The sequence below is a fragment of the Neopelma chrysocephalum genome, unplaced genomic scaffold (assembly GCF_003984885.1).
Source record: "Neopelma chrysocephalum unplaced genomic scaffold, ASM398488v2 Primary Assembly neopelma1_96780, whole genome shotgun sequence".
NCBI classification, from domain to species: Eukaryota; Metazoa; Chordata; class Aves; order Passeriformes; family Pipridae; genus Neopelma; species Neopelma chrysocephalum.
In genome coordinates this window covers 895,823-1,018,230 of record NW_020925424.1, presented here as the reverse complement: position 1 = coordinate 1,018,230, position 122,408 = coordinate 895,823, and the positions used below count along the sequence as shown (strand labels likewise).

The window sequence follows — 122,408 nt, the reverse complement described above, 5'->3', positions numbered from 1 at the left end:
GAGGTTCAGAAAGGGCCCCCTTGCATTCTAAACTCCTTTCTGAAGTCTAGGTGAAGCTGGATCCAGACTTAGTCCCAGATTTGGACAACAGTTTATGTCTAAAGGATTACATGTGCGCATCCACTCTTTATATCACTTAACCAAGATTTCTAAGCTCGCTGAGAATGTGCTGTGGCAAGGATTCTCCCAGCCTCGAGAATCCCCACAAAGAGAAAGCAGAGCTGTCTGAAAATCAACAAATACACCAGCACAGTGGAAAAGAAGATTAAGGCACAATTCATAGAGAGAAACGGAGCTGGTGGCTCATTTTCCCTGGGGGACTTGTTTTGCTTCAGTATTTGGTACTCCTTCTGCCCCAGGGGTAGCTGACGTCTGATTCCACTGCAGTGACTGCATGGGCAACAGTCACCTCACAGGAAAGTAAAGCAGGTGCAAAATACAGAAAAGTTAGTAACTCTCACAAAAATGTTTGAAACCAGCAAGGCAGTGGAAAATCAATTTCCTCTTTTTTTATCCCCCCCACAGCACTTAGATGGAACCTTTAATCTGAATGAACAAAAGGAGGAGGAAATAGATTTTGCTGAAAGTTGCTGGGGTTGTGATCTGAGTCTGAATTCACTATGGGTTCAAGTGCTGATAAAATGTGACCATCTCCCCTGAGTAAGACAGGTGAGAAAAGGCAGCATGAAATGCTTCTGCCCAGACAGTAATGGAAATGGCAAAACTCATGAGGTTTCGAAAAGATCAGGTAGTTCAAACACGTCCTCAGCTTTGTCTGATCTTTGCTAGGGCTGTAGCAATAGCTTTCTTTTTAAAGGAACTGTTACCAATCACCTTGGGAAGCTGTTAAGATTAGTTAAGATTTAAAAAAAACAACACATAGATGCAAAAAAACCCCAGACCAAGATTTTATTTTTTGTCAGTAACAGACATTTGCCTTTCATCAGCCAGATGTACAAAAATGCCTCAAACCAAATACAATTGATGAGATTCATCACCTGTAAGATAGAAGGGGTCCTAATTAAGTATGTGGTGCCCTGGACTAGAGGCTTGGGAAGGAAGTGTTCCATGGAAGGGGACTGTACCTATTAAATTGGAAAATTGCATTTGTCTTAAACAAATAATCACTATCCTTTTCTGTTCAGTACTTTCTTGTTTCTGGCGTGACACACAACCTTACTGTAATGACAGTTCAGAGACAGGAATAGAAAGACCTTTTGTTTCTAAGAATCCTGGTTTTCTTAACTGCTTCTTTGGCCCTACTATGCCATGCCTTTTCCAGACAGTGTTATCCCCTTTCTTCAGCTCCAAGGACATGACCTGCAGAGCCAGCACATTTCAGAGACTGCCTTTGGAAAAGGGAACAGTAGGCTTTGGTTAGCAGCTTTGGTGAGCAGGTCGGTGCTCTGTGGCAGAACATTTCCCCTTTCATGTGACTGGGAATTCTTGAGAGTCAGTATATTCAACTGATGTGAGACAGGGAGACAGGATGTCAAGACATCACTTTCCTTGTTCATGGAGACACTCCAAAAGCTGCTGCTGTGCATGTTCACTAGGTGGTTTCTTAAGCCTGAGGTTTTTTTCTTACAACTTTCACGAAAAACATTTGTTACCAAAAAGGATTTTATTCTTAACAGGGTAGTTAGAACGCTATAGGTATCCCTGATTAACATTGCAATTTTCCCTTGCAGTCACAGAAAGCCATTTCACCTTGCTTCATCTGTCATTGGTTAGAGGCCAGGAAATTTTACTTCAAGGTTTGTGAAAAATTGATTTTTTTAAAAAAAGAAGCATTTCTGACTGAAGAAAAATCCCCATTAAAATGAGCATGAGATTCAAATGTGAAATCTGGCTCAGAACAAAAGCTCTGTGGTTAACTAAACTAGGAAAACTAGAATATTTTTTCTTTTTTTATGTCAGGTAGAGCAGGTGGTATTAAAATTCTTCTTCGGCTTGTCTGGAACGAGAGCATTTCAGCTGCACTAGCCTCTCCACAGTGTCTGCAATGGTTCTCTCTCCATGCACCTTGTTATCCCTGGTGCGGATGTTCACTGTTCCACTCGCCTTCTCCTTTTCACCAACAACTAGAAAAAACCAAGACACAAAGGAATGAACTTAAAATTCAGCAAGCTCTTCCCCCGCCCCCATCCCTGCGAAACTTTAAGCTTACTAAACAAAAATTCTAAAAATCTTACAGATACCAAGATAATATGTGCATGTCTAACTAAAATAAATTTTATATAACACACTTGCAGATGGTGTTTCTCCAGTACCCAATCTAAACTCTTTGAAACAACCTCTGAACGCAAATAAGGTGAGATTTTTTTTTTCCTTAATAGGCTGATTATTTGTTTGTGGTCCTGAAAGCAAAATGTGCTTGTGTCTTATTTGTATCAAATGCTTGAAGTTTTAAACAACAGCACTTTTTTCATGGTTCTGTCAGTTACTCTGAGGGCAGAGTTTCTCTGTCAAAGGCTCCTTCGACTCTAGTGAATCCCAGATAACTTTAAGATCAATGACAGACCCCCAATTTACATGACAGGACTAATGTGCTCCTTCAAATCAAAGACTTCAGGATCAGTTTCTAATTGTCCCTGCATCACCCTCTCTAAAAGAGGCTCACCCTGTGCATGCACAGCTCAGAAGTGCACTCCAGCTGAATGCAGTGAAAATATGGTATTTGTTTTGCTCCATTAGAAACAAGAGCATAAATTACTGGGAGAATGAAAAATAACTGAAGGATCTGACTGACAAAGGACAAGAGACTTCACACGTATCTCCACATGGCTGATGAAAGAACAGCAAAAACCTTTTTCTATAGCAACAGTAATGCCTTGGGTCACAGTGATCTTTCAGTGACAGCTATAAAGTGAGAAATGCCTATCATGTAGGCAGGAAAGACTCTCTGCAATGGAGACTCTTCGGAACAAAGTGACCTAAAACACTGATTACAATCCTGCCCTGCTCACAGAAGATCAAATCCTGTAACAAGAAAGTCAGCCAGGATAAGGTAAGAAATACGTTACCTAGAATAAAATTATACTGTGCAAGCTGAGCATTTCTGATCTTCTTGTTCAGTGTGCACCCAGGATCTACATCAACGTCTGCCATAAATCCGGCATCATGGAAGTCCTGCCGGACCTGGGAGAAAAAGTATTTAAACTGTCACTACTCCTTTCATGATCATGAACTATTTATGATATGTAGACTTAAGCCAGTTAAGATTATCTGACCCCTAACACAAAGACACTGTCATGGGCTCAGGCGCTGGAGACGATCCCAGTTCAAGAAATTAAAATTAAGTCAGCTATCATGCAACTACATACACACACAACAAATAGGCAGTGATGTGAACATCTAATGTTTGGGCTGAATAGTGATTGGAGTTTGATACTGTAAAAGGCAGCAGGCCGGTGGAGCTTACTTATTGGAAGAGATCTTTTTTTTTTTAATTTATTTTGCAGACTATTTTACTCATATATAGTGTGCTTGAAAAAACTATAGGAGATTGTTGCTGGAGGCAAAATACGCAAAGACTTATTTTCACCTTTCTTACTGCTCTGCAGTAAGATGCACATGGCCCTGGGAGACTTGAACCTGAGGGGTAAGACATCTTTTGAGCTAGAGTGAAAAACTAAGTTTTCCAAAGATAAAAGTCTCACAAAGCTCAACATTTATTGTTTATGTACCTAAAATCTAACTCAGGTTATCTTTAAGACAGATCTACACAACTTCATAAGCTAATTGTCACTGTAATATAAAAATGACTCAATATGCAAAGACTTAGAACACTTGTCTGAGATAAGTACTACTAATCATGAATAACCAAGTATTTCAGCTAAATGCAATATACTGAAAATGAAGCACAAAACCATGTACATCACCTTTTGAGCATACTCATCACACGCTGGTCCCACTGGTACCACCATTACCTGCTGTGGGGACAGCCAGAGCGGCCTTCAATAAACAAACAGAACAAGTTTATTTAGCTTTCAGTATGAAATCCTATTCACAGACAGAAGTACAATCTACACAAGAAACTCATCAAGCCATCTGGTTAGATTGGGTGATGACAGCCCTATACTCATTACAACTTATCTCCTAAAGAGAGCTGAGTGTCTAAAAGAATTCAGTGTGGGCAATAGCACTCGCTGACCAGAAGACTCATGTTGTGTTTTACAATATACAACAAATCATAATTGAGTTGTTGATCTTATTACTAACTAAGCACAGGAAAACATTTACTTTCGTACAGTCTTGTTATAATCAGAGGGGTCATTCCCAGTGGGTATTATACATATATTACAAAGGTAAAGTAGGTCATGTACATAAATAACTCTTTACAAGGCAGCCCAGCTGCAAAAGCAGTTGGGATACTTAGGCCTTGGGCAGAGTAGCTGTATGCTGCAACTGCATGAGCAGTATCACATAGAATCTACCATATCTTGAATTATTTAATACCTAAGCCAGGTGGTTCAGAAGAAATTGCCTTGTGGTATTCCTATGGCATGTCTCTGTAGCAAGCAAGAAGAACCAACCAACCCTCTTGACTCTTGGATGCTTGGGGCTAATTTCTCTCCTAAAGTGTTTATTCAAACTGGAATAATAACTTTTCAACGTTACCATTTCCCTCCATAGTTTTCAGTTAGAATGGCAATCATTCTCTCCACAGATCCCAAGATAGCCCGGTGAATGATAACTGGTCTTGTTTTGTCATTACCATCATGGCTGTAAACAAAAGGGTTTCGTAAGGTTTTTCACTTGATGCAAACTTATGTCTGTAAGCGTCAGTGAAGTCAGATTATACAGAACTTAAAGCCACCAGCCTCTGTGCTTACCTGACAAAGGTGAGGTTAAATCTGACTGGCAGCTGGAAGTCAAGCTGAATTGTAGCACATTGATGGTAGCGGCCAATGGCATCTTTAATCTGAATATCAATCTTAAAAACACAAAGACACAAACTTTTACTACAGCTTAAAAGACAAGGATTCCCCTCGGAAAGCAAACTCATTGTTTTAAGACGGAAAGTTTTGTTCAATGCAGAGGAACTATATGTAGCTTTAGACAGCACAGTTTTACTTCAGCCTGTGCTAGAATTTAAGTGATTTGCAGGTTCTGATGCAAAAAATGTTAGAGTAAAACCAGAGTGAGTAAGTAGAGAGACAATACTTCAGGGGGGAACTACCTTAAATATCTCAGATTACTTTTTGTGACTTTCCATCTGGTACTCTCATGGGCCTTTTCACTGAGTGAATTAAGCAGCCTGTAAGTGCAGAACTGAACGTGTCTGCACAAAATAAAATTTCCTCAACATCAAACTGGCAAATTTACACTTCTATATTATGCGGTATTTGAATACTTTGTTGCTTATGTTACAAATTCAGGGCATGAACATGGGATGAGAATCCTACTGTTAAACAGTCCACTTACCAGCAGAGAGTCAGATTAATCAACGTTACTAAGTCCTGACCTATGAGTCAAGCCTATTCTTTCTTTTGCATCTGACACTTAAATCCTGAATAAATTTATGATACAAGTTAGACAGAAAAGACTGATAGAAAACAGTAGATTTATAGTGTCCTGACCTTATTATTAATCACATTGCTCACTTACTCATCATTTTACCAGCATGGCTATATGTTGAGCCTGTGTGCCTTATTTTAATTTACATATTACACACCCAGATCAGTGTTTTAACAACTCAAGACCTAAATATCTTTCAACTTTGCAATAAGAAGTCAGAGTTTATCGTAGTTCAGCTAGTTATCATAGAGCTTCATTCTTTACAACCTACTTTAATTTCAAATTCAGACTGTATTAGGAGCAAGTGTAAGGTTAATTAATGTTAACAAAGGCTCCTGTATATTTGCCTTCTTTCAATCAAATGAGGAAATTACTAAATTTTGTTTGCATTTCATGTTATGAATGACTAGCTGCTATAACACATTTCACCTACAACATAATAAACTGAAACTGAATCATTAGCATACAAATAGAGTAATCAGAACAAGTTTACTATATGAGAACACAGACATAAATGTAGTGTAGGTGTATTACGGAAAGATTTAAAAGCAGTTTACTTTTGTTCTTGTTGTGACCTAGGATTCACTTATCACTGAAAGGAATATTTCTAATGCAGGAGCTGCTGTGCTAAAACAGATCTTACAGTGCCACCTTCTGTTCACGTTGCCCACTAAACCAGTCAAATCCGTTTAAGCTGCAGACAAATAGTTGATTCATGTAAACTGGGTTTAATTAATGAAATGAGTGTTAGAACTCATGTTACAACCATGTGAACACCAAGATGACAGAGTATTATCCCTCTCTCAAGCATGTCAGAGTTTCTGTTTCTGGAAAACCAGAAGATTTTAGCCAGACAGCATCTTAAAATGGTATTAGATAACTGTAACAAAAAAAAAAAATCCTTTATTCCTGGATAAGGCCTTTTGCCTTATCCAAACAGAATTAAAAGCTGAAACCAGTTAGGGGTTAGCACATACTAACCTTAGGTCCATAGAAAGCTCCATCACCAGGGTTTAACTCCCACTTCTCACCAAAGGCATTGAGGCTGTTTTCGAGTTGCTGGAGATAAAAGGACACACACTCAGTGTTTCTTTCCATGTTACAGCATCAGGTCAGCCTGCTACTACAGATACGTGACCCTACCAAATTCTCTGTACTTCTCAGTTGCTGCTGAAACTCATTTATTGACTGAAAATGGGAAGTTTTGGAAGAGATCCAACTAAAAAAAATTAATTAGTCCAAATTTAAACAAACAAAATTAATGCAATCATTTTGGAAGAGGCCAAACAAGCATTAGCTAAGATGCAAGAACTGTTTATGCCAGATTCAAAGTCTGTAGATAACTTTGAGATGAGATCCACCCTGGTACACCAAATGTCTATTCCTGCCCCATCTTCTCCCCAGCACTGCACCTGCACGGGCTAACCCCATCCCTTCCAACCTCACTTTCAGGAGATGGATCTAAGTCTTACTACAGGGCCTGCCAGAACTGGTTCTCTTTGCAGTTCTTACAGAACTTGCAGCTGCAGCCTTGCTTTTGTAAAACAAGTTAATAAAACTACTGTTTACCTTTTCAGCCTGATTCCACACTTCAATATCTCCCAGGTACTTTTCAGGACGAGTGGAGAGATTCAGTTTAAAGGAAAATCCAAAGACATCATACACAGTACGCAAGAACTGCAGACAACTCTTTATCTCCTCTTCGATCTTTATGACAAGAGAAATAACGTGTCAATTACAGAAAAAAATCATTTAATGTGATTTTAATGCCCAATTTCCTTTCACAGCAGCCCATACCTGCTCCATAGCACAGAATATGTGAGCATCGTCCTGCTGGAACCGGCGCACTCGAGTGAGCCCTGTTAGAGCTCCTGACAGTTCGTTGCGGTGCAGGACTCCAAAATCAGCCAAACGCAACGGCAGCTCACGCCACGATCTTGGGCGATGATCAAACATGAGGCTGAAGGAAAAGTTTGTTACTGGGAGCCCACTGAGAATCAAAATTCTGCAAAGTGCAGGCAGTGAGAAGCTACCAGTGACTAAGCACATGCCCATTAAGCCAGTGGTGTAATCTGGATAGAACCATCAGTCATATCTAGTTTTGTCAGGAAAACAAATGCACATCTCCTTTTACAGCTGGTAGGCTTCCCCCACCTCACAGAGAGAAGATACGAGAGGTCCTAAAACTGGGCATTAAAAGCTGAGTGCCTAAACTACCACAAAATTGACAACGTCCCAGTATCTATTTTGGATATCTAGGTTTTGTAGTATCAAGGTAAGCTTCAGGTCTAAACCACTGTCACTATAATGGTGGAAAAATGACACTTCTCAGTGTCTCAAGTAAAAAGAGAGTGTAGGCAACAACACTCACAATTACAGCATGCCTGACAGCACGAAGACCTGAAGACAGCCATCTCTACAATTACACAGGCAAAAGGAGGAGGGTGGGATTGTTATTTTTTTTCCCATCATCTTTGCTAAACTGGATTTGCTATGTATTTACCAGTGTCCTGGGCAGTTCATGGGCTTTAGAGCAAAGATTTCCTTCTCCACTTCAAAGGAAAACATGTTGTCACTGTAATGCTGCCAGTGCCCTGAAGTCATCCACAGTTTGCTGTTGAAAACATTTGGAGTGACAACCTCCTGGAATCCACGTTTTCGATACTCACTCTAAAACAACAGTTGTTTTATTTTATTGTTTATACTATTTATTTTATTTGTTTACAGTTCTTTTATTTAGTTTATTTTATAACTTTATTTGTTATAAAATAACTAATAAAGAAAGCAAAAGTATACATTTCAATCCGCAGCCATAACAATATAAAAATGCTGCCGTACAAAACTCCACAACTTAGGGAAGGAGGAAGGGAAGAGAAAAATTCAAGTTGGGCATGCCAGGATACTTCCCTTCCACCAGCACCACCCTTCCCCCAAACAATTTCTCTGTAGTAAGCAAGAAGAACAAGTTTCCTCCCTGCAAGCAAAGCAGCAGTCTCTAATTACTCAATGACACTTGATAGTACATTGCAGCCCAAATATACAGTAAAAACACAGACTTCAAATATTACAACAGGAAGATCAGGGGTTTTTTCCTCATATATTTTCAAAGTGAATAGGTCTACAGGGCCAAATTAAGAAAGTTTATTAAAACAAATCAATATGCATCAGTGGAACAGCAGTAGTGTGAGCTTAGCCATACCATTAGATGTCAACGAATTCATATTATAAAGCACCTTTATCACAGCTTTAGCTGCAGATAGAAAGTACTTTTATAATATAATGTAATTTTGCAGAGATTGTGACAAGACCAATTAAAAAAAATCATGTTTCTTTAGTGCCTTATAGAATTAGGAGATTAAAATATTTTGAAATGAAAGGCTATTAATACTGTTATATGTAGCATGCTGTTACACATTTTTCTAAAATCATGCAATTTTTTCTAGAAGTTTTCCAAAAGACAGCACTTACCCGGATGAATTCAATTAATGTATTATAAATGTAAGCTCCTTTTGGCAAGAAAAAACAGCTACCAGGGCTAAGCTCATGGAAGAAAAACAGTTCTTGGTCCTGCAGAAAAATAATACTTGTTAAACTCAGGATTTGCACCCTACTTTTTTCACTTAACATTCACAAATTAATTACTACTGACTGGGCATCACTATCAGTTTCAAAAAGAAAAACCTGGAAAAAAACCCCACAATATCCAATAGATCAGATGCCTTTTCACTAGTATTTTTATGTCCATCAGTAGTTACAGGGGAAGGGGATTGTTCAGTTTCGTGTTTCATTACTGATGCTCCAAAACTTCACACTTAACTCCCAACTGCGCCCCCACAGCTTCCTTTGTTCATCGACAAGTAAATGTTTAGTTCTGCTTCTGCAGCTAATTATGTGCACGTGAAATGATTGTGTGAACTACAGTGAACTACAGCTGGCTAATGTGACAAACTGTGGACGTGCTTGAGGTCTGCACAGTAAATTCTTCTGTATTTTTTCATGATGTACTAGCAGCAGACATTATAATGCTGTTCAGAACTATCAGTTATCTGATAGGGGTATCTACTAAAGAGAAATGAACCCAAAAACCAGCCAACCAAAAAACATAGTTATGTATTACAGATTCTGAAATCACACAGAAGAAAAGAACTGCGTGAACAGACCACAGCAAACTGTGTTGGAACGAGCACTGCCCACAGAGTGGGGCATTCATGTGTTGCAGATGGAAGTGTTTCTGTTCTGTTCTGATTGCTCTGTGGAATAAGGATGTCATTGGGTTTAAAAGAGCAAAAAGTTATTTTTTCTAGGACTTTGATGCTTGAAAGAAAAGTACCTGACTTTGCAACTCAAAATAAAATTGTGTCACATCTTGATTGTGGCAGCAAAGTATACGCTGTCTTCAAGAGGCTTCTAGTTAAGGGGTTAAATCCACACAGTGTTTTTGAAATACATTACTTAGAAAAACTGTCTCACCCGCCCAATTTTTCTGTGATCTCTGCTTTTAGCCTCCTCCTGGAATTTTTCCCATTCCTTCAGCATTTTTGCATCTGGGAATGAAATTCCATAGATCCGCTGGAGGGATTCCATATCAGCCTTGCCTTCCCAATAGGTAGAAGAATTCTGCATGCAAAAAAATAAATGTAACACTGAAGAAAAGGAGGAGCCTCCACTACTACAGCCTGCTATGAAAAGGCATATAATTATTAATAAACCATTAATGTGGAACAACTAAGGCGTACAGAGAATTTTAATCGTAAATTCAGAGCACTGATCAGAAAAATCCAGAAAGAAGAGGTGAACACACTAAGCAAATATGGTTTCAGGCTCTCTCCTGTCTTTTTCCAAAGCCTATCTGCTCTCTTTGTAGCCATCCTTTTCCAACTGTTTAGTCACAAATAGCTATAACCATCAGCTGAGCAAAAACTATAAACTTTAACTGACACAGTTCAGTCAAAACTTGAGCTAAACTTGCGTTCCTATCTGTGCTGGAAGTGCAAGCCCTGGACACACAGCTGGCTTCATACCATGTGAATATCATTCCAGCACACAACCTTTACACAATTTACAACACTGAATTTTTAGCCAGGTTACTCATTTCACAGTACATTCTTGCCTCAGCCCAAAGACAGCAACACATTTTCAGTGAAAACATTTGTCTAAGGAAGTTTCAGCACTTACCTTATGAATTTTTATGGTCTTTATCTTGCCAGTATGTCTGACATGAGGCCCTCTGCACAAATCTATCAAGGGACCACACCTAAGAATAGGAAAGCATTTATTTGGTATATTTAACCCTAGATTCATAAATCCAGTAATATTATGATCCACGCATAATTACCTGTATACTGTAGTAGTTGGAGTATTGACCTTCTCATTCAGGATGCGACACTTGAATTTATTATACTGAGAAAAAAAGCAGCACAAATATTTGTTAAGTCTTTGTTAAGCAGGAGAACTGGCCAGCAGCCTAAATTATTTGCAAACCTGATGCTGTGCTGCATCAAAAGAGGACTGTAAAAGAGACAGACAGAAGCACAGACCAGTAGCAGAGCAAGCTGCCCAGAAAGCAGTTTGTGTAGTCTCTGTCCTTAAGAAATTTTAAAGGCCCAGCTGGAATCCTGGTCTGATTTCAGTGTTGGCCCCATGCCCTCTCTGCATGATACTGGACTGTAGACCTACAGAGGTAGGTCTGAATGACACTATTATCCTCCTGATGTCCCAACAGTGAAAACTCAGTAATGTCTACCTCAGGAATTCAAAAAAAATATTTGCTGTTAGGTACTAAAGAGAAAGCATGAACTTTTAGTATTGCTTGGACTTTCTCAGAAGTCTTCATTTTAAAGTGTTTTATGAAGCTTTCTGAATGCAGCAGCACATGCACTTACAGTATCACACAGCCAAGATAATACAACATAACTGCACATAATACATTGCAAATTTGTGTCTCTGGGAAATAAATGAAGAATGCAAGTTCACAGATTTTTTTGAAGGTCACCCAGGGGAAGAAATAGTTCTTACATTCTCAAGAAACTAAGAATTACATCTTTGCTCATTTTTTTTTGTTAGATATCACAAATGAGTTTATAAGAACCTTAAAAAGTTAATTTGATAGACTTTCCTCTACCACTAATAGAACATACACTAAAGTTACAAACACTTAAAGACTAATTGCATGAGGCTAGAAACAACCTTCTAAATCAGCCTACCTTAAACATTTCAAGTAGTGTTTCCTTCTTAACTTCTAGTCTCTCAAAGGCTTGTTTTTCCTTCATTATCTTTTTGCATAATGTTTCCAAAGCAGAGAAGTCATTACTTGATACACCCCTAAAATAAACACACAATAATTTTTGCTTCCATTTGCAATTTGTGATCCACCAGCCTGTGGATGGGAGGCATCACAAAGGACAAAGTCATCTATAGCAGTAGATACGATGTTCCAGGAACAAGTACACGACAGAAATTTTGCTGTGACCGCCATCCCACACCTCCAAAAAACCCAGAAAAATACAAAACATACCCTTCTTCAAGGAACATGTCATAATAAAATCCATTTTCGATTGGTGGGCCATAGCACAAACAGCCACCATAGATCCGTTCCATTGCTTCACCCATTATGTGAGCACTTGAGTGCCAGTACACCTAGTGGAAGTAAAAAAAAAAGAGGGAATTAGTGCATTTCAAGTGTTTTATTTCAAACCTTTTTTGAAACTCTTGCTTTTAAGGATACACTACATCAGTCAGCAGAATAGAAGTGACCTGCCCAGCAACACTCTCAACCCAAGTACCAATGTTTCCAAAAGGTAGCATTTCCACCACAAAACGGTTTAGACTGTGGTAGTAAACAATTCTTATTTCCAACTACTGTTGAAATTATTCAATTATTTTCAAGAAGTCTGGAAACTAATTCAGAAACCTTTTTTTCCTAATAACTTCAATCGATCAACTCTGCATGAAGACCAAAAGGTGTGCTTTCAACATTAGGCTGTTGTCCTAGTCCAAAGATTTTATGCATGGGAAATCCTGCACATTCCATCTTCTAGGACACCTGAGGTTTTGACAAAACTAAATCCATAAGAGTTAGTCTGTCTTGACTAGCACAGACAAATCAGGAGCCCTCACTTAGCCAGTAAGAAAACTCCGAGTTTGAATGCAAGACTCTTGTGATGAGTTTGACTGACAGTTTCTTGTACCAACTCATTTTTTCTAAAGATAGTATTTATCAGTTTACTGGATATCCACATTTATCTGAATGAGTAGGCAAAATAAAGTAGCTACTTATGCATGTAAAAAGAAAAAGAGGAGTCCACTCAGTACTTTATCATTGTACACAGACGGTACTTTTGTACTGTTTTGTTCTCAAAGGCAGTGCTGAAGAGGTCAGTTCAAAGGACCTCCACTATATGAACACAAAGGTTGTAAATGTAAAATTTTAACGAGAATAAACTTGACATAATCTACAGCAACTGTGAGCAGAATCGGCTACAAATACACAGCAGAATGTACATTATCTGTACTACCGAAACCACTCTGTAAGGAACTATTAGGAAATGCAGATGTACCTACACTGCAAACCTGTTCCTTCCTTTTCATCTTCTGAACACAGTAAATATGCAAATAACTACCAGAGGCTGAATTTCATGTAAATCCAAGGGCAAACAAGTTTTGGTAGAAGATACTCACTGCTTGAGCCTCTTCATCTTCAAACTTAAGCAGCTCCAAGGTACAATCCTCCTCCAAAGGACGGTCTAGATCCCAAACCACCTTGTTCACTTTAGCAATAACAGTGTTGTCAGCTAATCCCTGACTACAGAATAAATATAAAAGCACAATTATAAGTCATAATAAGTACACAGTATTTTGAAATCACCAAGTAGAAGTCCCCCGGATTTTCCCTCCAGGTTGAATAAGATCAGGAGTGCTCAGAGTGGACACAATGTCATAAATAAATTCCAAATAAACAAGCAGCTTAGCCAGTCTTGAACACTCATGAAAAATCTTACTTATATTTCAGATACAGAAAGCAAATTGTGTTATATACCCAACATTCATACATTCTTTAACATATTTGACTTAGAGGCAGCCACCTCAAGGTACTAACCTGACTTCCCAATCCTACTGCAATATAAGACAGAACTTCTCTCTTAAAAATTATCCAATACCATTTTTGATGTACTAACTTTATAGTTTGTATCCACTAGGCAAAATACCCTTTTCTTGATCCCAAATCACAAAAGTAAATAAATTCCAATGTCATAGCACCTTTTGGGGGGGGGAGGGGGCAGAAAGAAAAAAAAAGGAATCATCCAATTTTTGTAATTTTAACTCAGGGTGTTCACTGTGTATCATTCAAAAATGACCCACAGCCAGTATGAGTAACCTGTAGATGTGCAATACTCTTTTGGATAGGTATCTCCCATGCAAGTGAAAATACAATTAAGTGAGAGATACTCGTGCTACCTTTCTCTGAAATCAATTGAAACATCACCCAGCAGTTGTCCTCCTCAAGCCAATGCAAGCTGGTTTGCAGGTGCTAACATTCAATCTGATCATTTACTAGCATATCAGTTCTTAATGCAAGAGCAGTACTTGCAGGAGAAAATCCGCAAGTAATGTGTATCAAAAAGACCCCAATTCTATTCTTATTTAATTTTAGAATATTTTAGAAACTGTACCTTTATAAAAAAGAAAAAAATTGCACTCCAAAACTAAAACCCAACCGGTTACCTCCAGTTCATTGTACACAAGGTGCTTTGAGAAGAGATAAATGACTAAGAAATCATACATTACCCATCCCCTCAAAGCCACTGTCTGACCCTGATTGCGTGTATCACAGAACAGAACCATACCTAATTCCACAAGCGATTTGATAAGGAGTAGTCTTCCAAGATTCAGCATCAACCTGCTTGCCATCAGGTAGTGTAACTTTAATGGGTTTACTGTCCTTTGCAGCTCTTTCTGCAATAAGTGCATCATGTTCAGCTTTAAGTTTATTGTACATCTCTAAACGCTCATTGATAAATGCAGGCCAAGGATTCAGCTACACAGAAAAAAGAGAAAAGAAAATGGTTTATAGATTATTAATCTGATAGCACATTATGTCAAGAATGCAAACAGTGGTTATACTTTTCATAAGCAGCTATGTGATGATATCTATATACATGCTATATCTAATAAATAATCAACATTATTCTGGGGTATGTAGTATTAGTTACATCATTCATAATGTCATAAGGCTTCAGTTCGATGAAAACTATACCATTGTACACCTGTTTAATAAACCACGTTACCAACCACCTACACAGCTTATTAAACACCTGTTTAATAACCTACGCAAGGGCAAAAATCAACCTGAAAAGACTGTATAAGAGCAATGTAAAACCAGATTTTTCTTCTTAGGTCAAAAAACTAAGGCAATGCCAGTTCCTGTCCAGCCAGACAGGAACTGACTCCAGCTTACACACGTGTACTGACGTCAGGGCTATCCGCCTGGGCACAGCCAAGGTTGCACAGCTCTGCAGCTGGCTCAGGACTGGTGCTGGCTCACAGCTGGCCCTCTGTGCAGTCAGAAGGACGTGTGTTTTACCCACCACAAAGACGGAAAAGACAAGAGCACCTTATGCAAACTTCCCTCATCCCAAAGATCTGCCTCCTGCCTCCCGCTGCAAACAGGGTCACAGGTGGAAAGCATCACCGAGCCGCAGCTGTGCAAATCTGAGCTGCCCTCCCATTACCCCAATGAAACTTGGTGCAGAACCCGACAACGTCACTTCATGGCAAAATCTGAGAAAGACGTAACTGTATCGCCTGATAGAACACTTCAGAAGGACCAGCTGTAGCAAATGCCACCAGCACGCCCAGGACACGGCATTTCCCAGCCCCCGGCCGCGGGGCAGCTCACCTCCGACCGCCCTCCATCGCCGGCCCCGTCCTTCATCTTCTTCTTCTCGTAGTTTGCTTTCCTCTCTTCCCCACTGCCCACCTGCGGAGGGCGAGCACCATTTCCTCACTCTCCAGGAGCCGCTTTAACCCCCCTCAGCCCCCCAGCCCGCGAACCGACCCAACGCCCTCGCTCCGGGAAGCCCCAGCCCCGCTCCCAGCTCCTTTTCCCTGGGGCACATCCCACCGCCCTCCGGAGCTGCGGAAGCCCCAGGGAAGACGCCCAGCCCCCTCCGCCGCCAGCACCCGCCCTCCTGACAGGGCTGCCCCTCTCCCGAGCCCTGACGCGGGGCCGGAGGAGCCACCCCGGCTCAGCCCGAGGGGGACGCGGGTCCCACCTGTCCGTCACCTCCCGCCATGGCCGCGCGGAGCCGCCCGGGAAGGGGCGGGCGCGCAGGCGCCGCTCGGCCCCGCGGCTGATGCAACCGGGGGCGGCCGCTCCGGCAGCGCTGGGCATGGGGTGGGAGGGGGAATGCGGCCCGTGAGGGGATCCGGCAGCTCGGGGTGACAGAGGCTCTGCCCGCACCCGTGATGGAGGAGAGTGGGGCTCGTGTCTCCGTACCCCTGCTCCCCACGCTGCCGCGGGGAGAATCGCAAAGTGAATTAGGTTGAACAAGTCCTCTGAGCATCGCGTCCAACCAGTGACCCATGGCACGAAGTGCTACGTCCAGTCTTTCCTTTAACACCCTCAGGGGCGGTGACTCCAGGGACGGCAGTCCATTCCTATGTCTAATCACCCTTTCTGTGAAGAAATTCTTCCTAATGTCCAACCTAAACCTCCCCTGGTGCAGCTTAACACTGCCCTGTCTCTGGTTGCCTGGGAGAAGAGACCGACCCCCACCTGGCTACAACCTCCTTGTTGGAGAGAGAGAGGTCACCCCTGAGCCTTCTTCAGACTAAACATCCCCAGCTCCCTCAGCTGCTCCTCAAAGGACTTGTGCTCCAGACTCCATCCCAGCTCTGTTGCCCTTCTCTGAACTCACTCCAGCACTCAGGGATACCTGGCTACCATTCCCCTGAGGCAGAAGTTCATCAGGGATGGATCACTGAACGGAAGTACTCTTTGCAAAAGAGACTAAAATATAATAAAAATTGGACTGAACAATGTCTGATTTTGGGGGAGGGGGGTGGGGGGTGCGCAGAGAAGAAGTGGAAATAATTCTGAGGTGGTTGTGTCAGACCTGAAGCGCAGGAGTGTCCACAGCTGTCCTGAGGGAAGGCTCAGCTCAATGCCTTAGAAGTTATGGACACTTCTGAGAAAAGGATGTGATATTCAGGCATTTAGTTTGTAACCTTCTTCCCCTCCTTTCCCTCTAATAACAATGTTTTCACTTAGGAAGCTTATTTTCTTTCAGCACATTCTCATGGTGGCTATGGACTCCCAGAGTGGTCAGTCCCAAGGCCTGAGGTGTGCCTGGTAACATTACGTGTAATGGTGAAGTCACTTAGTAGCCTAGTTTGAGGAAGGTGTTCATTACAAGATTTCATGTTTTCAAGAATTTCTTAGTAGCCTAGTTTGAGGAAGGTGTTCATTACAAGATTTCATGTTTTCAAGAATTTCTGGCATAGCATCCTTGCTTTGAAGAGGATAAATCACAGGTCAGGGCTTGGCTTGGACTTCTGCCACCTGCAGAGCATCCAACACCACTTCTGCCTCCTGGAATCGCAGCATTCTCTTATCTGCAGAAGTGATCTGGGAGCTTAGAGTGTTTCAGTCAGCTAAAATGTTCTCAGATGGACATCAGAGCACCTCAGGCTCCACAAACTTAAGTGCTGGAAGTTTTGCTTAGCTTTCAAATACTGATTATGTAGTGGTGAAGGATGGTTAGAGAACATTACCATGCTATTTGATCACAAGTGTAGGAGCTTAAACAATGCAAGTACTTTTATCTCTATTTTAAATATGAAAACAGAAAGGTGTAGTAAATAGGAATTTAAAGACAGAACCAGGCGTAGATCTGAATAATTAATTTGTTGTCCGAAAGTAAAATATGAGCAGCATAAATATTGGCAAAAACATTTATTAAACAGCTACACTTAATAATGTATGTAACATCTCTTGTAGCAATACGATGTTTAGTAATGCAAAGGATATTTGTTCTATAATACTAATTTTTATGTTTGCAATATCTCCTAAAATCTTTTTTGGGTGGATGAATTACAGGTGGCTAAAAGGACATTGCAAAACTTATAGATAAATTATCTAAGCCCAAAATGAACAAAAAACTGTGCTGATACTGTTAAAGAGAAAAAACGGTTAAGCATTTCAAAAGCAATTGGGAAACTGTAGGAGAACTATCCCTTGTGCCAGAAGATGGCAGCAGCGAAACATGGTGAAATAATAAGACACAAATTCTGAGGGAGACCCTGCTCACAGCTCTTGGCTCTGGAGACAGGATTTATGGCAAAAAGTACAAAACTAAATGACTCTTTTACTGGCTTCACTCTTAAGCAGCGTATTTAAAGATGTGTGACTGAACTCAACCATAGTTTAATAGTATAAATTGATTTCAGTATGCTTTAATGATTATCAGCGAGTGAATAGATGTTGCTGTTTCATGTGAAGTTTATTGGGAAAAATGTGGTCAGAAGTTCCGATTGGAATTGCAGTGCCATTTGTCTTATATTTCATTTAGGAAAAGTAAAAATTAAAATGAAATCAAAATCAAATAAAAATTTGAAATAATAAATGAAAATATAAGTAAAGAAACATATTAAAAAAGCTAATCAGAAGTTTTGAAAAGAGAAGACAGCAAAAAAAAGTGTGAAACAAAAGGTAAATGAGCATACATGGAACTGAGGAAGGAGAAAGAGATGATATTTTAAGAAAAATATTTCTCAATCTGTAATATGTTTACACCACTTATTTGCATCAGCTGCTCTAGGGAAATCATCTAACTTGTGATACAGCACTGGACTTCCTGTAAAATGTCTAGGTTTGTTTGTATTTGTGTACATTAAATCTATTTAATCACAGATATAAATCTATCTACTGTTGACTGTGGAGTATATACTAACTTCACAAACTCCCATCTAATTTGAAAATCAAACTGTATGAACACCGCCCATTTACATACAGGGTTCAAAATATACCATTTGAATTCAGGGTCAAGTGGATTTCCATAAGCCCACTTCAAGCAAAGGATTATCAGCTCCAATTACAAAATCATACAAATATGGCAATCTCAGGTGTGAGAATTGAAGTATCTTCGTGCAGTTTTCTGTTTTATTAATTTCACCTTGGCTGACACAACAAAGCATTAGACTTCTTAGAATTCCAGTATAGCAATCTTAGACATGTACCTTCAGAAACTGAAAAATGTGTAAAGCTAAATAACAAAAGTTGACATTAAATTTAAATACTCGTGGAAACAACAGAAGTCCCGATTCAAACTGGAACATGCTAGGGAAACTGAATCTAAGCTGTGACGATTAATATATTTTCAACTTTTGGGGCCTCATTATTAAAAGAAAACAGTTATATTTTTAGGAGGACAAGAAAAATAATTGATATTTCACTCAAAGAAGGAGACAAGTTTTGATTTTTCCATATCCATGATGGCTTTGTGTACAGCCTTTGCTAGATATAGTCCCTCAGTCTTCATGCTGCCAAAAGGTTTGCCAAATATCAGGCTTTTTTTTTTTTCTTTTTCCAAAAGAGCTGCATGCTCATGCTTGCTAGGGAGAAAACCCTCACTAAGTGCAGAAATCCTGCTGACCTTTTGTAGACTGGAAGCGCACTTCACAGACAGCTTCATCCCACCTGTGTTCCCTGGGGTGCAGGTCCTCTTCACTTGCCCCTCTTACCACCTTCATGCCTGCAGCAGTGCAGATAATGCATTCCAATTACTCAGGGTCAGTTTGTTCTCCACTACCAGGCAGGTTTTTTGAGTAAAACACAATAAAGGTTGTATTTTGTCAAATGTAGGAGACATCCAGTTTCATTGCTCATAGTTAGAGATGCTGAGATGAGAGGTTAAAAATTCTAGGTGGAACTTTAAACCAGGGTTCACTCCTTCACATCAGATAAACAGCAGACTTACACTAGGAATCCTTGGGCCTTTCAAAGAAGTGACATGCTGGGTGATTTCCCCTCCTCTCCCCGCCCTTTCTTCCTCCAATAAAATTAGATTTGGCTTTCTGCTTCTTTGTAACAAACATATCAATTATAACTCAAGTCTCATTTCCCTGCTTGTTAATTTTACCTCTAATACACTTGGCTAAAATGTTCTAGCATGCTTAATAGCTGAGTCAATAATATTTTGTTGTCTCACATCATGAAAAGTAGTAGGTGTGCATACATTCAATTAACTCAGATCTTCCTGTGTTCTTTTCATAGAGCTCATACATGTCAGATGGAGGGGGCACATTATTAATCCATTATTAATTATACATTACTGTACATTAATTATATACATTATTAATGTATCTAAGGTTAAGACACTTTTCCAAACTTTTGCCTTCAGGATAAACTACCCCTGCTTCACAGTATTACAGCAGATTACTCCAATTTTCCAGAAAGATTTGCACTTCAAAACTTGAAACTATTGTTTGTTTTTCATTTAAGACCTTTTTTGGATATTGGTCTCAGAAAAAGATGTGCTGTCTGCAGTTGTGACTCCCACTCTGGTCTCCACTCTCAGTCTTGTGACTGGGCTGTGAGATGTGGATCCAGAGCTCCTGCCTTCCATTTCCTGTTCTTTGGTTAAGATAAAACAGTGAGGCACCAGTCATTTAAAAAGGGAAGTAAAATGTTAGTGATTTCATATACTAAGCAGGAGGGGTGATAAACTAAAAAAAAAATAAAATGAAAATCATATGTCTTTGACTGTCATTAATCACAACTTAAACTACTACAACAAACTAATGTTAAAAATCACATTGATACATTTTTTTGCCAAACTTCTGGATCTTGGACACATCCTTGGATTTCGTAACTAAATTTCAACTAGCTTTTACTACAACTGAGCATCACCAAGCTATTGTACTACATAAAACTTTTTTGCCCATATATGGAATTTTCCAGAATACAAACCACTTTTTTGTTAATCTTTTTCCTAACAAAGAAGTATCATCGTTCATTTTAGTGTGTATTTCAGAATTCAAAGTCTAAGAGTGTGGGTTTTGTCAGATATTTTTGTAATAAGGGAATTCCCTTTTTTCCTTATAGATACCACTGATATTTTTTTCCTCAGAATAGTATTTTTTGTGCCTATAACAGCAGACAATGGATATACTTACATAATACCAATACAATTAAAAGTTAAATTTCACAATTTATGAAATTGAAAATTAATTAGCACCAAAAAAAAATAAAATTAGTCTGGTTAGAGAACCTTCCTGATACTCTTACACAAAAAGTAGTGATTTGCACAATACTGAGATTGAACTGCTCCTTTATCTTCTCTGTGTGCAGAGTCCTCCATGCCATGGCATGACATGGCACATGGAGATTTTTTTTTTTTTACATAGTGTAATTAGATGCAAGAAATGCATTTCCCAGTCATTTCTTTGGTACAGTCCATAACCTTCAGTGTTCCAGATTTGATTTCTTATTCCAAGCATTCTCCATCATTACTCCATAGCCCTGGGAATCATCTCCAAATATTAAAGGACAAAAAAATTCTTGCAACAGCTTCTTCTGCTAATGCTCCAGCTGATAATTTTGAGGGGAAATGGCAGACTACATGGAAGTTGTTTTCTAGGATTTTGTTTCCTTTGACCATATTTTTCATTGACATTACGATCTAATTTCACACTTTTCCAGTGAAGCTTATTTTATTTGAAAAGTCTGTTCTCAGTTTCTCTTTTCAGCTATGACTCAGATGTTCTGGTGATCTTCTCATTAACATCCCTTTTTAATGATGCTTCATGGACACAGTCCAGTAACATTGCTTCAAATAAAGAAGCACATGAAAGCTGATGAAAAGAGGGACATCTTAACTGTGAATTTTGTCAAAGCTCTTGTGACAAGTTATATAAAGGCTTTTTCCTTTGTGTCCTTTTCACTTGGAAGTATTTGGAATGTTACTAAAAATTATACCAAACTGGTAAATTGTTTCAAAGTTTTATAACTACAGAGAGAAAGGACAGAAAACTCCTTAGTTAGCAGTGGCTGCTGAAAGATGGATTCCTGAGGGACTCCATTGTTACGTGCTGATCAGAGGAAAAAGGTATTCCCAGGGGACATACAAAGTTTTATTTATTTGCAGTTTACCTAGATGAATGGGATGGGATGTCTTTGCAATAGCATGGAACAGAAAAAAACCCAACTGATCACTATCTTTAAAACATCTGCTCCATATGGAAGGACAACAATATGTCTTTTCAGTCTTCTCTTTTCTGTACTAAGCAAACTTAACATTTGAAGCTGTCTCAGGGGGACATGCTTTCAGATGCTGGTTCTTCCCTTCTGAACTCTCCAGTTTGTCTGTGATTCTCTCAAAACAATAATGCTTAAAATGTAGTACTCCTGCAGAGCAGAGAGACTATTGCTCAGAGCTGAGGCAGAGCACTTCAGTTAATATAACAGCAGCGTATTGCTCACTCTCCTTCGGTTTGTGGCTCATTAGGATGAGCAGCTCCATTCTGTACTGTTTTTCTGTATGCTTTCCTAAAGGGAAAAGCACTGGACGTTACCAAATTGCTTCTTTGACTTCAAACTACCTCTCCAGTTTGTTGGTCACAGATTTTTAACGTGTGCTCCTTCCTCCCTCATACAGCTAGCGACTTTTTGGACAAGAACAAAATATAGGATAGAATCAGCTTGAAATATCCTTCTGGTTTAATCTAATCAGTTTCATCTAATCATGCAAGTGTTCAGTAATTAATGCAGCCTATATTAATACAGACCTTTTTGCCTCCATAAAGTGATTATTATCACAACTGGCTGCACTTCTCACTGCTCTCATGTCTCCCTGATGTCTCCCCATTAGTTTGTCATGATTATGGCTTTGTCTTCTTGTGATTCTCTCATACCTGAAAAGTACTGCACTGCTTATCATACATTGCCTCTGCTGCTAGGCTGTGTACATAAAGCTTTCCTTCACAAATATCATAGGGTCAATCACCCCTTTAAACAATGGCATCGCTCAATGTAGGCAATAAGGGTTAACCACAAGAGAAGGAAAGATGGTAAAAAAAAAAAAATTTCTACACATACACACACACATATGTGTGTGTGTTTGTATTTTATCATCTAGGTCACCTGCCATCTTGGGTGCAGCTGCCTTAGGATAAGAAATTTGTTGCTGCAACTCACCTGGAGCTGTTTTCTGCACTAAAGGTTATCACCCCCTCCAGGCTCTTGGCACTTCTTCATGCGGAGCCGCTCCCTAGCCTGGTTCTGTCAATGACCTAGTTTAGCAGAAACACCTTTTACACTCAAATCGTACTGACAGAATGAGGGTAAGTAGCAATTACACGTGCAGTTGTTCTGACATATCTGGAAGGGCAGTAAAGTCTGGCAGCAAAACCCAGCCAGACAGCCAGCTAGGGGCTGGAGACCCATTCCCAAAGCCCCTTCTTTTACATCAGCTACTGCCAGAATGGGCATGACCTGAAGCCATTTTTTGGCCTCTTTTTTTTACTCACAGCAGTACAATTGATTTTGGCAAGAACAGTTGTGCACAATAACCCAACAGTCCCACTTCAGCTACAAATTATAGTGGAGTCTTGCTCTGCTCTGCCCTACATTGCACCAGCTCCCGATTGCCTTTGAGAGAAACAAGTTGGCCAAAGTCATCTGCCTAAAAAGGTCTGTTTGGTATTAAAAGAAGAACAGTGGAACAATTAGTGTTGAAAACAAAAAGAATTAAAAGCTGGTATTTTCTGTCCTTGTTTTCCTATGTGAAAACTGTTGGGAAAATCTGAGAGGAAAAAAGAAGTTTAAAATTGCTTACTTCTTCAAAAAGATGTCTAATTCCTGCTAACATTTCCACAACTGCGTATGTTTGCTCTTTCTGTATGTTTTGGCAGCAAAATACATTAGGATTTATTTTTTTTAATAAATATAAGCAGTGTTTCTGTTCTTTTGACCTTAGTCTATAAGTGCACATATAGGAGAATGAGTTAAATATTATCGAGCAGGTTTTTGTGTGTGTGTATGTGACAAAAACACCCTGTCAGCAAAAGCAAAATACACATCTAAAAGAAAGAACAAGCAGGCTCTTAAGAAATACATTATATACTGCACATAAAGATATCACTTCCTAGAGGTCTCTGTTGTCAGTGTGCAAATACAAGCCACACTTCCAAAAGGCCTTTTAGTTGCATAAAGCATGAGGATACCTCTATTTCCTCTGCCTCTGCTTCTTGCAGCCTGAAGAAGTGATCACTGCTGAGTGCCTGCCTTTTATCAGGAACTAGAACCTGTGAACCTCTGTCCATTTTGTTTGCTGAGCCCTTATCCATCTTGGCCTAATTAAATGACATTAACTGTTGTGTGAAATGGCCAGTTCCTCATTAAGAGTAAGATCTCCTCTTTTGACTTGCTTTGCTGTATAACCCTTGATAGACTACTGGCATCCCGCTCTTTGCTCTGTGCTTTGTCTTCCTCCATCCACCCATCGGTTCCTGGAGCTTTTGTCCTTCTCACTCAGTAATCTCATTTGTTCCCATTCCAGTGATGTGATGACAAACGACAAATGTGTATTCCACTAAGTCCATACACTCACTTTTTTAATTGCATTAGTGCTTTAATAAACTGGAAATGACAGAACTCCTGAAGCACATATTTTTATTGAATTAAATATTTAAAATATTTTTAAATCAGCCAATTGGAACAAGATCTGTCAATACTATTAAAAATGTTTTTTCCATGCATTCCCCATATTTTAATCATCAACTAACATGCAAGAGAAAAGACAACCAGAGATTTCAGCACTAATTTCTATTCTAAGGAGTTCCTGCCTCTTATCTCTGGCATCTTTCTGCTGTCCTTTCAGATCTCTTCCTCTGCCATGCCAACACAACTGCAAACCTTATCAAAGAACTGATCTGGCTTAAAAAATAATGCACGTTTCCCCTCAGAATATTCTTAGAGATCAATCAGTTCCTGGGATGATATTACTATGTAAACTGACACTGCTGGTAGAGCTGAATATCCAGACAAAGCATAGATGTCTGGTTTCTTTATATAGTGAGAATTCTGTTTCATTTATATGGGAGTACATGTGAAAGTAGCACTTTGGGATAGTTCCTGTTTTGAGTTTACACATAACATTACAACAATCCAGTTCCTTGGTTGTCAGTGGATCTGGGATGTCTGCTCCCAACTGTTTTTGAGGAACACCAATTTCTAACATTTCTTTTACAAGCAATGTGGGTACCTACTGCAGAGTTACTTAAGCAGAAATGTTCTTTGCTGTCCAAAGCCTTTTGGTTCCTCTGGACAGAAATGCCATAATGTTGGTAAGGCACAGCAGACATTTGTATTTAACCACTTGCTATTTATCTCAAACTATGATATGGTTGTTTGATGGAGATAGATGTACGTGAGGAACAAGGTGCCCATTGTCCCGTGCACTGCAGTAACTATCCAAGGCTGAACTATCTAAGACATGGAAATGAAAAACAAGTGAAAATCACAGCAATACTTGGATCCAAACCAAGATGATTTATCCTCCTAATTTAATTTAGTTAGCATAACAGTCTGTTCTATACCCAGGTATTATCCAAAATTACAGAAATTGGTTGCCTAAACAAAGTGAATATTTTGTGATGTAGTATAGGCAGAAGAGGAAAGTAAATTTTGCAGACAGGCAGTATGAGCCAAGGGCTATTTATAAAGTTACACTGTTGAAAAGGATGCAAGAGTTGCATTCTCAATATTGCTCTCATGACTGAAAATACTTGCAAAACCAGAGGAAATGTGGCGATACTTTGTTTAAAGTGAAAACAATTACAAGAACATCTTTCTTCTTAGAAATAAAAATAAAATCTTAGAAATAAAATATTGAAGGTTTTGATGTCAACTTATGATCGGGATGTTCTTCCACAGGCTTCAGTGGAGCCATGCATGTGCTGTAAAACACAAATGACTAATGCAAATAACATTTGCTGTGCATAAAGCTGTCTTTTGCCCATGTTGTATGTTGTCTGTGGTGGCAGGCAACAGACAAGAAGTATTATTCCTCCTTAAACTTTCATGACAAGAACTTTAATCTTTATTATTTATGGAAGAGAAAAGAGTGGAGGGCAGTCTTTTTCATCCTACCATCTCCTGGTTTTCCCATTTGTAAAATAAAAATGACATCCACCTGCCTGTCTTTACCATACTTGGTGCTGTGAAGTGGAAGCTGTTAAGATAGCAAGAACAGTGAAGTGCAATTACTCTATATATGTACGTATGCCCAAGTTTTGTGTGTAGTTCTGTGATTTTGTAGTTCTTATGTACATATCTCCACAGAAGTTTGTGTCACTTAAAAGGAAAATGGGTAAATATGTCCCCTTTCCATTTATTTGTTTTTTAGCATCAGATTGGCTCATCTTGAGTTTTCATGCTGCAGTATTTTCACCTGAAAACAGTGTTGATTTTTACATAACCTAAGTATATGAAGGTAGGGTCACAAAACACAAAAAGAGACGCAAGATACATCATGTTGCATTTATAAATCCCGTAGATATGTTCCGGAAGAGTACAGATTCCTTAAAATAAATAGATAATAAATTTCTTGAAAAACAGGGAAAGAATTTGCAAGTCTGAGTGGCAGGGTGTGTTTGCAGTACAGATGATATTAAAGCATTTCATCTTTTCAGCCTGTAGGTGGGACTGTGTTTTCAGTGAACCCATCTGTGAAAAAAATTTGAATCTGCATCGGCAGCTCAGGCTGCTGCTAACGCTAGTTGGAGTGAGTCAAGTGATTCTTGACTTGTGCTTAAGTTATTTCTGGGGGGGAAATAGCCTGTGTCCGAAATTACTCTAGTCCTAAAGGACCAGCCTGAAATCTCTGTTCTCACTGAAATCCATGGGCATTCTGCCTGCTACAAATCCACAACTGCAGGATTTGTTCCTATTAAAAAGCATTTATGTAGCTGAAAAAAATAATGTCTGTGGAGAAATGTTGAATTTATAGCTATGGAAAATACTGTAAGTGAACTAATGATGAGGCAGATTAAGTGACATTTTGATTGGAGATTAACAAGTAAATTCTCATGCATAACTTCCTGGCTCAGAAAAATAAATCAATCACAGGCTGGGATTCTTCCTTATAAAACCTCTTAGGGTAAAGAGGAACAACAGAAATGTTGATGGCATTTTGGGCACACAGAAACACTGTGACTCCCCTAACACTGAATGCAATTCCTCAGGTAAGTAAGCACCACATACTGTGGGCCAAATGTTTTTATGAAAGCACTGAAATTGGACAGTACTGGCTAGATGCCTTTTGTTTCTTTTTTTTTTTGCCTCATACTGGCCCTGCTTCTCCCACTCTTCTTCATTCCCAGCAGTACTTTACCTCACAAGGAGCAGCTCGTGTGAAGGGAGAGCAGCCCTGTGATTTATGGGCTTACTATCTCTTCCGTTGTGTTTACACAGCTTACGCTCAAATAAGACAGCTAGGAGAGTATGGAGCTCACATGTAAAATGGAAAAGATATTCTGGTGGGGGAAGGAGGAAATCAAGAGAGATCTGACCAGATTTTGGTGTTGTAAACACATCTGTAGGGTCACCATAAAGCAATGACTACAAAGGTCAGCATTTCAAAATGTGTCTTAAGAAAATGTTTTTGCAAGCTTTGTGGTGAAGATGGCTGGCGTGTTGTATATTGTAACATTCTGCTTAATCTCTGCTATGCTATACGGAGTCATTTACAACAAAAAATGCCTGACATAACTTACAGCACAGGAACACACAAAACCAGCTTCACCAGGGTGGATGTTTATGTAATCTTCAAGAACACTCTGAAGTTTGATTCAGTAATCAAATAAAACTATGAGAGGCACATTTTTCAGAGACACTACCCATCTTTGAATTTCTGAGCTTCTTTATTTTACCGAGCCTTGTTTGATAAATGTCAATGATTATTTCTGTACATCGTGTTATCTGCTGTTTTCACTTCTCGGTTGTAATTGCAAAAGCACTTTCAGCTTTTCTTTATTTAATAGAGCCATCTTAAAGGTGAGCAGATGGTCATCCCAGGAGTGCAGGTTTCCCATTCATAGCTTGCACGGTGAAGGCAGCAACAAAAGTTAAGTTTACACATACTGCCCTGACAACGACCTCTGTACTGAACTAAACAAACCCCTTCTGTAAAGCCAGAAGCAGTTCGCTCACCTTTCGAATGCAAACCTGGCACTGTCTGAATAACCATAAAACATCAAACCGTGCAGCCCTGCTCCTGGCTTCGAGGATATGTGCTGTTACAGGGCAGAAAACTCCACAGAGAGCCATCCTTCAGGATTTTGCTGTCAAAAAGCCTCTTTCACAAAGCATTCTGCACATTTCACATTACTTTATTCCAGAAAAGGCGTGCCCATTTTAAATGGATGCTAACCAAATCTTAAGCATAGCAGCTCTATGGTCAGTGAGTAGAGCTGAACAGGGATGCCCTTCTGACCAGGCAGTGTTGTCACAAGAATTCAAAAAGTTCTTTTTTTCCCAAGAAAATAATCTCAGAACAGGACTTGTCTCCTTTACTGGAGGTAACCTCTGCTGCTTGGGGCATGAAATTGTGTCTCTCAGACACAGTGGGAAGTGACAAAAAATGGCATCTGGACCGTCTTGGCGCAGGAGTCTCTGAAAGACCCCAGAGGGACACAGGCAGGGGTCACATATCCAGTGCCAGCTTCCTCATAGTGTTATGCCGGGGACGGGCATCTTTCTAGGTGAGGAGATGGGAGCAGGACAGCCGTGCCTGTGCCTTGCTGCAGAGCCCTTCAGGCTGCTACCTGCAACCCCTGGTGCTGATGCTGCAACCGCTCCTTCCCCAAATGTCCCAGCCGTGCGACGCACCGACCCCTGAGCCCTCGGGGTGGCTCAAGTGCTTTTCTTATGCAGCTTAAGCAGGCTGGAGCAACCCCAAAAAAGTATGAAAGTGCAACAGGATCCTTTTACTCCCCGGCCCCAGTTGCGGGGGACTTGCTTGGCAGGGGGGGCAGGGAGCGGAGCAGGAAGGTACACGAATTACACACACATCACTGTCAGATGCGTGCGATAAGGACACCCCCCGCTCGCCCGCGGAGGTGTGCGGGGCGGGGGGGCCGCCGGAGAGAGGGGGCGGGCGGGAGGGAGCGCCCGGTCCGGCTCCTCCCTGCGCACAAACCCGGCCGCGCCGCGCCGGGTGTGCGGAGACGCCGCCGTCGCTCCCGCGCTACTTAAGCGGGGAGGGCGCAGCCCAGCAGCCCCGCGGGGGGATCCGGCGGGGGGCGAGCAATCATAGTAATAGTCGTCTATCTCTAAGAGAACGAGAAAAGCACAGCCGAGATGCTCCGTCCGTGACCCGCAGGCGGGGAAAGGGGTGGGGGGGCCAGGTTGTGAGTCCGCCAAACACCTGAGAAATAAAGCACGACCGAACAATTTTCGAGGCGGGCGGGGGAAGTGGGGGACGAAAAGTTTGCCGGAGCTCGGGCGTCTCGGGGGGGGGCGGGCGCGATGCCGCCCTGGCTGCTCGGCAGCCTCTGCTGCGTGCTGGCGGCGCGGGCGGCGCTGGGCGGCAGCTCCGCGCGCGCGGAGGAGGAGGAGGAGGAGAAGCTGATCCGGGTGCTGGTGCTGCTGCCGCAGGACGACGCCTATCTCTTCTCGCTAGGGCGGGTGCGCCCGGCCATCGAGTACGCGGTGCGGAGCCTGCGGGAGAGCGGCGCGGGTCTGCCGCCCGGCTACGCCTTCCAGCTCACCTACGAGGACTCGGCGTGCGGCAACCGCGCCCTGTTCAGCCTGGTGGACATGGTGGCCCTGCAGCGCCGCCGCCCCGACCTGCTGCTGGGTCCCGTGTGCGAGTACGCGGCGGCGCCGGTGGCGCGGCTGGCGGCGCACTGGGACGTGCCGATGCTGTCGGCGGGCGCGCTGGCCGCGGGCTTCGGCGCCAAGGCCGGCGAGTACTCGCACCTCACCCGCGTGGCCCCCGCCTATGCCAAGATGGGCGAGATGCTGCTGGCCCTCTTTCGCCACCACCAGTGGAACCGGGCCACGCTGCTCTACAGCGACAGCAACCCCGAGCGCAGCTGCTACTTCGCCATGGAGGGCGTCCATGTGGTCTTCCAGGAGGAAGCCTTCCACATGGCCGTGCACAGCTTCGACGAGACCAGCCGCCACCTCGACCTCGACGACGTCGTCCGCGCTCTCCAGACCGGCGAGAGGGGTGAGTGAGTGTCGGCGAAGCGCCCGGCTTGGCTCCTCGGTTAAGGCTGGGGCAGTGGGATCCCCGGGGGAGGGAAGGACCTGCGGGATGGGGGGAGTCATGGTCCGTCCGCGTCCCTGGGGAAACTCGCTGCGGTGCTGTGGCGGCATCCCCGGGTCGGGCATCCCCCGGCAGATGACATCTAGCAGCCCGGAGTGAAAGCTCTGCCCGCAGAGGTTCATTAGAGCTTTGCCTCCCAACGGCGGAGAGTGCGGCTTGCCCTCGGGGACCACGATAGGAGGCTTTTGTGGCACAGTAGGAAATCTGCTTTCTGCTGACGGTCTGGTTTACTCAAAATTGCCCAGATCTACAGGGTTGCAAATGTGTTGCTTATTCTCTGTCATTTCTGCAATGACTCTGTAAGTTCAAAGACTAAGCAAAGATGTTTTCTTCTCACCCCACTGTGTCTTGTAGCCGGAGCTATTTTCACACTCCTGCCATTGGACGCCCCTTGAGTACCTCATAAATAACAAATGCGTGTAGGTGAGGGGGTCACTTCAGGGGATGGGTGCGTGGGAAACACTTGAGCACGTGCTGTGATATTGCCACCAACTGTTAGCAAAACAGCGTGGAGATAAATGGCTTGTAAAACGTCTTGGACAGTCACCCCTGGGCTGGATGAACTGACTTTGCATCATGAAACAGTAAAGCAAAGTGCTTCGAAACGTGCAGTTTTGTATTTTAAAGTGAGATCTTGCCAAGCAATGTGTGGATATATGGGCTTATCAGAAAGATGTTTTCTGTTAGAGGGTTTTAGCAGACGCAGGCTTCCCCAGTAAGTTATTGCAAAAGAAAAGATATATTCTGGCAGTGGACCGCATGATAAAGTTAAAGTACTTCTATATCTTCCAAAAGAGCCATAGATGTGCAAAGCCCTTTGTATAATTGTTACATATCTTTGTTTTAGAGTGTTAAAATAGCATCAGAATTGGACAGATAAAGATCATGCGATGTGTGGTTGGCAGAACTGGTGTTCTGATGCTGTAGTCTGTGGATGAAGCAGCTTTGCAGTGCTAATGTTGTGCTGCTGTGAAATCCTTAACATGCAGGAGTGTGTGTGAGATAACTGAGGTCTAACAGCATATGGCTATTTAATTCTCTATTTACTATTCTATTCAGTAGGTGCTTAAAATAGAGCTTTCCTTGTAAGTATGATTCAGGGAAATACAATGATGGAGAGAAAGAAATGTGTCAGTGCTGAAGAAATTGCTGTATGGGAAAGATGCTTGTCATGTGTCTCTGTGTGTAGCTTTCCTGATGCTGAGAGCATAGCAGTATGCTTAGAGCAGGAAAAGACAAGTGCTTACTCCAGCCCCACTCTTCAGACCATGCTGACAGTCAGGAAAGAGAAGCTTGCTTTCAGTGTGATCTTAAATGCTTTGCTGAGGTGAGACCTTTGGTCTTGCACCATTCTGGAACTTGCAAATGACTGAACAGAAGGAGTATTTCTCCCCACCCTTGTGCCCTGTGGGGTCCCTCCCTTCATCTCACCTCTTCATTTGTCATCTGGCTCATGCCACTACCACAAAATGCGGCAAGCAGGGCCCTCCAGCTTCCACTTGTGCCTTTCTGACTTTAAAGACTGACCGCAGGACTCACTTGGCACATTCCTTTGGGACCTTTCAGGTTACCACAATATTTTAAGTTGCATCGTGTGGGTGCAATGTGTGCTTTAGCTGACCAGATGTAGTCTTCATGTCTCCTGGGGACTCCTTGGAACTCCCCGTTGTGGCCAACAGGACATTGTCCAAAGCACTTTATAGACATGTTTTTGTTTGATTGGTTTCCAGTTTTTGACAGCTCCTGTGTAAAAGCTACTGTGACACTGTGCTGGGATCTGACCCTGCACCATGTCATGTTTCCAGAGATTGCTGCTGGCTAGGGTCCCACCCGAGTTGTCAGGCTTTCTTGACCTGCCTGAGTGGGAGTGGGCTTTCAAGCAGATACCTACTTGAAACTCTCCCAGAGCCGAGAAGGAAACTGCCCCACCAGCTGTCCGGTGGGACCTGAGGCAGGGGCTGACCCCATAGATTAGGCTGCTGCTTGCTGGGGGTTTGCACTGAGCTCTCAGCGGTCTGGGAGGAAGAGGCATACTCAGCCATGCACCCCTGTTTACCAGGGACTGCCTGTTCAGTCCCTGGAGCCACTTGAAAAAGCTGAAGTCTTAGAGCCACAACAAAATCATGAAAAATATGATAATAAAAGTTAGGCAGTTGTCTTCAATTAATTTTATTAGTAGTTCAAGCTCCCTTACAGGCTCAGTTAGCTGCACTGCAGACTTGATGCTGTAGGCTCAGGTCACAAACGCAGGACTGTGCTTAAATGCATAAGCATGTAGTCCATGGGATGTGTGTAGCAAAGGGAACGCTTACTCCTTTAGCTGGAACTAAACTCTAAAAATTTGCAGGATGAGTCAATAATCCTATTCAATAAATTCAGCATGTTAGTATTAGAATTAGTGTGGTCTGTGTGTATTATGCCGGAGGGAGAACATTTTGTGTGTGTTTGCACTTACGTGTTTGTATGTACACAATAGTATGGTACAGATGCAGATTAAATACATAATTTGCGTTTTTTGAAGATCGTGAGAGGCATGTCTGCAGTTTATTTGCTTCAAAATCTTGAAATATGTAATTTTTGCTCTCCTGCTGGGTTAAAACTCCCATCCAAATAGTTAATATTACTTCCCTTGCATTCCTTTAGAGGCTTACAAAATATGATTTAATGTATTTTAAAGTAGTTCCCCACACACACTCTTTCTTTTATTCCTTTTGGTCAAAGTCTTTTACTGGTGTTGTGGGAATCTCTTTGATTCCATCTACAGATTACAATTTTATGATAGATGTGAATTACAAAGGCAAAGTCAAGGGAGAATTGAGAGGGCAGCAAGGAAACGTTTCAAAAGGAAATCTCTCACCTATACTGAAATTAGGAACAGTGAGACAAATTTGTTCCTGATGTGCATCTGGAAAAGATTTGGTCCAAATTTTATTGTAAGAATTTTTTTCTTCCTCTTTTCGTTCATGCTAATATACTTCACAATGGTCATGAAATATGTCTTACTCTGTTACTCTGGAAATTATTATATTACTCTGCTATAATCAGTAGGACAGAGCTATGCATGGTATAACTCTCCTGAAGCACGGGGATGTACTGAACGTGACTCACCCTGGCGGCACATCTGGAGGTTATGCCTGCGATGGCATCCAACCAGAAAAGCAATGGGAGAAGATTCATTGTGTGCGAAAAGATTTGGCCCGTTTGGCCTTTTCATTTCTTATAATAGAAAACACTTCTACCCAGAAGAGCTGAATGTGGTTTTGATTCATTTTTATTGTTGGGTTGAAAATATTTGCGTACATTATTGTAGCTTTTGAGTCCTGCCATGCGTGACGGCGTTCTTGGAAACGTGCGCGCAGTTGGTTTCGAATCATCGTCCTCGCTGGATCTCTTATGACTCTGTTGTAGGATATGGCCCCAACTGATAAAACACTTTCCTGCTCCCTGTGATGTCAGTAGCTTCTTACCTGTAATCTTGTGAACATGCATAAAAGTTTGTAGTATAACATGCTCTGTGTGGGAGTTGTCTCCGTGTTGCTGAAGACCTCACCTGAGTTTCTGCTTTCTCTTTGCAGAAGGAAGGGATAGCAAGGGGAGTAGTCTCCCTGCCCAGCAGGTTTGGGGAGAGACCTATCAACCACAGTTGTCACAGTGTGGATCAAGGTGCCCACACAGAGCACACCTGTGGACTTGTAGGTCCCATTGCAGCAGCAGGGCCTCTGTTTAGCTCTTGGTTGGTGATAAATGAAGGTGTTTAATCTTGTACCCACCTTTAATCTTGATGCTCAGAAAGTGGCACTTAATTTTCCTGTTTCTTAATATTAAACATCCCATCAAAGGTTGTTGCCTAGACTTAGTGTATGGTCTCTGGAGAGAAAGTCACATTCTGGAAAGATTCATAGCACTGGCCCTGCTGCACAGGTGCACAGATGTTGCTCTTCCTTAAGTGCAGAGAAGCAACAAATTCTGTATCTAAATATTAGATAGTGAGGTGAAGGCGCTTGAATCTATGCCAGACTGTTCAATTGAATGGAAATTGAGATGGTAATGCCATGGTATCACCTTAATTCTCCATCTTCAGATTGTTTTATGTTCACTAAGAAGTAACAACAGAGGCTTCTGGTTGCAGTCTACTCTACAAATATATGCAGCTAAAGAAATTTGGAGCCAGAACTTATCACATCTTGCACAGGTACAAAACCAGATCACACAGAGGCTCTATTTAATTATCATCTTCAGAGGAGACAAGGGAGGAGGAAGCCTCCCTGTATTTGCTACCTGTCTTTTCAGGTGTTTGGGAAATCAGCTTTGTTTGCTATCTGTGTTGTCATGTTTGTTGCAACACTGGGAGGACAGCTGAGGTCACTGTCTCTGGCAGTATTCATGCTTAACAGGCTGTTCCCTGAAGTTCTTGAACTGCTTCTTATCTGTGTTTCTCGTTTTCTTCCACCAGTTGTAATCATGTGTGCCAGTGGTGACACTATCAGGAACATCATGTTGGCTGCTCATCGGCAAGGAATGACCAACGGGGACTACGCTTTCTTCAACATTGAACTCTTCAACAGCTCATCATATGGTAGTGTTTTTCTTGCCCAGGTGTATTGCAAAGTCTTTCTAAGCTTGGTAGTATTTCTAGATTGTTAGCCTCAAAATACGCAGCACTGAGTCCCAGAAAACGCCACTGTCTCTCCCTGTTGTTGCAGTTATCTTCCGTTTGGGCTGTGGCATTGCAGGAAGTAAAACAAACCTTGTGGCTATAGTTGATACTGGGTGGGTCACAGCATAGCACAGGGGTTACTTTTTTTATTACTTTTCAGGGAATCACCACCAGGCAGAGACATTGGTTATGGTGTGGGTACCCCACTCAGCAGTGTGTGTGCTCAGGTCTAGGTGACTTGCACTGTCCCCCCACTTGTGACTGTCAAATCTTGGGGCAGGGGTATTCCTGGCTGCCTGGTGACCTGTGGTCTAAGCAAATGGCTAGAAGGAGACGCTAATGACAGCCAGTTCTGTGGGCAGCTGCAGGCCTTGGGTCTCCAGAAATCATCTCTGTGCTGGATCGTCCACAATCTAATTTATTTCAGATTTTTTGAGAAACGGTATCTGCAAAAATATTCAGCCGTGCTATGTTGAAGGGAAAGCACTAGATGGGACACAGGCAGTCCAGATTGATTAAAGTGGATAAAAGTGACTGACTCCACCACTAAGTGAAAAGGATCATATTTGTCAAACTAAACCATGATTTCAAAATGTAAATTAAATACATTTTCTTTTTAAAATATACCTAATATATCTGTATGCCATAGTATCAAATGTAACGTGTTACCTCAGTGCATGGCAGGGACTAAACCTGCTCTTAGGTGCTACAGCTGTCTCAAATTCCAAGTAATATTGGAGCAACGTGTTTGCCGAGTTCAAACAATAGATGGCTGAAGCTGGGGTAAGTTAGTGTCTTGAAACTAGGTCTTATTGAAGTGTCAACATGGCTTTTGAAGAGAGAAGCTTCTCTTGCTTTCTTCAGAAAAAATATTTTAAAAATAATTTCCCCCCTGCACATTGCTTTAATTAATCCACTACAATAACAAATTATTTCAAATGAAAAACGAAGTGGGACTTGAGAAGAAGTGAAAACTTTGGATTTTTTCTTTCTTTAAGCCTCAAAGGCTGACCAACAAGAACAAATAAATTCAAAAAAGGATAATGTATTTTTTTAATTAATCAGTTAATCATAAATTAAGGTTTTTTTGCATAAACTTTTTGTTACCTATCTACCATCACTGAGATTATTTCACTGTAACCAGTGCTATTTGACACACTGTATAACGAAGGTATGTAACTCCTAGAATTTAGAGATATAGATATGTACAGAAGTACAGATACTGCTACATATCTAGGTTAGCTAAAGAGTGCCAAGTTTTGCCAGGTAATAAGGAAATTGCTCAAATAACTAAAAGATAAAGTTGTAGAACAGGATCATAGCCAGGGGTTCGAATGAAGGTTTGCTTGTTCAGTTGAGTGACTTTGGAGTGACTTTATCCCTGGGGGCATAAGCAAAGCTGTGTGGCATTGCAGCTTTATTCAGGACCAGAGCAAAAAGCTGAAGTTCTACTCATAGCAGCAGTCACAAAATCCTGGAGTTTTGGCCCTTGTGTTAGACCGTGGGAGTTTTGTAGACTTGACTTTACTAGAAACCACTGATCAAATAACTCTTCTGACTGCCAGCATTGACTCACAGTAGAAATGCATCAGAAGTGATTCATCTGGCCATAGGCACAAGTCTGTGTGTGAGCTGGGCTGTCTTTAGAGAGAATTAGGCACCTCTGGACAGCAATTCACCTCATCCTTAGGTATCCACTGCGGCTCAGATGGATCCCTTACAACTGATGGTTTCCTTGCCTTGGCTGAAATGGGCTCAGGGTGACTACCTGGGAAGTAGTAATGTGGAGATTACAGCTGATGTGGGGTGGGTGTCCCCAGTGATACAGCCCCAGGTAGATGGCAATTTCCCCAGCCAGGTACAGGGCAATGCTGGAATTCTGACATGCAGCCTCCATGGGGGACAGTGGTGGGAGCAATTCCCATTTGCCCCACGGTTTGTGGGAGCCTCAGCACCACCCTCCTTTGCATCACAGGTACTCCTGTCTTCTTGTAGCTTTTCTAAGGGATTAATGAGAACTGTCTGTCTTCTTATGTAGTGTAGTTGGAATGTGGCATTTCCTGACATTTCTTTTAGACCAATTTTTCTGTTTGTGGATGTGTTTCCCAGGAAATGACTGTGCACCGGAAGTTGACTTCTATGCAGATGATCACTGCATATGAAAGGAAAGCATAAGAGAAGTCTAGAGAAATTCCCCCAAAGCTCATTGTTCCCAGTGCCCAGAGATAGTAGATTTTGTACTTTATAAAATCTAAGAGTGGGAGTGATTGGGCAATTGGCACTGCCTTTATGTTCAAATAACTTTATTGCAGTTTGTTGTTGCCCTCTGTTCTGAATATTTTTAATTTTTCAGAAGAACAGGCATATTAAATGCCAAGGCTGCAATAATTGTACGCAACTGAACTGTAATGAGATGACCTCCCACAAAGTAATCCATGAAGGAATTTAAATATGTAAATTATTCTAGGAACGCTGTTATGCAAGTGTACTGTCCCCACTCTCAGTGTCAGGATTTTTAAAACGAAACATGTATAGTGTCCAGGACAGAAAGTTACTCTACCTTGTGTTTTCCGTCTATAATCTTACATTTTTAGCCATCCCGTCTCCATTTGTAAATGCAAAGCCCTCCTTTCTGTAGTCTCTGTTCTACTTGAATGTTGCACCTCTAAAATGCTGGTACCCAGCTGGGGCAGAAGCTTTTCATCTTCGAGACTCCTGCAGGGCTTGTACTTCCCTTTTGGGGAATGCAGCAAGATATGCTAGCTTACAATTGCTGGATGTGCATTTCTTTCTCTTGGAAAGCAGTAAGGAGGACAGGTGCAGGCACTGAAGGGAAGAGTGGCAAAACCAGACAGTGGGATGTTAGTTGCTCTCTTGTGTTTCCATTGGGTCTGATGAATAGAGTTTTGGTGTAAGTTATTTTGACTGGTTAAGTTTTGTATGGGGGAAAAAAGTCCCTAAATGGAGGCATATGTATCTAGAGCTTCCTCCTAAAAAAATGAAATCACTTAGGAAAAAAAAAAAGAAAAGGAAAGAAATAGCCAAGTTCAGGATATGTCTAAAGATTACAGTCCTGAGTAGTGCTGGGCTGTGATAAATAAGGCTTTCCTGGTGTGGAAAAGAGAAGGAAAGGGGCTTAGGTGCTCCTGTGTTTCCTGTCTTGTGCTGGGAATGACAGGAGCTGCCCTGGAACCAAAAGCTGCAGGAGAAAAGACTTAACTTCCAGAAAAATGCAGGTCCTTTGCTTGTTCCCATGTGCTCTCTGAGGAAGCAGAGCAATTCTCCGGTTAATTCCCAGCAGCAGTACCAGGGTGCTGGGAGGACAAAATGCAAGCTCTGTTCACCTGCTTCAGGGGACAGAGGTGGTATGTCTATGACTTTGCTCTTGCAGCCATGTGATGCAGCTGGTAGTGCTGTGCAAGGAGCACCATGGTTTTGATGCCTGGATTCCATCTTCCTTAACATTTCCACTCCCAAATCACTTGCTTCTCTTGGTCCAAATGACACCATGGTCCTCAACCCAAGGAAAACCTCTCTCATTTCAGGTTCCCTTGTGCTTCCAGATCACTCTTGGGAGTTTAGCATTAGTCTTTGCCTTGGCTCATTTAGCCATAATGGGGATTATTGCTGCTGTTTGAACAATAAATTGTCTAGCTTTTAATTATTTGTAAACATTTAAAGGTACACTGCTTAGGGTTACCACTGTTCCCTCTAGCCTTTTTTAGTTATCATTTACATTTGAGTTATCATTTATATTTTAGCTATCATTATTATTCACCTGCTCCAGGACAATGTGAACCTTTCCACTGACATCCTGAAGCTTTGAATCAGGGTCTCAGGGCCTGCTGTGGCCAGTCTCTGTTCTGCAGAAGGACTCCTCTGCTAATAAACAACTAGTCAGCTGTCCTGCTTTTTAAAAATGTGGTTTCTTTACTGGTGGTCTGAGTTAAATTGTTCCCTTACTGTGACACAAAACACGTGTAAATACAGCGTAGGCGCAGGATTCCATTTTGTTTCCAAATGTTCCTTTTCCACTAAAAGATGGACTGGTATGGCAGCCACGGCACACATGGTTTTTTCCTTGACTGCAGTGGGAGAGCTGCACCGTGTGCCCTCCATTCAGGGTGATGCTCATCATATTGACTTTACTGGTGCCTTTCTGACTGTCCAGGAATGTCGCTGGTGGAGTGTTGTGTAACAAAGTCTTTGTGCTTGAACCCTCCCTCCCTTCTTCTGACTTAAATATCTCTGTGTTTGAGATCCAGCTTGTGTGTTTTGTTCCAAGATGTCTCCTCACACTCAGGCTTCACCCCACGCTTTGAAAATAATCAAATACAGCAAGGGAATAGTTGACCTTCAGTTTGCATGTTTACTTCCCACCAGCTATTCCTCACGGCCTGGTTTTCTTCGCATCTGGAGAAGGTTCAGTTTTCCCTTGTATTCTGCTATCTCCCCAAGGTGCACGAAAGGGGACTTTTGGGTGGAAAAAGGAAGGCAATCCTATAATGGTACCTAGTTTGGAGCAGGAAATATGCTTGTTTTCCCCTTTAGGAAATGGTTCTTGGAGAAGAGGAGACAAACATGACCTTGAAGCCAAGAAAGCATACTCATACCTCCAGACTGTCACTCTGCTGAGGACTGTGAAGCCTGAGTTTGAGAAGTTTTCCCTGGAGGTGAAAAGTTCTGTTCAGAAGCAAGGTCTCCATGAGGATGACTATGTAAGTACTTGACGAGATCATGGCATCTTCAAAAACTCGCTCCTAATTAAAGCAAAAACATCAGTAAGATCTTCCCAAGACAGTCACCTGGGTTCAGTTGCAAAATCTTCCTGTTGCATATATAATTTTTTTTTCTTTTTGGTGGATAATGTAAATAGCAAGAACAGACTTGGTCTAGGTGCACTAGATCTGTACCCCACTATCCCTGACTAGTTGGCCTGTGCTCATCCCTTAGTTCATCAGCAGGAAGGCTGGGGAAAGGCAGGTTGCCAGGTCTCTTACTTTACCACCAATTACTTGTCTTCTTCTAATAGGCAAAGAACTTTAGTCTTCCTTTTGTTTTCTCAGAATAATTATTGTTTTTTAGACTCAAATCTCAGAAAGGTACACTCTCAGTATTGCATCTGACAAAGTTATTCTTGGTATGAGTGAGAAAAGGGGTCTTATTTTCCAGCAAAGCATGTGTAAGTAGTTGCTGTTTTTCATTTTGAACTGTCTAAAGTATCAGTAAAGTCCTTCGAAGTTGTTTTAAGCCTTGGGGTATGCCCCTGTTGTCCAGAGATGGACATGGGAAAGTTTTTTTTTTAATCTCTCAAAATGTAGGAGGAAAATGCCTTTGAAAATTACTTTTGAGGTACTGCTAAGCTAGTTTGTAAGGCATTTTCATAGAAAAGTCATCTGTGAAGGCAAAAATGTATAGCACATACCTATAAGGATTCCTTCATGCTGATACAAGTGCTTCCCAGACAGTCAGCCTTCTCCGTGGTGCAGAAAAAACTTTCCAAATATAAAGAAAAGAAACTTGAAGAGCATTTGGTCAGTCTTTAGCTGTAGGAAATGAGAGTAAGGAATTAATGCCTGAAATTTGTAAACCAACCCAAACACTTCATTTTCCAACTCCCACTTAGGCACCTACCTCACATCTTTGCTTCAGACATTGTGTCCCTCACAGGTGGAGGCACCATCTTCAGTTGCGTTAGGTTGTGTTAAAGAACCTTCCCTGCAGTTTATTGTATAATTTAGGCTGCCTTTTACAAAACTTGTGCTTCTTAGAAAATATTTTATTTAAATATTAAAATGCTAAACTTGAATCACATCAGTAGTTTGTATTTTTCCTGTGATACTTTCAAAGTCTAGTCATAGTCTTTTGAAGGCATTTTTTTTTTCTTGGGTTAGTGGAGAAACCCCAACTAGCAATTTCAGGGTGCTGCTCTCTGAAGAACCTGCTAAATGAGTTCGGAAGAAGGCATGGAACTGTAATTTGTACTGTTCCTCCCTTTGCTCTCTATGTGCCCTTTTGCAGGTGTTGCTTAGCAAGCAATGTACCTTGAATATGTGCAATGTGCCCTTGGTTATGATTGGTGAAAAATGTGATTTTGAATATCAAAGATCCATTCACCTGCAGTTTTGTGACTTTTAGTCTGGGCAGTGTGACATCTCCCCAGATGAGAAAAGCCTTATACTGCTGAGAGCTCTGGATGCTGCCTGTGGGTAGTTTGGTGGCAGGCATGGGGATGCTTTGCTGTTCTGTAGGATGGGACCCTCTGCAAACACTGTACAGTGTTGATTTGTGCTGGACAGATACAAGATACTCTGTTATGGTCAAGCAGAAGTGGATCTGTCAGAGAGCAAATTCCCCTGTGCCAGCATGGGGGAGATTTTGCAGGCTGATGTGCTTGTTGGGGAAATGCAACTGCACACCCACTGCCAGAAGTCCTCTTTTCTGATTCCTCACTCCATGGTTTGTCCTGGAAATGCTTCTGGCTGTTTGAGAACAGCTGTGGGGAATGTCTCCCTTCCATCTCATCCTTGAGCACCTTCTGCCTGGCTCTGAGGGCTTCATCTCTCTATGTCCCATTTCCACCTGTGATCCAGAGTTTTTCATCTTGTTCCAAGCACTCCTTCACACAAAAACATCAGCTTTTGCTAGGGTTGGGCAGTAGCATGGGCCCCCTCCTCCTGCTGCTGCTGCTGCCTCTCCTGCTCTGCTTCCTCTTCTTCCTTTCCCACCTGGCTCTCTGTACTCTTCCCAGTCTGTTCTTGCTGGGACAGAGGGAGGATCTGGTGATCTCTGTACATGTACCACAGCTTCCTGCCATCTGATTCATAGGAAGCCTCGATAGTGGATGCAGTAGGGATCTGGACTCTCAGTGGAAGAGCTACAGATCATGGCTATGGGGGAAGGAGGTTTGATTTGAAATGCAGAGCGTCCTGGATGCTTACCTTACATAGCTCTTAGCAGATCCTTCTCTACCTGCTTTCTCACAGCACTGTAACAATGGTAAAATAAAATGTCTTTATGAGAGTTAGTCTTGGGTTAAGTATCTCAAAAGAACATTAGCTGTGTTTCTCCATTAACAGCATGTGAATTTTAACTTTCTGGTTTGCTTTTCATAATTTAAGGTGAATTATACATTTCCCCAGTTTGAACAGTGGGAAGGAGATGCTTCATATTCCCTTAACTGACTGTCCTGCTACCCTGTTCAGAGGAGAAATGTTTTGGGGCAGCTTTCAGAATTACAAAAAAAAAAAGTCCATTCTAAAAATTAATTGGGAAAAAAAAAAACAGACTGAAGACCAATTCCTTCCTCTCTGAAAGATTTGTGGGTAGTGGGCACCCATTAACAGTGCTTCATTTGGCAACATGGTAAGAAAGTGCCTTGGGTGTGCATTAAGCAAGGCTGTGTCCTCCAAGGGAAGACTGGGAGAACTCCTTGAGTTGAGTGGGTGGAAGGTGACAGTGATGGATTTTTCTCTGCTGGATTTTGCTCCTGAAAACAAAAACTATGCGGAAAGATAGTCAGTAGTTCAGTCCATCTCAAGTCCTATCTATGGGTGTTGAAATATAGTCCTCATTCTTTTCTGCGAGCTTTGTCCCAAGAGGATGAACTTAGGGAGGTTTGGATTTGAAGCATTCGATGTTTCTGCTTTTCTGTGTGGATTTTTTCAGTGTCATGGGAAAGTGGGGCCCCAGGTCTGTGGTCTAAATTATCTCACAGTGACCCTAAGTCAAACAAAAGTCATTAGTGCTGCCATTTTGTCCTGGCTGCTTGCCAGTACTAATCCTAATGGCATTATTATCTAACAAAAAAGAATATCATAAAAATGGAAAATAAGCAGATGACAGAAGGAAAGATAAGGGAGACAGAAAGGGCAGAGTTCTAAAGCAGCAGCTGTCCCATTGCCAGATGCAGAACACATACAGCCCTTGGAGAAGTAACAGGTCAAAGAGTGTTGGCTGTCTCCATCTCCAGCTGTGAAATCACACAGAAAAGAGAAAAACGTGTTCGGGGTATGGCTTTCCCAGGTCAGAAGTTACTGTGGTTTCTGCATGGATGTTATCCTGCGGAAATAGGGAAGGTGGAGGAACCTGTGCCTTATGAATGAGCAGGAAAGTGTGGAAAAAGAAATTTCTTTGACTCTTCCAGGAATCTCTTCTGAGGGAAAAATCTTCTTTAAGCACCTTTTAACTAGACAGCATTGAAAATAAGAGAGGTTCTGAGAAAGCATCTCAGAAGTATTTGGGTAGGTTGTAGTTGCACAGGATGGGGCTAAAAATGATGATGTTCCCTCTCTGCGATGTCCCATTGCAACATCCCATTGCAAAAAGCTGCCTGAGACCACTAGCAAATACAATTAGTTTGTTTGTTCACCACTCTCTGAGTACTGTCATGTTAATGCAACCCAAAGAGCTGCAGGCTGAAGCATTAAATCTGCTCAGCCATTGTTTCAGCATTCAACAGTGTCATGTTTTTTCAAGAAGCATCCTGTAGTTTTGTGGAAAGCCTGACCATTTTATTTTGTGCTTACCTGGAGAATGAATTCGCTGATAAAATATCCAAAAAAAAGGAAGAATTTTTTCAAAAATCTGTTCAAATTTGAAGTTCATTACGGACATTAGAATCACTTTAATGCTTTTATACCAATGACAGCAGTTTTATAGTGTTAATGCATTAACAAGACATTACCAGCAGTGTGTTCTGGTCTCTGAGATCCTTGGTTTAATTGCAAAATACAGGACAAGCTCTCCTTGCAGACCTGTAGCCTAGTTGAGCCAGACAGCAGTGGGAATTGCATGCAGTTACTTGAAGGAAGAATTTGAAACTGTCTCTAAATTGGTATGTGAATAACTCCCAACACATACTGTAGTTAAAAATGTTTATGAATAAACAGTGTTTCAGTTAAAGTATATGCATAAGCCATTTTTATTAAATAATGCTGAACACTTAATGAATTGGCGGTAGGCTGCAGTTTGGAAGCTCTTAATGCACCTTCTGTTCCTGACTCAGGCCTAGGATTCAATAAATGCTTTTTTTATGTCCAACCCAGTATTCTGAGCTGGGATGATTTTACAGCCCAGGATATTTGCTCTTCTGAGGTTACAGACCACCCATGGCTTGTTTTTTCTTGTCCTTTAAAAGCTGAAAATGTAACTAATCAAACAAATATTTCTGCTGTGTTAACTACACGACAGCATTGTTCATGAGGTAGAGGCATGGGTTTTATCCTACCCACAGCCTTTTTCACCCTGAAAATGAGCATCAGGAAAAGCAGACTGGAGCCTGATTTGCCAGTTCAGTTATCTCAGTGAAAGAATGAGCTACATAGATTAATTAGATCAGCAAAATGCGGCTACCTATTGGAAAGGGCAACTCTGTTTTATTTAACATTTTCAGCCCTCTGAAATGAGAAATGGTGCACTTGGGAGCAACTCCTCTAGCTCCAGCAGTTAACTACAAAAGCTACATGGGAGGTAGCTCATAAAGTTTATCATCTCATCCATAACATCCATGCCAGACTTTTCTCTGTGTGTATTCCTTACGTCAGCCTTTTAATTAGGGTTGCACACCAGCTAAGATAAGGTTGGGATAAGCGAGCAATTCAGTTGTGTCACTGAGATGCTGAAAATGTAACTTATTCAGTGGTGTCTGTCCCACTTCTCTTTTTTCAGGCACAGGCAGGCAAGATTAATGTCAAGCTTTTGTGTCTTCTGACTACATCAGGATGAGAGAGAGTTTTGAGGAGATTTAAGAAAAAAAAAAAGGGGAAAAAAAACCCCTCGAACCCTGGCAGGGAATAATTTGTTCAAATGAATGGGTCTATTCAACTGCTGGAGTGCTTTGCTAATTGTGTTTGAAAGAATAAAAGCAAACCACAAGCTGCTTTCAGCAGCCGGAAAAAATGAGTTCACATGCCAGCTTATTAACAAGATGAATTCTATTAGGAAAACATAGTTAGGATTTTCACGACCAGCCCTTCACCCCTTGGAATTAATGAGAGTTTCTTCAATTTCTGTAAGAGCAGCATTGAACTGTAGACTGCTAAACTTGGTGAATACAACAGACACTTCTTTTTTATCCCTGAAGTTAATGCTTTCTCAGTGAAAGACTAGTGTCATCCACATCAGGGTCTCAGGCAAAACTGCTGTGTAACAGTATGTTATTTACCATTAACAGATACCATAAAAGACAGTAAAAGAAAGAAATTATTCTTCCTTCTTCCAGTGGATTTGTTTAGTTTTTCTAGCCTATCTAAGCATATTTTTTGAGGCTGTCTTAAGCCATGGAGGAGATAGTACAAAAGTGTATGTATATCTGAAAATAGTAACATCTGAACTCTTTGGGAATGTAAAAGTTTAGAGTTGAACTTCATATACATGTTGTATATTTTCCATAGCCCCATGTTTTTACTTGGGTTTCACAGATATTCACATTCCACTTTACTAAACAGACACTCAGACATTTATGAGTAAGGCATTCTCCCTTTGAAGTGCTTGCTAGAAATACACCTTATTTTCCACTTTCAAAGTGTGAAAAATGTGTCTTCCTACAAAGTTCATAACCTGCTTCTGCTTTTAATGCCTCTCTATGCTGTTGCATTGGTAATAATCCAAAGCTAATTTGTCCCTTTGGGGCATCATTTTTATGTAAAATGATAGGATTTTTGATGCTGATATTTAAATGGTCCTCAGGTTTGGCTCTGAGATGTTTGAATGAAGGAAAAGGTAGACCATGTATCTTGTTTAGCATAAAGTGACCCTTAAAAGATAAAATACCTTTGCTAACTGACTTTCTAGCAGCCAATACCTTTGTCTATGACTCCTGCTCCTGGGTATCTTATGAAAAAAAACTCAGCTCAACAAGGCATGCAGAGAAGGTTTGGATGAGCCTGTCCTATTTCAGGATGCTGCTTCCAGTGGGCAGCTGGAAGCTGGTTTTTTGTGGGAGTGGTACACTTGTAGGATGGCTGAGGGGATGCTCCAGCCACAGTACCTTGGGTGCCGTGGATGGTTCACCTCACCTGTGCCAGTAACCTCACACTGTGGTAACACAAATTGGGTTAAGAGTTCAGTGTTTGACTTCTGGCTGAGCCAAACAGTTTAAATGAAAGAGTTTGATTCTGCAAGAAGAAGGAGGGTGGCAGGGGTTGCAGGGAAGGAGACATGCTTTGTTTTCTTCAGGGACATAAAAAAAGGACAGTTCTTCAAGGCCAGAAATGTGTATTCCTTGTTTGAGAGCCTGAGAGAAGAGAAGACATTGCCTTCACAGTGGCAGATCCCACATGGAGTTGGTCCAGGGAAGCTTTCCTGAACGCATTTTTGATACGGTGAAAGCGATCCTGATCCTGAATGAGAGTGGGGCAAGGTCTAACCTTGTGGTATTCAAATGACAAGTCTCCTGAGAAACAGTATAGGTGGCAATCAGTAACACCTCGAGTCTGTGATCTCCTGCTGTGCCAGCATGTTCATGTCTTATGGCTGAGTGCTCTGAGGTTAAGCAACCTGAATGTAGCTCTGAGACAGACTCATTCTTCAGAGGGACAAGTCTTTTTAACATGAGGGTATGCCAGCCCCGTGGGTGAGTCAAAGCACCCCAGTGCAGGAGTGTTGGCAGAGCAAAGGCAGACAGCAGGGCTCGAGTGTGCTCCTGCACTGTAAGAGATGAGTGTACCATGCTACCAGCTCTGATGGATTGGTTTTTTTCTTTTTCCAGGGGATATTTAGCAATTTGTCAAATGCAGAGGGGGTAATGTAGTTGACCTGTGAGGATGGGCTGGGTGGATAAAGGCAGTGGTGTTTTTGTGCATGCAAGGAGGCGTAGGAACCCACAGGAGGATACTCACAACTTTCCTTCTCTTTCTTCATTAGCAAGAGAAGCCTGATACAAAAATCAAAAGGTCTAGCCCATTTTAAAAAGAACTAATATATCAAGGCGTATTGAAGAGACAAGGACTGTCTCTGTCCCAGAGCAAATGAATAAGAGGGGCATGAGAACGGGTCACAGGACAATGGGAGGAGGGAATGTAGGGAGCTCTGGATGCCCTGCACTCTGTGGCTGGGAACAAGGTAGCGTTCACTAGACAGGAGGACATTTACATTTGATGGGACACATATTTGTACAATGCATCCAGTTAGCCCATCAGCCTGCAGACTCTGAAATACCTTAGGAAGCAAAATCAAGGAGGATCTCAAGGATCAGTCAGTCAATAAGGAAGCAAGAAGCTAAGAGAGTGAAGTTTTAGTTTTTTTGGAGGGGCTACAAATACTCAAATTTGGAGATGTTAACTATCATGCTGCTGCTGAAGGGTGGCAGGACGTGTTTCAGATGTGTAGCTGGAACGTTACTGCCTGCTGATAGGTACACATAAATATCTTCTGACATAGCTGCTGCACCTATCCTTTCCCATGCTAGTGCAAGTATGCCAGCAAAGGGGTAGTTAATCAGTCAGCTGAACACCTTTCATCAGATATCCACTATCTGGAAGAAAATAACAAAGCCAAGTAATTAATTTTTAAACTATTTGGTATGGAAGCATGATTAATAGCAGCCTGAGGGTTTGCATTAGTTCCATGCCATTAAAGTTTACAAGTTCATATGCCTATTTACCCTGGTATTTCATAAAAGGATCATTTGTCATGGCAACCTCAGCCTCAGGTGGGCTCTTCTGGCAAATTATTGACTCTCAGCCCAGAGGTTCCCCAGGTCTTGGCACATCATAGGTTTTCCCCAGCACCTGGGTTTCAGCTCTAGGAGTGCCTACACCCCGGGATGCCCTGAGAGAGGGCCAGGGAAGGGTGGAGTTCAGATTCCCTGAAAGCAGAGATTTGATCCTGAATTCCTCTCCTGCTGGCACAGTGGAAGTAGCCCCAGGGCTTTTAGATGAAAAAAGGGCAGGGAACTTGAAAGGACTGATGCCCTGCGGGGTTTTTGTAAAGGCTTGACTGCATGTTCTTGCAGTGGGGAGCTGTTACCTGCCTATGTGAGAGTAGCAAGGTCACATACATCCCTCATTCCTTACCTCCTCTGCTGGCAAAGGCAAGGTGGGATGCTGGTGCTTATGAATCCTGGTTTTGTGTGCCTAATTTTTGCCTGGTGCTGAATAAGGAGATTAGATGACTAATCCCAGGGTTCCAAGCATACTTTTGAACTAAGCCGTGCTTTTTTGGCTGTGCCTAAATTATTCGTGTTTAGCCAGCCCTTAAGACTGTATTTAAATCAAATGCTATGCTGGGTAGCCTTTGATAATCTGCTGCAGAGCAGAAATTAAATGGTCCTTTTCATCAGATGTGGTTTTTACCCCACTGAAGATTTCACCAGCCCACATGTGTAGCACAGGCAAATTGTTTTAATGCGCGGGTTGTCTCCACAGTGATTTTTCTGAGTTTTGCCTGAGAACTGATGTAATCTTGAACAGTTTTAGTATGGAAAATAAAATATGTCTGTGATTTCTGTGGTTTGGTGATAATGTTAGAAATCCAGAACCCAAAACAATTGCACATTGTCCAAGGATAAACATTTAACAAAAAATGTCTTTCCTGTTTGTCCTCGCTCTGCATTTCTTAAAACAGTTTAACTTATTTTAGCAAGCAGAACTGATTTTTTCAGATGAGTGACTGTCATTCTGAAAAACTGAGATATGTTCCTGCTTGAAAAACAATCTTGCTCACTGACATTAAAAACTTAATATCTAATGAAAGGACTGGGCTGGTATTTTTTTGTTACTAGGTGTTTATCTGCAATGAATATGTCCCAACTTAAAGGCTAACTTAAAATGTAGGCATTCATTACAACTATATACAGGCTAACATCAGACTACCAATGGGAATCCTTAGAAAAATCTATTTAAAACTAGTATGTTGTAATTTCTGTGTGTGTGTGTTCAGCTGAAAAGAGTAACTTCTTTAATATCTTTCATGTTTCACCACTGTGACTAGATGTATGATTTCTGAACATAGTTTTGTAACTCATCATGTGAATGACCACGTAGTTTGTTAGAAAGCAGGAAATTCTAAAAAAGGCAGCTATACCTTTTATGGTTAAGATCCCTTAAGTATTCAGTCAGTCATAGTATATTGCTTTGTGCTAGACACCCTTTGCATTAGTTGTTTATGTGGAATTAGAGATGTATTATGAATGTAGGGCATATCACATTAATCACAAGCACATATATTCTCTGATTCTATCCTTTTTCTTGATAGGTGACATGCAGCCCTTTAGGGCTAAATTACATAGGTGAATGAATAGTATGTGTGTAAAACATACATAAAGGAGAACCTCCCCTAAATGATCATTCTGTCGGTAGTTCACTTCTGGTACAAAACAGTACTGCTCCTTAGATAAATCAATTGTGCTCCTTTGAGGCTGATACTAAAGGTACTACAGGAACCAAAACCACGGAGAGGTGAAATGGCTGGTAGCAGCCTGCAAAGGGAATCTGTGAACATGATGGATAGAGCCAGAAATAAATCCCATGCAGGTTTTCAGAGGGGAAAATCTGGTCCCAGAGGAGCATCCTGTTCCTGGAGCAGGGCAGTTTTCAGCTCAGCCTGCCCCTGCAGTGGCCATGCCATTGGAGGTCTGGAGAAAGTCTGAGACCCAGTGATGTCAGGCTGTGCAAATGAGTGACAGTAAGAGCCCTTCTATGTGAACAGACTGTGCATAAGGTTCTAACTCTGCTGAGGTGGCAATTCCTGTGTCTATGTTTAATAGAAGGAACTCATTTTGTCTCTATCTGGAAATTTCTGCCTGGCCTGTTGGCAGCAGGCACTGGGAGTTTAAAGCTATTTTCTAGATAACATAGGAGAGTGTTGGAAGCAAACAAACAAAGAATGGACAGCTTTCACAGGCAGTGGGATGGATGGGTTTCTCCATACCCTTGCATCTCAGTTCTTACTGTGCCCTGGCGTATTTTAGCTGACATTGCACAGCACAGCCACCCTGCAGCCTGGGACTGATTAGGTTTTTGCTTTAGTTCACCATTGAGACAATAGAGCAACTTGTAGCTGCCCCAGCTGGATGACTGGGAGTAAATCTAGCAGTTTTTCAAGAATGGGCTATTAGGAAAAACAAGGAAGAAACACTGAAGAATGAGGATGAGATACAAGACAGAGCTGGCTTTGTGGTTAATTTTCTTCTCATAGCAAGAAAATAGCTTTCACTGACAAAATCCCTTAACTCCATGAATTTGGCAGCCTTTTTTAAGTAAATCACAGATATTGGTTGTTAATATACTTTTATTTTTATTAATTTATTTTATTGTAGCAGACCTTGTGGAATAAAAGGCCTCTGGTCCACAACTGGCTTTGAAGTGGCTGAGAGTGTGTCACTAGTGGTACTTCGGTCCTGCTTGAATAAGCATCCTCTTGTCTAGGTGGAGCCAGGGTAGCAGTGTTTTGGCATGCCTGGAGTGCACATCAGCTCGTGTACCAACTGGTCAGATGCATATCTGAACAGTGCAGGCAGGCAAAGGCATGGTTTCGCCCTCAAGGAAATGGGTTTAGCAGCGGCGCCCCATCTTTGCGTCCAAACCAAACAAAGTGCAAAAAAAAGCAGGGATCTTTCCATATGCGGGCTCTTTTCGTGGTGGAGGAGGGTGGCTTATGGGCTCTGAGCAATGCTTGCTCCCCAGACTCCCTCAACCTGCACTTCAGTTGCAAAGTCCTCACACTGGGGCCACGCTGCCTGGTGCGCAGAGCACTGAGGTGAAGCACACACCTACATCTCCTCTGCACTCAGCATTACTGCTGTACCAGTGGATACTGGCAAGGAGATGGACACAACCAGGCAGCCTTGCTGGAAGATGCTTCCTTAAAGGGAGGTGTTGTCTTGTTCGACTGAGGTGCTAAATTGTTAAGCTAGAATTTTAAAGTGGAGTATATGCTTCAGTTTGCAGAATTCACATAATAAAGTGACATGCTCCCCTATAAGAAAAATCTCTTGCAGATTTCCACATAAACACTGTCTCCCTCTGAAAGATGAAATTGATGCAACAGTACTTGAATAAATCTTTCTTAAATATGCACAAGGTTTTACTGTTACATGACATCTCCTTACACTGAGGAATGCTCATCCTCTTTTTCTAGGGAGACATGTGAGTTCCAGCCCCAAATAATAAAGAATGTTTGGACAGTTATATGTCCTTTAGAAAACAAAGTCCTGGGCCCCGCCCTCATGTGTTCTTGAGCAGGTGCCCATTTGTGTATTTATAGAGATTGAATATCAGTGAATATAGCGAGAAGCTGTCCTTGGCTACAGCTGTGTTGCCCAGAATTTGGTGTAATGCCCTACGTTCTCTTTCAGTTTTGAATTAAATATTGAGGAAATGGCCTTCTATGAAGAAGGCACATGTTTCTATTATTTTTCCCTTTACTGTTTCTTTGAAGCACTTTGAAGGTCCATTAGAGGGGCATTCTGGTTGCCCAAGTGAACAGGCTGTATTTTCAGTCTTAGGCATCTAAACATACAGGTTTGGTTAACTGTCTTACAGCTATATCTTCTTTTCTAGTTGCTGGGCTGGTTCCACAGTGATGCGATCTCTGTGGAAACAGGTCTAGTCATGTATCTGTGTCTGCAGGCACCCAGAGGCATGCTGTTTATGACAGCTGTCTATGAGTGCGTCCTGTGGCTTTGCGTTTGTTATACTTGGGAGTCCTTGAAATCCCAGTCCCGATGCATGGAAGTAGCTGTTATCAATAGGTGAGGTTTGGGAGCTCTGCGAGTTTCTGTTGCATCGTGGCATTAAGAAATCACATGATCTGAGGAGGTGGATGGTGAGTAAATGAGAGCTGTGATAATCCTGTTATGGTGGTAACATGCAGAATCATACGTGGTAGTGTTATGCCTGTAGGACTAATAAATTACTGCAAAGCTGAAACTGGATATGATATTCCTGGTTTGAAATGCACTATTCTCAGGTAATGCTCAGGTGTAAGGATATTCTTCCCTCGCCTTCACAGTCTCAATCTACATCTCAGTTCCACCTAGAGTTTGACTTGAGTTTTTATGAACTAAAAATTTAACAGAAAATGAGTTTGTAACAACGATCTTTTATCTTTAAAAAAGAATAATTAAAAAAAACCTGAATTGTTTCTATCTGTTGATCATCTATTGTATAAGAATCATGAGCATCTTATTCTGGATTTGTGCAGCTCAGAGCAAGGGCATAGAAACTCATCAAGGAACTGCTGAGGGCCCCTCTGGGCATCCCAGTGCTTAGAACAACATCAGCAGTGGCAATGGCCTGAATGGGAATGCGTAACATCAACAAATGATATCAAAGAGAAAAGTCCCTGCTCCAGAGTTAAGTGAAGAGTGTATTGCTGGATAGTGAGTCAGCAGAACACAACTGAAGATATTTGACAAGAATGTGTTAAGAAAAGTTAGCTACATCAGGGTTTCTTAGAAAAGCTCATAAATAAAGGATCATAATTATAATTGGCTTGCTGAAGAAGGATTAAAAAGAGAGCACTGACCATTTAATTGCAACTGCTTAAAGAAATACTTTTATTGAGATATTGAAAAATACTTTTATTGAAGCAGCATGAGATAGCAGGAAGCCATCTACCTAAATAGTAAGATGTGTTATGGAGAAATCCATAGTCATGAAGTCTGTGAACAAGCTTGTTACAGAATCACAGAATCAGTTAGTTTGGAAAAGACCTCTGAGATCATCAAGTCTAACCTTTGACTGATCAGCACCATGTCAACTAGAGCACGGTACGAAGTGCCAGTCTTTCCTTAAACACCTTCAGGGGCGGTGACTGCACCACCTCCCTGAGAGATTGTCATGAGATTGGTTTAAAATACATCATAGCATTTTTTTTTTAATATAGCTGCTGTATTTGAACTTTATTGCTGTATTTTTACTGTGCTGTAGTTTTACAGTATAACACAATACTGCTAAACTTCATGAGGTTCACTTACAGTATTCATAATCCTGATGTTAGATGAATGTCATATGTTTATAGGATCAAACTTCCATTGCTTGATTGCTTATTGTGTGGAATAATCTAAAACAAGGTGAAGGTGGACTTCGGTGGGCATTATCTCACCTGAGCATCATGTCAAGTATGTAAATTTATAAGATTTTTGCAGAAAGTCTGGGTACAACCCTCTGCAGTTCTGCAAGGTCCTCGCTGATTTTGGCTGGAACTATAATTTGACAACTTGAAAATCACTGTGGATATACTGGAAAGTAGATGCAGAGACCAGGTTTGGGAAATGTTAGTTGTTTGCCTTTGCAACAGAGAAAAAGTACTGATGATGCTCCCCATCTGGCACTGAAGTGGTATTAATTGCTGTAATTGCTGTGATTCAGAGCTGGGCAGTTCCAGATGGGGGAGAGTAAGCTTACTTAACAGCTAGTAGGCAGGATATGGAAAATTATGGGTCCTACATAGCTGTAACTTGGCTGTCTTCCATGTCAGTAGTATTTTTGCATTGCTGTGTATGCTGTTAACACCTTAGTATATATGAATAGTGTGGTCACACTATAGCTGCTTGGGGAACTATAACTTTGAACTGTGTAAAATTTATTCATGTGATTTCTATTGAGAGGGGTTCTTTCTTTTTTTTTTTTTTCCCTGATGGAAGACAATTATTTAGAGTAGAAAGGCAGGAAAATAAAAGGGCTGTATGTATGCTTATCTTATTTAGCTGTGGAGTTACCTTACCTGCTTTTTAGGTATTTGAATAGGACGTGAAAGTAATATGGAAGATCTCCGAAGGACGTTTCCACATATTTGTATTGCAGCCTCCAAAGCTGTTCAGCAAACCTGGCAGCTTCTCTGCTGCCAGTGGCATTGCTGGCACTTTGAAGGGTGGCTCTGCTGTGCAGAAGGGGCCAGGGACAATAATTTTTTAGTTGACATGCAAGTTGTGATCACAGCATTTGATGCTCATCTTGCACCTGTGATTAAAAAGCAGCATAAATGAAAATTGAAAATACTATAATCAAAATTTTCTGCTTTTTATTAGAGCTCAACTAAAAGAACTTTTACTTACTCACAAGATTAGTTGACCTCTAATAGATTTTGTACTTTCTGTAGATTTTATCCCGAGAGTGTCTAAGGTTGAACCACACACATAATTACTTACCATGGATACCTTCAAGCAGCCTGTGAAGACATCTTCATATTTACTCTGATTTCTATTTGAAATATTCATGGAATTTATACTTCTTCTATCCCTTTTTAACCCTTTTCACTAGCAAGGAGCAATCCCTTCAAAATTTTCTGTAGCTGTTATTTCACATGTTCCTCTGTCTTTCGCATCGTGCAACCCATGTTCTGTGTGGAATTATGGCAACTTCTAAATGATTAAGGAAGATGATATGCATAAAAACTTAATGCCCCTCATGGTATCCAGTATCCCCTTTCAAGAACTGGTGCTTGAACATGTTTCTGGAATAATGTGAGAAGTCACAAGTGTGCCCAGCATATGATTTGGCTGGGGAGTGTAGGTGCAATCTCACCTGTAAATAGTAAGTATTACTCTTCTAGAAGAAGATTTTTAAATGGCATAAATTACCCACGTTTCACCTTCCTTGGCAACGTAAGATAAAATGCTGGGGTTTGTGCTTCAGCAACTGAGCAGTGGCATAGATGACCCTCTGACAATTTTCAAATGTGATTTTTCATATGTGATGTCAGGGGGTTTGGCCAACAGGGGCTTTGGCAAGAGACTGTGGCAGTAATCTCCCAAACTGCCAACTGAGTTTTGACAGAGCTTATCTGGCAGATCTACAGTGTCTACAGAAGTGTTTCCAGGCCTGTGGCATGAGTAGATTTTAGGTTGAGCAAATTAGCTGACAAAAAGGATTTTGAAGGTTACTGTGTTACACTGAGAGGTCTTTGCCATGGACAAAGGAAGTGACAAATAGCTTTCCTTGAAACAGGTGCCAGCCACAAGCTGTAAATCAGCCAGCAGGGAGGTAGAGCTACTAGAGAGACTAGAGAAAGAATGTCACATGAAGAAAGCCCATGTTTGATCATCCACAGGCCACTTGGACTCTAACGCTGGCACATGAAGCAGTTGTCGAGCTTTGTGGTTTCTTGGTTTGGTTGGGTTTTTTTCAACTCTGAAAAGTTAAACCCCCTGCTGGCAAAGCCTGTCCTAGTATGCACTCTGTCCATCAGCTGTTGTTATTCCACCAAAAACCTGACTTTCACCTCTTCTTTCATGCTTTCTCTCCTTAGCTCAAAATAACTGCAGCTGCCCTTTAGTCTTTGGCTGTCAGAGTGAGCTGAGCTGTCTGAGCCTCCTGTAGCACTGTGGGCTCTTCCCCTGAACTGTAACGCATTTTCTTAATGCAACATAGGTTGGAGTTACTAAAAGTCTAGTTTTAAATGTGAGAGCAGTGTAAACTTTTGTAATATTCAGTAAAGAATTCCAAAATTCTCCTTACTGTTGGCAAGTGCTTTAAGAGTGAAGGAATGTCTTGGATGTAATTACATTATCAGGGTTTGATTAGTTTGGCTTAGCCAATCAACTATGTAATACTTTTTATCTATAGAGCAGTTATTTACTTAACTGGCTGCATGTTTTTGTCTTTGAATGTTTCTGATGTCCAGGTAAAACTGTGAGAATTAGACTGACACTTTATGTACTAGCATTTTAAATTGTTTAGATACACTAAAGTGGAAGATATCCTAAATCTATCTTTTTTCTATCCAGGGCAATATTTGTAGAGGTGAGTTGTTCACTGGAAATGGGAATAAGAGACCCCATAATGTGGTACAATCCTTGCTAACACCTCTGCTAGGATGTCAGGAGTTTTTTTTATTGTAGTGAAACTCTGAGTGAATGGGAACATCTTTCTTGCAGCTGAAGAGATAATTCATTCTGAATTACTGTCATAAAGTGAGCGCATTGCATTGCTGATGTGTGAGTTGCTGCCTACAGAAGAGGAATACCTGTGCTGCTCAAGTCGTGTGTGTCTCCTGCTGATGGGCCTCCATCTGAACTCAGCTCCTGCAATAATTATTGCTTCAACACTGAAGCACATCAGGCTCCCTGTGAGCAAACCTGTAATGTTTCTGCAGTACTCAGCTTTTAAGCTAAGTGTTGTTGTTACTCAGTGATACAGACCAAAAGCTGTAGTTTGCCTATGGAGGCTCATGTGAGGTGGAGCTGGTAGGTAGCAGTTTTCTTTTGTGTTAGGGTTACAAGGCAACATTTCATTCACTTCATGTCACTTACTGAAAAAACTATAAAGGACAGGCGGGAAAAGTTCTGGCAGTTCCAGAGAATACATTGCTGGAGAAGGTAAGTAGTTTTCTCCATTGCTCATTTGCTGGTGGAGAGATGCTTGGCTGAACAAGGGCCAGAAATGGAAGTGGTAATCATTAAACAAGCAAAAACACCAGTTGTGCTCTCCAGAAAAAATCATGACAGAACATAGTTCCCAGTCCTGAGACGTGCTAAGTCCCCTGCACAAGGGGAGTGGGACTGCTGTGGGATGAGGGTGCTCAGCCCCTTACAGAATGTCACGTGGTTAAGTGCAGAATTTGTGCGTCTGGGCATGGGAACTGTGATCTGTGAATTTCTTCACTATCTGCTGAGCTGTTCAGACACAACATTAAAGTGTGATTTGAGTGTTCAGAATAGCAGATAGTGGTTAACTATTTTTAAAAATGGGTCAAAAGTTGCCATTTTCCCCCTGAGGTTTTTTTGAGACACATTCCTTTGGATTCCAGCAGTTGAGAAAATAATTCTCCAAATTAGTCACTGTGGTTAATTTGTAGATTCCCTCTAGTGAATTCCATAGGGAAAAAAAAATTTGTAATGTGTCAATTGCCATTGTTTTTTTTTCTTTTTTCTTTCTTTTCCAGGTGAACATGTTTGTGGAAGGATTCCATGATGCTATTCTTCTTTATGCTCTAGCTTTACAGGAAGTCCTGAAGTTTGGTTTCACTAAGAAAGATGGGGAAAAAATTGTTCAGCAAACACGGAACAGAACATATGAAGGTAAGAGTTACTATGGCATTCCAGATTTCAGAGTCAAAAGGATTCAGGTCTCTGTTGTGTGCAGAGTAAGGACTCATGCCTATTCCACTCTTAAATGAGAGGGAAGTAACGTATGGAACCACATACATCTTTAGGGCTGGCTCACATACCTCACTAGTCTGACTTTTTTTTGCACCACCTGTCGAGGTCTTACTCAGTTCAAAGTACTCTAATAATTTAATGACCCTCACTGCTGTGGTAAAGAAATACCAATAATTTTCTCATACTCCTTCTTTGTTTTCGAAAAGATTACATCTGCTCCCTTTACTCATGTTCATCTATTAGCTCTGAGATTGCCTCATTTTTTCCATGTCACTTTTTTATCTTAAAAGCCTGGGAATGGATAGAAGCAAGCAGGTGCCAGGATTAAGGTTATTTTGTGTTTCTTGATGGGACTCCATTGGGCCCTAGAAGGATTTCCCCCAGCCTCCTTTCAGGAGCTGTGCATGTTATCTCAGAGGCAGCAGCTGAACACCACTGTGCCTTTCTGTGCCTAATCCTGGACATTACAATTTCACAGTGCAAATGGCACTTGTGTATCACCTTGCTGATGCGAAGCAATGCAAATGCTTTTTCCAGGTAAGAATTGTAGTAAAGAAACAGGATTATTGGTTTCATTTGTCATCTCTTAAAATATTTCCATCCATCTCTTTATAATGTTCCCATCCATCTCATATAATACTCCAGTCATTTGGCGTAGGATTGGCAAGATTTCCTATGGAAATGCCTAAGAGAAGTAAACATTTCCCCTAGATAAGAAACGAATGATTCATTTGAATGTGTAAGAAAAACCCTGGTGGCCAGGTTCTCAGCTCTTATAACACACTGGATGTACTGTAGGAAGGCAAGAAGGGCAGCAGCTCCAAACCAAGATTTTGTTCTCAAACTGTGGCCTGAACACAAGGCAAAAGGATACCCAGGGCAGCTTAAGGGAACTTAGGGATTGCTTTAAATTATGCTGGTTGCATAATTTATGGTTCATCCCATAAGAAGCCCTCCACGAGCTGGAGATTGTGCTTGCTGTCCCACTACCTCTCTTCACATCCATGGCTTCCCAAAACAGTCTGTTTTAACAGAGGGAATCTACTGTCTAGGGATTTGCCTCAGTCTTTGATTGTCCTGTGTATGAACAGATGCCCCAGTGCAGCCTGTGTTTCCTCTACTCCTGTTTCTGTGCTCCAGGAAGCCACCCACTGGTGTGCCCATGCGAGTCTTTTGTTGTACCATGTGCTCCATGGGGGTTTTACATGATTGATTCTCACACCTTGCATGTAAAACCAGCCAGGAGGAAAAAATGTTCTTTTTCCTCACTTGTGAAAACCAGGTTGTTGTTGATTGCTGATCTGTGTACACTTATTCTGGAAATGTAGCTGTAAAGTTGGGCTGTGAGGGTGCAGATGAAAAGGTCAAAACACCATGTAAGTCATATGCCATTTCCTCCCCGTATTTTGCTGAACATAAAACTGATTTTGGAAGAGGCCTTTAATTTGATATCTTGCAATCCAGTCCTTTTAGGAAGATCATGTCCCTTTGTTCTTCCAGTAGACCCTTCTCTGCAGGGGCTGTAGCATTGCAGAGTGCAGTCCCTGCACACACCCATCAGGCTCTGCTGCAGGACTGAGGCTTTATAATTCCCTTCAACTTTTGCAGGCCTCAGTGATGAGAACTTCAGTTTCATTAATTACGTTAATTCAACTGCTGAACAGCTTGGTCTGACCCATCAGGACTTCCAAGAGGATCTGGATGCTGCTTCCTGCAGCATTACGTCTGCCAGCCACAACTGCGCAGATATCATGTGTTTAGGAAGGGTTCAGTCTGAGGTGATCAAAGTGGTCTCTTACTGCTTGGTTGTTAGAGACACCCTGGTGTGACTGAGGGCACATTTTCTGGAGACTATTTTCTATTAATTGTAATTTCCTCTGAAAAAGTAGCAAAATGTTCTGTATGTATCTATATGTATCTGTATGTATCTCACATAACAGAACAAAAAGAAAGTCTAGATAAAATCCTTCCACCTTCATCCAAATCCAGTTCTTAATCAAGGTTGTTTCAAAATTTCCTACCTATGTTTTTTAAGGAAGAACATTGCAGGAAATGTCAACATTCCAAACTCCCTGTTTTGATTCAGATGGAAAAATTAAAAATTAGTCTTTCCTGCTAAAAAAAAAAAAATCCCATAGGAATTCTGAGTTTCAATGATTTTAGTACCCACTTCCAAAAATTTTTGGTTTTCTTAGACCAGGAAGGTGTCTGTTCCAATTAACAGCTCCTGTCAGATTCAGAATCCAAATTGCTGTGTCAGCAAGGACATCACAGTTCTTCCTAGTGGGCTCTTCTTCCAGTGCTCTCACAGCCAAGTGGTTGTTACACCCATTCTGTTTTCCTGCAGTAATTGAATTGACAGTTGTTTGATTACTATCTTGTTATAACGAAACACATGCTTAACAATAATCTTTGATTTCCACTACATATTTTGAAAATCGCAGCAAGTCAAAACATTCCTGACATCTCTAAATCAGAACAGAGACAGGATGAATAAAGGAGTGTTAATCTGTTGCATGTTCACTGTCATTAGGCACGTTAAGGGGAATTTCTGACCTCTGGAATATCTGACCTCTCTCTTCTGATTTACCATCGCTGAAAGCCTGAGTCTCCACAGCTTTGTGTCTTCTCTGGTCATGTAGTTGGTGTAACATGGATATATGGTGGTGCCTGTTTGCCTTGCACATGTTTAAGTGGCTGTGTTTGGTGTCAGGCAGTGGAGGATCACATCTGAGAGTATCTGAGGTGATAAAGCATATCAACAACTTTATGATGCCTTCATCATAGTTAATTGGTGTTGTTTGATGGCTTTTAAGAACCAATTTGACTTCCACAGCAAGAATTTGGAGCCATGCTCTTTTTACACAAGGACAGAGATTGCAAGAAGAGATTCAGAATGAATCCAAGGATGTGTTTATTCCTTGTGACATCTGGAACAAGTTGCCCTAGTGAGGTTGTGCAGTTTCCATCCTTGGAGGTTTTGGAAACCAGATAAAACTCTGCTCATCCTTCTATTCTGACCTTGTGGCTGACCCTACTCTGAACAGGGTGTTCAGCTCGATGGCTCCTGAAGCTGCTTCAAACTTGAGATATCCTATGAGTCTATGATTCCCAGTTTCCCTAAAGTTTCCCAGAAGTTGTAAAGGAAGGAAGTGAACTGGGGGTCTAAGAAATATATTACAAACCGCATCGTATTATGTAGTTAATCTTATGTAAATGAACACAGGGCTTAATGCATATGTAGTGCACATGGTGCCTCTTGTTCATACCCTCTCCAGTATCCCATTAGATGGAAACAACATTGGACTGGCTGTGTGGGTGCAGTCTGTGGGATGTAGGTCTGTGTCCTCTGCAGCACATGAGCTGGACTCTTTTCGTTGAGGCACCATTAGATATTTCAGGGTTAGACACTCTGTAAATAATTCACATTAAATATATTTGTGTTTTATTCTTACATGCTGGCTTTTGGATTAGATTTTTCTCACGTAGTCTCCAAAAAGTCTCACACATTTGATATTTAAAAAGGAGAAATGTTAAGAATTCAGGAATGCAGGCACCAAGATGAAATTACAATTTCTTTTGGAATGCCAACAAAAATGCTGGGAGACTGATGAGATTTCCTGTCATATCAGTCTGTAAAAACCTGTCCGCTATTTTCTTGTGTTCCTTGAAAAGGCTCAGTATTTTAACTAATTAAAATCTTCTGATTCCTCACATGCCATTGTTTAGGCATTGCGGGGCAGGTGTCCATTGATGCCAATGGAGACAGATACGGGGATTTCTCTGTGATTGGAATGACAGACCCAGAGGCAGGCACACAGGAGGTAAGGAAACAACAACATTGCACTTGGCCACTGATGAATTAGCCAGTGTAATGTAACATGACATCATCTCTTTACTTGGTGGTTTAACCTTATCAACTTAAAGACCAAATCTTTTCTGTAAAATAACTATCTTGAAGTAGTTATCCAAAAGTTTTTTAAACTTCTTTTCTTTCACAATACATCTTTCTTCGCATGATGCTAGCTTTTAACTAAAGTGTGAATTCTCACAAGCCAGCTAAGCAACTATAATTCTGAATATGAGAAATTATTGTTTAAAGTGAGCAAGGCCTTTTATTCACTGGTAGGAAATAGGATAAATCTTATAGCAGCAGTGATGCACAAGTTATCCTGATGTATTAACACAGCAAGTACATATATTTCAGTCTTACACTGAGATCAACCACAAGCAGGAGTACAGACTGTGCTTGGCCTTATCAGGCCTGAGTGCCTTGTTTTCAGTGTTTAAGAGACATTTTAATTAGATGGCTCCATATACACCACATAGGTTATTCCACTGGATGCAGAAGGAGTGGAAGAGATGAAAAATAGCACGTCTGGGCTGAGTTTATTGGTACATGCATTACCCTAACTCCAGTTGCACCTTTTGTTAGTTACAAAGTCAGTTTCAGCCTCAGCTTTGCTGATCTGCCCTATTTCATCAAGCTCAACTGTAAAGCAGCAGTGCATCTGAGCTGGACATTTCCATGTGTGGATTTGAATCCAGTGAAGTTATATTGTTCCTGTCACTGCCGCAGCAGAGACAACTCAAGGAGCCTTTTTAAAAGCGTGAGGATGTCTTTTGTGCATTAGTGGATAAAAGTGGTTGAAAAACTACAGCAGTAAACTGCAGATGCTCACAAGGGCAGTAGGAGTACAAGTTGATTGTGATAACTTTGGTTTGAACAACCTGTATTTCTTCTGTTTATTCAGTCCATTAGCTTTTTATCTTGTTTATCAATTTAATCTCCCTCTCCTCCCCTCCCTTCCTTTGCTCTTTTACTTGCAATTTAAACTATGTTTTACTTTTTTAGTGTTACATCTCTTCCTTTAACTTATTGTTCAATTTTCCTCTGCTTTACTGTGTATAAAATATACATACAATTAACATTTTACATGTGATTACTTCCACTTATCTGCTACATCATTTCTACTCTTACTCTAAAAACATTGTTTCTTCGATAACTTATTTTATTCATTTGAAGTTTTTTTCTGTGTCTGTACAAGAACGTTTCTCAACTGAACTGCACCAGATGAATGGGTGTTTGGGCAGAGCTGTTTTCCCAGTTCTGTTCACACAGTTTAAAGCTAGAAGAAAACTTCAGATTACCTAGTTTGACCTCTGCCATTTTACAGACAGTCAGGTTTCTTACCTTGTATGGAGCCCTGTAGTTTACACGTGACTAAAGTTCAGGCTGTAACAGGCATTCATTTTTCCTTTGGAGACACTGAGAGAACAGGGACTGCCTCGCTTGTTCCCTCAGCATTTGTTCCACTGTTTAACCACTCCTGCTCTTCAAAAATCTGTATCGTACTTCTGATCTGAATCTGCTTGGTCGCTGCTTATAGCTTTTTGTTCTTAAGCCGTTCTGCATACTTTCATATTTAGTTCGTCCTGCAGGTAGAGGACTCTCCCACTCCTGTTTGATAAATTAAACCATCATTTCATGAATAATTTGCTGCCTGCAAATTGTCTCTGAGGTTTTTTTCCTCTATTTTTTCCAGTTTACTCAATTTGCCTTTATTTTTGAACAAACATTAAAAAACCTCTTTCTGCAAAGAATTTCTATTCCATTGGCAACAGGGAGAGAAATTAGCTCCTTCATCTAGTGTAAAATCTACCTTTGTATGTCTAACCAGAGCAAATGTTTTCTAAACTCTTTAGCTTCAAAATGAAAATTAGGTGAAAGATTTGAACAGGCCTTGAGTTTTAAACCCAGTGTATTAATACCTGGTTTTTATCCATGGTGGGACAAATACATCTTTTGATGTGCTTCTGCCACTGCTTCTGACTACTTCAGTGTCATGATATTTGGCCTTGCTTACTGTACATAGATGTTTTTAGACTATTTTCAGATTAGTGAACTACTACTGTTAGCACAATTTAGTCCCACAACTTTGCAGTAGATTCAACTTCTTACCTTGAAAAAAGCCTGGGCTTAACTACTAAAGACAGGACTGAAATTCTAAAGTGTCTGTCATAGTTCTTCAGAAGATTTGAAGATTTTAACTGACCATAATCAAGTACCTCCAAATTCTGACAAAATAGAAAACTCCACCCTAGAGTGGGTAGTTGGAAGTCTCAGCAGTGAATCTGCTTGAAATCATAAAACCATAGGACCACAGAATGGCTTGGGTTGGGAGGGACCTTAAAGATCGTCCAGTTCCAACCCTCCTGCCCTGAGCAGGGGCACTTTCCACTAGACCAGGTTCCTGAGAGCCCCGTCCAGCCTGGCCTTGAACACTTCAAGGAATGGGGCATCCACAGCTTCTCTGAGCAACCTGTGCCAGTGTCTCACCACCCTCACAGCAAAGAATTTCTTCATACCATCTAGTATAAATCTCTCCTCTTTTAGTTTAAATCTGTTCCCCCTTGTCCTGTCACTACCTGCCTGTGATAAAGTCAACCTCTCTCTATTTCATAACCCTTTATAAGTACTGGAAGGCTGCAATGAGGTTTCCCTGGAGTCTTCTCTTTTCCATGCTGAACAACCTCAATTCTCTCAGCCTTTCCTCATAGGAGAGGTGTTCCAGCTCTCTGATCAGCTTTGTGGACTCCTCTGGACTTATTCCAACAGGGCCACATCCTTCTTGTGTTGGGGACCCCAGAGCTGGATTCTTTGCTCCAGGTGGGGTCTTACCAGAGCAGAGCAGAGGGGCAAAATCACCTCCCTTGGCCTGCTGCCCACCCTGCTTTGGATGCAGCCCAGGACATGTTTGGCCTTCTGGACTGCGAGTGCACATGGCTGGGTCATGTTCAGCTTTTCATCCACAAGAACCCACAAGTCCTTCTTGGCAGGGCTGCTCTCAATGAGTTCTTCCCTCAGTCTGGACTCGTGTCTAGTTACTGATACTTTCGCTTGGATGAGAGTCCTGGGCACTCAACCCACAATGCAGCAAGTGAAGAAAACCCAGGGAAAGGAGGAATATTCAAAAGGTTAAAAATCTTAAATAAACACGATTTATATAGAAGAGAAGCCTGAGGGCAGACCAGATAAGGGCCTGTGAATATGTAAAGCAGTGTTTCAGAAAGGAAGAATCTCTGTGTCCACTGGCAATTGGGTAAGTAGTGAAGGATAATTACAACAAAGGAATTTTAGGTTACATGCTAGGGAAAACAACTGACAGTAAGGCTAGCTAAGTTCCAGAATAATTCCCTGAAGAAATTGTCAAGTCTTCATCTTTGAAGGCTTTTAAGAACAGATTAGATAAACATCTGTCAGGAATGCTTTTGCTCAGCTGATTCTACCCTGGGGCAGTGCATGCACTACATAACCTCTCACAGACCTCTTCAGCCCTCTTCTTCCAAGATTCAGCATTGTGCCACAGGAGTCCAACTGCATGATGCTGCTCTCCTGTTTGTTTTACTTCTCCAAGTTCATAGGAAAATCTTTTCGTTCCTTTTGTGTTTTGCACAGGTGATCGGGGACTACTATGGAAAGCAGGGGCGTTTTGAGATTCGATCAAATGTGAAATACCCTTGGAATCATGGCAGGCTGCGGCTAGATGAAAGCCGAGTTTCAGAGCACACAAACAATACACCGTGTAAATCATGTAAGTTTAGTGACTTAATGCTTCTGCCCCAGCTCAAGAGAGAGGAATCCATGTGTTGATGCAACATAACAGGCCATAATAAATTGCTTTAGCACAGTTGTCCATCTAAGACACGGTGACTGTCTCTCTCTGCTAACTGCTTGGGAAGTAAAGGTCTGGCAGCTGTGGGTAGTACATGGCCTGAATCACTTAAATTTGACAGCAATCGTGATTCACAGCACAGAGCCCTGGAGGCTTTAGGAGTTTCCAGGGGCCTTTTAGCCAGAAAGAAGGATATAACTGAAACCCCAAACAGAGAAGAGTCAGACTGATAATTAGCAGCTGTGCTGCCAGTGCTGATGGGAGCAGCGTTCTCCCAATGCAGAATGATTTTCGGCACTATGAGAAGGGACTGTGAGAGGCCCAGTAGGCTGAGAAGTGAAGTTGTTTGAGTGGAGTAACATCTGCAAATTCTGAAGGCTTGGACTGTCCTCCACAGAGCAAGTGTCCATGTTTTCCAGCAAATTGGCTTTCCAGACCATGTTGTAGGGAACAGGACATTGCAAAGGAGATCAGCGTAGGAGGATACCAGTGCCTCAGTGGCAAAGGGTGGTCTTGGCTTTCCACAGAATACAAATTGCTAGTCCTGGAGTGAAAAGGTAACTCCAGCCTGATAATTCTTCGATCCTTGCAAAACCTGTGTGTACACACGTGATGTAGAGACTTTCCCTCTATGGTCAGTGTGGTGTAGCTATGCACCTTCTTCCTGCTGACGTACAGACAAAATCCCTTCAAAGGGACAAGAGCAAATGAAGAGAAGGGAACAGTTTAATTTCCTTAATATTTCTGTGTTCCTTTCCACAAACCCAGGTGGACGAGGAAATGGGAGCAGACTACATGCATATGAAAATGCCATTGTTCTACAACTGCCCTGTTCTTCCCAGTGACAGTCCCTCGTTGGGCTCCCCTTCAACCACTGTGTCCCTGCTCTGCCTCTGTTGAGATCTGGAGCAAGGCGAAGCTCATGTGGCTTTAACTTGAAACCACACATCTTCAGGAAAAAAAAGCAGAAACAAAAAAAAACACCCCAAAATTGAGGGACTGTTGGATAATCACAGTCATTTTAATAAACCTGGGTGATAGAGGTCTGTGATGCTAAACCAGGTGAAATGAGTTTGTGTCTGTTATAATGACTCAAAGTATACTCAGTGCTGATTCCCATTATGTGCGTCACTGTAATCCCAGGCTGTGTTATGATTCAGACCAAGCTTTCCAGAGAAATTTCCTAACAGCATTCCCTTGTATTGTATCTCCAGAATTGTGTTGTCATCTGACACTGTTTTTGGAGGCTTGTTTAATCCCAAGGAAAGCATGTAAAAAAACAAATGTGTAGACACTGAAACAGGTTCCCATGGAGTCCTGAGCTCTGAAAGGCTTTAGTTATTATCTGATGTTGGTCACTAATTTCCTAGTTGTGTGTATTTTCCAGTACATGAATGCAAACAGTTCTCAGTATGAACCCTGATTGTTTATTTTTCCCCTTCTCAAGCAGGTGGTCTAGGAGAATCAGCAGTTACAGGAATAGTTGTGGGCGCCTTGCTTGGAGCAGGATTGCTAATGGCTTTTTACTTTTTCAGGTTAGTCCAATTGAAATTTTGTAAACTTTTTATTTGTCATCTAAACGTCTCAGCTCCTGGCAGAACATCCTTGATGGGAGACAGAGAAGCCCCATAATAATCTGTGGTAACATTTTCACAAAAGGCAGTGAGTGTTTATCCAAATAATTTTATTGACTTGGGTCTTCATCCTGTAACTACTTACATCTCTAAGTAATGTGACTCATGGAAGTAATTGCAGTGGGTTCCAGACATTCACAGTTGCTTTAGTAAAATGCCCTGGCCTTGGAAGCCTTCTTTGTTTGGTACTACTTGCCAGCACAGTTGTGCAGGATGTGATTCTGCAAGAGATTTACAATGTTTGCCTGGTACCGAGCTTATTTTTTTGCATGTTGAGTGGAATTGTACTGGAAAACAGAAAGAGATTTCTGGTTTGGTCTGAGAGATTATTTGGATACCAAAGCTGTGCATTTAACTTAATAAGCTGAGGTCAGTGCAGGGGAATCAGTGTTTTATTCTTGTTTAAGTAAAATAATTCTTACACTGCTAGTCAGCAAATGTGAAGTCTTGATAGCTGATCCTGTACTGACAGAATAAATTAGTTATACATGTTCAGCACCTTATATGTACAATAATTTATCCTCATGATATGGAAGACTAAAGACGTATAGGAGAAGAGAATTAACCTCTGCATATAAGAATTAAATAATTCTATCCAATAAAAATATATGTTATAAAGAAAGTTAACAAAATAAAACAAGCAAAAGCTGCTTCAATTCACTGGGACACTTCAAAGGTCCCAGAACTGGGGTTGTTCATCAGGTACTTGCAACTGAAATTCTGCAGGGTGATTTTAATCTTGCATGTGTTCAGTGCTTATATAATATGTTATTTGGGTTTGAGACAACATTGTTAGCTTGGACTGATTAAAGACTATCTTTAAAAGAAAAAGAAAATACGAATCTGTCTTTATATTTTATGTAATCAGAGATTCTTGCATCTTAGATTCTCAATCAGATTACGGTTGTTAGGTGTGGTTTTTAGCATTGCTGATAGTGGGAGAGAATTGGTATGTCAGGACAAGAAATGAGGCAGTAGATATCCTGAGCTGGTATAAAGCAATGGGAAGTATAATTGTAAGAACAGGACTTAAACTCATAGTCATCTGACACAAAGGTTTGGATTGGAAATCCATGTGAGCAAAGGAGGGCATCTGTAAAAGTAGATGTACACACCTGAGTTCAACACCCAGTCTTTTTATGTGTGGTCAGAGGGGAGAAATGAACACTCTTTTTCTCTGCAATTCATGTCATCCTCATGTGAAAGCTAAACCAGGTCAGAATAATGTCTCTTAGAAGTGCCTGTTTCTCTCTATTAACTGAAGGAAGCTGCGGGTACTGTCAGATGGAACTACGCATTGGAGATGTCTAAAGACATATGCGTGAATTTCATCCTGGAGATCTGATTGCAATTGCTCAAAGCAGGAGTAGGGACAACCTTCTTATTCTACCTTTAGAGTAAATATCTGAAACATAATGTATCAGGATGCATGGGTTGAATTTTTCAGAAAATATAGTTTTAGCAATTGTGTGCCTGAAAGTAATTTGTACCTTTTAAATTGTATGTGTACCTTCTGATTGTGTCTCATTTGGATCTGTCATTGTCACAAATGAGTATGCAAACACAGTTTTGAGTGTGCATGCAAACTGTTAAAAATCTGGGTAGGAGTTTTGATATGTAGCTTTGACAGGACTTAAACACCTGTATATCCAAAATGTGGACCTGTCCTTTTGCAAGAGCTACTGCTATGCATGCTCTGACCCATGGAAGGATCTGACTTAAAAATACATAAAGGAAGTAAACAACACAGTTTTATCGAGTTATTTTGGAGCCTACGATACAGACACAAATATCTGGGGAATATTTTCAGAACTTTTAGGTTGCCACTTTCTATTCAGACATGCTACCCAGATTAAAACCTTGGTGTTTTGAAAATCATTCTTCCACTGCTACATATGCTCTGACTCTGGCTACATATGCAAGTGGAGCAGAGCTTTCCTTGGCGTACAAGCTTTTTGCCATGCATCTCCACAGGCAGTACAAGCTCATGGGACTGGACTAACATCTTTTGGAAAAATTTGTTCTGAAACTGAGGAGAAGCATAAATGTGAATCATCTTACGATTTTTGGAGCAGGTTTGGGTACTAAATGGGAAGCTGAAAAGCAGTCAGAGGGCTTGTTTGACGTTTGAAGTAACACAGCAGAATTCTTCTAAAGGCCTTAGAGGAAGACACACAGGAAGAGCTGTGTCTGATGCATGAGCATTTGTGTTTATTTCTTATCTGTCCTCTACATCCCTCTCCTTAATTCATCATACTACCTCATCTGACATTACAAACATAGTAGCTTTCTCAGAGGGAAATGGGAAAATCGGTTAGTTAATACGTAGTTTTGGTGAGAAATGCAACTGAATAGTCAGTTCTGTTGTTTGAACTCTCCAGAAAGTGCTCCCCCCCCGCATACTGAAAAGAAATTTGTCTTTGATCAATATAAAGCAGGGATGTGACACAGTTCACATGACACTTCACAAAAACTCCTAATCACTTAGATCAGAAATTTTCAAAGAAGCAAATGTCTGTGTCTTGGGCTTTGAGACTGCCATGTAGAAATTAACAGGCATTCTTGAGCCTGGGTAAAATGTTTTGAGGAAAACGACTTTAATCTTTGACCAGGGTTTCACATTCTGCCACATTTCATTTTTCAACTGGCACCCAGCTGTCCCCTACAGGCATTCTTTATAAGGGAAGTCTGTTAGCCTATAGCTGGAGAAGGATTTCTCACTCTGTTCTTCTCCTTTCATGCAGAAAGAAATACAGAATAACTATTGAGAGACGAACTCGACAGGAGGACTGTAACATGGGGAAACATCGGCAGTTACGTGAAGACTCCATTAGATCTCATTTTTCTGCTGCATAAAGAAGAGGAAAAAGAATCCCATTCTTCCTAGGGAAAAAATAATTAGGGAAAAGGACACGACCAAAGACATCCATGTAAAAAGAAGAGGCTCTTGAAGAACATACTCTTTTAAGCAGTAATTTTGTCTTAATTTCTTTCAGAAGCTCAGGAATGATTTACTAATCATATTATGCCGCATGGCCTTTCATCTCATGAAAAAAGAAAATTATGCGGTTTGATGTTATAGGGTGTACTTAATATGTAAAGACAGTATTTCTTAAGGCATGTATTGAGGGCAGCAGATCGGGGTTTAGTTGATGGGGAATGCCTCATTGTGTTCCTTTTTTTTTTTTTTAGCTTCCACCACCTCCTTCCATAATTGCATCTCACCCATGGGTATCAGATATGGTTTCACAGGCACAGGTGCTGGTTGCTGTCAAAAGGAAAAAAAGAGATTTATTTGGGGTCACTGAATCACTGCCATTGGTTATAGGGGATATAAGATTTGGTGTACGGAGTTTAGTTCTGGGAGGAAACTGGCACTTGGGTCTAATTAACTCCACTGAGAAAGGCAGGTGGAAACACACACAATTCTTTCCTTGTTTGTGTAATATCACAATCGAGAGCACTGTTTCTCCCTCTTAAATGCTGGGAGTCTCCAGTGAAGGATGGGGAGTTTCAGTGGTGTGAAATAGGGAGAGAAGACAATCAGGCCTTGGAGAGGACTGTTTAACTCCTCAGTCTTACATGTGTTTTATCACGCTTTTTTCTCTCCACTGCCGTGACTTTTCAGAGTGGCAAATATAGGCTGTGTCGAGCCTGCTCCTGTTCTCAGTGAAGTCAATGGCAAAATCCCGTTAACTTCAGTGAGCACAGGACTGCATCCAAAACTGTAAATATGAAAGTGTTTGTATAGCTGACGCAATTCAAAAGGGGATCTTTTTTTGTGTAAAAATGACATTCCATGCTTCCATTTTATTTTTAGGATATTTTTTATCTTGTATTTTTCTATTGAAGTATCTATTTTTGCTTTGGTAGGATTAAAAATAAAGGAAGAAGATGTTTTGAAGACATATTTTTTATGATAGGAGTAGTATGCAGGGAAAATCAACAGCTGTAAATACATTTTAGAACTAGCATTTAGGGGAGGAGAAGTGACCTTGTTGATAGTAACAGACTTTCTTTTTCAGACATGTGCAACATTCAAGTAGTTACTTAAACAATACAAATGCAGTTATTGAGCTGTCAATGTGATGATGGTCCTGATGGTGAAAATTACAAATTTTTCACATGTTAAAGAGTCCTACAGAAGTTGGTGAGATTTAGCTGTCCATGTGTGTACAATTGAACACCCAAGGAACTACCTTCATTAATTGGGTGGTAAAACACTCTTCTCGTGGTGACTTTGATCCTGCTGCCGTCAGTATCCCTGGGACTTTTGCCATTGATTTTACCAAGAGACAAACTGAATCTGTGATGAATTAGCTGCTGACAGGTTATTTTATACTAGACAAAGGAAAGTTTTGCACTTTTGAGTCAACAAATGGAAATGAACAATAAACTTACTGTAAATGTGGTGAAGAAGACCCATAAAATATTGTCTGTGGGAAAATTGAGCTATGTCTATGGTTCTAGTGCATGAAATATTTTGGTTTATCCTATTCTGATTTTGTAAGAAAAAATTGCTGGTCTCAGCTGTCATAGTCAGATTTGAAAATTAATCTCAAAACTGGCTCTGAAGCCTGACTTCTACAAAACTTCGCATCCCTGAGAAGCCAGGGTACCAACTCTGAGAAACTTTGGGGTTCCTGGAAGTGAATGAAGAGTAAAAACCAGCTATGCCTCCTTTCTGCTGCCTTTTATTTGTTGATGGACTTTTTTTCCCATTATGTTTCACTCCTTTCTTAGCATATGGAGAGATTCATCTCCTGCCCTTGTTGAATACTGTCCAATTTTCCAAACAGACAGAGGGTAGGTCTTCGTGACTGTCAGGGCAGCTCCAGTACAGGGAGTAGATTTGCATCATCCCATTGCCACCTCTGGGCCTGTATGACTTCTGCAACGGTGCCTTGGGCAGGTTTCTGGAGTAGCCTCCTTATCTCATGGGTACCAGAGAAGAATGTAGGCTAGAGCAGATTAATACTACTATGGAGTTGGGGAGAAAAAAAGTCTTTGTGATTAGTTATGGAATTTTTTTCAAGCAGTTGAGATTGTCTAGTCCCTGGGCATGCTTAAAGTTTGGGGTTTTTTAAATAGTTTCCAAGGCAGTTTTGATCTACTTCTTGTTTTTCAAAGTTGCATTTCAGTATCTTCTTTTGCCCATTTGACTACTTTGCCACAGGAAAAAAAGAGAAGGAAAATTCTTACATATGTGAAAAAAAGAGGGTGTGATTTGAACCATAAACTTTTTTTGAAATTATTTTTGTTGTGACTTTACAGTGTGAACTAGTACTCAAACAGTCACTTAAGACAATTGCGTAGATTTTATTTTTCCTGTACCATGCACAGTTGTGTCAGACCAGAATATCTGAGACAGGAGATCCGGCTGGTACAAGAAATTGTTAAGACAGTTTTTTTATTTATTGTGTCATTTTACGATAACTATAAAAAAGTATAGTGAAATATTGCTTTTTATTAAAAAAATTATAATTCTGATCCTTGTTTTTATGTAGGGTTTTAAATCATGATCTCAAGAAGTGTTTTCTGTGGGTGTTTCTATGAGATGTCTGTTGGTAGGATGCTGACAGAGGCTTAGCCAAAACTGTACATCTCAGTGCTTTCCAAGAAAGGTGAATCTTTCTTGCACATTAGAGTATTTCAGATCAATGGGGTTTAATCTTTCTACATTGATGCACGCAAATGTGTGCGTTTTTCCCGTGGAAGTGTGGAGATTATTTAAGACATTTCATGTAAGTAGATTCCTGTATAGCATAAACAGACTTGCTCATCTTTGCTGCCTTTCACAGGCCTCTTGCTAATAGTTCCCAGGTCTTCTCTGGACCATAGATCAAAAACTGCCTTGGGTTTAGGTTATTCAGCGGAGAGATTCTTTACCGGCTAATGCACTGTGCCTTTCTGGTTCATCTGCATTAGCTCAATGCCACAATGTTTAAGCTTCAAACTCTGCAAGGGAATGTCTAATCAAAATAATAATAATTGATTCTCAAAAGAGGTTTCAAGACCTACATTTTTGGCTTCAGCAAATTGCCCGTATTACAAACATACATCTGTATTACAGAGCAGCATAAGGAGACCCTTCACTCAGCTCAGCACTACAGAACATACTTAAAATATGCTCAACTTCAGCTTCTAAGTGCTTTGCTCACTTGGGACCAAAGGTTATGGTCCTGGCCATGGCTGAACCAAAGGGAAATTTGCCATGTGCTTGAATTGGAGAAAGGTTGGCCCTATAGGCCATATGTTTCCTGCTAAATCTAACAGTTGTGCCTGTTAAATTGAAATTGAAGTAGCAGCTTCATACTTTTGTTGGTCAAAGTTTAACAAATTCTGCTAATTTTGGTTTGTTGTTTTTTTTTTTTAATCACCAAATAGTGATCAGCTTAATGGCTGATTCACCTCAGAATCCTCTTCCCAAGGTTTCTGACAGTTTACCTGTTACCTTCTTAACTTCAACACACAGGCTTCCACTGCAAGTGACAAAGATGAAGCAACACTTTAAAAGTATCTATAATTTATTATTCTGAAACCCACAATTTCAGAGTCAGATGCCTAGATGCTTTGTCCTGGGCCACTGCTAGTTCTGGAAGTTTTTTTGTGGACAGTTTGTGTCTCCTGAATTGTCCATGACTACCATCATCACCAGTTAATTACCAGCTCCTGCTGTGATGTGCTTCATTGAAGGCTACACCCAGCTAAGCTCTGAAAACATTCAGTCATTGCTAAAACTGATGGTTCTGAGTGGTCTGCACCTTGCAAGATTGTGGCCAGAATTCACTATTAAAGAGTTATATTAATTCATGTCTGAAAATAAATTCTATTGTGCTGTTTTCAATTTGGTTTTAAGAAATGCGTTATTGCATTATTGAAAGCTTTTTTTTGAGTTTTTTTTAGTGTATTAATAAGCTGTAGCTAATGCTTTGAAAACATTCATGCTGTAGAAATTAAGAGTCTTCTCCCTTACAGAATGTTTTACTGGGAGGTTGATCTCTGAGTCATGTTTTGGCTTGGAAGTGCAATCGTACTGTCATGAAGCTGACAAAAAAACTCTCATTGATTCAGTGGAAGTAAACTCAGGCCCTCGGTGGAGTGTCTTCAGGCTTGAAGCAGTTCAGAGTGAGTTTCTCAGCTTCGCAGTAGAGCAGGCTGCATCAGCCTTAGCTGACCTTGGCTCCAGTGCTATTTTCACCTCATGAATGCCATAATGCTCCTGGAAAGCCAAGAATAGACATCAAAGACAGGAAGCTAATAGTCCTGGTCATAAATTTCTCTGGCAATTCAGTCCACCTTTCCCGGAGCTCAAGACAGTTCCACATCCTTCACTGCCCTCCTCTGTGCTTCAGAGTGTGGCTATGTAGCAGTTCTAGTTCTTTCAGTAAAGCAGTTGAGGTTATTTTTTCTCATTTTTGCCCAGGGTAGAGTAAGCAGTCTTTAATCCCCCTTTTTTCATGGTCTTTTGTCTAGATTCAGAAGTACTTTGACAAGAGAGAGCCATTTTCCATAACCTAATCAGAAATGTTCCTTCTTCACTGCAAGTGTTGGCTTTCATGTAATTTCAGGCATGGTTAATTGTCTCTATGCTGCTCAGCTACCAGCACACCTCATGTTGGCCTGTGGCCACAGCAGCCACTGTGTGAGATCTAGACCCAGAATTGTCTATTGGGTTTTTTATCCTAATTGTTGCTGCTATAAAATGATGTCAAATCTAGCCACCATCTTCCCCAAAACAGGGTGTATGGGAAGAGAAATACAAGTTTCTAATGGTACATTACCTTTTCTCTTGGTTAGCAATGTGGCCTAGTAACTCACCTCAAAACGGTGAGTGATAAAGAGACAAATTTCAGCAAAGTGCATGTTTTGGAGGAGTCAGTTTTAGTTCTTTTTAGAAACAAAGGAATACAGGAGTTACTTTTTGGGATATATTTTTAAGGACATGCTGGAAAAAGTTTTGCCTTCAGATACACTGCATGTGTCACTTCTCCTCCTCCCCTTTCCTTCTTGCTGTGGAAAGCACAAAAAGATTTGTGTGTGTGAAACCTTTCAAGTGGGAGAATGGAAGAGTTTGCACTGTCCATATCCCTGCTTAGAGAGGGAAATTAATTCAGATTGCTTGAGACCTGAATTTTTTTCCCTTCTTAGATACCTTCTAACATCTGAGGTCTGAAACTGATGAAAAATGATTGTTGAAATTAAAACAAATAGCTGTTTGTGAGAGACCTCAGACCTGGCTGTCTACAGGGGTCAGCAAGCTGTGTGGCAGACATTGGTAGTGTCTGTTCTCTTCTAGAGAATAACAGAAAGCCTAAGCACTGGAGTTTGTCCCAGTGAAGTCTTAAGTCTGTCATAAATGCAGCTCTCCCTTTATCTCACCCACAGAGGAAGAAAGGATAAAGGTTAATGTTGGTATTTTTGTGGTGTTACTGCTCATTTCGATTGAGAAGATAATGCTGCCATGGTTTTGAGGCTTTCTTGGGCTAGTGTTTAATTGTGTCCAGTGTATCATTACACAGACTGTTTTATTACGCTATTACTTCTTCCAGAATTTACCTTCTAGGAGGTCCTAACTGACATGCACCAGATTTACAGAATACAAACCTAGCTTTCAAAAAGAGAGGCTTAGAGTTCCTTCAAAAACTCTCACTAACCACTAAGTTAATATTCAGCATCAAAGGCAAAATATTCTAAATAACCTGACACTGTTAAAGTTTGTATGTTAAGCTATATAACTTCAGAAATCCTAGGTGGATTCATTAGATGTTGAATCTTTGAAAGGTTAAAATCCACTCTGTGTGAACTGTTGCTTGGTGTTTTTGTCATGTGAATGTTTCTAGAGGACACTTGAGCAAGCAAAGAAAATGTACCAAAATGAGTATTTAAGAAAATAATCTCATTTAGTTGTTTCTTTTGTAATCTCAAATGGTATGCACAGGGAACACACAATTCTCCCCCAGCCCCCCCAGCTATGGACAAAGGTTTTGCTAATTAGTTGTTCACTGGCAGCAGGCATAATGAGCACAGGTGTCTTGATTCATAGTTGGGGATGATCTGGACTTCTCTTTCTCTGAGAACAGTGTATGAAGTGTGATAGAGGAACAAGCCATCAGTGGTCATTTTTCTGGGTTCCGTGTGAGAGGTGAACATTTCCTTGCATATTTAGTAGTGCCCTGATGTAACATTGAGATCACTTCTGCTGTGTGTGATCCATGGGATTAAAAGATCTGTTGAAAATACGGATCTTTGGGTTAGGGTTAGAAAGGACCTTAAATATCGTAGTTCCAACCCCTCTGCCGAAGTATCTGCAGCTGAGAGAAGAGGGAAATGCTCAGGGACTGACTGTACTCCCGTGATGATGCTATTGACTGTATGGAGGATTGGATTGAGTTCCTTCTGCACAGTACCATCTTTATTGTTCATTAGCTGCTCTCTTAGAGACGCAGCAGAAAGCTTTTAAATCTCACACAGTCCCTTGCCTTAAATGCAGACAGGATTTAAGTGGTGCATGGGGCCTGCTCAGTGTGTACTGTGCCCTTAGGTCAGGTATTTACCCAGTAACAATGTCATCTTTACTGTGCAGGTCTCAAAGTGCTGAGAAAACTTGAGAGGAGTGGCAGGATGAAGGCAGTGGGTAGAATTTGTAGTATTTCTTGTGCATAACTATCAAAAACTAAGAGGACTCAGGATAGACACTGTGGACATTAACTTTGTCCCCCTTTTTTTCGATGATACTGTTATTAATGTAAAAATACTGGACAACAGAGAAACCTAGTACCAGTCTAGTAGAAAACAAATGGAAAGCTGCACAGTATATTGTACTGATGTAAGTAGAACTATCTGCATATAATGTGATTTTATTTATTGTTGTTTTTGTGTAGAGGAGAGTGCGTATTCATGTCTGTGGATATAACCTTTTTTTTTTGTGTAATGTATTTTATTTCTTTTATGACTTGGTCTTTTAAAATATCTACATTCATTGGTGTCCTTTGACTTTTTGTTCTGTGCATTTTCTTTCACACATTTTAAAGATGCAAGAATATCACATAACCTAAATTGTAACAAAATGTTTCCATTAAAGACATAGGAATATGTTATCACCTGTTTCTGTGGTGTCTTTTGTCACCTATTCACTACATTCTTGGTCTGTTTCATATAGAGGGTACTCTCATATGGTACAGAGTTAATAACAGGAGGGTTATTCTGGGTCTAAGACACTGTATAAACCCCTGCTTTTAATGATGTTTAGCAACTGATTAAATCAGGAATCAATCTAACCTTTCTCTGGGAAGAAAATTCCCCCTAGTATTTTAAGGTCTGGGAAAGGTTTTAATCAGTAAACTCCAAATAAACTTTGGATATTTTTGTATTTATTCTCAGTCCTCTAGAAATGCAATTAATTATGCACCAAATTATTTAGATGCATTGGAACCGTAAGTAGGAAGCATTAATTTTTATAGCCTGCAGAGAGGCAAAACTTCACGTGTTTTCCTAAGCTACAAGTTCTTTTCTTTGCAGCAATCTTATCAAATTGGGGGGATTTGATTCTGTTTCTTTCCTGTGTTATTAAATACAGTCTTCACATTATCCTGTTTTGTCTAGCCTTCTGCTTTCTGTATGCGTGTGTCTGTAGGAGCAGTGTTGCCAAAAGTAAGATTTGTGCTTGAGAGTATGCCAGGCCTTTATAATCTGAAATAACTTGGAAATGAGTGTGAGGTAGAAGTATCTGATCAAACTCCTATCAAAACTACAAGTACTAAGAATTCACTGGAGAGCTGATGGAGAGATAGAAACATCCTCTGGGTTAACTGTGGACCTAAAGCCTTTCTACAGCCTAGGAAACAAAAAAAGAGCAGAGAGTAAAAATACAGATTTAGAGAGGGCCGTTCAGTTAGAGAAGGGTTGAACTACTTTCCTAACTGCACTGCCTTTCACTTGTCAATCTCTAAATGTGTCACTACATTTAATTAACTCAATACTACCAAGAAAAAAAATTAATATTACCAGTTTTTACAGCTGATTAGAAGTCCAAACAGATTAATTTTCTTGTAGAAAATATTCTCAATATTTGTTAGAATTGAGATTATTTTAAATCTGCCTCCTCACAGATACACTTATAATTATATGCGTGTTGTACAAATAGAAGTAATTATTTCTCCTGCTTTTGCTTGATGGCTGTGCTCTTATGTCTTCATCTCATTGCAAACAGGAGTACTCTGGAAGTACCTAGTAATTTTCCAGTATTTCTGTATAAAGCATTGTAGGAAAAAATGCACAAATAGTCTTTTGTGCTCCTGATAACTGCAGTAACCCTTTGGGTGCTTTGTGAACAAAAGTGCACATTTTACATGACTCATCTAGAGTATCCTCTAGCAATTTAAAATTCTAGTCAGGGTAAACTAAAGATTAGTTTACTAACGTTTGTTAATATTCTAAATTGTCTAGAATTCAGTAATGATTAATCTTTTACCCCCACTATATTATACATCTTCAAGGAAGATGGCAGGAAGACAGACTTCTGACATCTTTCCTTCATTGACAGCAATGGAAAAAAATCTCATCAACTTTCCTAAAATGAGATTTTCGCTCAGGCTTGGGAATATGGCATGAGAGATCATTGACTGAATTTGTGTTCAGTGCGTGACCCCCGGGCTATTCGTGCACGCCTAACGTGTCATTACCTTCACAGTGACAGGACTTTCTTCCACTGTCACTAGATTATTAATTTTTTTTAGTAGCTTGTCCTTCAAAATAAATGCTTGAGATATGTGTGATGAATTGTGTACATGTATACATATATCAATATTTATGAAACAGTTCATCCAAGTGTGTTGGGTATCCTTTTCTCAGAGAGCGTCAGCCAGCTGACAGGTAAAAATTTTGTGTAGTGAAATTACTTAAGGCAATTGATCTTCAGTGTTAGCAACTTTTGGATGTCATTTTAGATATCCTGAAACCTAGCTGGACACATTTTTGTGGCTTTCTTAGGAAACTATTTCTTGAGGAACATTCATCACATTTCTGAAAAATTATGGTGGCCTTTGAGCCAAATCTTGGTCTTGAACCTCTGCCAATGTTTTCTTGAGTTGAAAGAGCACTGCCAATAAAAAGTAATTGTACAACTGACAGAACCTCTTTTCTTGCCTCCTATGAATAATTTACAGTCTATCATGCCAAGAAGGGTCTCCCTGTGTACATATGCTACTCTTGGTAAATATTCCTGAATCGTCTTAGGGTTGGTTTGGTGGTCTTTAGTTCTCTGCCTCAGAAAAAAATAATCATATTCCCCTTTTGATAAGTAAGTGCTCTGCCCAGCTTTTTGTTCTGGCAGTGCACTGGTTTATTGTCAGTGTTTATTACTTCTTGACATTGCCATCTAATTTAGACAGTAAATCCCTGCTTTCAAATTTTTAATGCACGTATATGTAGTTCAGAAATAAGCTAATGGCAAAAGTCCTAACCATGAATTTATGATCATCCAGCAAGCCCATGTCTATATAAGCCCTGTTCTTCTCCCACTTGTGTTTCTGCAGTACCAAAACAATGTCCCCAGCCTGCCCTATTCCTACTGCTCACTATGTGAACAACCTCCAACAACCACTACTGGGCTGCCTGTAAGCCAGCAGGCTTCCCCTTTTGGGGTCTAGCAGGCTGATAGCACACTTAAGCCATATAAAACATACAGGAGAAGCAGTGCTTGAGCTTCTTCCTCCCACATCTTGCCTCTCGTTACAGTAGTAGTGGTATGACCGGGGGAAAACCAGCATCCTGGATTTGGATGAGGTATGGAACTGCAGTTTTTCTACCTCCCAAGAGAAAAATATGAATGCGGACCAGTGTTTTGCTCTACTCATTTACTTTTGTATAAAAAATGAAAATGCGGCATGTAAGGGGATTTAAAAATAATTTTCCTGTAATCTAAATGCCTTGACTACTAGACTACAGCAGGCATTTCTCACTTCCTATTTCTCTTGCTGCAGCAGAACAATTTTTTTATCATTATTTTGTCTTCAAATGGGAAGAGTGAGGGGATAGACTACACTGGCGCACAGTGGCCATTTTCACAGCAACATGGATTTGAGGATTTAAATCCCTCTTAAACTCTTACAGAAGAAAGGTATGATCTGGTACTTGTTACAGCCCTGGTAATAAGTATTTATTAAAATCACTGTAGTGGGAACAGTCCCTCTGAGTGTGACTTACGTATCCTGGCCAAGTTAGATGCCTGAATCAAGGACTAGACTAATGTCTCTGACATCTGAAGAGGGAGGAAGCTGCTCTCATGATGAAGAGTTTCAGATAGGGAGGAAATCCTGAGAGCCCTGCATACATATGTGATATGCCCCTGCTGAAAAGGATTGCCAGTAACAATTAAGGTGACTGTTGCTTGGGCAGCCTTAAAGTGTATGGTGTGCTGAGACTCCTCTGCAGTACTTACCTCCATGTGCAGGAAGGAGGGTCTAGAGGAAAAATTCACAGCCCCTGACTAAATCCCTTCATACAAGATTTCTTCAAAACAAACGAAGGGATCCCACTGACCCCCACTTGATTACTTCAGTGTTTCATGGAATATCAACTGGAATAACAGTTTAAGAAATACCTTTCTCTTTTAAGAAAAAATACTTAGAGGAATACCTTAGACATCAAAACAACCAGTCCAATAAAAACACCCTCAATTAGGTAAGGGAGAACAAAAAGCGCAGCAACAGACTGATGAGTACAGGAAATTAAACTGGAGGTCTTAGGCTACTGGGTAATGACTAGAAAAAGGCATATTATAGGTTGGGGAGACGAGGGCTTTAGTCTCTGTTCACAGGATAGATTTACCAGAGCAGAGAACTGGCCAGTATCCAACCTCCTACCCTCCTGGGATAGAGAGAAACAAGGCTTTCTACTGGGTCCTGGGCAGTTTCAGGGAAGAAATAACGGAGCCTGTCAGGAAGGCACCAAAAGGTTTAAAGAATGTGGACTAATGCCTGCCTTTTCACATGCCTTCTTAAACAGAAATAAACCTCAGAACCACCTGGGATTCACCCAGCACTACTTATAAATATGAATAATGGAGTAAAGACATCCAACAAAGGAAAATGCAGGCTATGTATCAGGAAAAATTGCATAAGAGTGTGATCTATTAGCCCTCGTGCACTCCTCCCAAAGGGGGCGGAGGTGGAATTTCTGTTGCTCAAAGTATTAAAACCCCAGGCCCTTGGGAGTGTGCTGCAGGAACAATCTCACACTGACTGGAGGGAGGATGAGGTGATTTAACTAGTGGTCATTTCCACCTCCAAATCCCTTTTATGTACATGCCAGAGTACCTTTAGTGACAAGCTGCAGTTCAACGCCAGAGCTGAAAGCAGCCTGGACACAGCTCGAGAGAGTGATTCAGAAGTAGTAGACAGGAAAGGAGGTATAGAAAGAGGGGTGGGGGTGTTAATTTAACTGAGACAAGCCAAAGAGCATAAAAAAATTTTCCAGTCCAGTTTGGGATGGGAACTGAGGCTGAAATAAAGAAAGAGTAGTTAAGTGATCCCATCATTCCTTAAATATTTATAGACATATGTCACATGCCAGTGGCAAGTATGTTAAAGCCTCATTAACACTGCTTTCCTTAGTCAAGGCCTGACAAATTAATACAGATACTAAGGGCTTCTGCCTCTGCCACAGATACCATTGCTCTCTAAGCCCTCACCTGGATCTGACCAGGGGAAATTCTTCTCCTGCCTGAGCTGCAACAAAAGTTTCCATCGACACCAGCAGCAAACACTTAATTTCCTCCTCCCTACAGCTCCCCCTTTTCTGCCAAGGAAATAAAAATGAAGGAGAAATAACGTTTCCTAATCGTGAATGTCTGCATAAGAGATTATATTCTTTTTCACCTCTTTGCGTTGTCAGTTGTTTCTATAGTCACTCCTTTCATCACTTGTTTTCACTTTGTCATTTTTCCCTTTGTTTCCTCCATCGTCCTCTCCAGTCCCTCTACTCCATCCCTAACCCGCGTCCTTCCCTCTCCCTGCCAGTTTTCCTAAGTGCATTCTTTCTCTTTCTTGAAAGCCATTTTAAAAATTGTTGTCTTGCTTTAAAGAGTCCACCTGGATTGTATACTCCTGTAGAAAAAGTGTCAGCCAAGCTGGCAGCCTGATACAACAAATCTCTGGCCCAGGGGTCTTGCCATTGGGTCCCCCAGGCTGTGCTGAGGGGATCTGCATTGTGCTCCCTTGTTCCCAACCTGCTCTGAGTGTTACCGTACCCCCTTACTGCTGCAGGGACTGATACTGAGGGAGAAAGTACCTTTCTCTATTGCTATGTGGCTCTAATTTTATTTCTGGCTCACAGCAGGAATATAAATAACTGCAAACAACTGCATTCCTTCAGAGGACATTGTGTCTGTCACCTGTCCATTAGCAGGTATCAGACAGTATCATGATTTTTTTTCTTTTTCATGAAAGACAACATAACTTTCTTTAGGATATTTTGAAGATTTTTTTTTTTTTTTTTTAACTAAGTGTAAGAGGCTTCTCTCTGATTTCTCAGAATCTAACCTCCCAGACTGGAAGAATGATCAAAATCCAATTGCAATATTGTAGTCTTGAATAGAATACAGACCACCTGTTGAAAATAAAGGTTATTGTCTGCCAAACAAACATTATTAGGCATCTATGTCCTGCTAGAACATGATGTACCTAACTTGGCAGACTAATGTTAACAGGATAGTGCCATCACAGAGGGAGGAGACAAAGACACGCCCATACATATCCCATGATGCCAGCACAATTCTTCCTATTCCTAGAGGCCTATAAAATTTCAAGCTGACTGTGTTATCTGTAGACCTACAGCCCTGTGTTTAGGCAGCAAAGAGAACCACAGTGCAGGAGAAGATCTTCAAACACTGATAGTAACTATGACTTACACAAGGCTCCACAAGGGTAAGAAAGTTCTATGGAAACACCAACCAACACACCCCACATGGCACTGGCAATGAGCAGTCCCACCTTTCAAGGAATGTTTTAATCTTCTGGCTAAATGCCAGATTAGTTTTTCTTTTGAAATAAGTTCTTCAGTTGAAACTCTCTGTAAATTGATTTCTCCCATGACAGATCAGGCATCTGATGCAGCCCTTGCACTTCTGTCGCTGATTTGGCCAAATATTGAACCTGACTATGGGGCAAATGCCACAGCTTAGTTGCATCAGAATAGGGTGGTTAGGTTAAAATTCTTCCAGATGCAGCAGCCAAGGCTTTGAAAAAGTACTAGTGGTTTTAAATCTCCCACTGAGATGCCTGATTTGAGATACTTTGATGTGATTTGACTTTGTCAAAGGCTTACTCTGAGAAAATCACAGCTTCTTTAGATGCCCATGTATAAACAATGCATCCAAAATCACTAATCATTTGGAAAACAGAAGTATTTAAAAAAAAGTCCTCACATCCTCTTCAACCCCCAAATCCCTAGTTACTACACAAAAAATCTGATTATTATGTCCTTTTTTTGTTAACTGGTTACTTCTCACTAGTAGTTTCACAAATGCTCATATAGGGGAACACAATGAAATAGCAAGAAAAGTGTATAGGAAACTTTGAAATATTGGGGATAAAAAAGAAGAACCACCAGCCCTGTGAATGTAACAAACCTGAAGTCATTACTTGAGTAACACCTGCATTCAAAATGCAATCTGAAGCAGGGCTTTCAATCAAAAACACCACCTTTCAGGCCTGCAGCTCTGGTAACTTTAAATGTCCACATATTTACATTGCATTTACACTGCTCCACTGCTCTGTGTTTCATTAGTTGCTTCGGCTCCCTTGTGGTTGCAAGGCTAACTGGATTAATCCATGATTCCCTAGAAAATTAGTGTCCTAGGTGGGAGGCAGGAAGATGGGCAGTGTTGCAAAACAATTGTTTCCTACTGTAGTTCTGGTTTAAAAATCAAGGAGATAATGTTATACTATGCTACTTATTGATAACTAATATTATTAATAAATAGACTAGATATAAATCTAGTGAAATTGTATCAATGCGTTCTCATGCACAACACACTGTCTTCTGTATGATCATGACAGATATATATATATATGTAGATATATGGATATATGAAATACTAAAAGCATGCATTAACTACATGGTGGAAACAAAACTAAGTTGTATAACTATGTGTTATTTTCAAAAAGTCAGGCCTGAATGCTTTGTGTGCCAAAGAAATCATGCCCGCTCATAGATATACACGTTTCGTACCAATGATGTGGGAGCAAATTAATAATTGAGGAGCAACAGCTTTTTATGGGAATGAGAGCTCTTTTCTCTTCCAAGAACTTCCTTCTTTGCACAACTCTCTTCAGGTTTGTCCTGTTCAGAAAAGGAAAACACAGATCTTAAGTATAAAGGACAAGCTTTAGAAACTGTTCAAGGCATGATGTATCAAAATACATCTGGTAGAATTATTTCCACTGTCCCACCCTTAAGACATGTGTGCAAATTTTCTCACAAATACTTGTGTGTAATTCTATCAAAGTAAAATACAGTTATGAAACTTCTTGTTTTATTTTCTATGTATTGCCATTCTTACTCAAGATTGGATGATCACATCTGAAAAGCTTTATATGTGAGATTGATTGAAAAATGTGCATCCACACTGAAAAAAGAAAACACTGTTGAGCCCCACTATAATGCTCTTTCCTGCAAAACCTGTTACAACTTTTTGAAATTAAAAAAAGAATATTTTCTGTCAGCCCCTTTTTTTAGATGAAATCAGTATTTTCTGCAAGAGAAAGAGTCCTTTTACTCTTTTCTTTAAATAGGTCTGTTGTCAAGCATGTAACACAAAGGAAATACTAAAAGGTAAATAAGTTAAGAAGTGCTACATTCATCATTTTTTTGCTGAAAAAGAATCAAAGGTTCAAGCAAGGGTTTTGCAGCAAGGTAAAACTTAAAAGAAAGTTTTTTGTAATTAAGGTCCTCATTATGCCTTCCCCTGTGCTTACGTGGTTTCCTAAAGGAATGAGATCATGAACTCCAGTAGTTTGTCCATCAGTGGCAAGTTTTGAAACAGTTGTTTATTTTCAACTATGTTTGACAGAAGGGTGGATGAGTGAGAAAGATACTTGGGGTTCAGAGATTTTGTTCAAATGGATGACTAAGTACAAGGAGGGGATAAGAATCAGAGGGAGAGAGAAATGGCTGAAGGCCTCTGCTGATGGAAGGAATCAAAACTGGGTTCAGCGTTTATCATCTCTGTTGTCCTGGTGCTACCAGTACAAATCCACACACTGAGCATGCTGTCCCAGGCTCCTTTCTCAGTAACAGGTTTGAATGGTAGTGTAACTTGGAGTCATTACTTTTCATTTGGCATTGAAATAAACAAAGGAAAAAGACAAAGAAAGGGAAGGATAAATATTTCTGCAACACACATCTAAAACACTGATGAGCAGGAGTTTGCAAATCAAAGGAAACAAGGAAGAAACCCTCCTAAGTTTAAACTGAGAACAACTACTCTTATTTTTGTTTTTCTACTATTATCTGGAGTTTTCCTTCTTCCTAACATTATCATTATTACCTTACATTGAAGCCTATGCTAAGTGTGATTTAACACTGGAGACAGAAAAACAGAGAGGTCTGTTTTTTCGGTATCAGGGGTGTCTTTGTTGTGGAAAGCTGTCAGCTCCCAAATGTTGTCTACACTGCATAGATCTGTATACTTTGGCAGGTTTATAGCTCAGAATCTAACTCCCCAGAGACTTGCTGCAACTTGTAAACCCATAAGGAATTTTTCAGGCCAGTTCTATATCCTAATTCATTCACTTATGAGAACAGTTTCATTGTAAGACTTTTAAAAGGCATTTTCAATACTTGTTTTCCTTTGTCATTTTTGCTGTAACAGTGCTTTGAAACATTGAAAAAGATGTCAGGTTAGGTTCCTGGACTATATCTGAATTTCAAGGTGGAATTCCTAAAGTTTTGGGGTTGTTATCTGAGATGCAGAAAAACAGACGGGACAAAAAATATTGCAGCATTTGTTCTTGGCTTTTTACTTGGATTTATTTCTAAATGTACTGCTTGCCCTTTAGGTCAAATGCCTGTATCAGCTGTGCAGCTGGACCAAATACTTCCAGCTGTAAAAGGTGAAAAAAGCAAACAAAATAATCATCAAATTAAACATTTTATTTTATGTTTGGCAGCAGAGTTCAGGTAACCTGAGACATTTTGGTGTTTTTATTTGTTCTCTTGCTGGGAAAACAACCTGTTTTCATTTCATTTTGGTCTGAATCTGTTTCTCTCTGCACATGTTTTCAGCTCACTTAATTAATTGCTGATAAAGCAAAAGGATGAATAAAAGATCATTTAAACCTACTCTCCCATTACATATCTAAAGTATTCCATTTCTTTCAGGGGAATAAGTAACACAAAGCTTCTTTTTTGACTACAGATTTTTCAGGAACCTCCAGTAATATGAAATCTTAGCTCAGTAAATTACTTTACACTTTGTCTCAGGATTATAGCTTCTTTGGATGGCTGGATTGCGTGGCTTGAATCTTTTGTCTTTTTTTCTCATCAGTTCTTCCAGTCTTCCGCTCATAGTCTTTCATGTTCTCTCTCTCTCTCCATCCTGTGTGACCTTTTCTTTGTACTCTTAAAGCCACAGATACTAACTGGTTTTTTGAAAGACACACTAAAAATTGACTCACTCCTGAATGCCAAGAGTAAATTGCAAATGATTTCCGCCACCATTCCAGGGGGCCCATTCAGAGCCCCCTGAGATGAGGGCCTGCATTCACAATGGAACATGTACAGAAAGAGGATGGCCAAAGCTTTGCTGTACTCCAGCAATTCCTGCCTAAGCAATGGCCCAGAGGGAGGCTGCTGCAACTGGAAACACCTTGAAGTCCTGAAAGACCATCCAACATGCCTCTGTTCCTGCTCAAGGTGAGAGACAACGGAGGTGATTTACTGATGCAGCTGATCCTTTCACTTCCTTGCAGAGCACCAGCACACCTGGAGCGCTGCCCCACTGGGACCAGGAGCAATGATGAAATCAGCCTCTGCAGGACCGACTGCCAAATGATTCAAACAGTACTGCTCGAAAGCACATTTCTGATAAAGTATTTACACACCAGTTTATAGTGTTTTTATGCAACCCATACATCCTCCTGTTCAGTTCTGGTTCATTCACCCTGCCCACAAACACAGTATGTAAGCGTGTCCAGAGACAGTGTGATTATGTCTGTTTTAACAATACACACCATCGTGTGGAAATGGGACCAGCAATTAAAATTAAATTATGTTTCTTTTCCCCTTTGAAATCATTGACGAAAAAAATAATCTAAAAATATTAGCTTAACCTTTTGCTAATATCACTGTGAACTTTGGTTTAAGGTCTCTTTATTTAACTGTTTAAAAGAGGAAATGATAACAAATGTTTCAAGGAACATTTTTCCCTAAAGACGTAGGAACTCTGTCTCCAAGCAAAATACTTAACTTGTTTACAAGAGGTATTTTCTGATGTTCTTCTCAGGTCTGAAAAGTTCCAAAACTCACATTAAAAAAAAGGGAGAAGCACCTTTGTTGAACTCACAAAAAGAAATCCCTCACTTGCATTGCAGTTGGTTGGACAGAGAGATGTAACAGAAGACGTGAGAAGTACCGAACAATGAGTTTTCTCATAGGACTACACTGTGGAGTACATAAGCACAAGTGAACACCTAGCCATGTTAAATTGCAGTTAAATTAGAGCATTCGCTTACTGGGAAATACTTGATTTAGCTGAAGTTTCCAATAAAGAGTTTTAAAATTGAATGGAAATAAATAATTTAATGCTGCAAAATGTTTGGGACATTGTTAACTAAGTTAACTTATTTAATTAGGGGGGAAAAAACCCTACACATATTATTAACTGATTTTTGCACAGTGCTGAATGTTTTGTCCACATTCTCTGCATGAAATTGATGGAACTGAGTGGAAGTAAAGAGGCACGTGAGAGGAATCATCACTTTAATTTGATTTACTTATCAAGGCACATCTAGGAACCTGCAGATTGGAGAGATTTTATTCACCAATCTTTAGTTACAGAAACAGTATTAATGCCATCAGAGGAGAAGCAGGCGCCTCATGGGCTTTCTGGGCATGTTAAAAGTGCATATTAGAAGGACTCACCACGGAGCTTTTCAAACCTCTAAGTATTACCAGTTGAAACAATTTTTAGGATTTATGTTGTTTCATTCTTATGGATGTGGAGACCACAACCTGGCCTGCAAAATTCAGTTGCTTCTTCAGTTTTCTGCAGCTGTCCTGGACAGTTGCTGGATCTGGTCTCTTGTGGGAGTTCTCTGTTGAATGCTTTCTGACAACTGGACAGAAGGACCCTTGTTTAGTTGTTTTCCTCCTTGCAATGGAAAGAAAATTCACTCTACCAGCTACTTTGAGGAAATCTTGATACGGAGGGAGGAGGAAAACTTTTAAAGAGGGTGATTATTTAGCATTTTTAAAGGTGAGGAATACATACCAGCCAAACTGTCAGACCACTGGTAGTCAGAATCAAAGACAAAACTGAGGAACATTCATTTATCTGGGAATTTCAGTCCTTCCCTTGTATAAGGCAGTAAGAGCAATCACAGTGAAGTCAAGAAGGTCCCTCAACTGACTCAAAACAAGGTTTTACTTTTAAGCCTGGATGTGGATGTTTGGTTAATATCAAAGAAGTTCTATTGCTATAGCTGGGAAAAGAAACCAGGGAGGTTGATTCTTCCTGGTGAGGGACATTATGACTTTTATCATTCTTAGTGAGAGATGAATGTATTACTCAGGAGAATAATAATAATGAGAAAGAGCTCAGATTTTCCAAGGGATCTTTTTATTTCATTTTATTCATATTATATTTATTTCATTCACTGTATTTGACAGTGGTCACATAGTTTAAAGAAAGCTGAAAAAAATCTCATCAGATAAAGCCTTCCCAGAGGAGGAATTTCTCCCAGTCTGTATCAGTTAGTGATTATTTTGTATCCTGAAGCAAAGGATTCATACATAAACATAAGCCACAATTTCTATCTGAATTCATACAGTTATGTGTCTGTGAAAAATAGCATTTTCTATGATGGGTTTCCAGAATATTTCTGTCAGATATTCCTGTGCCTTGGGTACTTTCGAAAAACAAATTAAAACCCATTATAAAGTGAATCTCCGAAAATGGGATGTGACACAATTAAAAAATGGGGTCTCTGGACATTTTTCCTATGCCAAAGCACCACAGTGGGTCTAAGTGAATGTTGCATGGTACACTGCACACCTGACATGAAAAATAGATTAAAAAAATTGCAGACTGTACAGACTTTTTACAGCTTTCCTCAGAGAGACCCACTGTAACAACCAAAGCATCAAGCTGGCAACAGCAGCTCTGTCCCAGAGCACTGTCAGCTTCCTAATGCTCCAACTCATTTGTGACTCTGCACAGCTCTGAGAAGTTGGGTTTGAAGGCTGGAATACTGAAGGACTGGTGCTGACTGGATTTGCATTGCTGGAATAACTGCATGACCTGCAAAATCTCCTGCAACTTCTTTTTTCCTCATACTGTTTTATCTCAGCATGATGAGAACCCCTCCTGCAATTTCATTAGGTGGGCCTGAGCTGAATACAAAATGCAAACTCTGACTGGTAAAGGATGCTTTCCTCACTCAGATGAAAACATTTGGTCTTAAGCCAGATCTAGAGCTTTCACAAGAGTACATGGTCATGAAGCAAGGCATCTTGATTTTTGCCAGCACCTTGTGTAATAAGAAATCTGTCTAGCCATTCCAGGAGGAATTTTGGATGTGATTATTTCTCACATAATTTTGCAGTTTTTAAATACTTCTCACTTACACATGAGTAGAAGCAAAATGATAGTCAGGACAGCAAGCCCTGCAACAGAAAGTTGACCCTGGCTGTGCTGCCCTTAATCAAGCTAAAGTGCTAACCATTTCTCATAGAAATTATTTCCTGTCTGCTGGATGTATTCCCACAGCACCAATACAGAACTGGTGTATTGCTGTAATTGAAAAAGCTTAAGTTGTCCAGGAGGCTAGCTTTGTATAAAACGCAACACAGAACATCTACTACCAGAGAGCAGAAAATACAGAAATTAATCCAAACAAGTCTATGTTACTTTCAGCTCAAAAAAAAAAAAAGAAGTTTCATAAATGGAAAAGCTAACACTGATTGCACTGTGCAGTATGCTATGCTACCCTTTTAATAACCCTGACACCCTGACCCTTTCACAAAATCACTCCTTACTCTCTCTTACTACGGTAAAGCATTTTCTCATTCATTCTGACCTCATTTCATTCATTTTCCACAGTATTTACCCTCTATCCCACAATATCTAATGCCTGCTTATGCAGAGTTTAATGATAGCTTAATTCCACATATAAATACCTGTATTTAAGTACATATGAATTACTTTCATATTTAGTGGAGCTATACACAAATCATCCAGGCACCACTTACAGTACTCAGGCTTCAGTATATAGCTGTTTATCAGATCTGCTGTGTATTCATTCATGAGTGTTTGGAATGCATTCTATAGCAATTAGACAGGCCTGTCTGTTTGTACTGGTACTAATCTAAAGCAAACCTAAAGTAAATTTTATTTAAAAAGAAAAACCCTACATCCTTCTCATGCAGAGATTTGCAGAGTACTGATCAGAAGCTATTACCTTATTGTGCAACCAGAAAATTTCAATCTCAGGTTGTGCAAGTCTGACAACACATTTACATATTTGCAAACACCCTCTGCATTTCATTTAAAAAAGAAAATGAAGAAAAAAGTTAAAGGTGTTGATGCTAAGTTAAAAGGGGACTCCTGCAAAGTGCCTGTTCTCAGGAAAATGGTCAAGCTACCACTTTTGGATATTCTTGAGGTTTCTGAGAATAGTAAAATGACAGTTCTGTTCTTCCCTCTGATTTTGGTGCCTAATAACCCATTTCTGAGAGCTAGAAGCCTGTGGTCCCTGAGTTTAGACACTGTGATTAGTACAGCAGCCACAGACTCCCCAGTGCCTGAGCATAACCTTCCATAGAGTTCCCTTTCATGGGCAATTTGACTTACAGTTCATGTCTTCAGGGATGCACGATCATGGAAGCAGACAGACATAGCCCTTGAAAAAGATCCAAATCTATTAATCTTTACTTCTGCTAGCATAACTGATCTCCAAATCCAGACAAAAATAAGCTGCCCATATATATTTGCCTGCTTCAGTTTTTTCCTCATACTTCAGCAATTTTTGGGGTTAAGGTACTCTACTAAGGAGTTCATCAATGTTTTCTTCTTCCTACTGTACTTTGACTTTTTCTTCAAAGCACAAAGTCAAAACAAACTCTTCTCTACTCTTTTTCAAAATGTCCACTAGAAAAAAAGAGTTTTATAACTTACTTTATGATGACAAGATGACTAACTTTGTTTAACTTCTTTCTCTCGGGGTGCTCAAAAATGAAGAACTAGTTTGTCCTGAGCAAAAGTTCTCCTCAATGCTATTTGAATGCACAATCACCAAAAAGTTTAATATATTATAATTACGTTCCATTATTATCCCTGTAACCAGTGCAAGATTCTTTCTTGACAGTGCTACTGAGGTTTAACCTAAGTAGGAAGGCAAATGACAGTAGCAAAAGAAGCCAAGCTCCACCTCCAAAATAGATGTTGCAAGCTGACAAAGTCATGTGCGTATGGAAATCTCATTTCACATGGACATTTTCAGTGACCTTTTTCGTTATTCTATTGCAGAAGTGATATTCTGCAATAGCTGTGTCCACATGGCCATCTGTTTCCTACTTAATTTCTATAACAATGGCATAAAGACAGCAGGGGCCTTTTTCTGGGCAGGAATCCTGTGGTGTTTTTTCCAGATGGTGAGCTAGCTGTTTGTGCTCTGGATCTTGTGGTGTGTTGTGATTGCATAGCAGAGCCAGCTGGAATCAGCCAGAACTGCAGGACTTGTGTTCAAACTACTCATTTCCACTGGTTCATCTACTTTTGGTGAACCAAAGCACTTAAAAGCTGCTGTCGGTGCCCACAAAGGGAACTCTTTTGTCTGCCATGCCCCTAAAAGCCTCTCATACAAAGAGGCTGAGATCTCCACACTGAATGGATTTTTCTATAGAGAGCACACAATATTTTAACAGGCTATTTAGCAGCTCAAATGAGATGATGGGCACAAGGAGGATGAGAATACTAGGCAGGAATAAACTGTTTCTGAAATAATTTTATTTTGTGAGCACAGGTGAAAGATTGAAGGTGTTGGGGAAGGCACAGTGCTGCAGATCTGTCGTGCTTAGTGGGGACAAAAATAATGTAAGTATTATGATGATTTCTGTTCTTAGGAACTCTGCCATGCCAATCTTACAGGTATGGGAGCAGCACAACAGCATGGAACATAAGTCATAGAAGGCATGGGAGATTCTTGGTGGCATTACTTGCTTGTTCCCAAGTGATTTTAATGCACTAATGGCACCCCATGCCCATATTTTACCTACTGCACCAAGATGAAGCATTCTAAGAATTATGTTTAAAAAGATGTTTCTCCACAGGTTTTGACGGCCTGTTTGCTCAGCATGGAGGCTTCTCCAACAGCAGCATCACAAACTCATGTATACATTGAATAAACTGTGACATTGCTCCAAAACCCACAGGGGATACTCGCAGTGTTTAAATTCTTGCTATTGTTTTGAAAAAAAACCAAAAGAACACCTTACCTACCATTCCCCTTGCTCATGAAGCCTTTAAGCAAGAGTCCTGCAGAAGCTAATATGGGAAGATGTATTAGTTTTCCTGAGAAACTGCAGATAGACAGTGAAGTGTGCATTTAAGAGTCTGAGCAAGAAAAGAGAGTGCTTAAATGGATGACTGTGAACACTACTCCCTTGTGATTGCCTGCTTGCTTGCTCTAGGTTGATGAGAACAAAGGAGAGCATTTTTCATGGAGGGAAAGAAAAGAAGTGTTCCCAAATGGCAACTGGCAATGACAACAGATTCAGAGAGGATTTGTCTTCCTATATGGAAAATCAAAACATTCATCACATCTTTTAAGCCTAGGAATTATGCTTTTATGGAAAAGAGAATGACTTTTCACAGAACAGCATGTGTTTAGTATGCTTTGGCAGGAGAGGCCACTGTATAAACTGTATTTTGCTGATGTGCCTTAAGACCAATGCTTTTATCAGCCAGACATTTTGCATTCAGCCTGAGGTGCTTTGTCTTACAAGAATCAAATCAGATATTAAAAAAAAATATTCTTATCAATCAAACGTAGCATCATTGGACATGTAAGCTCTATAATTGCTGAAAAAGAGAAAAGGTCCGGAGAGGGTCTGACTTCCTACCACTCCCTCAGTGAGTTCAGCAGCATACTGAAAACTTCACTTCCAAGCAGGAGGTCATGTCCCACCCCCAGTAGCTCTGTCTGCCCTGAAGGGAGCTGGAGATACAGAGAGGAAGGTGCTGCAGAGAAAATTTCTCCCCTGAGCAGGCAGCATTCTCAAATACTCACATTTGTCATTGGGTTGTTGTATTGCCCAAGACTACTGTGGTCTCTGAGAAAAAAACAGTAATAATGAGCACTTGTGCAAAATCATTTGTCTTTTCTCTGGTTGCTGCCTCTGTTTGCCTCTGCCCTCTAGATAGTATTGTGGAGTGGGTAGATGGTCTCTCATGTAAGAGCTGTGCTGCCCGAAGTCATCAGATAGATCCTTAGCTTTCTTTATCTCCTCTTTTATTTCCATGTGTTTTCATTTTCTTCTTTGATTTTGATAGATTTCTGGCCCATCTTCTTTGTTCTTACCCCTTCTCATTCGGGCCAGCAGTTAGTAGATAATAACAAATTTCACCTTGGGTGTCGGCACTTTTTTTATGTTGGTTGTAGAAAAAGGAAAGGGAAAAAAAAAGCCCTGTCTGTGAGTGTTAACATGGTAACATTTCCTTACTCAGGCTCCATCAGCTTGCACAAGATGACAAACGGCATTTTCTCAAGGCCAAATTATGAATCTTCCTACAATGAACCACATGCTGCTACTGGTTGTGTGAAGTAATGGTCTGGACCAGCAGACAACAGCATCTGGCTTTAGAATGTGAAGTGGCACTTAAAAAATGCAGCAGTCACAGACCTCGAATTTGAGGCAAGGGGAGAGTGGATTGGGTGGGAGGAGGATGGCAATTACATCTATATGTCTGCAGGCAGCCCCTACGGTGTTGGATATGAATTTTTGGATTTACTATTATTAGAAGAGACTGCTCACAAAACAATAAAGATTGAAAACGCATGCAAAAATGATGAACCAGGTAAACTCCTCCAAAATCTTAGTGGAAGGGAAATGCATGTCATTGCTGTACAGTCCTGCCATGCTCCCCATCTTCTGCACTGAAACAGAACATCCCTCTTGTTCTTCACAAGGCTCAAGATTCGCTCATCCCCCACAGATTTCTACATAGATGCCCTAAACATTTGAGGCACAAGCATTTTTTGTGTCAACAGGAAATCCTGGCTTTCAAGGGGGAACTCCTCACCAGTAATATCTAGGCCATGTCTCACTAGTCTCTTTATTGCTGTTCTCCACAATCCTGGATGCTGAAACAGCCACCCAGGCATCGGAAAGTAGAAGAATCATTGGGATGCACAAAGTTAGCCAACCAGGAAGACAGCAGAGAATAGAAAAGCACTGAAAGACTGCTGTGAAGTACAGATACACACATGCAAAGATTACTCAGCAAACACTAGCCAGTAGAACACAAGGAACTGGAACCTTTTTCAATATAGTCAGAAGAAGTCACACCAACTGGCAGGTGAATTCAGAAAGAAAGACTGCAGAAAGAGTAAATGTGGAGAACAGGCTAACACAGGCATGGTCACAGACACTGAAATAAAGTTTCCTCTGCCAAAGATCCATGAACCATGCAAAAATTTCTCTTAGCATTAAGTATGAAGCTATTTGTCCGATTTCTGTGTATAAGCGCTGCAGAAATTAAAGCTCAGGTTCATTGTCTTTCGAAAAGCACACAATTAAGCTCACTAGTCAGGTGCAAAAAATTCAATTCTAGATATTAGCATATAGCCCTGTGTAAATAATTGATTTTTTGGTTGACTAGGCTAGTGTTTCTGTTTGATTTCACTTGAGTACCCAGAGGAGATACAGACTCCTCATTAACATGGAAAGAAGCATCATCTATTAGTCTTTGTACCTCAAAGACTACTATGAAAAACACAGAAGATATGTATATCTTGATACAGTTAGAGTAGGAGGTAAGGTTTAGTTAGTAATTTAATGTTCTGTTTCTCTCTATTTTAAAGCATACAAACATGCTTTTAATTTTTGAAAATGGTTGTGTTGTTGATGTTCAATGTAAGTTATGGAGAGATGTGACAAACAGCAAATGAAGGTAGTCTTGGCTTTAAGTATGTCCAGATGAGGTCCACTTTCTAAGAGTCAAAATTTTTCAAGAAACTCTTCACTCATGTTTAGGTTAATAGGTCCATGGCATTGTGCTCCAGGGCAAAAACAACTACAGGAATAAAATGAGTTACACCAACACATACACAGACTCTACATCACTGGTGTCTCTTGCAACAATAACTCACAACCTCTGTTATGGAGATCTGTTACAACACAATAAAAATGTGACCAGGCCCCCAAAAATCACAGTTATGCTTTGATTAAAACTACACTGCCCAGGCTGGCAAATGCAAATGTCCAGATGTGCACCAGTAAAGGTAGTGAAAGAAAAGCACATTGTTCATCTTTAGCTGTGAGGAAATAATTTTTATGCATCAAGTGACAACAATTCTCAGAGATGATCTCAATATCCAAATCATGCTGGGTTTTCAGAAAAGAATCATGTTTGGCTTTAGGTTAAGTAAATCTTGCTAGTTAGGTAAAAAATTCCATATGAATATTTCTTCCATTTTCAGTTTGCATCTATACAAAATGAAGCATTTCACAAAAGGATTTTGAATTGAGACTTGTAGGTAGTTGACATGGGTGGAAATTTTCAGCCTTAAATTTGCTTAAAAGAAACCATGTTGAGCTGGCCTTATGGATATGCACCAGGGGAATCCAAGGTTCACACTGAATGCAAGGCAGCAGGCATTTAAGTGCTTGCCAATCTCAGCCAATCTCAGCCTATTACTCAGCTGAACAGGGTATGAAGCTCACATCAAATATCTAAAGTATCTAGAAACATTATGTGAGATCAAGTCAAATCCACACATGCATGACATTTAATTAGAGCAAATATTGAGTTGGTTCACAAAAGTTAAAGTCAGAAAGGATTGCTGTGAGCTTCAGCCTGGCACCTCTACAATAGGGTATAGTCATATTGTGATCATCTGACTCATATGAGCATTGAAAGAAAATGACCACTGAGTTCAGTGAGCTGATATACTCTTAGCAAATACAGTTAATTACTTTTTATTATAAAATTTTCATGCAAAATACCCTCATTGATGAAGAGCACTTGATTTTCCAGGGTTGTTTGATGAATTTTGGCCAGGGACAGCCCTAACACAGTTCGGAGTTAATCAGGGCAGTGGATTGCTGGTGTGAACAAGTGGCCATGGCCTCATGGTTTACCTTTCTGTGCTATAGGAGCTGCTAGTCATCCCTGCTGCCAGAGGTGAGCACCAGAGTTCATGGGACAGCAGCTGTGGCTGGGGTAACCACTGCACCACTAAGCAATGACAGCTACCCTGTGCCCTCTCCACTTCCTGGCAGGAATCTCCAACCTTCTGCCTTCTTCCCTCTCACCATTCCTCTTCCACAACATGACCAGCTCAATCCACATCAGGAACATGCCCCTCACCTCCAGTGCAGCAAAACACAACACAGCCTCTGACGCTAAAAAGCCTTCAGTCAGGAATATTATACTTGGATCTTTGAAATTAATAAAATGTGTCTTCTGATTGCTGACAGGTGTCCCTAGACCCTGTATTAATCATTATTCATTAATAATCCCAAACTAAAATCTATAGGAACAAAAATTCCTTTTGGAAGTAATGCCAGGCACTCAGATTTCCAATATACTTGGAATTTTGCTTCATATTGCCCTCAGGTGAAGGATGAAAGGACTAGGATCACTCATGCCACCAACTAAAGTACCCAGAGGACCTCTTACCTCATTTTTACTGCATACAGTAAACCAGAGATTTACAGTATGAGGCCTTTGAATTTATAGGGTGCTGTAAAGCAAATTCAGACACTAATTTAAATACATGAAGATTCTACCATTCAATTTTGTGAGCTATTTCCCTCATGGACAGGCGCCTATCTGCTGAAAACAAGCGAAACCTTGGACGTGTGGGGATTTTTTTGGCTGGTTTCATGTTGGGGCTTTATCCAAAGTGACCTGTGGGTCATGGACATTTATTTTAAATAAATGTGTGTTCTGATGCATACAGCATAGAACTCAAATTTTCACCCAAGGCATGTGTTTCTAGCACAATCTGGGGTTTGGAAATACTTTGGGCTACATGCTGGAAGGGAGGTTGTTCCGTGGCATGCTGCCACATCTCTTTTGATTAGGAAGCTCATGGCTGGATAACTTCTGAAAACAGGAAGGTATGACAGCAAAACTTTATTTCGAATAAATAGCTCCTACATAAACACAGGAATTCCACTGCCATTCCTGCTCCTTATCCTCAGCAGGTTTTGCAAGGACATACTGGCTGGGTGACAGGTCTGGTGGCTCTCTGCTGGCCACAGGTCACTGAGAGCAGGTTCCTTACCTAGCACAGCTGTCATCTGAAAGAAATTCTCAGAAAAGTCACAACACAGCCAGTTTTGGCAGAATTTACTGTTGCTCTGTGTATCTAGTGATTTTATAAAATTTTCATGGAGACCTGAGGGGAAACTTCCAACACTTCTAATCCTCCTACATACAAAATGTCTCCTGCCTCCCCTTACTGCCAGTGGTTTGGAAGCCAACAAAACGACTGTGTTTTCACAGTGGGTGAAAACAAGCGGAGAGAACAACAGAGAAAAACAACAGGAGAACAAGGGAGGAGGCAGCCAAACTGTGAGAGCTGAAAGCGATTACGGGTGGGAGTGGGACGCCTGGTCTGAGCCCTTCTCTCCGTGTGCAGCGTAGAGGGAGGTCACCCCTCCTGCTGCTGTGTGGGTGAGTGTCTGAGGCTGCATTTTAGCCTTGGAAGTCTGCAGACACTTTGGAAGTACTGTCCACCATAAGTTCAACTACTAGCAGGAAAATGAAGAGCACTAAACCTGGATTATATTTAGCATATCAGCAGTGATCTTCAATGTGTGCTTGTGTTTGTTGGGGCCTGGCTGAGGTCACGGTCACAAGCAACACCATTTCTAATGCTGGCAGCTGCTGACTAGCTAAGTAGGATTTTCCTGAATTATTTTTGGTGTATTTCAAACGTTATGGAAAAAAATTCAAAGATGTCTTTAGAATGAAAAAAAAGTATGTTCTTTCCTGGTTTCTGGTGAAAGAAATCATCTGTCTCAGGTATACTGTGTGTCTTCTCACAGGGCAGTGATAAGTATATAGGTGCAGGAATTTGGAAGGCTGAGGACACCAAGTGAGCAGGGAAGTCAGGTAGAGGGAGGTGGAAAGTGATTAGAAGACCACGGAACGGAGCTGGGGGAAGCTGCAAATGGTAGTAGTGTTCCCGCCGAGTCCAAAGGGTGCGGTTGGAGACCTGAAGAAGGGTTGAGTTCAGCTTCTGGTCTGCAATCCCTGAGAAGAAAATGGATCACTCGGAGATAGCTCAGGCTTAGGGAGCTGCAATGGGGCATGGAGGGAGAAGTTCATAGGGTACAGAAGGTGGAAGACACAGGGAGTTTTTCAATTATCAGATAGGAAAGCATCATTACAGGATTGTAGCACTGTGTCTGCAAGACAGCATGAGAGGCAATAGAGAACAAAGCTCCCTAGGTTGTATTGACTTTGGTCCTGTGCTCAGTAGCATCTTGAACACTACAGTTAAACATGAATTGACCTATGTACTAACTACACCGTGCACAAGTGAAAATCACTGATTCATACATATTGACAGAACACAAGCTAGAGAAAAGATGCAGTAACTATTTGATGAAATACAGGTGTAAGAAAATGTTGCAATGGTAGTGGTACAAGCTGCTACTAATTTGCTCTATTTATAGTTCAGTTTTTCCTAAAGTTCTTAATGAGGTTTAAGGAAAAGTGTGAAGGATTACTAAAAATATTTGCTAACTAAGCAAAATGAAGCATATACATTCAATTTCTTAGAAGGCTGGTTAAATTCATTTTAGCTTAAATCATCTGCTTCCAAATCATCATAAAATTCAATCTCACACAAAAAAAGTGAATGTTGAACTGACTCTTGGTGTTTATGAAACAATGTTACATCATTTCATTCCCACATTTAACTCACCTTTTAGTCATGGAGTTACACTTCCAGTGTTTGCATACTTACAACGTATTGCAGTTTCAACAAATCCCTCTTTAGAAGCTACAAATATTCAGGTGAGAATGAAGCAGAAGAAAATCCAAACCATATTTGAGAATTATTATTTAAGTTCTACTCTCTCTTGCACAAAGTTCAAGAATATTAGTAGAAATCTGTTACCTTAACGATTTTAATCTTAGTGTCTGCCACTCTTTACTATGCAGTTCCTAAATTAGTGGATGTTAGATTAGGCTCGTCATTGCTTCCACAAACTCACCTGGACTTTAAAAACAGACAAGCCTGAAAATTTTCTATATGTCCACCTTTGTGGACCTCACAGTTCCGATAAACTCTAAAAAGTACTTTGCACTGATGAATTAAAAATCCATCCTCAAAGTTGCCCTCTGATAGTCATAGGTTGTTTAAATATACTGTGCAAACTGTGACTCCTTAGAACAATCACACAGATCAGTTGCCTATATTTCTTTATAAACAACACTGAGATTAATTAGTTGGAATGGCTTCCTTTGCTTCGCCTCTGATGTCATGAAAATGCTATTGCTAGCTCTTCCTTGGACAGAATAAACAAGAGTATCTGATATGCAAGCTAATATAATATCCTTTATTTACATGATTGTAAATCCTGTTAGCTTTAAAACAATTTTGAATCTAGGAGAGAGCCAAAAAGAAGAATAACAAAGGAGAGAAGTGACCTCAGCGATTCCACACTGACGTATCTTCAGTCTCAGAACTGTCATGGGAAGCTTGTGTTATCAGTTGGCTTGGGAAACCTGAGTGATGGCTCTGCCATTCTGCCCAGAGCAGGACATAAACAACTACTAATTGTTTCAGGACTTCATATCTTTTACCTGTATCTCTGTTAAGCTTTCTTTGTAGCATTCATAGGGTATCAGAGATGTTGAATAGAGCTAATCCTTTACAAAGAGTTAAACCAGGATTTTAGGGCTTCATCTACAAAAGAACTTTGTATTCAATATCCAAGTGTTTTAGACTTCTACTATAATGTCTGTGAGTATTTTTTTTCTGTGGCTGCACATCATATTGTTAATTTAAGTATCTAAATAGGAAATCTAACCTCTTTCAAAAGTGGCGATCATATTTCCTCTGAAAATATTGTTGCATGATACAAAAATGCCATGAAAGGTCAGCCAGTTGGTGTTGTATTTGTGAGGGAGTGCTACCCAGTCTTAAGCTCAGGCTGGCTATCTAAGCACTCTTACAAGTATATTTTGAAAAGTGTAAGTATTGTCCATGCTTCCTCATGATATCTACTCGAGAATGAACATACATTATAAATATGATAAACATTTAGCATTCTTTGTCTATTTAAACATACCTTTTCAGCTACATTCCCCACTTTGAGCTTTGTTATAAGACCAACTGCTAAAGGTTGCAAAAAAAGAACCAGGGTAGAAGCCAGAACCATAGCACAAGCAGCAATACTCATAGTTGTTTCAGTGCAAATGAGTTTTCAGTTCAGCCTTTGTCAAGGAAGGACTCACAGAGAAGTGGCTAGGAGTTTTCTTGTCTCACAAGTAAAGGCTGGTTTTGCTTCGCCAGTAATTGGTTGAGACCAGGACTTCACATACATCCAAATAGAAGTTTATGACACTGTGGTACTTTATTTAAGTCTACAGAATAACCTAAATGACATAAGGCTGAGAAATTGAAATCACGTTCAAAGACATCCATACAGGTTAAAATTTGGTTAGAGCTGATTTTCTGTGACTAAACTCGTAGTGGTCTTGCTTTATCAGATGTCCGAAAGCATAGAAGAGCCATCTTACCCAAGGTCTACCCAAGCTACTTCCCATCATAAGTGAATGCCTGGAGAATAGTGAAAGTGTGGCAAACATTTTACGAGTACACCAGATATTTTCGTTTCAGGAACTTCATAAATCCTTCGTAAATCATAAATCCTGTCCCCAAAGGTAACAATTCCCTAATGCAGTGCATAATCTGAACGGATGCCGAGGCAATACCCCATATACTGAATTCATCCCATTGGAGAAAACCTCCTGGTCCACACCCCATGCCTGATATGTAGTAGCCTTATTTCTTGCAGCCCCCTAGGGAGGTTTGCCTGTTTGCATCCATTCTGTAGCACACACATGGTGAGCTATGTTGGGTTGTCTGCAGTAGATCTCTTCTTGTTCAGTAGGTCTAGTCATTTTTCAGGGAAAGGATAATGACATTCAAACTCTGCCTGCACGACTTACAAGGGCTGGAAACCACCGTTTTTGTAAATTCATTCCCTTTTTTCAGTGAGTGTGTAATTTATGGGATCAGCCTTACCAGGATTAACTTTGCTGAAGTCACTGACATTCATCCCATGATTTGGCACTCTTCCTTTCTAAGAAAGGCACATGAAAATAACAATAGGAAAAGTAACTAGTAACTTAAGCTCAAAAAAAAAAAAAGAAAAAGCGCCTGATTTTGGTGTTTTCTTTCTTTCCCTGAATTTTTTCCTTGACAGAAATAGGTAAAGTAACCATGGACCATATATTACCAAGAAATCAGATATTATTCAGGAACTTAAGCTCTTACCAAAAACCTGAAGCAATGTTTATACACTTAAAACCTTGTAATATTTGATTCTGTGTGATAAATATTCTTCTATTTTAAAAATCACAAGGAATTTCCAAGTATAAAAATGAACCTGACCTGGCTCACATTTTAGACTTGTGAGTAATCAGAAGCTTCAGATTTAGCAGAGTGAAAAAATTAAAATTGGATTCAGACTTTGCTGTGAATTTTCATTTTTCTTCTGGACTCCATGTCTCTCGAGTGTGCCTTAAAATAATATCATTTTTGATACATAATATAATTTTTATAGAATTACTAAAGCCTATGCTAGCCATAAGGATTAACACAAATATATGTAATTTTATGCAATATAATTGATGTGCTTAACATACGTTAACACATTGAGAATTCTGCTAAAGTTCTGTACAGTACAAAACTGTTTTGAAAAAGGGAGCTCACAGGATATCTGTGACTTTTCTAGAGGAATGACTAGTCTTTAAATGGGTCCTTTACTATTTTACATACCTTGGGCTCTATGGGCAAGTCTGTGTGACTCCACACTCTACAGCTGGTCAGGTAAAACCACTACTGAAAAAGCGCCAGCTCTGCATTTCCTCATCACAGTTAACACTGAATCCATGGGCACACTCTCCTCCCCTCCTGCCACAGCCCATTTGCCATAAAGCAATTTTATCTTTCTGCTTTGTGTCTCGCTTTCTGCCCCAAACATTTAGCTAATGACCCCTGTAAGATTTTTCAGCTACAAAGTTGGATGATAGATTCCAGTGGTTTTATTTGCAGTGTTGTCCTGAACAAGAGAGAAGACAATGCTTTATTTACTATAGTGAGCCCCATTCCAGACAGCTCTAAATTCCCAAATTTGGTTGTTTAGTTTGTTGTTACACTTGGTGGTGTGCCCTTGAAGGAATTTTTTGAGCAGGTTTGTGGAGTTGCTGTTTGTGTTTGCTTTGTTTTTGATTTCTGATGATGTCTTTTACTGTTGTGGTATTCACTCAACAGAAAAGTATAATTTATCTTTACAGATTTGCTGAAGAAAATCTGTCTGCTGCAGTCATTATCTTTATAAGATTTAGCTCAACTCATGGTCACTTACTCCAGGATGTGAAAGAGATGATAAAGTGCAGGCAGAAAGCAGTGAGGGCATTACTAGAAAGTCTTGAAACTTAAAGGAGTACTGCCATTCAAAATGATGTTCTGTTTCATGTGCAAAGCAGGTGCCTGTGACAGGATTAAGTTCTCTAAGATTTTCAGAAAGCATTTACAAAACGAATATGAAAGTTTTACCTGTTTTTTTCATATATGTAAAACTTGATGGTTTTCACTCTAATTTTTTCAGACTAACTTTATCTATTTGTATTAGTAGCAGCCAAGCACGCTGTCCTAAGGGCTCTGGTGCAACACATTAGTGATCAGGATGCCACAGTTCTACTGGTCTTCTGTGTGATCCAGGACAAACTTTTCAACCTCTCTCCTTCAGTCTTGGAGCTCAGAAGATGGAATACTGCAGACATAGCAACTTCCAGGTGGAAAAAACCCACCACTTTCTGAGTTTCTTGGTGCTATGTCAAAGACAATTTTGTCTCCAAGAACATTAATGGAGACAAGGGAATAAAACAATATAAACATTGCTCTTTCAAGAGTATTGAGTGGTTAAAACAGAAGCAGGGCTCTAAGGTTTAGCTGGTTGGGTAAGATCCTTAATCTCTCTAATCCTCGGTCTGTAGATTCCTTACTCCATCTTCTTTTTGTTGCTCATTCTTTATACCATAATTTTTTTCCATCTGTTCTACTACATGCATCCATAATTTCATAGCTCCCACACTAAATGAAGCTTTGACTTTCTAAACACTGCTTAAGGCATTGAGGCTTGTTTGTTTGCTGTGTTTTTTTTCCTGCAGAATCCACTGTAAATTCTGTCTTCACTTGGTTATTAGGTTTTTTAGGATGATCAGCTCTTCTATCCAGAGCAAGTCACTCTAACATCTCATAACTTCTGGTGAAAATAGTTGTTCTGCTACTTCAGCTGTTTCAAATCGTGAATAAATGACTATTTGCACCCAACACATGAGCTCTTTGCATTGCCAATATCAAATCCATGGGTTTCATTATTTTAAGCTACTGGTATTGCAAGTGCTGTCTAACTGCAAAGCATTTGGTCTCAACAACCAAACGGCACCACAAAAATAGGGAATATTATTTCATTGCTATTTATATTTTATTGTTATAATAAATATAGCAGTGACATCAGGAGAGATATATGTGTGACAGCAGCTTTTGGAAAGTTGGTTGTGTTCTGGTAGAGCATAAAAACCTTTTTCTCTGTTTTGTCTTCCACTGAGGTTAACAAAAACAGCAAACTGGACAGGAAAAATTCTAGGGCACGGTCAACTATGTCTTTTTCAGTCACACTCATTGTCACTGGGAGATGAAGAATAGGATTTTTGGTTCTAAAACTGGAGGCAGTAAGGTTGGGCTGAATAAAAAAAAAGTTAAGGGATTTACGTATCATTCTACATCTTTGAACTGTACATTTCTAAGCCATGTTATAAACATATTTCTCTACTCCACAAACTATTTTAAATGATGTTTGGATTGTACTACGTCACATTCCTGTAAAGATGCCGATAGCCGAGTTATTCATTACTATTTAAAAAATATTATTTGCCTCCTTTCTGTTTCTTCATCCATCTTCACATCCTCTTCCTTCTGAAATCCACTTGTGCCTGATGTTTTTCACTGCATAATTTTAGCCAGAGATTCTATAATTTCAGAAAATTCAGTGTATGGGACAGTAATCATCTCAAGGTCATCTGCTCAAGACCTGACCTTTAAAAATGGAAATCATTTGAAGATCAGGGAACATGAAGAGGATTATTGCATCACAAATTTGAGCGTCGAGGAGACTGAGGGACGGATTGTGTGCAGTCACAAATCACAGAACTGAAGGCTGATTTGTAAATGGTCGACTCTGACATACACTACAAGAGCAGTGAAAGAGTTCTGTAATTGCCATGACATTCACATTCAGATCAGTTTGAGGTGAGCAGTGAAAATGGATGACTAGGACATCACTACTTACAAGCTGTCAGGGACAAACTTGAAAGATTACACCAGGGAGAGCTGCATATGCATGCAGGTTATTAGTGCTGACACCAGATGCTGAAAGTAACTTGCACTGTTTTTGGAAACCATCCTTGATATGCACTGGAGATATTCATAATCCCTACATGGTAACCTTATCTATAACCATTCTGCCTCATTTGTTACTTTCAGGAAATACCTATACATATGTATTTATGAACTATGTAAATAGCCATCTGCATTTTCTACATTGAAGGAAAAATTGATTCTTCTTTAATACTAAATCATTTAGTAACATCAATAAAACCTCTGAACCATTTCACAAAGTTCTTCAGGGAACAGCTGCTACCTCATGGTGTTTCTGAACACTTCATCAAGCTGAGGAGGACAGACCTGCCAGCTTTCACCTGCAAGAATAACCTGGCTTACAGTCTTGATCTTCCTCCAGGGGGAAAGGCTGTACATTTAGTATCATTCCTAGGTCAAGTTAACACTAAAGATGGTGGATCCCTGCAAGCAATTTTTCATTAATAAGTGGATGCCTTTTGTGAAGGAAAGGACTGGACCACACATAGGGAACATATTATCTTTTTCCTTCCTACCATTTCTTATTTTGCTCTGTGTCCCCTTTTGCCTAATCTCCCTATTTTTATCAAGTGAAATCTGAAAGCAATTGAAGGAAAGGAAAGGATAAATATATTTCCTGAAACTGTTAGTGTGAATGAGGATTGTTTTAGAACTGTGCAGCACCAAAGTAAAGAAAGGAGACCCTGTCAGCAGGTGAACCCAATGGAATAATCTCTTTTAACTCCCACATTATGAAAAACCTTTTTCCTGACTTCCAGAAATACTGAATCAGATGCCAGATAAAGCCATGATAACCCTGAAAAGAGGTCTTACTTAGTATTTGTTGTTCTTGCATTCAGTCTCATCCCGGTGCTCACTAGCTTAGACAAAAAAATTTTTTCTCAATTCATTCTTAGAGGTCATTTCAGGCTTTGGGAGATATTGAACTTCCAAGTACTTGCATTGTTTCTGAAAAGGGGCAGGAAATGATTTACAAAATATCATTCTTCCTCACAGAATTTATGCCTGGAATTGGAACAGGAAGACAGCTGTATTTCTTCCAGCATTTCCATCATCATCATTTTAGCAGCTTAGATAGCTCTAAGAAACTCAGAAACTGACCTTTTTATACCTATCTAAATGAAATTCTGGTTATTATTCTCTGGATTCCTGTTTGGTGTTTAAAACATTTTCTGTACATCTTTATGGATTGTGAGCTTGGTGTGTCAGAGTTCATTTATGAGAAAAGCAGTAAATCTGCGTAAAATATTTTTTTTAAAGTTAAGGAACATTTGTTTGCTTAAAGACTTGTGCAGTTTCTTTGTGAACTATCTTTTATCCTCCACCATGTAAGATCTTCTAACATGTTTGATAACTGACAAGCTGCCAGCTCTCTCACATAGACCACCCACCCTTCACAATGACGTCAAGGAAGTCCCCAAGTTTGCATTATTCAATGGCAAGGAAGCCTTTGCTATCTTTGACTACACAGCTGGTGAGCAAAGGGATGGGAATCTTTGGACTGAACTGCATCCCTTGACTCTGATTTGTTTTCTCTTCTCGGCAGAGTCCCCCTGTAACAAAGAAATCTTCTGTTTCATATACTTGCAATGAGAAAAAAATGCTCCAATTGATGACAGGTGTTTTAGCTTCCAGCTGATTTCAAAGTGCGTCATACCGCTAGAAAAAAACCCAGCTGAAAAATTCATGGAACTTTAAAAAGCCTTTCACAAGTCGTGCTGTGTGATCACCAGGAATGTGCTTTACTCAGCTGAGCTCAGTGCAGGGCTGCATGCTTCATCTCTTACCTTTTTACCCTGCTGCTCTTTCCCAGCGTCGCTGTAGTGCTCCAATCTCTGTCCCTGCAAATTGGTTCACAAGAGCACAGGATCACAGAATAGGTTGGGTCAGAAGGGACCTGCAGGGTCATCTAGTCCAGCCCCCTGCAATGAACATCTTCAACTGTATCAGCTTACTCAGAACCCTGACTTGACTGTTACCATCTGTGACATCTAATGGCAGGAGAGGTTACTCGCGATTCTAATTTCCTTCTTTGTACTCTGCATCCTCTGCCGTCTGCTCTTGGACTCTTCCTGATGTTTTTATGTTGCAAAACTCTTTGAGACAGGATGTTTCCCTTTTCATTTGTTAAGGATCTAGTGTAGAGTAATGATAAACAGGAATCTGAGGCTATGATGAATATCGAGTTGCTGTATTTTCCTGGCATTGTGGAATGTGTCAGTTACTCAGGTGTGTGGGAATAATGCAAACAAGGAGGAGAGAGACTCCCAATAGCCAAATATCAGCTAATACTTAACAGTGAGAATGACACTAAAACTACTAAGTTTTTATGATTTTGCATGCAGATGTCCCCCTATTTTCACTTAAGACCTGTAAATTCAAAGACTTCTGAAAAGCAAAAATGTTTTGAATATTCAAGTAGAGGAAAAATGAATGGTGTAAAGAGTTACATTTCCATCAATTAAGCCACAGTGAAAGACTGTGGTTGCATCAAAATTTGCCTTCATTCAAACTGGTAAGCACTTAAATGTGTGCTTTTGCCTTTGCCTTCCTCCTCAGCTCAAATACGGAAGACATGGGAGGCCCAGTGATCAGGGATGGATCATGCTGCCCTACAAAACCCTTCTGTGCAAAGCAAAAGGCAGGTAAGGAGTGTTACCTTGGCACATGCACCTGCCAGCTGAACCAGTCTGTCATTTGATACCAGAGGCTTCCCCCCTCTGCATGGAGAACTGCATGGAGAACTGTTTGCTAAAACCCACATTCAGTCAGCTATCACATCTGAGGCATGTGCTGGGAGGAGTAAGTTCACTCACTAGGCTGTAAGTCAGGGGCTCAAGACCAAGTTTAACATGCAAGGTGTTTAGTACCTGCAATGGGGATGGCTGATGAAATTTTCTGAATGAACCAGGCAAGCCTTACTCCCCTCTAATGGTTAGAAAGATCTTAGGGAAAATATGTCTTTGCTTGATATCACACTTCAGCCTTCTGTTTAGAAAATTCCTTTCTGTTTAGAGAGGATTCCCTTTCTGTTTAGAGACCTGCCTGGTCGTTGTATACTCCTGTTTAACGGCACCAAGAGCTGCAGGTTAGATCTGCAGAACACTGTGCTCAGTGCAAAAGGCATAGCACAAGAATAAGAAAATATCAAATTTTACCTTAAAATCTGTTGAAATATTGGAATAGAGTTTGGAGAGAGAACAGTTGGGGACCTAAGATAAGGCTTACTTCCTCAGAATACCTCAGAATTAGGTGGTTTGTTTGAAGGAATATGACAAAGCACAATAATTCCACTGACTGATGTGCACTGACATCCCTCTTTTGAATGCTTTTTATAAAAAATTGAATTGTAAAAGCTTAATTTATAGAGTTCACCTTTAAGAATATAACACATTTTGAGTAACTTGCTTCAGATGACAGAAATTTTATGAGGCACTAGAGAGCAGAATGGAAGAACCATGATTTACTTTTTATGGTCCACCCATTAACACATGCTTTATCTTCCTGGACCAAACAGGAAGAATTATTGAAGCCTGTTACATCAATTAGGCATACATTTGGAAAAAAAATGCTTCTAAGCCTATTACATGGATACAATCCACCTCAAAATCTCTTTTACAGCTTTTGTGCAATAAAAATTTGTTGGTACGAGTAATACAGCTTATAAGGGGAAGTCAAATTTACATATGTACCTTGGACAGAGCTAAGTTTTAATATGCATAATTGCATGAGGAAACATGATTAGCATATATAGGTTTTGTTTACAAATAGGTGTGTACAAATTTGGGGCATCCTATTGGAAGTGTGAAGTTTCAGTTTAAATGTTGCTGCCTGAAGGAACATTGAGAAAACCAAAAGCCACAGTTAAATAAATGGGCAGTGAAATTTAAGTCTGGCAATCCTGAAGCAAGTATCTTTACTAATTTTAGTTTCAAATGGGAAGTATGCAGAAAAGAAGTGTGAAGAAATAGGGTCAGTGGTAAAACAAAACCCTATTGGTCTGGATTCATTTCACTTAAGTGCTTATTTGAGTTGCCTGCTAAGATACCTTTTCTCTCAGTCTGTTTTTTGATCAGTGGAGAGAAAGGCACCATAAATTGCTCAGCTATCTTTAAGCCAAAATCATCCTTGGAAGTCATCTACCTATCCCTTAAATATAGGCAGTATCTAGAGCAAATGAGCTGCTTACTTAGGCACTTTATGGATAACCCAAAAGTCAGAGGAATGAGCTCAAATCTAAATGGATGTCTTAACAAACCTGGACAAGAAGTTTGCTTTTCCTTTTCCTGGATTAAAAAGTAAATATAAAGAACCAAATAAGTTTGATTGCCATTTTCTAAAAATCTTTCAGCTTCTCTTGAAACCCATTGTTCAGTTCTGCAGGAATCATTATACAGTTTTACATATTGTTTCCAGTCTGTGGTGACAAAAACGAGTGTGATGTTAGGTACTGCCTTTCTACTTTGATTTCTAGTAAAATACCTACTAATTAAAAAAAGATCTGAAAAAGAGTCAAGAGAAAGAAAAATTCTGAAAAATGCCATAAGTATATTTCTATACTCTTTGTGAAAGTTATTTCAACTTCTGGTGAAACTCGGATATTTCCATTAATTTTAAGTTCTTTGTTTTCAAAAAAAATAAAAAAAATCCCATCTTTCAAGGAATCTCTGTTTTGGAGTTATTCTATTTTATGAATAAAATATGTGGAAGGAGATCCAACACTGACATTTTGGAACTGATTTATTTCTACTGGATTGAGTTAAAAATCAGATATGACATATATCATATGCTTCTTCCAAAGAACTAGCAATTCCTTCCAAACTGAGAACTAAGGCAATTATTGTGCTTCACCTAGAAAACAGAAAGAAATATTTCTGAATCCTAGCTGAACAGGACTTTCCATCAGTTGAAACAATAGATGAACTTGTCCATTGAGTTACTTTCAAGCAACGATTTCTGTTCATAAAGCTCAGCAGCTGCATTTCAAATGTTACCTTGTTTCCATCCTCAGGCCTTCATGGCTGCAGTGGCAGCACTCTCATTTTTGATAAGCAATAGCAAGGTTTTTTTCCTTGTGCTTGCCTCTCAACTAGGTAAATGCAGCATAGAGCACACTAACTGGGAGTAACTTTGCAGTTGTTACTGATATATCCACAGGGAACATTTTGGTCTAAAACCAGCCTTGATCCAGATTGCCTAATTTCTTATGTGCTTTGATCAGCATGTGAAAGTTTATTTGCTGATTAGAAGGTGAAGTGTGGGAGCTGGGAGACCTAGCTGGAAAGAATTTCTCAGGCCCTGTCCCAGGCCCTTTAAGCTTCTTCCTCTTAGCTCTTCATGTTTCTGACAGGACCACAGAGAGCAGTGGCCCAGGGTGTACAAGGGTACAGTCCAGTGTTTGTACCAGTTGTTCTTTCAGAGCGGAACCTGTTTCCCAGTCAAAGGAATTCCATGTCCAATGAATAGGCAGCAAGGCTGCTCTTTGACTTCAACAAAAAAATAAATGGATATCAAGAAACTGGAACTTAAATTTCCATTTTAAGAACCATGTCAGTGATTGCCATAGCAAAGGAAGGACATGCTTAATGTAGTAGGATGGCCCTTTCACAACTCCTGTTTTCACATGGAACAGGCCTCAGCTGCTACAAAATGGGGACAAAATTACATTCCTTTTTGTTTTGGAATTCAAAAACTCACAAAGATATCCTTTTGCTCCAAAACATGTTACTGGTTCATTTCTCCTTGAGTCATCTCCTGCATCTGTGCTGGTTAAGGATAAATTGATGGTGTTCTGATTTGGTTGAAATCACATTTAGACTGCCAGAGGCTGTAGCAAACGAAACGGATCAGGTTTGTATTTCACTTATCCCCAGGCAACCCTAGTGGGTTCAGCAGGTTCACAGGGAGGTGATTGAGAACCAAATTCAATCTGTGACTTTTTTACAGGGTTATGTGCAATCTGTCACACATGCTTCTCTATTTTCAGACAGTTACTCTTTGTATTACACTTCTGCATTGCATTCATTTCAGCTTAGCCACAAACACCAGCTGAGAAGGAGAGTTCTCTAAAAAGTTTGTTACTCGCTCTCTCCAGATATGATCTATACCATGCTCAGGCTGAATGTTTGTTTAGATATGCCCTTCTTGTCTCTAAGAAGTATGAACAAGTTGCTTATTCACGTACTCATGAAACTGGTTAAGAGAAAAGCCTGTAAACCAGATACCCTACATTGCATTTAATTAATAGTTCTTCAAAATATATGCTTGTCTTTCTTTTCCAGCCATTGCCTTGTTGCTCTAACAGGGGAAGTTTATCAGTTTAGTTTTCCAAAGACATTAATTTGGGCTGTACTATTTGGAGAGATATTTTCTTAACCTTAAATAGGAGGAGAGCATAAGTCAGAAGACTAAGAACTTCAGATGACAAAAATAGATTAATTTGATAGGAGTGATTTATAATAGCCAAGGATCTGGCACATTATCAGAACAGGCAGCGTAGCACGATCTGATGCAAAGGATTTTTAGGTAACATACGAAGCAAGGAAACTTCAGTTACTCATCTCTCAGGAGCTGGCATGCAGAGTCTCTCTTCTAAATCAAACAATCCATATCACTGGGCTGAAAAACTGAGGCTTGACCTTGAGGGCAAGGCTGACAGTCTTGTTTGTTGAAATGTACCCTTAATTTTGAAAATGTCCTCCCCTTATATGATGGATTTGATTCTTCACTGGAAAATCTTCTGCCAGAAAGATTGCTTGGGATTCCATGGGAGTTCGTCTGAAACACATCCAAGATGGAGCTCAGAGTTTGTGCACACATACAGTATATGGAGCTGTGCTGCCTAGAGTGAACTTAAAAGGGAAAATGAGCAGGTATCTTTTATCCTGAAGGTGACAGTGCCAAAGCCTTCCTGTGCCATTTTCTGTATGTGAAGACAGGAGTTTTAGATGGCTTAGGGAAACATGCTGCTTGTAGAAATGGTACATAACAAAAGCATATTTGAAAAAGTTCTAAGACAAAATATTCTTCTAAAAGCAGTTTGAGGTGGTCGGCATTGCCATTTATAATCTAACAGAGATGAGCAGGCAGAGTGAACTACTGTGAGATCTAAATCCAAATCCAAACCTTCTCATCTTCCAGGAAGGACATGGTATTTTCACAGGATTTTCAGAGGATTTCACAGGATATTCTGAGTTGGAAGGGACCCATAAGGATCAGCGATTCCAACTCTTAAGTGAATGTCCCATATGAGGATCAGACCTGTGACCTTAGTGTTATTAGCACTGTGCTATTACCAACAGAGCTAGTATCCTATTTCCACAAATAAATTGCTGGGAATAAACTACCCTTTATTCTGTACAAATTAATCTTGAGAAAACAAACACAAATAACATTAGGATGTTTCCATTTTTTTATTTTACATCTTTCTATAACTGTGACCCAGATAAAAATAATCTCTTATATTCCATAATATGAAGTGCTATAGGTCTTGATTTTTGCAGCTATCAGTGTTGCAAATGCACAGAGAACATACTGAAAGTAGCCAGTTTGTTCGGACATTTTCAATATTTGACGTAAGATATGCTTCAATAAAGCAATACTGCTATGAAACTACAGTTGCAATTAACAATACTAACAATAATAAGTAAAGGGCTGAATATTACCTGCTTTCAAAGTTGCCTTTGCAGATCCCCTTTCTAGGCAAGACACACCTCTCTCCTGCACCATCACATTCTTTATGTTAAACTGCTGTTTCTTAAATTCCATCACCTGATCCTGATAAAAAATGAGGATTCACACTGATGGTAACTCGGTGTGTGGAAATCAGTGGAGGTTCTTCATTGCAACTGCATGCAAATTTTCCTAAATATGTATTCTGATATAACAGAAATCACTCCAGAAGCACATGCTCATCCTTACTTGTGATTGTTACCTACAGAAGCTCTTGTCATCTCCCATTTTAGGAGATGTGTCTTTGGCAAAATTATACTTTCAGTGATAAACAGTGACCAAACTTTTACTTGCTCCAATTCTCCTTCTTGATAGATGGTGTTGATTTCTGAAAGCTTGTTTTTGTTTAAGGAGTATTTAGTTAGGTATTGTGCTAAATCTACAGGAAGATTTAGATGGCTAAAGCAGGGCTTTAGGTGACAGGATTTAGATACCTAAAAGGCAAACTACAAAATCCTAGTTTACTACAACTTGTGGAGGATTGTAAAGTCTGTAGGCAGTTCAAACTTTTAGAAGAAATTTCTAGCAATATCTTTGTCCTCCTAGGCATGGCACTTGTGGATAGCTTCTGCTAAACTTACAACAACAACCTCCTGGGATCTACCAGCGAGGCGTTCTTCAACCTCCCAGCTGGAAAACCAGTCCGAGGGCGTTCTGAAGGTGAGCCCGTCGAGACTGGTCCCATCCAAAATCTATTAGAAGCAGCTACATTTTTTCAAAACATAGGTGAGGGGAATGTTTCCTCATCCCATTTACACCTAAAGTTTATGGATGGACAGCTTGGTATGTGAGAGACCTATTGACAACCCTTAATCTGATGGCCTAGACTCAAACTCTCTTCTTCCTACTTTATGGGAAACCCCCCCCTGTCCCTAAAGTACAGACTACCACCCACAGACTACCCAGGGTGCAGCTGGGTAGTCTGAAGTGGCTATTAGGGGGGGTGAGAAGCTGGGTGTCAGACCAGTATTCTGTGTTATGCTGTGCACATGCTTCCTAGGCCAAACACCAGCTTTCCTCAGAAAGGCAAGGAAAAACTTTGCCTTTCCTTTGGACTTATAAGTATCTTTTTCTCAGTGTAAATTCTTCCACTGTCCCCTACACAAAGGACTCCCAGATACAGGTAGCTACATTCCAAGTAAATGCTAAATATTTTCTGGAATACTAATTCTGCATGTGGCCATTCTAGTGCAAACTCCTTTTGCTCAATGTCTTATTGAATATTTCCACATTTGCCCCTGATTTGGGACTGATTTGTTTACGTTTCCCTCAGGTTCCCTCCAAGGTTTAGTGAGACCCTCCAGCGAAGAATCAGGGATATTTTGCAGCATTGTGTTCAATGCAGTTGCATAGAACAACTTGATTGTCTTTGACATTTAGGCAATAAATCTCCAAAAATAATAATAATAATTATAAAAACCAGAATTATATTGATTATAAATTGAGAGTCATCTCCCAGAAGAAAATTTTGATTAGTGACTTTATCCAATAATTATCATCTATCTGATCTGGCCTTTTTTAAACTAGATATTCCAAAGCAAAGGAGATGTTGTCCAAAAATACATAATGAAAACTGATGTATATACACAGATTTAAAATTAAATTTTGTAATAAAAATACAGATGTTAATAACATCAATAAATACCAAGGTAGTTCTTATAAGTTTTGATAAACAGGAGCAAAATATTATCTAGTTCTTGTTTTGCATTTTGTAAGAATTATTGTATTATCAGTTGTAATCTTTTCCATACAAGAAGTCTATAGTCCTAAGAAAAATGTCCAAGAGAAGTGTCCTTCAGCAGGAGTTATACTCAGTATAGTAAAAATGTACAGAAGACAGAGAGGAGGTAATAATGAACCCATAGACAAACTTCAACATGCTAGAGACTTGAATATTTTACAACAACAGTACACTAGGGGGACAAGTTTTACTCTTTCTTCAATCCTGGACATATGTCGTAGTCACAGAACACAGTGCAGCTCCGGGGAATAAGTACTTTCAGCACTTCTAGTAGTGGATCCTGCTTGTAGCAGATAAAAAATCATTATTCTTACTCCTCTAAAACTAGAAAGTAACTAATACCTAAAAGTTTTTTGGTCTACAATTTTACTTTTTTCCCTTCAGCTCAGACAGATGTTTCTCCGGCACAGAACTGCAATTGTTAGATATGAATGTGGCAAGAAAGAAGAAATGAATGTTCATAATGTGGAAATTGATAACCTCAAATATCATCAATCAGAACAAACTGAATACTTTTCTGCTAATGTAAATCTGCAGCATTTTTGCTGCATAAAATGAACTTGCTTCAGGATAAGTGCTATCCAGCTTCTAGCTTATTTTATATGGTACAACTAGAAAAATTGAGTTTCATACCACAGAGCATGTTTAAATTCTGGTTTAATAGGAAACTTGATTAGTTTGTTAAATATACTCCACTTATTTCTTTGAAGAGGTTAATAGAATTGAGTAACAAAGTGAAATTAATGTTTTCTTATTTAGGTGATTTGTGTTTAGCAGAGAATTGGTAAGAGTAAAGGTAGGAACTCCTGATTTCTCTGCTGCTGCCTCTTGTCTCTTTCAAAAAATCACAGAATATTTCACCTTAATTTCCCCCCATGCTTTTGTTTAGTCTTTGCTGTGCTGGCAGCCCCAAAGGGCAGTGTATACTCAGGACACTCTCGAGGGGTTGTACTGCATGGGTGAGTCTTTCAAGAATTCATCACCTGAATGTTCCTGTTTAAATGTAAACATAACTAATATGAAACTAGAACAATTTTTTCACTGAGTTGTCATTCTTCAATAGGGTGTGTAATGTTGTGGATACATCTCTTCTTAGGTATGCTGGGTTCTAAAATTTACTTCCATTTTGAATATCCTTTTGTCTCATTAATAAAGTTCTAGAGAAAGAAAGGTTGTATGAAAAGGTAATGATTGCCTAGTATTCCACTTTTATCAAATTGTGTTTATAGAATATTTCTCCAGAGCACCTTGTCCGCACAGTTGCTGGAAATCTTCCATGATGCTTTCTCAAAAAACTTTAGGAGTCCAGGGCTATTTGAGTTAAGAACTTCTTACTACAGCCTAACCTAAACTTTCCCTTCCTTAGTTCCAGACCATTGTTCCAATGCAATTGTAAATATTTTCCTTCCTTCACTTAAGATAAACTTTTAAGGAAAACATCAAGCAAACAGAAAAAAAAATAAATTAATCTTCTCTTCTTCTTTATAAGCACTGAAATACCAAGTGTAGTTCAAGTGTGCGTAGCTTTTATAATTTGTTCAAGAGAGCAGTCCATAAGGGGAGAATAATCATACAAGTCATTATAAAAGTTGCTAGCATGAGCTACTGAAAAATTCCCAGGGACAAAAGTCTCTTCTGATCAGAGGTTTTCAAATGAAAGTTCACATTGCACATACTAGTAGTGCGTGGAGAGATGGTTCTTCTATATATGTGGCCTCAACTCTGACATTTACATCTGGCCACCAAATTTATATAAATACAGTACAGTTCAACTGCTGTAAAACATTTCATTTCGTACTTTCTGGCATTTTCATTAAGAAAAGAGAAAAATTAAAATACCAGTATTGCACATAGTAAGTAAAATGATAGGAAACATCAGTAAAAATATAAATAGAGGATCATCAATGATCTGGTGTTTAGTGAGACCCTGTGAGTCCTTTCAATCTGGTTCAAAAAAGTTACGTGATGACAACAACTGTCAGGCAGTATACAAATAAGAAATCAGAGTTAGAAGAGAAGATATTAAATCTAGTCAAATATAGGCTAAAAATCAGCCTTTGGAAAAAACGAAAGCAACAAACCCATCACCACCAACAACTAGTGTGGCAACTGGTTACAGAAAGAGTAGTGGATTCATAGTGGATTCTTAGTTCCTGGAATTTTTCAAGTCAAGTAATTTCCACTGAAATGGAAATTAATTCATGAGGCCCTGTGTAACTTAATCTAAATTAGTCTTATTTTGAAGAGGAGGTTGCACAAGATGACCTCCTGAGGTTTCTTCCAGCCTTAGAATATAAATTACTCCGCAATTCTATGGTTTCTGCTTTCTGGGAAATCTGATTAGATAGCACTTTTTGTCTCTAACGTAAGTTTCTACTTTCTTGCAGTATAATGTAGAGATAGCAGCAGCACTGCAGCTGCAGGGAGCACAGCTCAGCAGAGCTAATTTATCTAGACTTCGGTGCACCTTGTCCTTCCATAACCCAAGGCAGATCTGATTTGCAGTATTCCAGAACCAAGGTGTGCATGTGTGCCAATGGAATTCAGATGCTTTACTTGTTTGATGTTAGCCTTCAGTTTTGATATTTGTTTGTGAATAACAAACTAAAACCGATTCAAAGTCAAGTTAGCACTGGCATAGAATTGGGTAAAGGAAATATCTTTACAGTTTTAGTTCCCATTAGAAGGGGAGGAATAAAACAGGGCACTGTACCAACATACTGTTACCAACACAGGGAAAGATATTTTCCCTGCCCTGGGAGGAGAAGTTAAAGAGTTTGTTATAATTAGGATGTGAAAGGGCTATAATAAATCATAGGAGTCTAGAGGAACTGCATTCAAACCCATGTATACATAGAGAAAAGAGTTGCTCAGTGAGGTATTTCTGATCCTCTTGACATCCACGTGCAGCAGTAGTGGTTTGTTTTGATAATGTTTACTCAGTTACCACCTCTGTTGATTTCTGTTACCAGCATTCTGTTGATTTCTGCAGCTGTTATGGCTAAAGGTGAGGGAGGAGGAGGACTTAAGAATGAATGCAATACTCTTGTAGATTATGTGTGGGAATTTGTATGGGGCTATGCAGAATAAAGGCAGCCTTCAAGGCATGGGACCATGGGGAAGAAAGCCAAGCACAGATTCACTGTTGGAGTAGGGGGGACAGAGAAACACAAGTTAAAGAAGATAAAGGAGAGTTGTAGTCTTTTTTATTTTCCCATATTGTTGTATTGTTTATAACTTTTCTTTTTGTTAAACTCTGGGTTTAGTATTCTTGTATGGTTACTGTATGATGATGTATTAATACATTTTGCATAACAAATATCCATATTCAGCAAATATTTGTCTATCTGTTTGATGGATGATGGATCTCAGCATTTTTCCTTTGAAATTTTCTCTTCTTAAACCCATAAAAATTATCATCAGTGAGTAAATCTAAACCAAACAGAGCAGACAAAGAACTCCACCTTCCAATTAAGTATGTTAGCTCATGTAGCCCAAATACTAAAAGGCCACAGACATTAAAACATTTACTGTGTTCATTCTACTTGGCCAAAAAGTCTGCTCTTTCTAGATGTGAAAATCAGTCTGCTAAAAGAAGTAAAAACAAGTGAGGAAAACTAAACATTCAGCATCAGAAATAACTCTCTCTTAGAAGAGAACAATGTGCATGCAAGGACCTAAACACCTGTTACAGTGTCTCAGGTTGTTGGATGTCTCTGGGTCTTGGCCTCAGCTCCACACCTGGACAGCAGCACGGAAAGGGAAGAAAGTTAAATATCCATTTCACTTGGAACACTTGTCATGCATTTTAAAATACAGGAGAAATATTTGGAATCACCCTGTACATGTCTCACGAATATTTTTTTAATTTATGTCATTGCACTAGAAAACCAGCAGATATTTACTGACCCACTGAGTACATGCATCAAATGGAACCTGAATGTTGACTGAGGAGGAAGATGGGACCAACAGGAAGAAGAGCAAGGAAGCAGGTTCCCAAAGTGTTGCACTGAGGTTAAACTGCTTTTCTTTTGCCTGCTCTGTTGTTGTTTGTGCTGCAGTAGCAACTGCTGAAAAGCACTGACGTGAACTGAGATTTCTGCAAGAAATCTAGGAAGCTGTTTTATATAATGTGTTTTCTATTTTTGAGAAAAGTTACACATGTCCAGGTTGTTAAGAGAGGTCCCTGTACATGGTTTGTTTGAAGAAAATTGATAAAAATTGATTCTTATGGAGAAGGGCAATAATAAAATTATCAAAGATGAGCCAGAAAGATACCATCTTTTGTGCTTATGTGGGAAAGAGTAGTGCTAATGGGAGAAAACAGAAGGAAAAGGTAAGAACACCATGTTTCTGTGAGCCTAAGGATGGACAACAACCTATCCTTATCAGTTGTCCAGGCTGACTGAAATGTACGGGCTCCAGAACCTGTTCCCGCAGTTCACATAGGGCAAACCAGCTGAAAGACAGAACAAGCTTTAAGCAGGACTCCATTACAGAGTTCCATAGAAAAGACAGCAAGAGTTTTGCTCTGTAGCAGGGAGAAAGTGATCTTAATAAGAAGAAAGGAACAGCTGCAGGAGCATGAAGTCAAAAGATACAATGCAGGAAGTCTAACCAATGGTCTGTTCATAAGTTTCCCTTTTTCTAGGATGGGACATTAGTGTTGCTCTCCCTCCCAAGAGTACTGGTAGATAAATAATCATAGTAATGCACTATTTGGAGGTTCTAAAAATAGAAATTTGATAAGAATGAACGATATGCCAGTGAAGGACCGAATTTCCAAATTCAGAATTAGTTAAAATCTCCTGGTAAACACATTAATCAAGATCTTAATGTTATGGAAGAATCTGTGATTACGGACTAAAACTGGGTCCTTTGAGGAGAACACAAACATTTGTCTAGTGGAAAGGACAACATACAGGGTACACTGTGTACTTGTTTTTAAGTGCAGTCACCCTGTATCTTAAATGAGTACAAAAAGCATGTGGGAATGCACATGCTTCTTCAGTACACAAGCTATAACCCGCAATCTCAACACAAGTGGCATCAAGATATTTTTTTTTTCTCTCTGTTGGCACAAATGCAGTTTTGCCCTGACCTCTACACACCTCTTTTCTGTTCATTACACTTACACAGCTGGATCTGGCTGTTCCAGTCATGTTCACTGCAGGCCCTCCTTCCCTTTCCCTCCTGCTTTCACACCTTGAGGTCCTTCACAGAAACACAGGCAGGCTTTCAAAAGCACTCATTGTGTCTCCTTCCTTGGCTGGACAGCCCGTTTATTTTACATAATGCTACTGCTTCAGATGAAGGAAATGGAGAGTGTCAAAGTGTTTCATGGTGCTTATGTCTTCATAAACACAAGATTTGCTGACTAGATACAAAGCAAATGGAAGGTGAAATCCTGTGTTATAGAAATGAGAATTAAAATAATTACAAATATGAGGATTTATCTTTCTCACCAAAACCTGAAGAATGACTTCTATGCCCAAAAGCTTGACTGTTGTTTTTTTTTTACAGCTACCCTAGCTAGTTTAATGAGAGATACTACTTTAATTTGCAAATTGTGTACTTTTTCCCTTTCCCCAAGACAGGCGTTTTCCTCATATACAGGTACAAATACACTATTTAGATAAATGCTTATTAAGGTTTTGTGGACAACTCTCTGCCCAAAGGACACCCACCCATTATATTTGATATCCCATACACAAAAGTCCCTGCCTTGTCCTGCTCTCACTACATGGGTGCCAAGAGTAGGCGAGAGGTATGGGACGATCGTTGTGGAATGATGATTGTTGTGAGAATTAGGTTTCCCAGACTGTAATTTTTCATTTCGGAAGGCAACAACTGTCAATAAGTTGAGTTCTCTCTGAAAAAAGACTCAAGATCCCACCATGCAATCAGGCCCCCTAGGATGCCTTCACAGGCATTTAAAACCAGGGTATCTATTTGTTGGTTTGTTTTCACTTGGAGGCTCAGGCTCCATAGTGCTCTAAGGCTGAAAATCCGAATCCTGGTTGTGCAACTGTGATTCGAACGGACCAGATCTGGAAACGGCCAAGCACTCAGTCCACTAGGAGACAACTGGCACTCACTTATTTTCAAGGACAGTCTTGCTGTAGACAATGGGTCCTGTGCTAATAGTAACAGTATGAATGGAGAATACGTAGGTCATGAAGCTTGTTACACCTTATCCCACACAGAGTCTGTTCCTGCTTTCACTGAAAGCCCATGCTTAACAATAGTAAAGCTGCTCAAAGACTTTGAAAAAGTGACAGGAAGGTATTTTAGTAATCAAAACAAAAGGTTTAGCACAGCAGATCCCCTCATGTTGGACCTGCTTCTGGGTCTTGGCGAGTCTTGGATTTCACTGGAGAGAGAAGAATGAAAAGTTACAGCTGTTCACCACTGAAGCACAGCCCTACTGCTCTGGAGGAGTAAATGGGAAGCTGTGATGATGCGTGGAGCTGGAGATGTATCAACACTGCAGCATGATCCCAGGAGGCAGGATTAAGATTCCCAAAATATTTCTCCTGCAGTCAGTATGCGTTCAGTGGGATCAAGTTGCCTGCAGTTTGACAGTGTCGGCAAAAATTAATCCTTGTGAGGATGCTTTTAATTGTCTAATGTGAACTGTCAACTCTAAAGGGCAAAGTCTGTGAAATTTTACACAGTGAAATGTGGACTGTGCAGTCTGAATTTCTTCATTTTAACATAACTTGGGAATCTCTGTACTCTGTAGAAGTGTAGATGTGCAATCACAGATGTCAGTGAAAGAAGTGGTAATTATTTTCTATATTTAAAAATTCCATGTTTTTTTTCTCAAGCCTTTTCAGGAGAGCAATTTCCATTATTGTAGGCCTTTCTAAATATCGCACTCTAATATTGAATCTGCTTTTTGGGCAATTGGTTATCTCTAATTTATCATTAGTTTGTGACTAAGCAATACTGTGCTACAAGAACATATAAGCAGTTCATCCTCACTTTTGTGATCAAAAGAAAGAGAAATGTTAACCCAAACACCCTATGAACATATAGTCTAAATAAGTTTATAAACAAAATTTCCAGACTATTTAGCAACACCCTCTGTATAAAGTTTCTTGTGTATGTACATCTGACAGGAAAAGAAACTGTTGAAACCGTAATAGTTTCCAAATGTAATTCTATTCTGAGCTGTGGGAGTTGATATATATTGCTCAGTGTATCTGGAGCAATGAGTTTTTGTGGTCAGGGAAACTCTGCAAGGATTAGAGAGATATTTCAGCAGTGACATGGCCAAAACAAACAAATACAGATATTTACTACTTTTTCTAATTCAACCTGACAGTTACTGTTATCAGTAACTGCAGAGTGTGGAGGTGACATATTTTGCCACTGGAGAAGCAATGAGGACTTCATGGAATGATAACTGGTCTGAGTTTAATCTTTTAAAAATATATGAAAGTTTCTCACAGGCAAGAGAGCACAAATAAAAGAAAAGGCTCTAAAAGAAAGGTTCTGTGGGATCACTGTATATCTAGACAGAACACAAACAGCCAGGTAGGAAAATGCACACACCTTAGGTGCAATGTAGCCATAGACAAAAAATCCAGGTAGTCAGTGTGTTTCAGAAAAAAAAAAAAGAGCTGTGAAGCAGAGCAGAAGGCTGTTGTATTGAATGTTAGAGAAGTTTACAGGACATATATGTATGACATATAATGCCTTTCAGCTCCAGTAACTAAAAGAAAACAAGCTCAAATTATGGAAGCTCAAATTCAGATCAGGTGTAAAAGTGTGTAGCTTCCTAAATTCAAGGGGGTGGCATCATCCTGCACCAGATCATAGACTGACCAGCATGCCAGAGGAGAAAAGGGAGAACACCAGAGAAATGCAGAATGCCCACCAATTGGTCAATGACAGTGTCCTTTATTTTTCTCTTTCTGGAGAATTACTGACATTTCTAGACATTTAAGAAAAATTAAGTGTAATTACTCCTTCAGAAAACATCTAATTTCTCTAATTTCCACAAAATCTGGACTGTTCTGCATTTGTTGCCTGGTATACAGAGACGGACACGTAGCACTTCCACTGCTTCCCATGCTGTGACCACAATATACCCTGAACATCATTTGAAGTTCCTCTGAAACACCATCCCAGCTTCATTGCATGATAAGTAAAATTTCACCACACCCAACTTCAGGAGTCTTCTGTGAAACTTCTGTAATCTGAGCTGGCTGTCTAGGTCCCCTTCTTATCCAACACACAGAAACAGGCACTTAGGGGAGCTGGCTGTCCTGGACATGGACATCCTCCTGCAGGTGGCTTCAGCAGTAACACCACCTACTACTCCATCGTCTCTAAAGGAAACCTGGACGACTGCCTGACATTCACCTCGCTGCACAGTAGATTTTGTGTGGACACATATCTTACCTCAGATATCAGAAACTAGTGCTCTGGGGTTTTTCATGGATATCCCTGCCATGTTTTCCTTTGCATGGCTTCTCAGGTTCTCCACATAACCTTCCCTTCTGGAACATCCCCAGTGCCCAGCTCTGTGTGTGGACTCACTGCCAAACATTCTGCATAGATAATACTGTTTGTATGTCTGCCTCTGCCTTTCTGCCAGCTCTCATAATCTCCATGGCCCATCATCAAATAGATTTTTTAAATGCTTTTGCTGAACAGTCTCGAATCCAGTTCTAACTTCACAACTCTGGAATTGTGTCAGTCTCATCAGGTGAAATTCTCCATCTTGACACTCCTTCAAATCCACAGCAATCCTGAACAAAAACTGAATAAGCAGGATATGCTGTTTACACATAACAATCCTTTAGGAAGCGTGCATTGGATTGATAATGTCTCTTCAAAACCAAATCCAGTATCCCTTACGTTTTAAAATTGTTCTAAATTCTCATGGATACCATAGCACTCAGCCAAGCTCCTTTGAACTAC

At 40.2% G+C, this 122,408-nt stretch overlaps 2 protein-coding genes across 2 annotated transcripts; one reads left to right on the top strand and one right to left on the bottom strand.

Annotated features, from left to right (window-relative positions):
- Positions 1 to 884: 884 nt before the first annotated feature.
- Positions 885 to 15,838, bottom strand: TARS (threonyl-tRNA synthetase). The gene is made up of 19 exons (XM_027709468.1): positions 15,795 to 15,838; positions 15,419 to 15,499; positions 14,367 to 14,557; positions 13,201 to 13,324; positions 12,038 to 12,159; positions 11,727 to 11,844; positions 10,859 to 10,923; positions 10,699 to 10,777; positions 9,994 to 10,140; positions 8,992 to 9,090; positions 8,027 to 8,193; positions 7,321 to 7,483; positions 7,093 to 7,230; positions 6,505 to 6,582; positions 4,839 to 4,939; positions 4,624 to 4,728; positions 3,885 to 3,957; positions 3,027 to 3,141; positions 885 to 2,084 (listed from the first exon to the last, which is right to left on the bottom strand). The coding sequence occupies exons 1-19, from the start codon at positions 15,813 to 15,815 to the stop codon at positions 1,936 to 1,938; spliced, it is 2,136 nt and encodes a 711-aa protein (XP_027565269.1). The 5' UTR covers positions 15,816 to 15,838; the 3' UTR covers positions 885 to 1,935.
- Positions 15,839 to 29,050: 13,212 nt separating this feature from the next.
- On the top strand, positions 29,051 to 69,650 carry NPR3 (natriuretic peptide receptor 3). The gene is made up of 8 exons (XM_027709495.1): positions 29,051 to 29,756; positions 34,309 to 34,431; positions 39,064 to 39,230; positions 56,341 to 56,476; positions 60,287 to 60,381; positions 64,017 to 64,152; positions 65,681 to 65,768; positions 68,612 to 69,650. Exons 1-8 carry the CDS (start codon positions 29,051 to 29,053, stop codon positions 68,721 to 68,723), a joined length of 1,563 nt encoding a protein of 520 aa, XP_027565296.1. The 3' UTR covers positions 68,724 to 69,650.
- Positions 69,651 to 122,408: the final 52,758 nt, after the last annotated feature.

Excerpts from the sequence above, each read along its gene's own strand:
- TARS (XM_027709468.1), bottom strand. The coding sequence starts at position 15,815 with ATGGCGGGAGGTGACGGACAG. Across the intron at positions 14,558-15,418 it reads GCGATGGAGGGCGGTCGGAG|CTGAATCCTTGGCCTGCATT; the intron begins GTGAGCTGCCCC and ends TTTTCTGTGTAG. Across the intron at positions 12,160-13,200 it reads AAGATGAAGAGGCTCAAGCA|GTGTACTGGCACTCAAGTGC; the intron begins GTGAGTATCTTC and ends TACTTCCACTAG.
- NPR3 (XM_027709495.1), top strand. The coding sequence starts at position 29,051 with ATGCCGCCCTGGCTGCTCGGCAGCCTCTGCTGCGTGCTGGCGGCGCGG. Across the intron at positions 60,382-64,016 it reads CAGAGGCAGGCACACAGGAG|GTGATCGGGGACTACTATGG; the intron begins GTAAGGAAACAA and ends TGTTTTGCACAG. Across the intron at positions 64,153-65,680 it reads CAATACACCGTGTAAATCAT|CAGGTGGTCTAGGAGAATCA; the intron begins GTAAGTTTAGTG and ends CCCCTTCTCAAG.